At 34.0% G+C, this 116,386-nt stretch overlaps 12 protein-coding genes and 3 pseudogenes across 17 annotated transcripts; 10 read left to right on the plus strand and 5 right to left on the minus strand.

The window, feature by feature from the left end:
- The first annotated feature begins 8,673 nt into the window (after positions 1-8,673).
- Positions 8,674-9,674, plus strand: LOC18600830 (cyclin-dependent kinase inhibitor SMR3-like protein). The gene has a single exon (XM_007031510.3). The coding sequence runs from the start codon at positions 8,990-8,992 to the stop codon at positions 9,311-9,313; it is 324 nt and encodes a 107-aa protein (XP_007031572.1). The 5' UTR covers positions 8,674-8,989; the 3' UTR covers positions 9,314-9,674.
- Positions 9,675-17,107: 7,433 nt separating this feature from the next.
- LOC18600831 (RNI-like superfamily protein) lies at positions 17,108-19,056 on the minus strand. Its single transcript, XM_018120379.2, is given in 2 exon segments — positions 17,108-17,387; positions 17,390-19,056. Coding segments are annotated over 2 exon segments (1,428 nt in total). The 5' UTR covers positions 18,786-19,056; the 3' UTR covers positions 17,108-17,355.
- Positions 19,057-21,164: 2,108 nt separating this feature from the next.
- LOC18600832 (GPI transamidase component family protein / Gaa1-like family protein) lies at positions 21,165-25,653 on the minus strand. Its single transcript, XM_018120246.2, has 6 exons — positions 25,416-25,653; positions 25,218-25,309; positions 24,808-24,907; positions 23,288-24,146; positions 22,950-23,080; positions 21,165-22,703 (listed from the first exon to the last, which is right to left on the minus strand). The coding sequence occupies exons 1-6, from the start codon at positions 25,520-25,522 to the stop codon at positions 21,839-21,841; spliced, it is 2,154 nt and encodes a 717-aa protein (XP_017975735.1). The 5' UTR covers positions 25,523-25,653; the 3' UTR covers positions 21,165-21,838.
- A 765-nt stretch (positions 25,654-26,418) lies between these two features.
- Positions 26,419-32,042, plus strand: LOC18600833 (ABC transporter B family member 26, chloroplastic-like). Of its 3 annotated transcripts, XR_001927695.2 has the most exons (19): positions 26,419-26,861; positions 26,949-27,076; positions 27,165-27,207; positions 27,451-27,495; positions 27,626-27,748; positions 27,834-27,937; positions 28,162-28,216; positions 28,301-28,371; positions 28,536-28,638; positions 28,800-29,010; positions 29,443-29,516; positions 29,835-29,891; positions 29,984-30,058; positions 30,273-30,347; positions 30,423-30,704; positions 30,813-30,877; positions 30,971-31,031; positions 31,124-31,304; positions 31,438-32,016. XR_001927695.2 is itself a non-coding variant. In XM_018120270.2 (18 exons), the coding sequence occupies exons 1-18, from the start codon at positions 26,496-26,498 to the stop codon at positions 31,202-31,204; spliced, it is 2,019 nt and encodes a 672-aa protein (XP_017975759.1). In that variant the 5' UTR covers positions 26,419-26,495; the 3' UTR covers positions 31,205-32,042. The 3 variants fall into 3 exon arrangements, 2 of the variants coding, with proteins under 2 accessions (XP_017975759.1, XP_017975760.1); XM_018120270.2 differs by having other exon boundaries at positions 31,124-32,042; XM_018120271.2 differs by having other exon boundaries at positions 26,702-26,841; positions 31,124-32,042.
- Positions 32,043-36,367: 4,325 nt separating this feature from the next.
- Positions 36,368-54,738, plus strand: EMB3012 (embryo defective 3012). 2 transcript variants are annotated; one of them, XM_088805229.1, is made up of 36 exons: positions 36,368-36,806; positions 36,891-37,156; positions 38,017-38,183; positions 38,269-38,485; positions 38,645-38,991; positions 39,299-39,478; positions 39,664-39,802; positions 39,886-40,034; positions 40,289-40,400; positions 40,483-41,075; positions 41,217-41,340; positions 41,457-41,737; positions 42,891-43,004; positions 43,236-43,298; positions 44,478-44,669; positions 45,398-45,457; positions 45,566-45,634; positions 46,018-46,164; positions 46,280-46,399; positions 46,590-46,709; positions 47,380-47,539; positions 47,617-47,675; positions 47,786-47,886; positions 48,838-49,249; positions 49,840-49,942; positions 50,032-50,141; positions 50,324-50,395; positions 50,714-50,789; positions 50,919-51,026; positions 51,173-51,314; positions 52,095-52,175; positions 52,259-52,475; positions 52,714-52,780; positions 53,493-53,584; positions 53,971-54,031; positions 54,110-54,738. In XM_088805229.1, exons 1-36 carry the CDS (start codon positions 36,634-36,636, stop codon positions 54,463-54,465), a joined length of 5,850 nt encoding a protein of 1,949 aa, XP_088661355.1. In that variant the 5' UTR covers positions 36,368-36,633; the 3' UTR covers positions 54,466-54,738. The 2 variants fall into 2 exon arrangements, 1 of the variants encoding a protein (XP_088661355.1); XR_016025740.1 differs by lacking the exon at positions 54,110-54,738 and having other exon boundaries at positions 52,327-52,475; positions 53,971-54,033.
- A 906-nt stretch (positions 54,739-55,644) lies between these two features.
- LOC18600835 (uncharacterized) lies at positions 55,645-60,014 on the plus strand. Of its 2 annotated transcripts, XM_088805231.1 has the most exons (9): positions 55,645-55,683; positions 55,771-55,861; positions 56,052-56,151; positions 56,226-56,384; positions 56,466-57,082; positions 57,577-57,617; positions 57,715-57,878; positions 58,354-58,523; positions 59,003-60,014. In XM_088805231.1, the coding sequence occupies exons 4-9, from the start codon at positions 56,226-56,228 to the stop codon at positions 59,859-59,861; spliced, it is 2,010 nt and encodes a 669-aa protein (XP_088661357.1). In that variant the 5' UTR covers positions 55,645-55,683; positions 55,771-55,861; positions 56,052-56,151; the 3' UTR covers positions 59,862-60,014. The 2 variants fall into 2 exon arrangements, with proteins under 2 accessions (XP_088661357.1, XP_088661356.1); XM_088805230.1 differs by lacking the exon at positions 55,645-55,683 and having other exon boundaries at positions 55,796-55,934; positions 56,041-56,151.
- Positions 60,015-61,733: 1,719 nt separating this feature from the next.
- Positions 61,734-64,744, plus strand: LOC18600836 (uncharacterized). The gene is made up of 6 exons (XM_007031519.3): positions 61,734-62,036; positions 62,621-62,661; positions 62,771-62,934; positions 63,059-63,158; positions 63,252-63,421; positions 63,948-64,744. Exons 1-6 carry the CDS (start codon positions 61,921-61,923, stop codon positions 64,461-64,463), a joined length of 1,107 nt encoding a protein of 368 aa, XP_007031581.2. The 5' UTR covers positions 61,734-61,920; the 3' UTR covers positions 64,464-64,744.
- A 469-nt stretch (positions 64,745-65,213) lies between these two features.
- Positions 65,214-67,584, plus strand: LOC18600838 (uncharacterized). Its single transcript, XM_007031526.3, has 3 exons — positions 65,214-65,455; positions 65,557-65,682; positions 67,182-67,584. The coding sequence occupies exons 1-3, from the start codon at positions 65,414-65,416 to the stop codon at positions 67,359-67,361; spliced, it is 348 nt and encodes a 115-aa protein (XP_007031588.1). The 5' UTR covers positions 65,214-65,413; the 3' UTR covers positions 67,362-67,584.
- A 2,475-nt stretch (positions 67,585-70,059) lies between these two features.
- On the plus strand, positions 70,060-74,715 carry LOC18600839 (protein kinase PVPK-1-like). 2 transcript variants are annotated; one of them, XM_007031528.3, is made up of 3 exons: positions 70,060-70,573; positions 71,064-72,353; positions 73,635-74,715. In XM_007031528.3, exons 2-3 carry the CDS (start codon positions 71,191-71,193, stop codon positions 74,506-74,508), a joined length of 2,037 nt encoding a protein of 678 aa, XP_007031590.2. In that variant the 5' UTR covers positions 70,060-70,573; positions 71,064-71,190; the 3' UTR covers positions 74,509-74,715. The 2 variants fall into 2 exon arrangements, with proteins under 2 accessions (XP_007031590.2, XP_007031589.2); XM_007031527.3 differs by having other exon boundaries at positions 71,182-72,353.
- A 2,381-nt stretch (positions 74,716-77,096) lies between these two features.
- On the plus strand, positions 77,097-80,114 carry LOC18600840 (Sucrase/ferredoxin-like family protein). The gene is made up of 5 exons (XM_007031529.3): positions 77,097-77,541; positions 77,636-77,709; positions 78,321-78,626; positions 78,726-78,809; positions 79,466-80,114. Exons 1-5 carry the CDS (start codon positions 77,191-77,193, stop codon positions 79,824-79,826), a joined length of 1,176 nt encoding a protein of 391 aa, XP_007031591.2. The 5' UTR covers positions 77,097-77,190; the 3' UTR covers positions 79,827-80,114.
- Positions 80,115-80,359: 245 nt separating this feature from the next.
- LOC18600841 (ARM repeat superfamily protein) lies at positions 80,360-81,673 on the minus strand. The gene is made up of 2 exons (XM_007031531.3): positions 81,380-81,673; positions 80,360-81,290 (listed from the first exon to the last, which is right to left on the minus strand). Exons 1-2 carry the CDS (start codon positions 81,592-81,594, stop codon positions 80,489-80,491), a joined length of 1,017 nt encoding a protein of 338 aa, XP_007031593.2. The 5' UTR covers positions 81,595-81,673; the 3' UTR covers positions 80,360-80,488.
- Positions 81,674-85,177: 3,504 nt separating this feature from the next.
- LOC18600842 (uncharacterized) lies at positions 85,178-86,612 on the plus strand. The gene is made up of 2 exons (XM_018118949.2): positions 85,178-86,287; positions 86,514-86,612. The coding sequence occupies exons 1-2, from the start codon at positions 85,178-85,180 to the stop codon at positions 86,610-86,612; spliced, it is 1,209 nt and encodes a 402-aa protein (XP_017974438.2).
- A 3,381-nt stretch (positions 86,613-89,993) lies between these two features.
- On the plus strand, positions 89,994-91,600 carry LOC108661535 (alkane hydroxylase MAH1 pseudogene; annotated as a pseudogene).
- Positions 91,601-96,416: 4,816 nt separating this feature from the next.
- Positions 96,417-98,188, minus strand: LOC108661654 (alkane hydroxylase MAH1 pseudogene; annotated as a pseudogene).
- Positions 98,189-114,275: 16,087 nt separating this feature from the next.
- On the minus strand, positions 114,276-115,802 carry LOC18600843 (alkane hydroxylase MAH1 pseudogene; annotated as a pseudogene).
- Between the last annotated feature and the right edge of the window lie 584 nt (positions 115,803-116,386).

Here is a 116,386-nt window from a genome sequence, read left to right on the forward strand (position 1 = left end):
AAATTATATTTTGAAAATTTTAAAAATCAATCCATATCTCATTTCATCATTTGATAATACTTCAGATCTTCAATAAATGCTGACGTGTAAGAGTTAGGGGGCACCTCGAGTCCTCAGTAGGGGTACAAAATGGTTGAGATAAGCACCACGTCAGCATCCCGTTAGATTAAGGAGGAATCCGAGCTGGCAAGTTCAAAGTAGAATTGTTCTGGTACATGTCAGTGTTTGAATTTCCATATAAATATGTGTAAAGTTCAGAAAAGAACAGTTCGATTAATAAAACCGACCAAACCAAAAGTTTATTGTGTTTGTCTGCCGCCCCTGACGTGGATAAACAAAAAGATACCACCAACTTGGCCTCGCCTTTTCAGCTAATACAAAATTTTCATTATGTGATAGAAATTTCAGAACAAAAATTACAGGGTGGCTTTTCGTTTGATCAAATGTCATCAGAACAATTTTAATTCAAAAAAAAAGAAATAATTGAGAAATTTTTAAATATCATTATTATTGTATAATAGAAATTTTAAAAAAATTATCAAAATATTTCATAATTGCTTGTATTATAGAATTTTCGTCAATTTACTCTTTTTATTTCAAAATTGGTTAATTTAATTTTTATATTTTGAAATCTTGTTTAATTGAATCTTTTTGTCTAATTTCATTTAAATCGACTGTTAGTGGTACTGACGTAACGATGATATGTCATACGATTAAAAAGAATTGTTTAAATTGTGTTTGAAACTTGTAATTTTTTTTTAATTTTGATTAAAAAATAAATTGAGAAATTCTTGGATTTCATAATAAAATCTTTTTAAAAAATACAGGATGCCTTTTCGTTTGACCAAATTGTCATTAGACCTTGCAATATTCTTTAATTTTGATTATCAAAATAATTGAGAAAATTTTGGACTTCATTATCATTGGGACCAATTTGTTCCTAAACTAGAATGGCTCCTTAATCCCAAACAAAATGTCTTCAAAATCCCAATTTTCTTCTCAATTGAAGAAATTTTGGCTTTGCTTTCATCTTACTTTATCTGAATTTGGTTTGATCGAATTGTCATAAGAACTTACAACCCTCTTTGATTTAGATTAAAAAGTTAAATAAATAATTGAGAAATTTTTGAATTTCATTATTATTGGAATGATGATAGGACCATTGATCAATAATTTATGAAGGACCACAAATTTTGAAGAATTTGGACAAATCATTGTGACCAATTTTGTTTCTAAATTAGATTTGCTTCTTATCCCCAAACAAAATTTGCTTCAAATCCCAACATTTTCCTCTCTATTTAATAAATCTTGGCATTGTTCTCCTCTCTTACTTGATCTGATTTTTTATTTATTTATTTACATTTGAAAGAAGAAAAGAGAAGGGCTTGCTTTCAAAACCAGCTCTGTTAGATTTTGACAATTGAGACCATTTTGCATGAAGCAGTAGTACCAGTTGAAGTAACTTTGAAAGTTATTTGACAACAGAAGAAAACATGAATGGAGTCCCTCGCAACCATTTGGGCTTTGGTGAATCATTGAAAAAACCAAACACAAAGTGTTTTGTGTTTTTGCACATTGGGTTTTGTCCACGAAGCATGAATCTATGTCTTTGCACATTGGTTGGCCATATGCATGCATGACTGTCTGAATTCAATAGGAACACAGGAGGAGGGCAGTGCCCCATTCGGCTAGTCGGTCCATAAAAGGGCATCAGCATTAGATAAAATGGACGGTTCTTTGTGGGTTCCACTTTGATGTGAACTTTCTCTTTTGATCTTTAGCTTCCGTAACTCATTTGTCCAGGCAAAGGCCGTTGGTTTTAATCCTTATTTGGACCTAAATTGACAGAATTTGGTCCCAGGGTATTGAATGGTAGATGAATCGAAATATTTGGAAACGAGCAATGTCTAATCGTTGAAAATGAAAGCTTAGAATTTAATTCGTATGGGGTTGCATGAATCATGACAGTGTTGAAAAACTATAATTCAAATTTTACTTTGTTGAATTAGAGTTATTTTGAATATATAAATATGATTAAAAATATATTTATTTATATTTAAATAGTTTTAGATTTAATGTTTATCTTAAAAATTTAAAAGACGATTATTTTTAACATTCACAGATAAAATGTTTTTTAAAATAATTATATTTTTAATTTTAATTATTTTTAATCAAGAAAAAAAATTTAAACAAGATTATCCTTAATGAAAATCCCTCATATTCAAGTCTGAAAAAATATTTTAAAAAAAATTAATATTACCACTACTCAAGAACAATGATATAGAGATACAAAAACTAACAACAAAAGATTTAAAATATATATAAAAAAAAAAGATGAACAAGAAGAAATAAGAATCATCATCATAATCGTCCTTTCATATACACAAGCGAACAAATGGAGAAAAAGAAAAGTGGAGACAAAACTATTCTGATTTTCGATGAGGTTTTTGCTTTTTTTCTTTAATTGGTGAGGTTGCTGCAAAAGGATCCCAAAGCTTTAATGACTATAACCCTAAGAATATATTGGTGGTATGCAGTTATTGCAACAACTTCGACAAAAGGACTAGCTCAAAAAACTCAAAAAAAAATATTATTATATGTCATGTTGAAAAAAAATTATTACACGTCATGTTCAAAAAAATATTATTAAATGCCATATTGAACAAAAATGTTGTTACACGACATATTTAAAATGTTTAACTCTAAAAATTTATATTCTAATGAAATACAAAGATCGAGACAAAGTTACATGTCATGATGGAAAAAAAAATTGTTACGTTGAAAAAAAATTATCGCACGCTATATTTAAGGTGTTAACTTCAAGAGTTTATGTCCTAACAAAATATAAAAATAGAGACCAAATTATACGTCATGTTAAAAAAAAATTGTTACATTGAAAAAAAAAGTTATTACTCCATATTTAAGGTGTTTAATTTCAAAAGTTTATAATTTAGTGAAATACAAAGATAGAGACAAAGCTACACGCCATGTTGAAAAAAAAAAGTTATTACAAGCCATTTTTAAGGTGTTTAACCTCCAACAGTTATGTCTTAATGAAATATAAAAATAGATACCAAGTTACACGATATATTGAAAAAAAATTTGTTACACGTTATGTTGAAAAAAAGTTATTATTTAACTTCAAGAGTTTATGTCCTAGTAAAATATAAAAATAGATATTAAGTTACATGTCATGTTTAAACCATGTTATATTCAATAAATTTATTACATGCCAAGTGCATTAAATTTGTTACATGCAAGTATGGCATGTAACAATTTTGAGTAGTGTTTTGATTTACAAATTTCACTTATATAACTTTAACCCATCAACTTTTTTAAAAGATAATTGTAAGTCTTTTTTTTTTGCTTAATTTACATATTATATAAAATTATTTTGTATTTAATTATTAGTTAAATTCAATATATTAGTTTTTAAATTTTTTAACTTTTGTTTTTTTATCTTTGACTTCCTTAACAAAAATTGGCTAGCTCCTCCCCTTATTCATTGATCCCTTTAGAGATCTCTTTTTCATTGATTTATATCATGTGATAGGTTTAATCCTCATTTGGACCTAAAATTGACAGAATGTGGTCCCATAGTATTTAATGGTTGATGAATTGAAATATTTGGAAACTCCACATTTCCACGAACAATGTTAGAATTTAATTCATATAGAGTTGTATGAATTGAGACAGTACTACTAAACTATAATTCAAATTTCACGTTGGTTGAATTAGAGTTATTTTGGATATATAAATAAATATCTACATAATTTTAAGTTGAATGTTTACCTTGAAAATTTAATGACATTAAATTAAGTGTTGCCACCCTTTCATTGATCCCTTTATAAATCTCGTTTTCATTGATTCAGATCATGCGATAGGTTTATGATCCTTACATGTAAGGGGAGTATTAAATGGTGATAAAAGAAATCTCAAAATATTTTGAGTATATAAATATCAAAACGACTTCTTCATCTATTACCAATTAATTTTAGGTCTAATATCTATCTTAAATATTCAACTTCGATGAGAACCATAAAATGATTTAAAACTTGAATATTCAAAATTTAATGACATAATATTTTTAAAAAATTTTAAATTATTTAAAGAAATTCAAATAAACTTTTTATTTTTATATTAAGGTCAATCGAGTATCAATAAATTTAATTTATTTTAACTAGACTTTTATAACTAACGATTGACCAACAATGATAAATCAGAACGTTGCTTGTTATTTTTTATATCCATATGATACTAACACGTCAACATAGAAGGTGAAATTGCTACTCAGTCATGTTATAATGTTATATCGATATGACACGTCACTATTTACTATGACATTTCAACATGCTACATCAGCACCACGTGGTATGAAACGATAAGTACTGTGTTTTAACTAACGATAATTAGTCAACTATTAGTAATAATGATGTATTTAGTTTAAAATAAAAATAAAAATCTTTGATTAAACATAATAAAAAAATAAGAAGTTGATTAAATTTTTTGAAATTTTTTCAAATATTATATCGAATTTAATTCAAAATGATTTTGCACATAAAATATAATTTTATTAAACTTTGGATCAAATCAAAATTGAAATTCTTAAATTCAATATATTTTTTATACATATAATTCCTTGCTTTAAATGGTATGAGATAATGTTTTTCCTTTCTCATGAATCTCTTTTTATTTATAAACGGTTTGTACTATTTTGTACAGTTGATAAACTTTATACTTGTATTGTTAGGTTGAAAACAAATGAATGAAAGAGTAGGAATATGGCTCATGTCAGAAGCTGTAATTCTAATTCATGGCTGCAAATTCGTGGGACCCTCAGATGAGAAGACAAGCATGTGATTACCGCCTCACAGATTATAGAGTGGCGGCCAGCCTAGTGATCTAAGGTGGAGCCCTGTCAGCACGTCTTTGTCTCGTTTATTTTTTTGGATGGTTAAGGCTGCCTCTGCCGTCCATTCGCCACCCCCACCATCAAGATTTCATGGGGGGGCCGCCGACTGCCCGCCAAATATTTCATGCATGTTGTCATTCTTGAGAGCATGCTTCACAACTTAGTACGGGGGCGGGGCTCCTGTCCGCAAGAAATCAAACCCCCCTCCTAACTCTATTCATTTGGTTTTTTCCTTTCTTTCAATTGATGGTCCTCGATTCCAATGTGTTGCATCATTGCTTTCCGTAAAATTCGTTGGGAAATATAATACTTAAATTTTTTTAAAAAAAATAAAAAATAAAGTTTTATATTTATTAACATGTCATTATATAATATTTTTATTTTTTATATCAACATCACATAAGTATAAAATAATAAATGATATTTTGATTAATGATAATTGATCAAGTATCGATTATAAAAATTTATTTGATCAAAAATAAAAATATAAAAATTTAATTAAATAGAACAAAAAATTAATTTATTTAAATTTTTAAAAATTATTTAAAGATTTTTTCAAACATTATATCAAAAAAAACTCATTTATGGTGTGTTAATATTTTTCTTTGCAAGTAACTTATGTTTGCTCATATTGTTGCTTTCACTTTGTAAGATAAAATAAATATTTAAAATTTATGAATAAATTAGCGTTTCATAGTCGAAAATAAATGTTAATAGGTTATTAAAATATAAGGTAAACTTTATTTACATATCTTCTAATTTTATTTTTTTTTCGAATGATATTTTATAGTTTTTTGTTTTCAATTAGTACCTTGTGAATAATTTATGTTTCCACAAAATGTTAGACTATTAATTTTATTTAATAAAGTTATCAAAATATATCCTCAATTCAAAGTTAGTCTAATTGTTCCAATTTAAAAAATATATATAATTTTACTAGACTAAATTAATAATCTAACTTCTTATGGAAATAAAAGTTATCCACGTAGTACTAATTGAGACAAAAGAAATCACAAATTATTGTGGAAAAAGTTAAAACTACGAGGGGTGTGCATATAACTTATCCTTATATAAATACAATATAATTTTTATAAATTAATACTTGATAAATTAAACTTTTTTATTAAATAATATTTTTGATCGTTCTCAACTTGAGACCAATGTGGTTAATTAATAATTTGCTAAATTTATTAGATAATATATTTTTAAAAAAACACATAAGTCTCATTTGATATATAAATTAATAATCTCTTTATACATTAAAATTATATATATACAAAACTCAATTATGAGACATTTGTGAAATATGACTTAAGTGTTACTTATTTTCTTAAAATTAATGTCTCCTTATATCTTATCTCTAACTTTTCTTAATGTATTAAAAAGCTCTTATGTGGTGTTATCATATTAGAAGAGAAAATTATGCAATGTGATTGTTATTTTGAATGCATCTTTACACGAGACAAACTCTAGTACAAAACTATCGCCTTCAATTTCATATTCTTTGTCATTTCCCATGACGTACTCGCCAAATAGATAGATCTATGACTTCTATTTAATAAGACTAATTACATTTATAAACTTGTTTTAGTTAAACAAATATATAGAATAATGATAATTTGTAATTCAGTAATTAGGTAATATTCATATAATTACAATAAATTATTGTGATTAAGCTTTGATGTATTAAGTTCAATGTTTTAAAAAAAGATAAATAATATCCCAATAAATTATTAATTTATTAATTAAATATTATATCGATTAATTAATAAATTTTCATAATCCCAAATGTATTCATTTTTACAGATTTAACTATATATTTAGAAAAATTAAAATAAATTTTTATTTTTTTATTGCAATCAATTCAAATCTTAATGATTAATGATTGACTAATTATCTTTTATCAAAATATTATTTATCATTCTATGTCACCTAACATGTCATAATGAATGATGACGTGGTATAATGATATTATCATGTAACATTTTTTATCCTTCATGTCATTGTCATATCAACATTACATGGAAATAAAATGACAAATGACATTCTAATTGATGATAATTAATCAATCGTTGTTAAAAGTATATAAAATTGATTTAATGTAATTAAAAAATAAAAAAAATTTAAAATAATTTAAAAAAATTTCAAATATTATACCTACAAAATAAATTAAGTTATTTTATCGTGCACGCAACAAGCAAACCAAAAGTGTAACATGAACAATCTCTCACGGCTACCGAATCTGACAAATACGACTGCATTTTCTTTTATAACATTAATGTCATAACGTAAGGTGGATTGGTGAAGCATAGTAATGAGAATTATTCATTAGCTGAAACCTAAAACTATAGTAGACACTAGCTTTATAAATGAAAGCAAAAAGATTTAATTTCTCTTGGGTATAATTAATGGAAGAATTTTTCACATTGAATTATTTTTATTAATATTACCCACATGAAATGAAAGCATTGAATTTGCAATATAGTGTTGGGGAAATATGGTCGGATATTTGTCTATAAATTCCTTGGAGGATTTACTCCTTTGTCGAACTGGTTCAACCCACGCATAGGATTCCCTTGCCCCCATCAAGTACAAGCCATTAATTTTACATTCAATAATATGGTATGGACTTAATTTGCTTTCTACCATTTTTCTTTTGGCCTTTTGGTCCAAACATGCACACGTGTTGATCATCACTAGTCAAACCTTATGCTATAATTAGTTATTTTTCTTCGATTTTGAAATTTGAAATTTGGGAAATTTAAATTAGAAAAAAAAGGATGTGAGGGGTTTTTTTTTTTTTTTTTTTTTTTTTACATATGAGTAGGATTCATATAATTTTAAACTTTAATTATCTTCAAATAAATTGTTATGATACGGAATTTGTAATATAAAATAAATACTTTGTCTTTTTCATATTATGATTTAAAATTTAAAGGCATTTTAATCAATTTAAGTATTGAAAATTATTTGAGTATTATATAAAGTAATTGATATTATATATGTGTAGTGGAGAATCGAGGTTTCCGGTATGAAGAGAAGACTCACCTGACGTATCATGTTATTATATAAGTGAAGTCTTGTTAAATCGACCAATATGTAACATAATAAAAAATTTGATCGCGTATAAGTATTTGAATATATAATGCACGAAATATTTACAAAAATACGATGTACATGTTATTTATTAAATATGAATTACTAATGAATAATCACAATATGTATGTGGTTCGGATACGTCCTATACATACATCTTAAAGGTATTTTAGTAGTATTCCCAACGGTAAAACATATCAAATGAGAGAATTAAATCAACTTAGTGACTGAAATTTCACTAAACATGGCAAAATTGCCTATCATAAGGTCAATCTATTATCCATGGACACTTTAATGGGCAAATCAAAGGAAATTTTCATGCTCAGCCCACTCTACTGCTGCGTAAATGACGTCGTTTGGTAAATCCTTTTGCCAATACGCCGGTGATTGTGCCCTGACTGGGCAGCATCACTTCCCAGGAATCAATAATGTCAAAACAAAGGGCAAAACTGGAAAACAGTTGTAATCTCGGCGGGAAAAAGAGCCGTTGCTCATTAGCCTACCAAAATTTGGCGCCAAAATATTTTTCTTCACTCGGTTTTGGCTGCCCGTAAATTTCCGGGCAGCCCGCCCTCTTTCTCTCTCTTAAAGAAACAACTGTGTCTCGCTCCCTCCCTCTCTCTCCAATCTCTTTTAAGAAATCAAAGTTAATATAAACATCTCTTTCCCTTTGACACAGCTCTTTCTTATTTTCCCTCAAAAACTCTTTCTTTTCCCCCTCGTTCAAAGCTCTCTCCTTTTCTTTTATTCTATTCTCTCTGCTTCTTCATTTGTTTTGATTCCTTTGATCAAAAACTCATCTTTTTTTCTCTTCTTTGTTTCCATTTTGTGGCTGGTTTCAGTCAAAGACATCACCTTTTCGCAGCTTTGGCTCTCTTTCCTTTCTCTTGGATTGCTCTGTTTTGTTCTGTTTTGAGTCATTCTCATACAAAAAACCAACCATTTCCTCACTCAAAATCCCGCCTTCGATTCTGATTACAAATGGGGTTCTCCAAAAAGCCACAAGTAGATGGAGCATTAGACTCTGAAGGGAAGAAATGGGTAATAGCCGGTATTGCTATAAGGACTTCATTGAAGCCAATAAACACAAAACCAAGAGGAAAAGAAATCGAAGAAGATGAAGAAGAAGCATGTTCAACCACTCCAACTTCAAAAGAAGCAAGAATACCAGACAAACTACCTTGCCCTCCTGCTCCAAGAAAGCGAAGGCCTCCTTCAAGATGCCATTACACTGGAGTTAGGGAGTTCTTTACTCCTCCTGATTTGGAAACAGTATTTAAGCTTCATGTTGAGAAAGCAAATTGAGTTTGAAATTAGCTTTCCTTATTTTCCCTTAGAGTAAAAGTTTGAGCTTTTAGGTTAGGAGGTTTTGTTGTGCCTTTTTTTTTTTTTTTTCCCTTTTGCATTAGTAACTCCTCTAATCAATATAGTGGAGAAGAGTTGAAGGTGTACAAAGACATGATATTAAATGACTAGTGTAGTTTACTTTAGTTCAGTTGAAGTTCATTTTTTTTTTTGGTTGTATATATTCTCAAGTTTCTTGCTTTATTTAGCTAGTAGTAGTTCATACTTTTTTCTCTTGGTGCTTGTATTGGAATGGTACGGATTATGGGTCTTCTTGTACCGCTTTAGATGTTTGAATTGAAGCTTGAAGATTATTAGAAAAGTTTTGGTTTTTGGTCATTCGAGTTTAGTTAGAGAATCTGGTTTGTAACTTGTAATAAGGTAGAAAAGTGGTCTGCAGGTTGAGCCACTGAGCTCAGTTGCCTTCAAATTCGCTCCACGACATTTAGATGTTTGAATTGAAGCTTGAAGATTATAAGAAAAGTTTTGGTTTTTGGTCATTCGAGTTTAGCTAGAGAATCTGGTTTGTAACCTGTAATAAGGAAGAAAAGTGGTTTGCAGGCAGAGCCACTGAGCACAGTTGCCTTCAAATTTGCTCCACTACAGTCTATAATTCATCACAAGCTTCTGTGGTCTTTGATCATCAAAATCTTTGCTCCATTTACAGGTCAGGCAGGGTCTCAGTAAATGATTGGCATAGATATTTTCAGTAAAAAATGGCAAGGAATCTTATATCAATCTTGCACTTATTCCAATTTTCTTTCAACTCTCTTTCCGAGTACTCCACTCCACACAAAAATACACACGTGTAGAGTACATAGGTTTTTGGCATACGCAAGGCCAAAACTTTTAAGTGTCCCAACGAATACTGTAAAGTAAATCTTTTACATGGCTGAGATGCTATAGCAGGGAATGCTTCAACATAATTTTGTGATTGACTGTGGCCAATCCCTCCTCCAAATATTCTTAGAGCCCAAGTACTTCTTTTATGCTCTGCAAAACCCATCTTTAATCTTCCTATCTGCCCCACTTAACCTGACCCACCACCCTATAGCTCCCCCGGAACTCCATGGCAAACCCCAAGTTGCTGCTTATGCTTTCTCTGATTATAAAAAGACAAAGTAATATTGAGTGCTACATTAGAATCCTATGTGGGCTTTTTGTTTTTTTTTGACAACGAGAAACTATTTAGTCTTTTAGGCGTTAATTTTGGAAATAGTATCAAGTACCATCAAAATATTATTTATTTGGAGGTAATGCAGTCTTGTCTCCATGCCCATGGTGTGGTAAAGGGTCAGAGATCCTTAAACCAAACAGGTTGCAACTGGGTTGATTGTATCTGTACTGTTCACTTTACTTGTGTGTGTATCTATATATATATATATATATGTATCTATATATAATATTCTCCCTTGACTAACCCAAATTTGTACATGTTTTTCCAGCTTCCATCAAGTTAAAACCATGGAATCCAATGCAGGGCTAGCTAGGAAGGGGGGGGGTGGTTGTTCACTTTTGTGAGTATTTTTCAAACCACTCGATGGCGAGCATAGCTTGTGAACTTAAAAGCTTTATTATTCCAGAGCTGATGTGGTTAGTGGATAAGATTTTCAGGCATGTTTATTGCACAACAAAAACCTAGATTTGTTTACAATGGAGTAGACAGGATATCCTGTGCATGATCAAGCCATTTGTCTAAAAGATGATAATGGGAGGGTGGGAGAAAGTTTAACCTTATCTTAAGGTTCTCTTTGCATATTAAACAAAGGGCTTCTAGGGATTAGCTTCCTTTAAGAAAGCATATAGTAGTAAAGCTGTACTAAAAATTTATGGTCTCTTAAGTAACTTTGACAGATAATTGTACTCATTCTGGATTACAGTGTTCACCCTAAGTGTCACTGTGTAAACAGATGTCACATGAACTTAGCTTGTTTGTATTAGGTAATAAGTATATTTCTTTCACTTAATTACTTATGGCTTTTCCTGTTGTCCCAAGGTGGGAAGCAACAGATTTTATCTACTAACTTTTTTCTTTCCCTCAGTTGGTGTTATATGTAGTGTAATACGATTTCAGAAAGTCTATACCAGTGAATGTGAACTGCTATTTCATCAAAAAATACAATTAATCTTTCAAATTCTTTGCATGATCAGCTATCGAATCAATGGCTTTTTAAGGGTGTCTTTTTGTTCTTTTTGACAATCAAAATCAAAAGAAAAATAAAAAGCTTTTTGGCCTTATACTTTAAAGAAAGGGGTTCATGCACATAAACAAGGGATCCCCTTGAGCAATGAAAGTAACTGCTCTTGTCTCATAGTGTTTCCATCCTGAAATGGACTCATCTCTTAAGCAAGCTACATCCAGGTGAATGACTTCTGCATGTCTTGGCCTAATGCCTTCTCACCAAATCTTAGTGGGCAACCTTCTTGATTTATTTTCCTTGTCTGTGGGGACCAAATACAAAACCATCAAACTTGATAAGGACATTAGAAGAGCTACTTGCAGTTCAATCTATTACTCAGTTTAACAGTTTCCCTCCCATCATCCATCACCCAATTGCCACATTTTTATGACCAATAATGGAGATAGAGCATAAAGTAAAGTATTGGACACCATAATGCTGGTGTTTTCAAGCTATTTTAATGCTAAAGATAATAAAATAATCTTGAGATGGGGATAAGCAAGGATTGTTTTTCTTCTAACTGAAGGTTGAAGGGGGACCCTAAGTGACTCCAAACCTAGGACAAACCAATTGTTTAGCACTAGTTGGAGAATTATTGTTCCATTGATCACAATCTCTAAAACTAAGTGATGTTGGAAATACTGAACCATATGGGGCATCACTTTCTCCCCCAGGTACAACAAGGAGCCAATCTTGGCTGAACATAGTATCTTATTTTGAGAGATCAGATGGCAGGAAGTCCTTATTGGCTACATGAGAGGGGGGAGAGCTTTAAAAACAAGCTTCAACCAATACACACCCTGGGGAATACTTGGTAGATAGTGCATTTTGCTAACTACCCTATATAGTATCCTGTCCCCCCTTGTGCAGAAGGAATCTTGACAAAAATCTAAACTTCAAAACATTTTGATAATTCAATTCAAAATTTTATTGGGATCATTATATGCTGCCAATCATGGTAAAATTGTTTAGATTAGTAGGCATAAAAAACAAGTCGTGTCTATGTAAATACATCTACATATTCTTCTGAGCATTTGACTCAATGATAAATATATATATGTATAAATATACACTTGGATTAAAAATATAAAACAAAAAGAATAAAGGGTGGGAATACAAAAAGGACAAAAAAAATATCATTATCCTATAATAGTTGTAGTGAAATATAAATGTTGCTTTCTCCTTTTAATTCTTCAATCAATTTGACCTACTAGTTTGTATAGTTGAAAGGCTCACCAGTCAAGGACAAAATCTATGTTCTTTCCTTACCCATTCCGTTAAGGAAACTTAAACCCCATGAAATATCTTCAACATTGTTGACTTGAATTGCATTGCATTATTACATTTTGCAGCAAAATGTACACACTTCACAAGGAATTGAAGATTTTGCTGCTACAAAAGAAGCCGTCTAAGGGAAAATAATGGGTTGGGTTTGAGCTAATTAATGTAGAAAGAAAGGAAAGAGAGGGATTGGTCTAAGAACAAAGTTGAGAGAAAAGGGGGGAATCCAATGTAGACATGTACACATGGGCAGAGCCAGGAATCCTAAGAGAAAGAAGATTCTAAACCCATAAAATTAATTAAATTATGAGTTATGGCAGGAGTAGTACCCTACCCATTTGACAGACCAATCATCGGCTTTCTTTTTGGGTTTGACGCGGTTTTGATACTCTGTTTTATTGGCGTTTTGTCCCCGCCCTCCCCCTTGGGGCTGCCCCGCCTTGGATAGTCTGCCCAGAAGAGGCTGCCCGGGTAGTTTTTCCATTTTTTTTAATTTTGGCGGGAAAATTGCCCTTAGGGTATAAAATTTAGGGATTGTTTCCCGCCAAAAAAAAATCAAAAAGGATTTAGCCCGGGAAAAGCGGGTCTATGACGGCTGGGCTTTTTTTTTTTTTTTTACCCTTGTTTGCTGATAAGAATGCAGGGCTACATATGGCGGCTGCCCATTTTTGTGGGCTGAACCAGTGGGCCCACTGGGTTTCCAATAAACCATAGTGGGCCCTACTTAATGGGTCCCATATGATTGCAGACGTCCACTTGGTTGACTTTTAATTTTCTTATCCTTTGCGTGTTTTTCTTTCCCCTTGGTAGGGACCTGATTGGCTTGATTGATCTAAATTTTGATCTCTTTGATTTGATTAAGAAGTTGAAATCAAAGAACATTGTTTGGTGAGGTTTGTTTGTCAAAAAACGTGTGCGCGTTTACTTTGTTTATGTTTTTTTATAAATATATAAATATATATACATAAATATTTTATTGTACACATATTTTCAAGTACACGTGTAATGTTGAAAAATTTACCACAATCCCGAAAAGAGTCAGAAAGTATAAGGTTGTGGTCTGTGGAGGTCCGAAAATAAAGATACAAGGTGCCGTGTATGAAGTTAATTACTTTCTAAAAATAATGCTTTTTTCGGTTCAATGGTTTTAAGTTGACAAAATCTTTAGAAAAATTCTTGAATTATTTTAAAAAATTGAAATAAATTTTTTATATTTTATTCGGTTTAATTAACTATTTATTTAAATTTTTTAAATTAATAATCATTAGTCAAAGCTTTATTTGTCATTTTTATTTTGCATCGTGTTGACATAAAAATATTGATAGTGATATTATATTCTAAAAAAAAAATTGAAGTGACAAAAATCTGAATTTTAGTGAACTGTGAGAACAAAATCATTTTATTATTTATAATATCTGATCATGTATTTAAGTAATTTGTAAAGGATTCTACCTATTGCTCGATGGGAATTATATGTTTCAAAGAGGCCCACATGGCTCATTTGTTGTTGAGGGTTGGACTTATGTCACGTGTGGGTCAAAAAATTCCTATTGTAAGTTGGTAATTGGGTTACAGGCACATGCGTCTTTTTTTGACTCGGATTTTGATTTAGAAGTGTTTAATTATAATTCAAAACACTCTAGTTTCTCGTCATTAACTTTTCAATCAAACACGATAATTAATTGTGCAAATCAAGTATTTCTTTTGTATTAGGTTGAATTACTATTACAACGCAATTGTCCATAAGTTAAAATTAACCTATCTTATAATGTTGCATGCCGATATAATTATATAATATTTTTCACTTTTTATATTAATGTCACATGGATATAAAAATAACAAGTGATATTTTGATTCATGATAGTTAATTAATCGTTAATTTTTAAAAATTTATTTGATTTAAAATAAAAATATAAAAATTTAATTAAAATATAATAAAAATAAAAAATTATTTAAATTTTATCTTTTTAAAATACTATGCCTTTTAACATACTTTTGTAATTTATCTAATATACAATCAATCAAAACATAAAACATAAAATCTTGCATTTAGACACGCATAAGATCAAAATTTTGATGTCTTAAATCAGCAATAGCTTATCATATCAACGCAAGAAAAACATTAGGATGAAAATCTTAAAATAAAATAGAAAAAAAAACTTAATATTTTTACACTATCTGCCTCCAATTTTCTTTTTATTTATAGATCAAGGGCGTTAAAGAAAATAATAAGAGATACCCATATTTTGTATTCCAAGCCATTTATAGAAAGTCAAAATCTTTTTGCGTTTTGTTTGTGATTTTTGAGTGAAGATAGGCTGGATGTTATGAAGTAAGAGTTTTTTTCCGTTTAATAGATTTTTTTTTTCGAATAAAAGAGTTTACCGACTCTTCAATGATGTAAGATCCTCTCATAAAAAATATCAGAGTCGAAATATATTCGGATCAAGGTAAATCTATCTTCTCTATCAATCAAAAAGTCAAAATAGGATAAGTTTTGAATTTATAATTAAGGATTTTTTTTGCTTAATAAATATATATTTTAGATTAAAAATGTGAACCGTGACATAGAAAGATTGCCAATATTAATGCATACGGGTTGCTTCGAAAGCTTAGAGCTAGGTGGCAACCCCTATAGCTCCTGGGCTGACCAGATGCTCCAGTTCATGTTTAGGTTCAGGATGGCTCAACTCCCATGGGCTAAAAACGTTGGAAAAGCATATAATCGAGTTGGGGTTGGAGTTAAGCCTTGGTTAATCAGGCTTCCTAGAAAACACAAGGGAATCCAGGAGGAATGAGCAGAAAAGATGGCAAGCAAGCAACAAAAGTATCAGCTTCATGTGTGACGAAGACATTTATCTATAACATTAACTGGGCATGTAATGGAAGGAAATACAATCCAGTTATAAGGAAGAAAACAGAAAAGATCCGAGTTGTGGCTGAAAGGAATGACATAATGGCCAACCTACCCACCTTTCGCCGAAAGTAAGGTTCCATTGAAAGCAACATATGGGAAAGAAGAAACATATGGGAATGCTACTGGTCAATTTCCAGGATTTATTAAGACAGCTCAAGTTTCATCAGAGTCCTTGTTACTAGCAGCAAGCTAAGACAAACAGACTTAAGCAGGTGGCCAGATTTCTAACCCCCAACACACAATTTGCTGCTGGTAAGTAGATAGTTTTGGATAAGTAGAGCAGGTTTTGAGTATTGGTAATCATGGACAGTGGAAGCCATGGATGACCTGCATCATGCATCATCATTCTCCTTGTGGGGAGTCGACTGAATGAAGATCTGATAACCATTGAAACAGAACACAAAGCCACCAAGAAATATTCTGCCCCTGAAGCACTCTGCAATTACCAAATCCGAGAATGATCTGCCCTGGCTACCAGAAAACATGCTACTCATTGCTGCTGAAAGAAACATGCATATCCTTGCAGAGTAATTTAGAATATTATTGAATTTTGAACGATTGCAGCACCCTCTTTTCCACATGTAACTAAAATAGGCTTAGCATAAATTCTTGAAGCTCTGTGTTAAAAGATATAAAATTTTATATAACACAAGATTTCTCTTCTCATAACATGGTATTGGAGTTTCGGATTCGATAGATCAAGATTTTCTCTTCTTCTAACACTCTGAAACGTGTTTTAACCCGTGGACTATGCACTTGATAGCAAAACATTATAACTCTTCCTGTTGATGCATTGCAGACAAACGAATTTGCCATTACCAAATCTCTCCAATTATTACAAAATTTAAAGCCAAATTACCATTACATCTGACTTACCTGATGGTTTCATTGGACTTGTTGGTAACAAGTGCTCACCTTTTTGCACTGCTGACAATTGCAAGCTATCATATCAATGAAAATATCTTCCTTCTTTACATAGTATGCCATGATCATTTCCTGATGTAAACATGTCAACAGCCGAATTTGCCCTTATATCCCTCCATGAATAAGATGTCAGAGCGCTCCAGGAAACAAATTTCAATTCCCCATCGAGGGAGACAAATTTATTATTTCAAAGGTTCATTACTTTAACGATAACCACAGTAACTTTCTATCAGTGAGCAACCAGAGAACAGGGGAGGCTAACTGGCTTTGCTTTCAATCTACTATTGAGAGAAAATTTGACTAAAAGGAATACCTTGCCTCTCGAGCACTACTTTATTTGATAAACATTTATACTCAATGAACTCATAAACATACAAGCACCATGAATATGAAATGATTTAAGGCATAAGTACAATTGGTGCAGTGTCAGTATTCCAAAGAGAAACCAACATATCATAAGAAACAATGATTTTTCCCCATTTCAATTTCCAAATAGAAGAACATTCAAGGTTTATTGCAGTTGGCTTATTACAATATCAAAGATTTTGTAGAGACATTGATTATTTAGAGAGCAAAGCAGCTCTTTCCATTCCATGACCTGAAGAAATGAAATATATACAGCAAACAAGCTGAGTTTTGTGGTATAAAGCAATTCTGTTGGAACTTCAATAATTTAATTATGTACTTCAATCATTAACTCATCAACCACTAGTTACCTCTACAACTTTATGCAATTCCTTGAAATGGCTGAGAGCTTGCTCTCCTCAACCTGCATCTGTCTCAGCTGTGGACAATTCAAGACAAAGAACTCGACAGCCCGAGCTTCAATCCCAGGACAATTCATAATATCAACACTTTCCAAACGCTTGCAGGTCTTAGATATAGAAACCAAGGCTGTAGCAGTTAGCCTTCTGCACCCTCTCAACTTCAATTCAGTCAGGTGATTGCAAGAAACTAACATAGAAATGAACTCCTTATCAAGCAACGTCTCATTATAAGACAAGTCCAATTTCCTCAACATCCTCAAATTCTGCCCCAGTGTGGCTAGCAACCCTGGCTCTCTTTCAACAACATCACAATTTATTAAGGCCAATTCTTCAAGACTAGAATGCAAGGCAGTCCCGAGAGTCTTTAGACCTTCACCAGTAACAAGACAGCAACTTTGAAGCCTGAGTGTTGAGAGACCTCTTAAATTCATAGCAACAGCTACAAGGTGATCATTATTGAGGTCTAGCGGTAACCTAAGGTCGAGCTTCTGCAGATTACACCTGCAAGTGCTTATGAAGTCCAGCAAACCCTCTCTGCTGCCTCCATCATATACCAACAGAGAGTTCAAAGAAGCACAATTCTCAGCCAATCTCAGTAACACCCAATCAACTATACTCCTACATTTCCTTAACTCCAGTTCTTGAAGACCTTCCACGCACAGGATAAATGAGGAAAAAGACTCTCCATCACCAATACTCTCACAGCTCTTTAGCTGCAATTTCTTAAGCCTTTTGCAGTTCCTCCATAGCCAACCAACACCCTTATCATCTGCCTGAATTCCTGACAAGCAAAGACTTTCTAAACCGAATTCTGCATCCAATTCCTCATTTAGACACAACCGAATTCCCCCAACTTCATCATCAACACCATCAGTAGAGCATACATAAAAACATAACTCCTTTAAACAAGAAAATGAAACAACCCAGTTGAAATAAAGAGGCCTAGATAAAGAAACGGTAATAGAAGTAAGGTGGGAACAAGCTTTCGATAGAGACAGTAAAGAAGAAACAGAAACTGGACCAGCTAAGAACCTGAGATGATGCAGGTTAGAACAACAAGAAGAAACTACGAGAAGCAGGTGATCATAAAAGGCAGTGCTTGAATTCTTGGAGGTAGAGTCGGTGGTGGCATCAGATAAAACAAGAGAAAGAGAAGAAAGAGAAGGGTAATAAGAAAGAAGAGAAGACAGAGAATCAATCACAGAAGCATGTGGAAGGAACCTGAGAGAAAGAGAAGTTTTTGAGCTTCTGTAAAGGTTAAGCCACCGCTTGGAAACTAAAGAAACTGATAAAGAAGATGATGGAGTTAATGGCAGTCTTCTAAATATCTCTTGCAGTAGTTCATCACATAACATGGTATCCATAATCGCCTTGCAAACTCTTCAAACTTCAAGAGTTTTCTTTTCTGGGTTTTCTCTGTTTTTCTTCTTCTGACAACTACCAAGAAGTTCCCATGTTTTTTCTGAGGCTTTGAGTTCTATGTTTTGTTATTGGTGTCGACAACTGTTTTTCTGGCTGTGATTTAAAGTTTGAGTTTTGATGATTTGGTGAGAGAGAAAGTTGGGTTTCGATTACAGAGGGAGATTGCTAACCGCAGATTGAAGCGCGTGCAAGACATGCTCTTGTTGTTGTTGGAGGAGTTAGAAGGTGTAGCTTCTCTCCATGGAAACAGGGAACTGTCTCTGACTTTCTCTCCAATTTTGAAAGATTGGAACTTGGAAGTTACTGCTACATTCAGGGAAATGTTTTTCTCTTTAAGATAATGATTTTTCGAAAGTTTTGTACATATTGCTTCACCTAGATTTATTCCTGATTCCAGGGTTTTTCATCCTATATTAAAATTTATAGGTAATTGAGGTAATCAACCATTATGACATGTGCAAAAAAAAAAAAAAGGTTTAAATGTGTCTGAATTATCAACTTATTTTCTTTTTCTTTTCTTTTTTTTTACTTATTATTGATTTTTTGTTTTATTGTGTATCTTGAAGTTGGAAAAAAATGATTATTTGAACATTTTAAGCATAATATTTTTTAAAAAATTGAACAATTTAAAAATTTTAAATAAAATTTTATTTTTTTATTATTTTCAATCGAGTACTTATATTTTTATTTTAAATTAAATAAATTTTATAATTAATTATCAATTAATTATTTTTAATTAAAATTTTACTTAATTTTTTTATATCACGTGACACAAATTTGATTTGTTAATGTGTTATATTAGATGATGATGTGTTATGATAATATTATTATGTGGTATTTTTTATTTTTTATATTAATATCACGTGGATTCAAGTCAATGGTTACTCATAAAATACTGATTTGATAAAAATAAAAATAAAAAAAATTAATTAAATTATATATAATAAAAAAATAAAAAATTATTTAAATTTTTTAAAATAATTTTAAAACTTTTAAAAACATTATGACAACATTTTAATATTGAAGTTATCATGATCCAATCATTCCATCAATATATTATTTTCTTTTTGAAAAAAAAATTGTCACGTTTTTCTGTATAAGTTAGAAAAGTATTTGAAGAGTTGACCAAATTAAAAAAATAAATCTAATCACCTAACCTTAGGGTATACTTTATGACTCATGAAATCTTCCAAATAATTTTTTTTACTTAGAGGCAAAGGAAAATAATAAACTGTTTTCTTAAATGTACATATATATATATAAAATTAAGCTAGGAGATATCTTTACCTTTCTAATTGATGTTGGAGGCAGGTAACTTTCACGTTAGAAAGCGCGTTTGGGCCTAGGGTTGGCCTAATGCGTCCCAGCCACCTTTTTCTTTTGTTCTCCATGTCATCATGATGAACATGTATTATTACGTACCCACGAACGTAAGCAAAAATGAAAATTAAGCATATTTTTCTTATTTTTTTCCCTGATTTCTTTACACTTAATTTTACGTGTTGTTTTTTGCATCAATGCTGATCAATTCTGACAAGAATTCCATACCCTGTTTTCTTGAGAGATTCCAGTGCAGTTTGGTCTGCTTTTCAAGGCAGAATAATTCTTTCCCTCCCCTCTTATTATCTAATTCTTTTTTTTTTACCATTTCTGTGCTGGAATTTATTGCTTGGAATCTAAATTAGGTAACCACCATGAGGACTTTAGCAGGGTCATCTGTCTTTTTCCTCTTACCATTTTTAATTCTAATTGGACCTTTTCTGCTCTCTCGGAGAAAGCTAGGTGCTGTGATGTTTTATTCTTGGGCGTTTCCTCAGAAAAGGATGTGTTTTGTTGTTTAGTAGCTTTTGGTAGGCAAAGGCTGAGGTCAGACCCTCAACCCGGTTTCCCTTGCCTCTAATCCTTTTTCTTGCAAACTTTTTGTCGCCTTCTCATGATAATTACTGCTTAACAATAAAACCTATCTAAAACAACATACAAATTTGCAGTTCAAATCACAGATTCCAACTCATTTGAACCTGTGTGTGTGCGTACGCGCGTGTCTAGAAGGCTCGGTTAAAGGCAATCGAAAATGGATTCCCAATGAGAACATTTATAAACCTGCAATTAAACTCCCACCAGAAGCATGGAATCAATAGACATCAATTTGCAATCTTTATGAGAGAATCACTGTTGCTACTGTCCAAGGTTCCTTACCTTTTGAGTGGGCATCAAGTGTGGTTCATAGATATCTCAGCATCTCTTGCTCATCCATGACAAATAGAACACTTCAACTAGAATAAAGTTGGCAAAAAAAACAAACATATTCTGTTGGGAACTAATGGTCAGCAAGGCATCTAGTCCTTATCATTTTCTTTCATCTACTTAAATTTACTTTCAAGAGCAGTGCAAAGCAATCCCCTATTTTAAATAATACACCATTGGGGAATTAGGCAAAACAACAGAGGATTCCCTTGGATCCAAAGAAACTATGTCAACTTGACCAATATTATACAATAAAATCCTGGCAGATTTTCTCTTTCATGACCTATCTTTTTCATAGAAATTTCAAGAAGTGTGCAACCATACACTTGCATGCAAGCATTTACTTGTGTGTGGAAGAGTATGCACCTAAAGAAGGCAATCTACATGTATGGATGCTTCCTCCTTTCAGACCAACATGTACCTCGGCGTTAGTGAGCCAGTTAAACTTATTTGCGTTTGCATGCCCAGGCTCTAGCTGTGAGGAGAAATTTTGAGTTGATTCCGGATGAAGATAATCATAAAGACCAATAACAAGTATGTCAAACCTCATTGTAAGCGTGCCAGCCACCCATCTGATTCCAAAATCAGCCCCATAACATCCAAGTTCCGGAGCATTGACAAACAACAATTGCATGTGCTCTCCAGATCAAGTCCAATTTTCATTAAAAGTTTGCAATTAGGTAAGAAGACAAACATTGAACTAAAATGCCCTTGATCTTCAATTTGCAGGTCCAAACAGAATTAAGCCGTGTCAACAAGTATGAAGCAAAATGTGAACGCATAATACCCAACAGGGCAAGTATACCATACCAATGAAGATATATGTAGCACTGTTCCATGCCCAAAGAGACTCAACCCACATCCAGAAGTCACCAATATTGACACTGCCAAAATCTTCAAGCATCCCTTTCAACAGAAAAAAAGCAGCTGGAGGAAAAGCAATAAGCCCTAAAACCAGATTACAAACCATTCTAGAAAAACTTCTCAAACTACCAGCTCTAAGATCAAACTTCAAAGGTCGAGCCAGCAAACACATTGGGACCATCAATAAAGCACCAATTTCTGCAGTAGCAAAATTAATGACTGACATGAGCCCCAAACCAATGAACACATATGAGATAGTCACTGATTTCACAAGAGCCCATTCTTTTTCTTGAGATGCATTATTGCAAGAAAAAGGAGAAGCTAGGACTGAGTACAGGGTTAGAAGACTGATCATTGAAAGCACAACCCAGATCATGAAGCTGATTGTTGAGCTGCAATCAGGTATTTGGCAGATGAAATACGGAAGTAATGAAACAATAGCACCCCATACGTGAACAGCAAAAACTAATTTTGCCGAATAAAGCCACCTCCATGATCTGATGGTGATACCACGCTCAGCAGTGTCAGCAATTGTAGATGGAGTGGACTTATTAGTTTTGGAATCCAAACTATTTGCATCAACGTAAAGGGAAGCTGCAACCATTGGAAGTGGCGCAATGAGAAGTGCAAGTGCAATCATGTAGACCCCTACTGACACAAACTTACTAGGAGATGTTAAGAGGTATAAGAAAAATGATTGGTGAAACTTCTCAAGGAGGTTATTTACTGATCGTATAACTCCTTCAATCAACCTGCACCGAGCAACATGAAATGCTTCAGAAAAACGAAAGTGACATAAACCAAGTTATATACAGCTAATCTACAAGTTATGAAACCCATCTAGAGGTAAAGACCTGCCTATAGAACATCTTAACTTCAATCATTCAACAATCACCTGAAGTTCAAATTTCAAGGTTAATTCCTCACTTTGAAAACTACTTATTGATGAGAACCCCAATAGCAAATGGAAACAGCAAGCAATGAGAATGAACACTCACCTGCCACCTCTAAGAAGAATGTCATTGCGTCTGAATTTATCCAGTGAATATTTGGGTGAAATCTCCAATGTGATTGCATCAACTTGGTAGTCACGAAAAGCACCATGAGGGCCTGTTGGTACACCTAGTGCCTACAGAAAATAGGCAATATGGAGAGAGAGAGAGAGAGAGAAAACATCGGCTCAATGAAGAGAGAGAAGCAAAAATGTGCAACCCCTTAAATTTTTTCTTAATCCAATTTGATACTATTTTAAATAGAAGATTTGCGGAAAAATGAACCAAAAAAGGAGGAAGACAACAGATAGATCGTAAATGACAAAACAAGAATATTACTCTACCTGATAATACAATGAACTTGCAAGTGTAGCAGTGCCTTCAACATACTCTGTTGCCGGGATGCCAAATTTCCATTCCGGGTTTAAGCTTTTAGCCACTTTTCCAAGAGATTCAAAGATTTCACCCAAACTTTTGAGCCAACTGGAGTTAAGAAGGGACCATAATTTCTCCACCTGTACACGCAAACCTTGTCTATGCACTGCCAAATAATTTACAACATTAATGAGATCCAAGTTTGGCATCTGTCCATTAGATGCCTCAGCATAAATGCTGATAGTGTCTTCATATTGTTCACTTTGATCACCGACCTTCAGGACTAGTGCAGCAGCCATAGTCCCAGCACGTCTAAAACTATTGGAGTACTTACTTCCAGCAATCGAGTTGACTTTCAAGTCATAAAGATTATTAATATCTGGACACATCTCAGAATTTAGTGTACTCAGACTGCTAAATTTAGGAATCTGATAATCTCTTAACCAAGCAGCAACTGCTGCATATTCTCCATATCGTGAATCAGCAACAAGCCATATGACATCCTTGGCTAGCCAGGTAACTTGGGTGAGCAAGGAAAATACTGAATATGCAATTCCTACAGATACAGCCTCACCAAGACCACTCTTTAGGGCATTGTATGGTGTTACCAAGACAATAGCCTCCTTCCCATCACCACGAGGAGCTCTTATGATCCCAACAGTGTTGATACCATAGGACGAACAACTGAAGTTCTCTTGTATTACTCCAGAATCAGGACTAGAGAAAAAGTGCAGTGGATGAAACTGATTCAACTGAGCATGGAATTTATGAAAACTAACTTCAGCGCCCAATTCTAACATGTACTGTGCTATGACTCTTTGACTTTCTCTGAAATGGCAATATAAACAAGGTAAACAGAATTGCATCACATTTCTTTTAACTATTTTTTCCAAGCATTGTTAAGTCAAGTAGGGGATAACTACGAGCTTAAAACCCAAAACCAAAAAAAGTAAATGTCAAGAAGATGAAGAGAAAACATAAAGAAACAGCAACTAATCTTCATAGACTGACAACAGCGTATCAAGTGTCTAACACTATAAGAAACAGTTGCATATTTAGTATGTCACATGAAAAAGCTTCTCAAAACAAACAGAAAAAAGGCAAGTCCTAATCAATTTAACATCGTATACATAAGCAGATTCGGAATCAAGCAGCCTATAATACACTTGGTCAGCTCATTTACTGCCCTAAAACAATTTTCAGAAGATTTCATATGTTCGTGTATAAGCAGGTTTGTCACTGTCAATTTAGCTTAGCCCAGCTTTAGCCCCATAATACATGTTCAACATCAATTAACGAAAACTCTAAATAAAGGGGTACTACATCATATATGCAAAAAATGGACATGACAACTATAACTTGCTCATAAGCATAAAATTCTCAAGGATTCTCTATAAATGCTACATGCTAAAATACTCAAACTCTTTGCACAAAAACAAAAACTATGCAACCAAGACTACAAAAGCATATACATGGGATCAGCACATACATTCCTGTTTCAGAAGATTTCAAGTCTAAATTAGTTAGATCCTTCACCAATCTATTTCCATCAGAAACATGCTGATAGGAAAGCATTGGACTCGCAGAACCTGCGTAAATAATACAAAAGCCACACATTAAATATAAAGAACATGTATACGATAAAACAAACACTATTATAAACCAATTACGGAATCCAATGCTTGTAAAGTAAATCACACGCATAACAAAATTAATATAAAAGATAAACTTAAACCAACATTTTCTTTCTGTGGATGAATCTAACGTTCTATTTTATCATTTTGCATCCAACTAAACAGTAAATTTCACTCAACTTAACTTGAACACAGCTAAAATAGCTACTTCATCGGATTTAAATTATTTAAACTGAAAAGAGCAAGCAACGATAATGGAGGGAACCTGGCATGAGAGCATTTTCGGAAATGTAAGTATTTTTGGCAAGAACAGGTAACAGAAACAGAGCCAAAACCCCAGCAGTGCAGCAAACGACACTGAAAAATCATCAAAACGACAACCCATTAATAACAGACTTTAAAAACAAAATTGCACAAAAATGGAAAAATCAAATTATATAAAGTGAAAGGTAAATAAGGCTACCTCACGAGGACGCTGTGAGAGATGAGGAAGATCCCGAGGCGAACGATTGGCCTAACTCTGGGCTTCGGTTTTTCGTCTTTCTCGCTTGTCTCTTTGGTTTCCGCCATGACTTTTTCGAGGAGATTGAAATTTGAGTGATTACAGTAGCAATCTTCTCAGTGCGAAGAGCTAAAATGAGGAAAGCGGAGCTTGGATGAGCCGACGAATGGGAGAAGATGGAATTCTTCGAGCTTTGGAGAGAAATGGATCGGATCGGAGGGGGTGACTATGGAGGTTGTTGGGGCGTTCTCGGGCTGGATTCTTTTCGGCCCGTTTAGTTCTTTTTGCCGAATATCTGGCCCATTTAGTTTTTTTCCGTACTTTATTTTTTTTTTATAAAAGTATCAATCAAATAAAATCTTAAAAATTTAATATGGAATTTTCAATATATTTGAAAATAATAATAAAAATTATTAAATAAGGTGAAATAAAAAAATAAATAAAAATAAAAGGAAATTAAATTTTGAATAATTTAGCAAATTGTATTACTATATATTTGTTTGCATCATATGCATTTTAATTATATATGTAAATGAAAATTCTACCAATAATAAAAATTTAAATCAAATTTTAAATGATCAATATCTTGAAAATTCTTAGATAATGAAATATATTTAGAATTTCACTATTTGTTGGGAGATTTAAAAAAAAATTCAACATTAAAATTTTCATTTACTATTAAATAAAATTGACAAGTGTTTAACATAAGAAGGAAAGAGATAATAAAAAAGAAAATAAAAAAAGGACAAAAAAATAAATTATTAAATAAAATCTTAAAAAGGGTAAATAAGAAATATGAAAAATAAACTTTTATATTTGAATATTTAAATACTGTTAATACATTAATGTCCAAATTTAGTCAAAACGACATCATTGCAGCTGGCTGCTGAAACGCACAGTTTTGTTAACAAACGAATAACGTTAAGTCGATGACAAAGTCATTACCGTTGGCCATTGGCCTGAGAAGCAAACTAGCTGCAAGCTCAAGCTCCCAAGAGAGTTTCTTCTCCCTCCTCTTCGAAAAGAAATGATTTTTGATCCATGAAATACCAAAATCACCCTTCCTATCTCTCTAATTTTATACCTCCATGGCCATCGCTCTGTCCTCCTCCATTCTCAAGCACAAAACCAAAACGACAGCGCTTCAAGTCTCCGGCTTCCCAGTTTTCGCCTCCAAACAGAAGCAAAAATGCAGATTTCCCAAAAGTTCTGTCAAAGAAATGCTCCAGGGGTTTGGGAGCTGTCCAGCCTCGTGACAGCTGGTGGAGCCTCCGTGATATCGAAGCTCCAAAATCCTCACCGGAGAAGCCTTTTAGTGTTTGGATAGCTCTTACTCGAATGTGGAGCTTGATCGGAGACGATAAGTGGATCATCTTTCTCGCTATCGGTGCTTTGATTATCGCTGCTGTTCGTGCAATTCATAATCCAATTGAAAATTTTAGATCTTTTAAATTGATTTCTTTCTCATTTTGAAAATAAAATATTCAATTCTAGGTTTCGGAGATTTCGATGCCTAGGATATTGGCGGCGTCGGTTTTTTCTGCTAACAGGGGCGAGTCCGCGGCGTTTTTTAGAAGCTCGAGGGTCTTGATATTATTGTTAATTATTTCAGGAATTTGCAGGTATTTTTATATTTTAAAAACTGTTATTAGCATGTGTTTGAAAATTTAAAATTTTTCTTTTTTAGCTTATATTTTATGCAAATTTCAGTGGCTTGCGAAGTGGATGCTTTTCTATAGCGAATACGATCTTGGTGAGAAAATTGTCACTTGGCTTTGTCAATTTTACTGCTATTTACTCTTTTGCTCCAGCAAGAAAATGGGAAACAGCAATGACTTTTATAGTATATGGAACTATTGTTAGTTGTTTGCTCTCTTTAATGAAAATGATTGTGCTTTAACTTCCTAGTAAAATCTGAGAAAAATTACAAATAAGTAGGCAACATGGCCTCACTTTTCCTGTCACTTTTGTAGTGACTACAATACTTTATTTGCAGGTTAAGCGTCTTAGGGGAAGTTTATTTGCATCTCTTATTTTTCAGGTTTGTGATCTAGTTGAGATTTTTAGTACCCAAGGTTGTGATGCATATAAAATTCATGAAAAATGAATATATATGTGTCTTAATTATCAATTTAGTAAAATACTGTTTGCTGCCGATGCTTTTGGTGTAGGATATATCCTTTTTTGACACAGAAATGGTTGGTAGCTTGACAAGTAGGCTTGGAGCAGATTGCCAGCGACTCTCTCATGTTATTGGGAATGATATTCATCTGATAATCCGCAATGTCATTCAGGTTTTGGTTTTTATCAGATATTTTATTATTTCAGAATATTTGTTTCATGGTAGACTGTGATTACATTTTCCTTTTGCATGTTCAGGGAACAGGTGCATTGATAAATTTACTGACTTTATCTTGGCCTCTCACATTACCAACTTTGGTGATATGTTCTGTTCTGGCTATAATATTTTCTTTTTATGGCCGGTGAGTATCCTTTCTCTTTTCACCTTAATCAGTTATCAGGTTTTCCTTTTGAGCTTATTTAGAATGTTAGTTCAGTTTGAACCAAATCCTGCCTCAATCTTTTCTCAATTGCATCAGGATCCGAGTTTATGATAGATTGCTCTGTTCTATAAAGCCTATCCAACTCTATGTATGTTGTACTTATTATGCTTTTGCTGAATTAGCATGCTTGATGTTTTTGATAGGTACCAAAAGAGAGCTGCAAAGTTTACGCAAGAGCTCAATGCCTGTGCCAACAATGTAAAAGCACAAAACTTGTTTGGATCGCTGCAAGAGTTCTGCCACTTGAATAACATTCTAATTTAACCTGTTTCTTATGTGTAGGTTGCACAAGAAACACTTTCTTTGATGAGAACTGTCCGAGCTTATGGAACAGAAGGAGAAGAACTTGGAAGGCAACATTCTCTCTAGAATTTCTCCATTAAGTATTCTTAATTTTATGGGTTTATTTTTTCTTCTATGATTGGCACTTCTTTGGAAAGCACAGAAGTTGACACCCAAGGCTTTCGTGTCAGGAAATTGTTAGAAATTTTTATATTGTTAATCCCATTGGTGTTAGGTACAAGCAGTGGCTGGATGCATTAGGTTTTGTAAGCATTCGAGAGAGTGCAGCTTATGGGTTCTGGAATATGAGTTTTCTCACCCTTTACCGTTCAACACAGGTTACTTACCTTTCACCCTTTACCTCCGCCTCTGGTTGGATGAATGACACTGCAAATGATAACTTGTATGAAGATGGATTACAGTGACCAAGAAATAGTTCTAATGCGAATGAATATCTATTATATGATTCATACTTTTATTTCAATATCCTATTTTGCAGGTTCTTGCAGTGCTGTTAGGAGGAATGTGCATCATGAATTCCCATGTATCAGCTGAACAGCTCACTAAATACATATTATACTGTGAGTGGTTGATTTATGCTACTTGGAGGGTGGTAGACAATTCATCATCACTATTGCAATCCATTGGAGCAAGTGAAAAGGTCTTCCAATTAATGGATCTCTTGCCTGCTGATCAATTCTTCTCAAAAGGCAAGTATTTCTTGTCTCTTTTTAAGGGGATATCCCATATGCATAGATATTCTTCAGATTAATGGGGTTGTGTTTCGCTTCATTTGGTTCAGCTTTCATCATATGACATGCTGTGAGAAGCACAATTTCTTGCCTCTTATTATGATTCAAATTATTGACTCTGCTAGAAATCGCTTAAACAATTTGCAGAACTTTGCATTGTCTTTTTATCTGTATAACTTCTAATATGTAAACAGATAGAAATGCTGATGAAAGATACTGGAAATGAAACGAATTTTGATGAATTTAGACTCATGACTGTTTCTATTTTAGCAATTTGATCTTCTAATTCCTTTTTGATTCAGAGCTTTATTTTGAATCTGGGGTTTTCATTCAAACTAAGTTTTCTTTCAGGTAACTATTTTTTTTAATTGTCTGCCAAATTGTTTACAGGAGTGAAGCTGCAGAGAGTAATGGGAAATATCCAGTTTGTGAATGTATCTTTTCACTATCCTTCACGGATAACAGTATGTATCATGTCCTTGTAAAGTATCATTACATGAGATTCTAGATTTTTATATGGCTTCCTCTGCATGCTATAATTGCCATTATCTTAGCATTCATCATTAAGATTTTATTAAAACCTTCAACCGGGGAACGGATTCTAGAGATATGTTGGAGGGCCAACCGCCATTCCACAACTCCGTCCTTTTTAAAAGATAATCCACATAACTAAATTGGATCAAGATAAGGTCCTCCTCCTCTTCCTGATTTTCCCATGTGATAAGAGTGGATTAAAAGAAAAAACACTCTCTGTTGTCTCTAATTTTCTGATATTTGACCAGGTACCCATACTAGATCATCTAAACCTTTCTGTACAAGCAAACGAAGTGGTTGCAATTGTAAGAAATGTCATTGCATGGTTATAACTCTGTCTTCAATTGGTGTTGAAACAAGTTTTTGCAGTTTGACAACTCATTCTTATCTTGTTAAGGTTGGTTTAAGTGGTAGTGGAAAAAGCACACTAGTGAATCTTATGCTTCGTCTCTATGAGCCAGTAAGTGGACAGGTTAGCTTTCTCATTCTCTCATCTCCATATCATCAATTTTTAATGAGCTGTCACAGGCTCACGGCTATGACGGTCATTATTCTCGTTTCAATAGTCTCTTGTACTTCTTGTGCTGTTCCCTTTTGGTTTTAGTTTTTTGTAATGCACCTAATGAATTACTGGTACTCTGGAAGTTAGGCAGCAGGGCTTACATGCTAAGTGCCGCTAATTGCAGATATACGTAGGTGGTCTCCCACTCAAAGAGTTGGACATCAGGTGGCTGAGAGAAAAAATTGGATTTGTTGGACAGGTTAGGCTACATATTTCATTGTGAGGCATGCTTGAATATTGCTATGCAATATACTCTAATCTGCATTTCAGTCAGGACCCCCATCTGTTCAATATGGATATCGAGTCAAACATTAAATATGGTTGCCCGCGGGATGTTAAAGAGGAAGATATAGAATGGGCTGCAAAGCAGGCCGATGCTCATGGATTTATTTCATCTCTTCCTTTTGGTTACCAAACCATCGTTGATGGTAATTTGCTTAGTGGGGGACAAAAGCAACGAATTGCCATTGCTAGGGCCATCCTAAGAGACCCTGCAATTCTTGTCCTGGATGAAGCGACCAGTGCTCTGGATGCAGAAAGCGAGTACAATGTCAAGGTAAAGACATAAATAAATTTTTCCGAATAGGTAAAAAGTAAAACAAAACGAAATTTGTTGCGGGTCTGTGTTTGTTGTTACTGATGCATCACCTTCTATGATCTATAGGGGGTTCTTCATGCACTAAGAAATGAAAGTAGAGCAGAAAGAACTATCATTATCGTAGCACATAGGTAAGCTCTTTTCCTTTTTTCACCTCCTGTCATTTCCATTTCTATATTCAAGTTTGATCTTATTTGGAACATTGAAACTAATAAACTTTGCAGGTTGTCTACCATTGAAACCGCTGACAGAATTGCTGTAATGGACGGTGGTCGAATTGTCGAGGTAGGATCTTTTCGCCTATTCTATTCCAAATGATCATGTATCTTCAATCCACCATAGCCCACTTATGCATCTCTGGCTTTATTTGTGGTCAGATGGGTGACCACACTGAGCTTCTACTCAGGGGTGGGTTTTATTCTCGATTAGTCAGAGCCCAAGCAGAATCCCTGGCTTGATTCTAAAATCCTCGGACATCAAGTACCGGCTGTTGTGTTCATCCCTCTTTTGCAGCCACTGTGTCCCTTATCATAAGATAGAAAAAAGAAAGGTGAAAAGGTATATGCAAACTTCCAATATCTTCCCTTTTAGTTACAACAAAACAACAAAATAACAAAAAATACAGTTGTAGAAGAAGAACAAATGAAAGATGAGCGATGGGATTAAGATGTGATCACTTGTTTCATCATAGATTCTCAAGGGCTTGAGTGGAGAAATCTCCTTGCTGAGGAACTAGCTGGTGAGGTAGGCCTTTCATTCCCTCACATTCCTTCACTGCCTTCTTCCCACTTCTTTCCCTAGCATCCAAATTTTCCTTCTTTCGAGCTTCATCATCAACACCCGGTGGCTCATCCACCACACCTTTAACGTCCATAATCGTCTTGCCTTTCGTTTCGTTTCTGGTTTCTTTGTTCCTGTTGCTGTCCATGACCAACAATTACCGCAGCTAACTTTTAAGATTTGTTGGGCTTTTTATATGTACAATTTAATCTATCTGGTTTTTGTCAAATGGGTGGCATTAGCCATGCTTGAAGTGCAACACGTATAGTGTTTTGGAGGCAGCTTTAACATGTGTCTTTGAGCCTGTTCTTCGGCTTCATGCGCTGTAGGCTCATCCTATGGCCCATGCCAAATGGCAATTTTGCCTAGCGACCTTGGATTGAAAGGTGTGTCAAAGATTGAAAACATTTTGATATGCGTATGCCTCGATTAAACCAGGTGTAAACTTTCCCTTGACTATTCTTTGTTATTTCAAAATTTTCATATGACATTTTTCTGTTTTTTTTTTCAAATTAATATTTTGTGGATATCTTTTTTTTCAATTGTTATATTATGTATAATTTCGGTCTCTCACTCAATTAAAGCGTTAAGCTTACTCAATAAATTAAATTTTATTTTGAAAGTTCAATAAATTAAAATTATAATAGTTAAAAAACTTACACTATTTAAAAAATTTAAATAAATTTTTATATTTTTTATTAGGTTTAAGTATCCAATAAGCCGTTGTAGCTAGATTTTTCGTCAATTTAATCTTTTTACCAAAAACAGGTTAATTTGTTCCCTCAATTTTGACATTTTGTGGAAGTAAGTCATTCTCCTTCATGCCATTCAATTTTACCATTATTGTTACTTATGTGGCATTGACATGTCAAACTTTGCTAACGTGGTGGTGATGCGGGTTTGACATGCTACATCATGTGGAAATTTAAAAAAAAATATTTTACGTCACAGTATAAGGATTAAATTGAATAAAGATGTAAATTATAAAAGCTAAATAGAATAAAATTGTAGCTAGGTAATATTTTCAGACCTCTTCCTTGGTGTTTTTATTTGTATTAAAACCATTAAGGAGATACATGGTAGATGACATGATCTATGTCGATTTAAAGTTTTGATTTTCGCTAGGTATGATATGATCAATTTTTTTTTTTCATGCCATTCCCAACAATCTGCTGTTGCAAGTACGGAGAGCTTGAGTTCAAAAGATTGAGATTGAAGCATGCAAGCCCTAAAGGGGATGGGACAATAACCTACACACCCTAAACCGAATCTGCCTCAACACCTACAACTCCTCTGAGAAAGCTTTCTATTGTAGTTTTGTTCAATTTAATCTTTATGACATGATACATATTTTTTATTAATTTTTTTAAGATCAACCATATCAGCATTGCCATGTCAACATGTTAAAACCTTGTCATCATTACCACGTTAGCATTTCATGTCTATATCCTTGCCAAATGAACAAAGTTTGACATATCAGCAATAGTAACAACAAAATTAGACTGCTTTAAGGTGAGGGACTTGATTGCATAAAATGTCAAAGTAGATGGATTAAATTAACTAGTTTTAAGCCAGAGGGATTAACTTGACGAAAACACCTGGGTATAGAAACCCATTGGGTACTTTGACCTTTTTTATTGTGTTAAATGAAAACCTTTCAATTATTTAGGGTCAAATGCATTTTTATAATTAATGGGTAACTAATTATTGTTAGTGAAAATGTTATTTGTCAATTACATGAACGTAACATATTGATATATAATAATAGATGATGATGTAAGAGGTCGATATGGTGTAATGAGCTAATGACATGATCATATAGTATTTGCAACTTATTCGTTAGCGTCACATGAGCACAAAATTGATAATTGACATTTTGATTAATATCAATTAGTTAAAAGGTAATTTTTTTTTAGCCCTCAAGATAAAGTGATTTTAAAAATAAATTTTTTCATAATTCTAACTGTTTTTAGTTAAGAAAAAAAATTTTGAACAAAATTGCTTTTAATGAAATGCAAGCACACATGAAAAAAAATGTTGTTATATTGTTGTATGTCATATTTTAAAAAAATTGTTACATGCCATATAAAAAAAAATTTGTTACATGTCATGTTAAAAAAATGAAAATCTAACATTTTATTGTCATATCTGGCCGTAGAATGATCAACCTAAATAAGGGAGCGTCCTCAACTAGCTTAGAAAAAAAATAATGAAAAAAGAAAAAAGACATTTTAGACACTTTATGTTTAGACGTTAATGCCGTTTACACATTTGAAATGCGTTTACACGTTTGAAACGGAATATTTATTTAAAAAATTAATGAATTCATATGTAATTATAATTAAAAATTAATTTTATTTCAAATTGAATTTGTTTTATGTAAGAGAACCCCAAAACGTGAAAAATTAGAATTAGACGTTAATGTCGTTTACACATTTGAAATGCGTTTACACGTTTGAAACGGAATATTTATTTAAAAAATTAATGGAATTCATATGTAATTAGATTTTAATGAAATGCAAGCACACATGAAAAAAAATATTGTTATATTGTTGTATGTCATATTGAAAAAAATATTGTTACATGCCATATAGAAAAAAAAAATTGTTACATGTCACGTTGAAAAAATAGAAATCTAACATTTTATTGTCATATCTGGCCGTAGAATGATCAACCTGAATAAGAGAGCGTCCTCAACTAGTTTAGAAAAAAGAAAAAAGGCATTTTAGACACTTTATGTTTAGACGTTAATACCGTTTACACATTTGAAATGAGTTTACACATTTGAAACGGAATATTTATTTAAAAAATTAATGAATTCATATGTAATTATAATTAAAATTTAATTTTATTTCAAATTGAATTTGTTTTATGTAAGAGAACCCCAAAACGTGAAAAAATGGAATTAGACGTTAATGCCGTTTACACATTTGAAATGCGTTTACACGTTTGAAATGGAATATTTATTTAAAAAATTAATGGAATTCATAAGTAATTAGACTTTAATGAAATGCAAGCACAGATGAAAAAAAATGTTGTTATATTGTTATACGTCATATTGAAAAAAATTTGTTACATGCCATATAAAAAAAACAAATTGTTACATGTCATATTGAAAAAATGAACCGAATCTAACTTTTTGTTATCATATCTGGCCGTAGAATGATCAACCTATATAAGAGAGCGTTGTCAACTAGCTTAGAAAAAAGAAAAATAGTGAAAAAAGAAAAAGAACATTTTAGACACTTCATGTTTAGACATTAATGTCGTTTACATATTTAAAATGCGTTTACACGTTTGAAACGAAATATTTATTTAAAAAATTAATAAATTTATATATAATTATAATTAAAAATTAATTTTATTTCAAATTGAATTTGTTTGATGTAAGAGAACCTAAAACCTAAGCATATACAAACAAAACTTGCAACCCAACAAACCGAGGAAACCCAACTGAGCCCAAAAAACAAGCACCCCAAAAAGCAAGGAAACCAGACAAAAGTAAAAAAACCACCCAACTGAACCTAACCCAAGAAGCGGATCAAAGCCCGAAAGAGAACCTAAAATCCTTCCACTGAGTGAACACATGGCAACAAAAGAATAACTTTTTTGATAAAAAAATTGAACCAAATGGAATTTAAATGATAAAATTCAAATTTGTAACATAAAACAGAATACATGAAGATTGTGTCCTAAGCACGTAGCATGTGCAAATAGTCGGTTTGATGTTAAAATTTTAAAAATTAAAAAATTAAATTTATTTTATATAAAAACTGAATCAAATTGAATTATTATACTTAATTGATTCAATTGAAAATTGAATTATTTTGACCAATTTTAAAAAATTAAATTGAGGTCAATCCTTTATAATATTTTATCAATTTTCAAGATAATATGTTTAAATATAAATTTCAACCTGATCAAATAATTTTAACAACAGTTTAAATTTAATATACACACAAGTGTTAATGTACAAATTAAAAACATATATTAATATATGAATATATATATATATATATATAATAATGTAAATTTTTATTAATTTGAGTTTAGTTGTTCAATCTATTCAATTGAGAAATTTAACTATCAAAAATTGAATTAAATTAAACAAAATAACCGAACTTACAAAATCGAAGATTTCGAAAACCATACTAACCAAATCAAGGAATTGAATTCATTTCTATTCAATTAATCAAAATTTGCCATTCAAAATGATTTTGTTAACACCTAATTGTTTTAACTTCTAAACCTTCAAATCTTTATATTCATTTTATTCATATTTCTTTCTCTTCTTTATCTTTTTACTTTTTACCTTTAACGTCACTCTATCTACTTTTAAACTTTTTAATCTTAATTGATTTTATTCGTACTTTTCTTTGTCTAACTCATCTTTTAACCTTTTTACCGTCAGAAAATGTCATTTAGACCCAAACTTTTATGCTATCTTTTTATAAGATTCAAATTACCTTTTTCACCTTTGATAAGGCTAAACTTTTTTTTTACCTTTTTTACTTTTATACAACTCAAATTGCATATAAAAATCATCATGATTTAAAAAAAATAATATTCCTAATTTAAAGGGATTTGAAAAGTTTTTGAATGCTAAGATAAAGTTGGATACTCACATAAAAAATCCATTAATAAATTTCAAATTAGTACTAATAAGTATTTTAAAATTATTTTTTATAATGGTAAATATCACAAAAATTACCTTATGTATTTCTTTAGTCAAACTAGTCAACTCCGAAATGAGCGAGGACGGTGACTCCAAAGCAAAACGACGACCAGATAAAAGCACCTGAAATTTAAAACGATAAACAACATGATACCCTGGTCGGAAACCACGTGACAAGCACAATCCATACATTTTGATCTAAAATTGCCTTCCTTTTTAAATCACCACCACTCCTCTCACGACACGTACCCCTCACCGTTCGCCGTCTCGCGTCCCCCGTAAACGGTAAACCCCCTCTAAAACCTCTCCTCTACTTACCTCTTCTTAGGGCTTCTTCCTGTTTCTTCTCCTTAGAGCTGAGCTCACTGTAGCCAACTTTTTGCTATGCGCAAACCTTCATAGCTCTGGCTTTAGTAAATTTCGAGGGTGAAGATGATTCGGCTCAGTTTGTTGCTTATTTTAACTGCTTCGTTAACGGCGGTGACCGGAACGACGTCGCATTCGAGCTCCGGTCCTCACATAGCTGACGTCAACATACTTTTACCTCCAAGAATGACAAACCCCGTCGAATATCGGCTTCAAGGTAGCGACGGCTGCTTCAAATGGTACTTTCCCTATTAAACATTTCCAAGAATACGTACATTTCTGCGTAGACGAATACGTATAACTTTTTTGATTTCGTTTTACAGGTCGTGGGATCATCATGAGATTTTATCAGTTTTGCCAGAGTATAATGTGACCAATCATTGCTCGACAAGTGCACGGCTCAGATCGATTGCGCCATATTCCGGTAGAAAAGAAACGGCGGTATATGCTAGGGACGTGTACACTGGAATCGTGATTCGCTGCAAAGTTTTCATTGATAATTTTGATAGAATTCAGATATTTCATAATTCTATTAAGCTTGATCTTGATGGCCTCGCTACGCTCCGCGTTCGTGCCTTTGATAGTGAAGGTAATTTAACAAAAAAGGCTAATATCCACTCTGTTTTGTTGTTGCTTTTGATAATTAAAGAAAACGATAATGCTGAAGAATTAGGAATTAAAAAAAAAAGTAAATACTCGAATAAAAAGATGAAAGATATTAGTTTTATACGACGGGTTATATTTTTGTTACATTTTACATTTTAGTCTTTTTTTTTTCTTTTTTTGCACACCCTTAGTTTAGTAAGATTTTGCTTAATTAGCAGAAAACAAGTAGTAAAGGCAACTTTCAAAGGTAGCATTACTTTCTAAACTCTTTAACAAGCTTAAAAATTGTGCAATGTCGATGTGTAGCATGATACAGTTACAAAAGCTATTGTGGGTTATTGTAATAGCTGGCAAAATGAAATGACCTGAACTTGTAACAACCTGAACCCGAAAGAATCTGCACTTGAAACAACTCGAGCCTGAGACTGAACCAACCCAAAGCTGCAATAACCCAAACTTAACACTAAAAATGCAAAATGTAATAGCTAGTTTCATTCCAATCCGAACTTGAACTGAACTTGAGATGACCTGAACCCAAAGTGACCCGATCTGAACCTGCAAGAACCTATGTGTTTGCCACCTCTAGTTGTTTTACTATTTATTTGTAGCTTAAGCTTAATGTAATAACTCGTAATGCACTTATGATCCTATGGCTGAGGGCTTTGCTTCTTGCATTCTTGTAATTAATTGCTAGTCCAATTTGTACATTGCTTATTTCTGATACTGCATCTTGTATTACGTGTTCTCTCATGTTGAAGAACATTCATCCTTATTTAATTGGGTTTCTTCTTGTTTTTCTACTTTTTTAGGTATTGTTGTATTCACCTTTTACTTGTGTTTCAGACAATGTGTTTTCGTCCTTGGTGGGTTTACAATTCATGTGGCAGCTGATGCCTAAAACCAATGGACCGCAACATCACCTTGCCCATGTTCCTTTGAAGGATTCACCCCTAAGTGACTGTGGTGGATTGTGTGGTGACTTAGATATCCAGATACAACTTGAAGAAAAGGTACTCATGCTACAATTTCAATAGTAATGAGTTGCCATGTACTTTTGCATTTATGTTGAAGCTTATTCTTTGGTATGTGCTGCAGGGTGTATTTTCTGATTTATTTGTCGCAAGAGGCATTCATATTGGCCATGAGAATGTTTCGGTGCAGTTGCTTGAGCCACTGTTAGAGGGCATGGGTGATAAGATTGTTCTAACTGTCGCAGAAGCTATGTCACTAGATCCACCATCACCTGTTTTTGTCCTTATTAATGCTACTCTTCGTTATAGTCTTAAGGTTATCCGTGGGACTGTTCCTCAAGGTTTTCCTTTTTGAATCCCTTCATAAAGACTTTCTAGGGATTGAATTAATGGGTGTCTCTTTATGCTGTCAAATTCATATGGAGTAAACTGGCTGTTGATTGTTTCATTCATCAATGTTCTTAGAAGAAGTCTAAGTAACTTTCCACTGGTTTTTGCAGAGGTAACTTTTCCATCACCACATCATCAATGGTCTGTCTCAAACTGTTCAGTTGCTCAAGTGGACTCTATGCTGGGTGTCATTAATGCACTAACATTGGGGGAAACAACTGTCATTGTTGAAGATACTAGAGTTGATGGCCATAGTCAACTGTCATCTCTTAACGTGGTCTTGCCAGATACCCTTTCTTTGTACATATCACTGTTATCTACCTCTGGCGATCCATTAGAAGGAATGGAACCCATGCCATCTGTGGCACATTGGTATGTTGTTTCTGGCAAACAATACCTCATTCAACTGAAGGTTTTTTCTCAGGGACCTTACTCACATGAAATCTACATTACAGAGGTAAATTATGAATTACTTATATTTTCACCATTTAGCAGTGATATAGGTGAGCTATGTTGTCTTTGTAACATTAAGAACTTTTTGGACTGATGTGCTTGATTAGGTTCTCGTACTTTCTTCAGTTTTTGGTCTTCCTCTTTTTTCCTCTTTATTTCCCTTTGGTTATGCTTCACGGGTCGATCATTTTTGAGGTTAAAAGTTGTTGTTATTGTCACTTGTTAGTTCAGTAGTGTAATTTGATATGCTAATTAGTTTCTCATTATTTTCTTGGTTATTTTCCACTCAGACTTCCTTTCCTGCATTGCAGAATGATGATGTTGAGTTTTATGACAACCAATCTGGGTACTGGAAAATTGTCCCAGTGTTAGAGCCTATTGCTTCTAGATATGGCTGGAGGAATTCTAGAATTTTGAAAGCAACTTCAGAGGGAATGGGGAAATTGACAGCCTCTTTAGTATACTATAATGGGCATCATGATATTAAGGAGGTGAGATGTCATTTACCTCAGAGGGACTGGGGAAATTGACAGCCTCTTTTTTTTTCTTGTTATTCTTTTAAGAAACAAGATTATAGAAGCATCAGTATGTTTTCTGATTTGCTTGTTTGCCATCGATGACCCTCTTATAGCTTTTGCTAGGAGACTCAGTTTTCTTTCTTGGCCTTGTCATTCAGGTTCTCAAGGTTGTGCAAGAAGTTATTGTTTGTGATCCAGTAAAGTTTAGCTCGGAAAAAATAACTGGTGAATCTCAAATTATTCTTCTTCCCTGGGCACCTGCTGTTTATCAGGAGATGGAGCTAAAGGCTACTGGAGGTTGGTAGCCTTTTACCTGTTGAATTTTTGAAATTATTTTTTCAATTTCTAACATGTTTTAATGGGATTCAACACTTTTATAGGTTGTGCAAAAGCCTCCAGTGACTACAAATGGTTTTCTTCAGATATGACTGTTGTTTCGTTCACTGCTTATGGAGTTGTCCAGGCTAAGAAGCCTGGTAAAGCTACAGTGAAGGTGGTGTCAAGTTTTGATTCATTCAATTATGATGAGGTACTGAAATTTCAGAATCTTGTTTCTTCCACTGCTTTCTGTGTTCTTATAGTTGGCAAAGATCCTTGTGTGGCATAAAATTGGTAAAAATCATGTGTTTATGCAGTGGTGTTGCCGCTTTTGTCGTTGATGCATAAAATTCTGAAATATGGATTATCTTGTCTGTTTTATACCCTGTAAAAGCTTCCAGTTTCACATGCCCTTCATTAGTTAAAGTTTTCTTTTGAAGTTATTTTTTGTATCATTTTTAACAGGTGGTGGTTGAAGTTTCAATTCCATCCTCTATGGTTATGTTGCAAAACTTCCCTGTTGAGTCTGCTGTGGGATCACATCTCCCAGCTGCTGTTACAATGAAAGCATCAAATGGTAATGCTACATTCCACAATCATTTGGAAACTTATTTTCTTCCATGCCAACTCTTCTGTTGAAGTTGACTTGCCATTTGCAGGTGTCTACTTTTCTAGGTGTGACGCGTTTCATTCCTTTATAAAGTGGAAAGCTGGAAGTGAGTCTTTCATAGTTACCAATGCAACAAGGGAGGTTCCAGTCTTTGAAAAGCAAGAAATTTTGGAACTTCATGCCCCAGTGTATGGTCCTCCATGTTCATGGACTTATGTATATGCTTCTGCATCTGGTCAAGCTATGCTGCATGCAGCATTTTCAAAAGAATTTCATCATTTTGATCCTTCTTTTAGTGGGCCCATTGTTTTAAAAGCAACTTCACGAATTGCAGCATATCAGCCACTTACTCTGCATCAGGCAGGTGATGGGAACCATTTTGGTGGTTACTGGGTTAATACAGCTGGATCAGAAGCTGCTAATCAATTAGAAAACCTGGATAAGTTATATCTTGTCCCTGGAACACATTTGGATGTTGTGCTTCATGGAGGACCAGAAAGGTGGGACAAAGGTGTTGACTTCAGGGAAACAGTGGAGATTTTTGATGAAGAACGTGCACATGATAATGGGGTTCATATGCATCAGATTTCTAGCAGCCATGGCATTTTGTACAGAATTTTATGCCAAACAATGGGAACATATGTAAGCTACTGCACTATTTCCTGGAAGGCCCTTTATGAGTTTCAATTGAAGTCCATGCACCAGCAATTTCTTTTCTTACATTGTGGTCTATCTAATTCAGAATCATGATATATTTGCTTTCTGTGGTTCCAAATTGTTCAGAATCTTGTTTTTAAACGTGGAAATTTGATTGGAGATGATCATCCTCTTCCTGCAGTAGCTGAAGTTTCATTGTCTCTTGCTTGCAGCCTTCCTTCCTCGATTGTGGTAATAGTGGATGAACCTGGTAAATATAATGATTTATATTGGACAGATGTGAAATATGGCCATTGGTTCCTTCCTGCACTTCTTTTTTTTGCCCCCTTTTTAATGATGTTGTGTGCTATTGGCCTGATGCTACAGTTAATGATCGAGATGTTATACGGACAGCAATTCAAGCTGACCGTATCCCAGGGCAAATTCATGTTACCCCAGTTACTGTAGCAAATGGACAAACTATAAGAGTGGCTGCAGTCAGCATTAGTACCTCTGGGGAGCCTTTTGCAAACTCTTCTTCACTGTGCTTGAAGTGGGAACTAGGCAATTGTGACAGTCTGGCTTATTGGGATTATGCTTATGATTCGGAGAGCTCTAAAAAGTCTAGTTGGGAGAGGTTTCTGGTCTTGCAAAATGAATCAGGATCGGTACTGATGTTGATATTTATATTACTTTCTATCTCTTATTTTCAGTTATTTTTAGCAATATCTTGGCCATGACCTAACAGTCGCGAAGCCATCATTTCTTATTAAGATGATTCTATGTATAGCTTTTATTTCCTTCATGAAGTGCATGTTGGGTCTGATGCTTCATTGTTGTATGCAATTCTTTGAGCTGTGCAGGAATAAGAATTCTGAGTTATGGGGTTATATATGGTCCTTGCCCTTCCACTATTTATTAGTGCTTTCATGCTTTCCTTCAATCTGTTTTGCTCTCTAGGTCTCATAACGATATTCTTTCCAAGGTTTAGTGATAATCTTGTGTTCACCAAGGACTGGATGTTTTCTCGTAGGTGTGTCATATGGTTTTACTTAAGGGAGAGGTGGTGAGAGGTCTTTGCCAAACTGAGGAGGGGAAGGTTGAGGAAAGTGTGGGTTCACTCAAAAACAAAGAGGGTAACTGTGATAATATTTTTTTAAATTAATCAAAAGATATCTATCATAGCATAAAATATTAATATTATCTTGCTGCAATAATATCTTTAAGTTGTTAAGCATGATAAAAGTGCTTTTGGGTTCAAATTGGCTTTAAATTGGCTTCAAATAGAAGTTGGTGATATACATAAGTACGTTTTTGCAGCATTTTAGTATCTACTATTGGTCTCCAACTGATTAGCAATCAGGTTATAGACACATAATGCTTGCCTATTGGGTCATTAGAGTAACTAGAGAAGTAAAAGATTACTTGACTGGGGAGCTCTCATCTGCTTCACCATCTTTTGTGTTTTTATCCTCACTTGTTAATAATTATGAACTATTTGGGCATAATGAGTTTTTCTTTGATATTTCTGAGCAATTATTTTACCTGTTGTATTTAGAGGTTGTACAAGTTTGACAATTTGGATTCTTCCTAGCATTTAATTCTTCTTATTGTTGGTATTTGTAATTTTATCAATAGACATTGTTTACCACTGATGTGTAATTTTCTTGCTAAGATTTTTAGAACTTCTATACTGTTTTGATGGTTGGCCTTAAATTTGTTTTTAGTCCCTCCATAAGTATTTGATACTTGATGCTACTTTTTTCTTCTCACGATGTGTTAAGTTGTGATAAAATAAGATTATAATTTCTTGTTTCTCAGTGTATTGTTCGTGCCACTGTTACTGGATTTTTGGGTACTTCCACGGCTGATCGTTATTCTGCTAAATTGCTAGAAAGTTCCAATAATTTTCTAACAGATGCTGCACGGTTACAGGTAGGTTATTTTGGCAGGTTTTTATTCCCATCTTTGTTGCGTAAAATTCATTAAATACCTCCCTTTGCCATTTGTCATGTTATGAGTGATCTATTCTATCAAGATTGGTTCTCCCTCTCCCTTTCTCTTTCTTTTTAATTTTCTTCTATTAGCATTATTTATTTATCTATTTTTTGTGTTAACATAGGATGAAAATTTCATTCTAATATTTTAATTTGTTAACATGTGCAGCTCGTTTCTACTCTAAGAGTCAGTCCAGAGTTCAATTTGTTATATTTCAATCCTGATGCTAAGGTAGATTCTAGCACCATCCCTGCTTACTTGATTTGCTGATTTTAAATAAATATGCATTACGAATGCCCTTGAAACATGTTTGATGATGTTGCTGTGGTAAGCATTACTTTGGAATCTTATTTGATCATTATCTCTTTGTGATATGCATTGCCTTAGAAACATTTGGTGATTTTCATGTGGCACCTATTCATATATTTTTGCTTATGGTTATATGTTATGGAGTTTGATGAGTGAAGAATGGAACTCTTGCAAAATGAATCTAAATTTTTCCCTTTAGTAAACTTGTTTGCCATATATTCATTTAATTGTTTAACAAAATGGTGACAGTTGCTGTTTTGATTTTCTGTTTTTTGGGCTATTACATTCTTGCAGATCTAATTATTAGCTTAGAAAAATCTGTTACTGTGGTCTGCTTGCTAGTTGTTACTTTTGGAATTCTATGAGGATTACGATTTTGCATATCTAATGACTAATGATTAGCTTGGATTACAATGTTAGTGTGGTTCCCTTTCTAGTTGCTACATTTGCAATTTAATAGATGATGGCAGTGCTCTCTTAAGCCTTCAATAAGTGAGTAAATGAATAGATATTTGAGCCTTCAACCCAATCATAATTTTATTGCAAAATAACTTTCATCATTGCATGCCCGTGCGATAACTTGGAAAAGATTAATGGTAAAATCTATCAGAATTATTGTAATATTTTATTACTATCGATTCATACCACCGATTTTAACAGTTTTATCTAGCCTGTATCATAGTATATCAGCCTCTTAAATGATCAGTCAAAAAGGAGATTGCACCACTAACAACATTTACGTAATCACTGCTCATTCTAAGGCTCTTAGAATGAGAGGCTCTTAACAGGATTTAGTGCCTTCTTCCAGCTCCTATTTATTTGTTAATTATGGTGTTGCTCCTTAGCTGAAATAGAAGGGCAAATAAGGTTTTACATTTAAGGGCTATAGCTATTTTTAGTGAGTGAGATGTTTAATGGTAACTAACTATTTTTAGTGTAGCATTTTGAGCAGCTCATCTTCAATCCTTCTCAGCCCAATTTATTTTCAAACTATTCCTGTTGGTTTAATTTTGTTTTCCAGCACTCCATATATGCTTTTATTTGGGAACTTTGACAGTTTATAATCATCATACAATGTACTTAATCACTTTCTCCATTCAGGCAAATTTGTCAATTACTGGAGGGAGCTGTTTCTTGGAAGCAGTTGTGAATGATTCTAGAGTAGTTGAAGTTACTCAGCCCCCCCCTGGTTTACAATGCTTACAAATGATGTTATCACCTAAAGGCCTGGGGACTGCACTTGTCACAGTTTATGATATTGGGCTTGCTCCTAACATTGCAGCTTCTGTCGTGGTAATCTCTTACTCCATTTTATTCCTACTTTATGATTTATGGGAAATTGTGTATGAAAACTCTTTTATTTCTCCAAAAATATCATGCTTTTAATGTGTAGATACCTTCAAGAGAACTTCATTTGGAGTAGTTTAAATAAGAATTGCTCCTTAAAGTAGGTGCTTTACCTTAAGTCTCAAACTATTTTGAAATACATCATCTATTTTGACCTTTAATGTTACAGATTCAATTGTGCTACAGTAAATGAAAATGCCTTTTTATTTAGTTAAAGTAACTTTTAGGCTCTATTTGGCTTGTGGCAAAGTTGAAGGAAAGGAAAGTATGAAGCAAATCCCACCGTGGCTGTTGATGCTATTTACATTTGAAAAATTATGTAAAACCAACTTGCCCAAACACAGCACTTTGTTGCCTAGCTCATTGATGTGATTTATGTAAGTTCAGATGGGTAGATTCAGTTACAAATCAACCCCTGTTTTAATTAAGAAATATGTGGAACTATAATTTTTGAATCTTTAGTATCTTGAGTAATTACTTAGGTCAATTTAAAGTTTTCTTTCATTTGCTTTGATTTGAAATGCTTGGTTAATATGAAATTACATCATGCTATGATTTGGAACCTCTTATGTGCTTCCTTTCATGCCAAGAGTATGCATTCTCCTACTGATGATACCTTCATGTTTGATATCTCAATTTGCTTGTAATTTATCATGGTGATGACCTTTTTACAGGTCCAAGTTGCAGATGTAGACTGGATTAAGATTATGTCTGGAGAGGAGATAAGCCTTATGGTGTATTCTTCACTATAGCCTTTAATTAGTTAATCTTTTTTATTTCTCTTTTTTTTTGGCTTTTAACCCAGAGCAGCATGTAATTGTCTGCTAATTTTATATTTGAAGGAAGGAAGTTCACAGTCAATTGATCTGATGGCTGGGGTTGATGACGGAAGCACTTTTGACATTTCTCAGGTTTGAAATGATTGCCTTTATCATTTTCCTAAAGCTATATGTTCCAGATTATCTTTTGTGGAAACATGTTTTAGACTAAATGCTGTAGGAAGTGTGCTAGGTATTTAGACAAACTGAGTGTAACTGAATCTTGGTTCACATGTAGAGAGGTAACATCTGTTGTGAAGGAATGTATCCCTTTGTCCTCTCATGCATTGGATCTTTTTGTGATGTCCAACTGGCTATGTTAGAAGTAAAAGATATACACAACTCAAAATATTTTGAAAACGTATCTCATAAAATAGTTTGTCTGAAGGTTTCTGATGTGTCTATGTCCATGCATCCATGTGTATGTCATTTTTTCACGTTCTTTCCATATGCCCTGATGGGATCCTTCCCTGCAGTATGCATTCATGAATATTCATGTGCATATTGAGGATGATACAGTTGAACTTGTGGACAAGGATGATATCTCAACTCCTGGTGGTGGATATATTGGTGCGCAGAATTTTAAAGTTAGGGCAAAACATCTTGGCATCACAACTCTTTATGTAAGTCATTTTAGCCTCTTGCCAATATCTTTTATGTTAGCATTTCTTAAGGACTCATTGAGATTTCTATATCAAGGGTATGGTTGCATAAATTTCACGATAGATCTTGATACAGGTCAGTGGTAGAAGACATTCTGGCCATGAAATATTGAGTCAAGTTATAAAGGTTGAAGTTTATGCCCCACCAACAATTCACCCGCATGACATTTTCCTAGTACCAGGTGCCTCTTACATGGTATGCTTCTTTCTTTATTTTTTATTTATATTATGTTATTCTGTAAGCAGTTCTTTATCATGTTGAGCTCCATATCTTCTCCCCCTTAACTCCTTCTTGCACCCTCTTTCCTACTTTTATTTGAAAATTTAATTCTTTTTTTCATGCTATTAATTGCATCCGCTATTACATTTATTTGTCATACTATTAGCTCACAATGAAAGGAGGTCCGACAATTGGTGCCTTTGTGGAGTATACAAGTATTGATGATGGCATCGCAAAAGTCCACAAAACTTCAGGACGACTGACTGCAACTTCACCTGGGAACACTGTAAGATATGAGATATGATACTCATCTGATACTTAAAATAACAACTGTTTTGCTTTTCTATGCATATGCAATGGTGCATTGCTTTGCAACTTTACCCTCATGAAGATGCTATAGTTTGTTGAGCACTTAGAATTTTCAAGTTTAACTAAACTAGGCAGTGCAATTGAATGGATTTGGGTTATGATGATGGGAGACCTCTTGTGTGTGCACATTGTTGAATGTTCATATTAACAGTGGCTAGAGCATTAGTTTGCTGTAGATGCATTTTCTTCTCATTGTTTGCAGTCATTTCTTCCCTCTCTTTCTCAATTTTCTACTGTCACAAACAGAAGTGTGAAAATCTCATTTGGACTCAGTAACCTTACGAAATGAACTGACAGCTGCTGTCACAAGAGCATATATGTGGATAGCTAATAAGTCTTTGTCAACTGTTCATTGTCATATTTGATAGGGTTAGAGTAAATGGACCCACTGCCTGTGCTACAGTGGCTTACATTAGTTCTTTTGGTAAATTTCATCATTTACTATTCAATTAAGATCAAATACTTATCACCAGCTTGCTTCATCACCAAGACAGCAAAATGCTACCACTTGATTTTCCCCTTAACAAGGCAGTTTTAACTGTATGATAAGTTTTTAATTTAGATGTATCTTATGCTTTTATCATCAGACTTTGGTTGCCACAGTCTATGGCAACGGAGATAGTGTGATTTGTCAAGCATATGGCAGTGTTAAAGTGGGAGTACCATCTTCAGCAATATTGAATGTACAAAGTGAACAGCTTGCTGTTGGCCGTGAGGCAACAATTTATCCTTTATTTCCGGAGGCAAGTATTGAGACCCTGAAGAAATATCTCTATCAACTATTTCTTTTTGAATTTTGACTGAGTTCTTGTATTTTCAGGGAGACTTATTTTCTTTCTATGAGCTTTGCAAAGATTATAAGTGGACTATCGAAGATGAAGAGGTTGAATTAAGTGTTCTGTCCAATTGTATTTGTCTGCAATATATTGTTTTTCCATCTGATTGAATTTTAGTAAATTTTTGTATGAACATCAATTTCATTTTGTTTTCTAGGTGTTGAAGTTTGGGGTCCCACTGGTTAGTTCAGAGGCAGTTCAGCACTTGAGTACTGTGGACAAGGAAGAACTTAAATTTATTAATGTCTTTTATGGAAGGTATAATTATGTTAATGAAAATTAGGCAATGTTTCTTTTGAATTACAGAAACTGATAACTATTATTGTGTTATTTATCCACTGCTTCATGTAACCAATGAGTCTTGGCGAAGTAAAATGCATATAAAATATTCTGGCAGTATGGACATAAGTTTGGTCTTATCAAATAGATACAGGTGATACATCAGCCGTCGGAAGTGCTCTGCACTTGAAATTTCGTGTTTCTTTTTGGAAGGGGTGGGGGTAGGAAGCACCAGGATGAGTATGATTGTAGTTGTTCCTACTTCTGACAAATGTGAAGCATCCTCTATTAAAGCTTGCTGGAGTTTGAGTGCTTGTGTTTGAGTAGTTTTTGCTGCATCTAATTCATTTGATGGATGGGTTAAAAATGTTTTTTTTTTTTTTTGCAGCAAATTTGTTTGGTTTTTTAGAACTTTTTAAGAAAATTTTAAATTTATTTTGTCTTTAAATGAAGGTATCTGATTTAAGATAAAGCATTTCGTCTGTAAGGTCAACATAGCAGTATATATTCTTCTGAACATCCCTTGGAATATAACTATAGCTGAAATTAAGATAGCCATTTTTTTAGTCCAAACTCTTGCAAATTGACTTTGGAATAGAAAACACAATCAATAAAAATTTCCTTTCTGCCTCTTTATAGTAGTGAAGTTTGGTCTTAGGTATTGGAGGTTGTTGTAGGGAATGATGATATCTAGCTTGTTTCCTGCCTAAGTTTGCTCAATCGAACAACATTGGTCAAAAACATGATTTAAAACTGATAGGCACATGCTTCTAATGCTATGACATAACCACTGAGCCTCAATGGCTCATTCAGATTTCTAATCTTTGAGTGACTCGAAATTAACGCTGGCTATCTGAATCTTCTTTCTCATCTGACCAAATTATACAATTACACTAGCTTTTCAAATGACCATTTGTCTCTCTTGTCTAGGGCCCCTGGTAGGACGAATGTTGCAGTTTCATTCTCATGTGACTTCATTTCTTTTGGTTCACACTTGGAGGCAAGGACTTACAGTGCATCTATCTCACTATTGGTGGTGTCTGATCTTCCCCTGGCACTTGGAGCTCCAATCACATGGGTTCTTCCTCCCCATTATACCACGTCTAGCATTTTGCCTTTGTCTACAGAATCACATGGGCAAAGAGATAGTCAGAGTCGCAAAGGAAGCATAATCTATTCTTTATTAAGAAATTGGGAGGAAGCAACTGAAGTTTCACAGCGTGCTGTTTCCATTGATGGAGATAAAATTAAAACAAAAGAGAGCAATAATCTTGCTTGCATTCAGGCAAAAGATCGCATCACTGGAAGAACTGAGATTGCTTCGTGTGTCCGGGTAGCTGAGGTATTTGTACAATCTTTTATATTTTTTTTTGAAGGGAAAAAACACAGCAATATGTACAACCTTTTATATGTCCTGCTAAATTTCTAAGATATACATCTAGCAAGCGGCTAATTTTCCTTTTCCATTCTCTTTTTGACTGTCTAGCATTATTACTGTCAGCATGCGTTTTAAAGTTGAACTTGTTACCCTAAGTTACATAGAATAATTTTATCAATGTTCTCATCATGCAATGGAAGTAAATGTTGAACAAAAGTTTCTCAACAATTTCCTAATATCTTTTGGCCAATTGATTTTATTTCTGATCTTTGCATAAATTAAGTCTGCCTTTCCTTATGATCATCATAGAAGAAGCAATTGACATAAGCTGGCTAATCGTAGCTCATTTGACTGTTTAGTCTACAGCTTGATCACTACATAGTTTTGGCAAATGTATTTGATATTGTGGGTTGATCCTCTTACTATTGCTTTATAACTTTTCCTTTAATTGATGGATATTGATTTTTGCATCACTTCTATTGAGATTTATTCTATATAATTTGAAACTTTCCTGTTCATTCTTAAACTCAGTAGAGCATCTATATTCTTTTTAGGTGGAGCAAATAAGAATAACAAACAAGGAGTTTCTGGTCCATGCAATTGATCTCGCTGTTGGCGCTGAAACTGAACTTTCAATAAGCTATTTTGATGCTCTAGGTATCATTGTTATCATGTTAGTTAAATTATTTGCACTCTGCTATTTTAGATCCTAATCAGTATTCTCTTTTGATTTTGTATTTTGCTAGGAAATGCCTTTTATGAAGCATCTAATGTTATTCTCCCTTATGCTGAAACTAATTATCCTGATGTAGTCTCTGTTAACACGACCCATGATACCAATTCAATTCATCTCAAGGTCTGTTAGTATCTTAACATTAATTCAACATTTCAGGAGATTAATTAAGGAATTTTAATTGTTTTTATTTCTATTGCTATGTATTTTTATCATTTAGAGTGTATTTGTGTGAAGGATCCCACACATACTCACAACAATTTTACCTCAAGTAATATCATTTAATCATATGGTTCTGCATGAAGGCAATGCGACATGGTAGAGCTCTTCTACGAGTTTCAATTGACAATCGTCCACAGAAGTCAGACTATATGCTGGTACCTGCTTCCTCTTTTCTGAACCACAAACTATATTTTTGTCAGATGAACATTGCACAACATGCAACTTTCGATGCATGCATGAACTATGTTCAGTTGTTCAGGAATGCTATAAAACTTTCTTCAGCTCAAATTATTTGAGGCTTTTCTAAAGACTTAAGGCCTTATTTTGGCTTGCTTTTATTCAAATTTCATCACTTTTATTGCAATACAAAATGCTTTCTATGTCTATTTCTTCGCTTACTTTGAATAAATCGGTTCATTTGTATTTTCAATAGTTTCTCTCCATTTCACAATAAGCTTAATCCTTTTCTTCAGATTTCAGTTGGTGCCCACGTGCATCCCCAAAATCCTGTCCTCCACCAGGGGAGTTCTATTAACTTCAATGTAGTAGGTGGGTTTATGGTGGAAAATTAATTTTATGAAGAAATTATTTTATTTCCTCTAATGCTTTACTTGTTTTTAATTATATGTGGTAGGTTCGGATGATAATACTTTACTTTTGGTCCATTATATGTGCTAGGTTCTGGTGATCAAGCTTCAGGTCACTGGCTTAGTGCCAATGAAAGTGTTATAGTTTTACACATGCAATCTGGACAGGCGGAAGCAGTTGGGGAGGGTTTGACCCAGGGTACTAAATAACCGTGAATAATATCTTTCACTGTGTTAAGTATGCTAGTTTTTAGAAAATTGATGTGGCAAATATCTTTCATCGCTTAACATTTTGATCATTGAAATGCCATTCAACTGATTTATATGTTTGTTATTTCTGAAAAGTTTCTTTTGAAAGTTCTGGTGTCAAGCTGCAAACAACAGTCACTGTGCTACCTGAAAGTACTCTTGTTATGGATGCTCCAAGGGAGATGCTGACAAATGTTCCTTTTCCCTCACAAGGATATAGCTTCTCTGTGAAGTTCAGGTTTGTAGATATAGTTAAAGCTTTTAAGTATGTTATGCCAGCTTGCAATCTGACTCTATGGTTGATGTATTGGAGGCTGAGAGTTATTCTAACATATTAAGTGGTTAAGATGTAAGAAGACAACTAATAGCAGATCCAACTTTTAAGGATTAGCAGGAGCATGCTGCTCATCTGTGTCTTCCAAGAATGTAGCATTCGTAACATTGTTCAAATGAATATAAATTAATTTTGATCTGGAATAAGCTTGCTATGAAAAGTGGTTAAAATTCTACTCTTCCTTAGTCACAATATGTATGTACCTTTAAATATAATCTTCGTATGTCACTGTTTTGTTTTATTCTTAACTAAGTGTGATACAAACTAATCTCAAAATGGAACTTTAGGTAATGCTTTGCCTAGAGTTGTGGAGGTTTATTGGCGATGTAACCATCTAGTGGCTCACTTGAGTGTATAGATGGTATTAAGTTTCTGGACATCAAAATCTGTGAGAATGTACATCTTATCAACCAGCATTGCTTACCTTGACTAAAGCTTTAAGCTAGTATTTATTTTTCCTTTTCTGAATTGCAATTTTCATGATTTCATGTGTGAAAAAAACCATATATGACATTTTTATGGAGTTGGCAGACCATCATCTTTGGTATAAGTATGTTGTGCATGTATGGTGGGACTCGTTTTTTTTTGTGAAGGATTGATGATTATTCATGCTGTTGTCTTCAGAGCAAAACCAATAATGATTGAATAAACAAAATTTTTAAATGTGTCTCTTTCCGTACCCAGTGATACAAAAGACAAGATCAATGCTCTTGGAAGCAGTAAAGGAGCCCCATATGACTGTAGGGTAGACCCTCCTTTTGTTGGGTATGTCTCTCTCTTGTGTCAACTTTGAATGTTGATCTAGCCTATAATACTTGTATTATTTGTAATGGTTTTGTTTACTGCAGCTATGCAAAACCGTGGATGGATCTTGAGACTGGCAACTCATTTTGCCTTTTCTTCCCTTACTCTCCAGAGCATTTGGTGCACACCACACCCAAGTTCAAGAACATGAAACCATATATGTATGTTTCCATCAATGCTACAGTGAAAGAACACAGCCATGTTTCTGGATCTGCATCTGCACTTTTTGTCGGGGGATTTTCCATAATGCAAATGGGAAAGGTAATTGGTTGATGATTTAGATTTTTTGTCCATTCAGGTTTTGATATTGGCAGTAATAAGTATGTTGAATTCCCTTGATTCTTCTGTATGTGACATAAGATCATTGAACTATTAGTTTTGGGTTTAAATTTTGAATGTACTGTTTCAGTACTTATCTTGTGTCTCTCTGGAACAAGTTGCTTGCATTAAACATAGATATGGATCACGAATGACTTTGTAAATATTTTGTGTCTTTCAGAATATAGTGCAGTTAAATCTGACACCAAACTCCAACAAGACTATCATAACTATTTTGGGAAACACAGGTAAATGACTTGGGCACATTCTCTCTCTTTTCATCTCCTTGCCTGACCTCCTATACCACATCCTCCCCCCTTTGTTCAATTTTTTTTTTCTTTATATGAACTAGCGGACATGATACAAGTTTCCTGATACAACCCCAGAGAGTTAGCACCTGGTGGCTGTAGAGTGAAAATGAGTGTACTACGGCTATTAATGTATGTGAATGAAAGAAGAGGGGAAGGGGTCGGGGAGGTGTAGTGAGGTGGTAGTAGCAATTCTCTGAAAATTACCAGAATTTTAAGCTTTAGAAACTGATTAGGTACATTTAGGGTTGGCCTTTTTTATTCTACCGAAGTTTAAAAGAATTCACCAAAGGTTTTCTAGTAAGCCAATATATTCTAGGACTTATATTTGCTATAGTGAATTGCATGGTTCATTGATGGATGATTGCAAGTATGTGGCATTTGGGTCTGACATTTTTCGATCATGATGATTAACCTTCTAGGCTCCTGTTACATTGAGCTTGAAAAGAGTTACAATAGTTTCTGTTTTCTTGAGGTTGTTTATTTAATCTTACAAACTCAGGAACTGTACTATGATCTCGCTGATGTGATGATTACTTGTGCAATGCCATCTCCAGTGCCCATGCCCTACTGCGTGCACATGCCTCTGATGGATTCCATAGCTTCACTTGTCAGCCAAACATACTTATACTAATTGATCTGATATTTGTAGATGTTGACATCCGCTGGCATAACCAAGATTTGTTAATGATCACTCCCATCCAGAAAGAAGAATTTGGTGTTGGTGGCTGTGTTCATTATGAGGTGAGATTGTGCATAATTTGCTTATGTAAGAATAAATTTGTTCAGCCACATGGGTTTAGCTCAATTGGTAAGGTTGAGATGGGGTTTGGATAGAGATCCTAGGTTTGAGTTACAAAAAGAAAGAAAATGAATAAATTTGTTTTGCTATCAGAAATACTAAGCACAACATCTTCTGAAAACAGCAATTGTAGACCGAATAACTCCTGTATGGAAAATAGTATAATGGTTCAAAATCCTAAGAAGCTTTCCTGCAAGTTGTAGATAAGTCTTGCCATTTCGTAAAGCTAATATCAAAATTGGGATATGTGGAATGAATTATTTCGTGGCTATGTTATTTTTAAGCTCCAATCTCTTCCTTTCTTGATATTGCTGTACTTGCAATTCAGGTGAAAGCACTAGGTGCCAAGCAATTCAAGGATAAAATAATTGTCACACTCCCATCAACTGGTGAGCTTAGTCTTGAATCCAGATTTATAGGTTATCATGGGGAGGATTGGCTTCTCATCTATGGTTTCTTTTTTTCAGGTCAAAGAGCAGAAGTGGATGTTAACTATGAAAGAGCATCGATCATTGACATTACTGTTTTTAACTCTTGGATTCGAGGTTCTGCCCTACTAGCTTTGATCATTGCAATCTTCATACGTATCTTGTACTTACCTTCGCGACCTTTTCGATTTGCTTTTCGGCGACCATCCACACCCCCTCCCACTCCAAGCATATCAGCACCTGTTACACCTGAGCGGAGCAGTCCTGCTGTTCCTGATGAACAATCTCCCCGAACACCTCAGCCATTTGTAGATTATGTGAGAAGAACCATAGATGAAACTCCATACTACAAGCGAGAAGGTAGAAGGAGGTTTAATCCTCAGAAGACATACTGAATCCATCATTTGGCATCGATAGATCATTAGCACTCTCTCTCTCTCTCTCTCTATATATATATATATATATATATATATATATATCTTTGAGTGCTTAGAAGTTAGAATGTGGCAAAAAGCTGCCAAATTTTGTTGTATCATGTATGTACTTGAACTCAAGTTCATGTCTGATTTGGTTGCAAGTATTGTAGGATTTGCACTTTTAGCTTTGAATTCTCCTAATGCTGGATGTGGCTCCATTTGCTTAATCCTAATTCTTTTTATTCTCCCTTTCTTTATTCTTTTATTTCTCTTTTGGTATAATGCCTAAAAATTTTTTTTTGAACTATTTAAGAAAATTCAAATAAACTTTTCATTCTTTTGTTGGGTTTAATTAAGTTATTGTATATTTATTTTAAATCAAATAAATTTTTATGATTAATGGTTGATTAATTATTATCAATCAAAATATTACCTGCTTTTGTATGTCACATGATGTTGTTGACATGGTGTATTGACATGTTATTGATTATAATGTGACACGGTAATATAGTTATGTAATATTTTTTTATTTTTTTATGATGGCTTCGTGTTAATAGTACAAGATATAAAATGATAAATAATATTTTAATTAATGGTAATTAGTTTATTGTTAATTATAAGAGTTTATAGAAAAGTAAAGATTTATTTAAGTTTTTTTTGAATGATTTAAGTGTGTTTTCTATTATTTTTTCTTTTAATTTTTAATCATTATAAACTACATTTTAAAAGAAACTTTGGGCTTTCGAGGTTTGCTTGGTTTGGAATTTGTTGTGTCCTTCTGTTCATGGGTAACCTCCGGATTTTTGGGGCTATCTTGGGCCTGTAGATCTTTTGTTGTATTGGGCTTCTGGTTCGGCCCAACAGAATGCTCGGGCCATCGCCATTTACCAGAATAATTTTTAAATTTAAAACGGCAATTTCTTCAATAGCGGCACTTCAACCCAAAAAGGAAAAAGTGTGCAGTGTTTCTTTTCCCCTCTTCTTCGAGGCTCTGCTAATTCATTTTCTGTTCAAATTCATGGGAACCCGAGACGATGATTCATTTCCCACCGGAAGGAGAGGAAGCCCCGGGTAATTTTCCTCTCTTTTTCTCTTTGTTTGTTTCCAGTGAAAGCGCGGGAAAGTGAAAAAATAAAACTTTTTTTTTTCATTGCAGCAAAATTTTCATCGGAGGATTACCAAGAGAAACAACAAGAGGTCAGTATTTTAATTTCTTTTTTTTTAAAGAACATGTTTATATGGAGAAATTTCATAGTTATTTTTATTTTGATGATTACTTTGCAGTACAATTTTTCAAGCATTGTCATAAATATGGTGAAATCAAGGATTCCGTTATAATGCTAGACCCGAGAACCGGGATACCACGTGGATTCGGGTTTGTTACTTATGAAAATCCCTCTGTAATTGATAAAGTTATTGAGGACACTCATGTAATTAATGGAAAACAAGTAAGCTTCAGCTTTAATTTCAACAATAACAGGTTAATTATCCTTCAGTAGTTAATAATTGAGTTATTGTCTTGGTTAATTGACATTTTTTTTCGCCATTTTTGAGGTTCTATCTAGGTAGTTATTAAGAGAACAAAACCAAAGGGAGTTGTTGGGACTAAGGATTTTAAGACTGGAAGGACTTTCATTTCTGGAATTCCTTCAAGACTGACTGAAGGTAATGTTGAAATTGGAACACTAATTGTTTTGGTTCGTGTTAAATGGCGCTAATTTATTTGTTGCATTGCGTAGATGAGTTTAAGGACTTGTTTAAACAGTTTGGAGAGGTCAAGGAGCACAGAATCGTGCGAGATAATAATGCGTTTTGGATTTATTACTTTTGGCATGGAGCAATCTGTTGATGACCTCTTAGCCAAGGGGAACAAGGTTGAACTGGATGGAGGATCGCAGGTGAATGGAATGCACCTTTTCTAGTTTTAGTTGAAATAACTTCTTGTTGATGGTGTAATGCTGATTTCTTTCAATGGGTAGATTCTATTGCATAAGGTGTATGCTGGATGGGAACTTCCTCCTAGGGGATTCTTCAAGCTCAACTCTGATGGGTCTTCTGCTGCTAATCCTGGAAAGGCAGGAGCTGGTGGTATTATAAGAAATGATCAGGGGGAATGGAATGTGGGGTACTCTAGGAAATTGGGCCAAGCAACCAGTACTTGTGCAGAACTTTGGGGGGTTAGGGATGGATTGCAATTAGCTGTGAAGCGAGGACTTTTTGATGTTATTATAGAAGTGGACTCGCAGGTTGTTTTGGATCTAATCTGTAAAGAAGCGGTTGATTCCCATACACTAGGCCCTATTATTAAGGAGTGCAGGTCGTTACTTGAGCAAATTCCTAATCACAGGTTCTGCCAAATCAATAGAGATAGCAATTGTTGTGCAGATCATCTGGCAAGAATGGGAGCAACGATGACCAAAGACTTTGTTATATTTGAGTTTCCCCCAGATTGCATTAAACTGTTGTTATTTGCCGAATCCTTGGAACCAGAAGACAATGATGTTATACTTGGTGGAGAAACTAACGAATTTAAATCTTTGAACCATGCGAAGGATGAAGGCTCTATGCCTCAGACCAAATGTGGAGCAAGTCCTGGGTAAATCTCTTTCAGCTTGGTTGGTGTCTCTCTTTCAGATAAAGTGAGGAGAAAGTGCAGGATAATTTTTAAATTTACTTTTCCTGTTACTCAATGACTCGAAAAAAAAATGGACAGTAAATAAAAAATAGAATCACCCAACTTAAGGTTCAGCTTTTAACGAAATTCCTGAGACTTTGTTTAGTTAGAAAAGTAACCATAAATTGAAAAGAAAATGAGAGGAAAAGAGGTTCTTTCTTAATTTTACCCTTTTAATTTATTTTCTTTCATCCTATAGCTTTCCAGGGAACTAAATAGTTTTAAGCATTTTGACCTATCTTAGTAGAAACCTGTATATCACATTCAAGTTTGCATTCACAATTGCTTAGATCTAATTGCATCATGGCTTATACTTTGGATTATAGATTTCTTATTATAGCTTCTTGTAAAAGGAAACTTCTAGTTTGGATATTTTAAAATATTTTGTAATTTTGTTCAGCATGTCAACTTTGCAGCAAAATTTTTGTCGGAGGTTTAGCAAGAGATACAACATCTGGTTAGTTCTTTAACCATAAAATTTTTTAATATTGTTGATATTGACGGGCAATGCTTTTTTTTTTAACCCACTTGGATCTTGATAATCTTTTATGCAGCACAGTTTCTTGAGCATTTTGGTAAATATGGTGAAATCGTGGATTCTGTAATAATGAAGAAGAAAGAAACAGGGCAGCGACATGGATTTGGTTTTGTTACATATGCAGATCCTTCTATTGTTGATAAAGTTATTAAGGACACTCATATTATTAATGGGAAACAAGTAAGATTCAAGTTTAGTCTCAATCTATATTACTATGATGGACATGGGTATGCAGGTCCAGCCTTCTAAATATAAGGAAAAGTTTAGGAAAAATTGAACTTATCCATATTGGACACATGCCTGTATCCAACGCTCATCCCAAGTCCATGTAACATAGGACTCAATATTGAGTTGGTTATTCCGCTTTCCCTGCTATGAATCATGGATTACTACTTTAGTTATTGACTTGATTTATTGACATTTGGCATGGTTTTTGTGTCTTCTAGGTAGGGATTAAGAGAACAATACCTAAGGGAGCTATAGGAACTAAGGATTTCTAGACTAGGAAGATTTTTGTGGGTGGAATTCCATCAGGAGTGTCTAAAGGTGATCTGTGTCTGTGCACATTCTTGATGTTTGATAAAATTTTGTGAAAGGTGGTTTTAATTAATCTTTTGCTGAAATGCGCTGATATATTTATTTTGCAAATGCCCAGATGAGTTCAAGGACTTCTTTTCACAGTTTGGAGAGGTCAATGAACACCAGATCATCCAGGATCATGCCACTGGTGGTTCTTGTGGTTTTGGATTTATTACTTTTGACACTGAACAAGTGGTTGATGATCTCCTGGCCAAGGGGAACAAGGTTGAGCTGGCTGGAGCTCAGGTACATAGAATGCTTGCATTTCTTATATTTCTTTGTCCTCGTTATCAACAGTTGACATCTCTCTTTTTATAATCCAGACTTCTTTGACTTCTAAGAGTGAAGAGACATGTATTAATTGAATAAATTCTTGTTGCTGGAGCATTAATAGTTTCTTTGAATGGTCACTTTGTCTTGTACATGATGATGACCCACCAGTCCATAAGGTTGTAATTGAAGTCTTGTAGAGCCAACCTCTAATTGTAAAATTTACAGAATCAACTACCCATGCTGGTCCAAGTGTAGAAGTAATTATCACATCTTAGAATGTGGATGCACATTTCAGTTAAATTAACAAAATCTAAAATAGCTGGCATAAAAGGTCTGCATTTCTTCTTTCTGTTCTTGTAGGTTGAGATTAAGTGGGTATCTGAGCTGCATGGTGATTCTAGGAATGCCTATGATGAGTTTGAAGATTTTTATGGTGGATGTGTTGGTTACAGGTTTGACAATATTGGTTACAGATCAGGTGGCAGTGGCCCTCACTGTGGAGCTGCCGGTCATACAGGATATGATGGAGCTGAATTTGGTGAGTATGGAGGATATGGCAGTGGTATGGAGTTGTATAGGGAAGAGCCCTCCCTTGAATACTCAGGTCATTACGGAGGAGGTGAATTTGGTCACTATGGAGAATATGGTAGTGGCACAGAGCCATATAGGGGAGAGCCCTCCCTTATATACTCAGCTGACCTTGAAGGAGGTGAATTTGGTGGGTTAAAGTGCTATGGTGGTCTTATGGAGCCACATAGAGATGAGCCCTTCCTTGAATACTCAGGTCATAGTGGAGAAGGTGAGTTTGGTCGTTATGGAGAATATGGTAGTGGTATGGAGTTGTGTAGGGGAGAGCCCTCCCTTCAATACTCAGGTCATCATGGAGGAGGTGAATTTGGTCAGTTCAAGTACCATGGTGGTGTTATGGAGCCATATACAGAAGAGCCATCCCTTGAATACTCCAATCATTGTGGAAGAGATGAATTTGGTAGTGGAATGGAGCCATATAGGGGAGAGCCCTTTAAATACTGGAGGCATGTTGAAGGTGGTCAATTTGGTGGGTATGGTGGTGCTAAGGAGTTGTGCCGGAAAGAACCTTTTGATGAGCACTCAATTCTTTCTCGAGGAGGTTTCAATAAAGGCTATGATGTGGGACATGGCTTTGGAGGGCCTAGTGATATTTATGGAGAATATGGTGCGGGTGGCATCGGTCGTGGCTATAGAGGTGGTGGTGAAGGTGCCTTCTTCGGCCATAGAGGAGGCCACGGTAGTGTAGAGAGAGGTGCTTGGTATCATCCTTATGCTAGGTAGGAAGGTTGTTGACGGAATGGAATACTTGGTGTAATATATGCGCTGGAAATGTACGTTGTCCCAGGTTGAAGCACCTGGGCCCTTCTCTCTTCATTGTTATTATTATTATTATTATTATTATTATATCTGATCTTTTGCTTTGATTTGGGTAAATTGTGTTTGTTATAGTAAAATTTTTATAAATTAATAATCTCGATTAAATAATATTTTTAATTGATCATGATTTAAGATTAACGTTATAAATTAATAATTTGTTAAATTTAAAAAATATACATAATTTTATTTGATATATAAATTAATAATTTTTTTATATATTAAAATTATATATATACATGATTCAATTACATATTTATGTAAAATATAATTATAATATTATTTTTTTAAAAAAAATTGATGTCTCTTTGAATTTGATTTTTAACTTTCTTTAATGCATTAAAAGCTTTGGTGTTGGATTTTCGTATTGCAAAAGAAAATTGTACAATATAATTATTGTTTTGAGTCATCTTTACATGAAACAGTATCAATATAGAACAATTATCTTTAATTTTATATTCTTTATCATTTTTAATGACGTTTTCGCTAATTTATTTGTTACAAATAATGATAATTTGTAATTTAGTATTTAAGTACTTTTCATATAATCACAATATGCAATATATCTATTTAGCTTAAAGTTTTGAAAAAAATATAGAATATTTTGATAAATGAATAATTTATTAAAAATTAATTAATGTATAAATTAGTAAATTATTAATTTATCAATTAATTAATAAATTTTCATGGTCTCAAAGATATTAACTTATAAAGATTTTAATATACTAATAATTTTTTATATTTAATTTATTTTATATTTTTATTTATTTTAAAAAATAATAATAAAAATATCAATCAAACTATCTTAAATATTTTATTTAATGTTTGAAAGATCTTATGATTGATAAAGAATTTTTTGTAATCTATGTGGAAAATCTATGTTATAATCTAGATCTTTATTAGTTCCATTAAATTCTTTTTATATCAATAAATACATTATTCAATTAAGTCAAAATAAATTAAGAAATAGATTTAATGGTTATCTTATAATTCCTAGTAAGAAAATTACAGGGTACACTTGAAAATCAAGAAAAAAAAAAGAGTATAAAGTAAAGACAATGCCCAAAATTTATAGTTTTCTTCTGAATCACTTATATTTTCTTAAAAAAAAAAAGAGGCTTGAAAAAAAGATAAAATATTTGTAATAAATTCTCTATTTTAAATTTAATTCAGATATAAAGTAAATTTGTAATGCTACTATCAAAGTTATAGTTTTTTCTTAAGTTAACATTGCTTCATTAAAAAAATTAATATTATTTATAATGTAGGGAAATCAATGCAAAGAGTGCAGTATCTTAACTCAAAATTTATTATTTGATGGAATACTTAAATTTTATAAATATTTGATTAAAATTTTGAATTGTTATTCGAACTCATATTTAAATATTTTAAACATTATTCGTCAAATATTTGATTAAAAAAATTTTAAATTAATTTTTATGTATGTTTTTAATAAAAAGTAAATTAATAAAATAAAATAATTTTTAAAAATTAATCAATAAATTAAAATTAATTCATAAAAATAAATTAAAGTTGAAAATCATATTTTAAAATAATTAATAAATTTTAATAAATATTACATTAATTATCAAAATTTTAATATTAAAAATTATTATTTGTAATAGAGTTCTAATAGTGAGTTGAATTTGTGACAAATAATAATATTATTATCTAAATTTAATTATAGAATATTATAAATATTACATATTATAATAAATATGTTTGTTTAGAATAACTCTAAGGAAAAAAGAAACTAATTTTAAAAAGACTTAAGGTTTCTTTATTTAGGCAATTACAACCGTCGGTCCTTTCCATTTCTAGGGTTTTATTTAGTTTTTAGGGCTTTCATTTCATTTCAAATTTCGAAGCAGAAACTACAAAACCAAGCGTTTTTAGGGCTAAAGTTTCGTTTCTTTGTCTTCCTTCTCCCCAAGCCCAAGGCTTTAAGAAATTTTCCATTTTTGCCATGGACCCTCGAGACGGTGAAGCAATTCTTGACGGAGAAACCAGCGATTTTAGATCCTCTGACCATCCGGAGGATGACAAGTCTCAGCCTCTCACGGGAGATGGAGCCAGCCCTGGGTAATTTTGTATTTTTTTTATTAAGTTCCTTAGAAAGTGCGGGGACGGTGAAGGAAAATCTTAAGATTTTCCGGTACTTATTGACATGTAAAAACGTAAATTAGCTCAAAACTAGAAAGGCTCGTTGTTTTAAGATTTAGTCTGTTTGTTTCCTGAGAAAATGGTAGAAAAGTAAAGGAAAAGCTTGAGGTTTTGTATTACCCTATTAGTTAATGACTTGAAAAAAAAAACCGTAAAATAGATCAAATGGACATATCCATTTTCGTTCTTTTCTTAGTTTCCTCTGTCTATTTCCAGAAAAAAGTACGGGAGAAGTGAAAGTAAATTTTGCCATTTTGCATTTCCCCTTCATTAATGACTTGAATTTTGTTGTGCGAAGTTTGAGATTCTTTGGTCGTTGGGAAAATAAAGAGAAAAAGAAAAGAAGAGAAGTTAGGGTTTTAAGCTTTTCTTTAGGCTTTGGAGTTGCATTTTTGTAGGAATTTTATGATCTATTTAGGTATTTGTTCCTTTGAAAGGTCAACTTTAAGTGTAAATACTGTTGAAGTGATTTATGACTATATTCAATATTTGGAAATTTGCAGCAAAATTTTTGTAGGAGGTTTAGCGAGAGAGACAAATTCTGGTTAGTTCTTTAGCTTGTTAGAGATTTTTCTTAATGTTGTTGAATATTAGCACAAAGTGCATGGCCTGTAGTCTGTACCCATCTGGTTCATGTTATTAATTTTATGCAGCACAATTTCTTGAGCATTTTGGTCAATATGGTGAAATTACGGATTCTGTGATAATGAAGGACCGGAAAACGGGGCAGCCTCGTGGGTTCGGGTTTGTGACTTATGCAGAGCCTTCTGTAGTTGATAAAGTCATTGAGGACACTCATATTATTAATGGGAAACAAGTAAGAATCAGCTTTAGTCTCAATGTTAAGTTGATTGTTCTGTTTCCTTACTGTAGCCCAGTGGGCACTATTTTAGTTATTGACTTGAGCTACTGGTATTTGGCTTGATTTTTGGGCCTACTAGGTAGAGATTAAGAGAACAATACCAAAAGGAGCAGCAGGAAGTAAAGATTTCAAGACTAGGAAGATTTTTGTCGGTGGAATTCCATCATCTGTATCAGAAGGTGATACCAATCTTTTTCTTCCTTGATTGTTCAACTCTTGATTCATTATTGATATTTTGTTTAAGTGTTAATCTATTTGGTGCAAATGGGCAGATGAGTTTAAGGACTTCTTTATGCAATATGGAGAAGTTAAAGAACACCAAATTATGCGGGACCATGCCACCAATCGTTCTCGTGGTTTTGGATTTATAACATTTGAGACAGAGCATGCAGTTGATGATCTCTTGGCTAAGGGAAACAAGGTTGACTTTGCTGGAGCTCAGGTATGTGCAATGCCCGTTAACTTGATTAGATTATCTATATTTTTTTCTTTCAATGCTGTTGTCATGCTTGAACCTTCATTGAATTTGAATGGATGAGACCCATGTTAATCAAATGGTCTTTTTCTTTTTAATATTACTAACATATAATGTCCTTGTCATGAAGGTACCTTTTCCAAATACCAGTGGTGCCTTTTCTATAATCTTATCTGTTTTTTTTTCTTGAGCTGTTATCTAGTGACAGCTTACCATTAATGTGCACCATTTTGCTCGATGAGCTTTAATTTTTGGCCTGCAAAAATGCTACTTGAGATTTTTCTATTGCTTTGTTTGTTTGCTACTGCTATTATGGTAATTTGAAATGGAAAATAGGAAGGATTAACACTTTATGGAATCTTGTATTTTCCATTGTTTAGCAATGGTTCTTTTGTGCTTGAAGCTTATGAGTAAGGGAATTTAGAATATTAATATTTTTCTTTTAATTTTAAAAAGCCTAAATGAGTCTCATGATGGTTCTCTTTACTTGTAGGTCGAGATTAAAAGGGCAGAGCCAAAGAAACCAAATCCGCCTCCAGCCCCATCCAAACGATATAATGATTCTAGGACTGCATATGGTAGTGGATTTGGAGATGCTTATGGTAGATACGGAGGTGGTGGATTTGGTAGTGGTGGTTACAGAGCCAGTGGGGCTTATGGGGGTCGGGCTGGTGGTTATGGGGGTTATGGAGTAGGTGAATTTGGTGGCTATGGGGGTTATGCTGGTGGTATGGGGCCTTTCAGGGGAGAGCCGTCTCTTGGATACTCAGGTCGTTATGGAGGAAATTTTAATAGAGGCTATGATATGGGAAGTGGCTATGGAGGCCCTGGTGAGATTTATGGAGGATATGGTGCTGGTGCTACTGGTGGTGGCTATGCTAGTAGCTACGACCCTGGCCTTGGGGGTGGCTATGGCGCTGCTGGTGGTGGTGCTGGGAATTCCTTCTATGGAAGTCGAGGGGGATATAGCGGAGCAGGTAGTGGTCGATACCATCCTTATGGAAGATAGAGAGGTTGTTGCTGGGAAAATCTCTTCGAAGTTATAAATGTTGTCTCAATTTGTACCTTGTAGCTCCTTGATGTCATTATTCTTAGTTTAGTTTCTTTCTTCTTTGAGGTTCAAGGATTTGATCATCCTGTTTACACTTTGCCTTTACCGGACTGTAAGAGCTAAGTGGGTCTGATTTTTGTACTTCTCTTTTGATTGACATTAACATGCAAATTTTGCAAGCTGTATGATTGATTCTTGAATGAATACAGCAGGCAAAAAAGAAAGGAATTCTTTTTTAATTGAGCTCCTATTTTCTGCTTGTTAAGTTCTGATCCTCAGTTCCTTTCCTCTTCTAAGTTTTTACATACCTAGATTTTCAGACAAATAAACCATGCATGTAATTTTATTACTAAATTTGGAAATCGTCAAATTTAAAAAGAAACAAAAGAAAATCATTAGCCATGGCTTAGGTTTGCTTCAAATATTAAAGAATTAAAAAAAAATCATGATAAGCAAGATACATTTTAACCTCTGAGCTGAAATTACTTATCAACTATTTGAGTTGATAATAATACCCTTTATATTTGAATTTTTTTGTTAATTTTAAAAGATATTAATCTAGATTTAATTTCTAATTTTTATAAAATTATGGAAAAAAGGCAAATAAGACAGAAGTGGCAATAGGACAAGCAGGCTTTTAATTTTCCGACCACACAGTTTCCCAAAATATCTCAGCAGTCCTTGCTAACACGATAGCTTTAGCTTTGTGTCTTAAAACTTTGCCATTTGGGTAAACAAAGAAAAAGGACGGAGAGGGACAAAAATTTTTCTGCTTGGCTGCTCCTCTCTCCAAACTATATTAACACAAAAATCCTACATTCAGAAATTCTTTCCTCTTTTCTTTCTTTCAAGTTTCAACCCAGAGACAGAAAAGGCAACACCCAGAAAGAAATTTCTATGTAAAGAAAATGGCAATGGTGGCAGCATCCAATTTAAGTACATACCAAAAGGTGATATTTTTTCTATTAAATTTGGGTTTTTTTTAAAATCTTTTTCCTTTTTTGTTTTTAATAAACAACCTAATTCTGGGTGACATTTACTCTGTTGACAGACTCAGATGCTTCAGGTGATATGCAGAAGGAAAGAAAGAGGAAGAGAACATCACAACAATTACCCCTATAAAGTCATCGAAATTACACCCCCACCCAAGTCCCTTGGTGTTCGTTGCTTCCCTCCTGTAAGTCTCATTTTCTTCCTGTCTTTATCTTGTCTGAATATTTTCTTGTTTTGGCAGAGGTTTTTGTCTGAATACAAGTCTTTGCAAATGTGGCTTTATGTCTTTGTAATAGATTGAAAATGGTGAGAATTAAATTATGGGAAAAATGACAAGAATGTGAAGCCTTTGCATTTAGGATAAAATATTGATTCCAATATCTAAAGGCCAGATTACAAAAATGCCCCAAGTATGCTCCTTAGTAAAACTATAATGTTGGGTATTGAATCATGTGCTTTGTAGCTTATTTTGGTGGCATTCTTGATCTTCTTTATTTTCGTTTAGATCACTTGAACTAAGGTATAGACGATTGGTGATGGCTATATTGTTTCCATTTGAAAGCAAAGGCTTACTTGTTTTACTCAATTCTGAAGCAAGGTCTGATACAAAGCCTTTGCCCGTAAGGCATGGCACTTTGGAGTCTTCATTTTGTTGTTGAAGATTTAATGGAGTAAATTGAAGGATAGAGTACCATTATTTTGTAAGCATTGTTGAGATTCTGGTTTACATAAGTGAAATTTTGATTAATAGTTTGGTGAGTTTATGTGGAAGCAAGAGTTTGAAAGCTGTTTTCCTGATGTAAATGTTGGGTAGTTTGCAAAATCAGATTGAAGGAGAGGTTATCCAGTTTTCAGCTTTTGGTGATCTCTCATTTGTTCTTTTTCCTCCCTTCCACTAATTTGGCATGACGATGACATTATTCGCATGATGACAACGAGACATTAGAAACTTGTAATCAGGTTTAGACAAATGGAGTAAATATAATGACGAGTTTTCAACAGAAGAAGAGTAGTCAAACAACAGAATGAGTTTCAAAATGGCTCATGTCCGATTTAGGAAAACTCTTCAAAGTGGGATGCCACTAGCTCAGCTGGTTGCATTCGATGGGGACAATTCTCTCCTGCTTCAGCATAAATGAGCTGCTAAAACAATGCAGAAAACAATTGAACAATGCAAAACATAGTGGATTAGGCTATTAGCATGAAGAGGATTTTTGGAAATCATGCTTGTGCGGATTATGTAATGATTTGAAGGGTGTGGAAATGCCTTCACTAAGATATGTTGGTTTATTCCTTTATATTATTCTTAATTTTAATGTCAATCGTATAGTTTGTGCATGACTTATTAGCAGATGAAGTTGGGTGGTCATATATTGGTTGTAAATTTCTGAACTATTGAGCTATCTTGTTCTGATGTACTACTTGTTTAATGAGTTGTAGATGTCAAGGGCCCTTCATCATGTGTTTTAGAAGCAGAAAGCTGAGAATAGGCCCTTCTCTCAAATTCTAAGCACCAGGCATACAGAACTTTAATGATCTGTCATCTTGTCGATATTGCTACACTTGTTCATGGGGATCAGTAGGTCCGATACAGTTGTGAAACTAGAAACTATTATGACATGATATCACTGCTGGGGCATTTATGCTCCATTCTGTCAGTTCTGATTGTTCCTTCTGTATCAGAATTTGCAGTGTGGGGAGAGTGTGACAATTGAAGGCCAAACATATACAATCTCAGCTGTAACTCACCGCTACCAGCTTCGCAAAGGAAAGTACGAACCTAGTGAAAAGAGGCTTGATGTTCTGTCCACAGGGAGATACATCCTTAACTTATATCTCGAAAGCTTGCTAGACCAGTCTTGATGCCTAGTTTCAAACCATTTTTTCTTCTTTTTAACTAGACATAATGCCTTTATGTCTACTTACAGAAAAGAAAAAAGAGTCAAGATTATCAGATTGTAGATGTTTGAATATGCTTTAACTAATGTAAATGAATCCTGAAGTTGTATAATGCTTGATTTATGTATGAAACCTTTATGGTAACCATTGGCATATGATTCAACAGATGATATTGCTTTATTTTTTATTTCGTTTTTGCTTTTGTGATGTCATAATCCCTATGTCTTGGTCTCACAGTTTTGTTGCATAAAATACGCTTCACAAGTTCAAGATGATGTGTGAATAGTTCAATACTCAATCTCACTCTAGTACACTTTCGATGTGAGATTCACGACTCCCTTCTAGGACCATGACAGCTCGGATCATACCCTTCCAAATCTGCATATCTTTCCTTGCATCCTCAGCTAAAAAGGACATTGGCTTACCAACAGCTCCAACTGTAAGGATTTGGCATCCATGATCCAACACTTTATATCCTGCTTTTTATTAAAAAAAAAAGAAACAGCTGCTTCTGTCATGTTTGAAGAGTGTTCTAATCATGAGTGCTACCATTATTGTCAAGTCCTAGACATATATAGTTTTATGTTCCATTAGTTAAACCCCCCCAATAGCTTCATCCAACACACTCAATTATTGGACTTGAAAATTCTATACATTAGATCTCAAGTTTAAACTAAACTAAACTAAACTCTCTTCCATAATAAGATTAAGCCAACTATAAAATCTTTTTAAAATTATATAGTAAATTCGTATTACAAATTGACGATTTTTTCGTGTAATTTATTTTATTATTATTTTTTAGAATGATATTTGTCTCGAGTTTTTATGCATAAGATTGAAATGTATAAAACAAAACAAGATGTTGATATTATTGCAATTATGAACATTTTTCTAACATGTTGCAAGAAAATGTAACATAATTTTGTTGAGACCTAAGTATTTGAGAATAATAATTTCACTTCCATGCTTATTCTAAACCTGGCCACAGACGATCATTGAAGCCTCCTCTTGCGGAAGTGGTAATCATCGAAGGAGGGAGAGAATGATTTCATACGTTGCACACTGAAAATGATTGTTGTAACATGTTTACGTGATTGGTGACAAGGGTCCCACAGATTTGGACCCTGTCTGGATAACCACCAATCTTACACGTGTCAACATCAGGACCCGTGACAGGGACGCTTGGCAACATCAAACATCCCTTCAATCCTCCTAGGGACCGTCCAATTCGGAGAAAGTCCCACCCGCCACCGTTGGATCATCATAAAATTCTGTGGTCAAGAAGAAGGTTGGTTGATGAGACCCGAGTTAAGGGTTAAAACCCTTTGTGTGTTTTAAAATTAAAAAAGAAAAAGGCATTGGGGATCAGGGACTGCCCAACTACCCTATGCCTAACATCTCACCTACAAAATTCCCAAAAAGACCTTAACGTAGGTCCCATACATGCCCCCCCAGTCCAAAGCACAATTGTGGGCCCCTGCAGCGTGGCAGGCTGACCCCATGTGTCTTAAGCTGCTCCTGCCAAGGATTGGACATTGATTTCCCCAATTTTTTTTTCCTTCAAAGAAAAAAAAAAAAAAAAGGAAAAGGCGATAGGGTCAAAGGTGAAAAGACTATTTTACCCCCGCGATTAAGGGCGTTAATTACTAATTTAAGGAGAGGGTGCCCCTAAGGGGAAAAATCATAGGTTATATCACCCGTGGGTGCACGGTAATATCATGACAGCCGTCCATGTGCTCCTGTTCATGTTTCACGTGCCTGCATGTGAAGGGCTTTCCTCGTTCCCGCCAAAACAAAAGTAAAAAAAAAATAAAAATAAAAATAAATGAAAATATGTTGCGGTTACTTAACACACCATGTGATTATAATTAATATTTATTTTGTTTACGTTCCCAAATTTAATGACTATAAATTCGAAAAAAATAAATAAATAAATAATCATCTAATTCTTACAGCGTGAATCTAGTTGTTGTGGCCAATGAGAATGCATGATTCGAGCTGTCTAATAAAATCATTGTCAGTAAAAATTGTGAATTGGAAACATTTTATAAATTCCATAAAATAAATAATTTCAAGAGAATCTCAATGTTGACTAATGCTTTTTGAATAATTAACAATGATTGAAATTTTAATTAATTTAATTTTTGAACCCTGTGATTCTGCTCACGCTTTTGTTTAAATTTTAATTAATTTAATTTTTTTAATTTATATGTGATATATTATGAGTTATTTATATGCTATCACTCAATCATAAAATATCACATCATAAATGTATAATAATAAAATTTTAAATATTTTTAAAATTATAAATTTTATATCACTTATTGGTTATAAAGTCACGTGTACTTTGGCTAGAAAAAACAAGTAGGAAGGTTAAACATTAATGGGTTTTTTTTATATAGGAAAAAATTAAAAGTTATGATTTTTTTATTTATTTCAGAGAAATAACTACAATAATTTTTTTTCTACTAAAAAGTGGCCCCTTTTTTTTTTTTATTTTTTTTGCTAAATTAAAGGCTTTATATGCATTGAAAATAGTACTTGAATGGTTTAATAGGGAAAAGTTGGTAGTGGGAGGGAGGTTATCAAAAGAGGGGTGGCCCAAATTGAATCCACCTGTTTCCACTTAAAACTTTGAAGATTACAAGAACAAGAACAAGAAGGTGAGGAACCAAAGCAAAGCAAGGCAAGGCAAAGTAAGAGAGAGATAGAGAGAGATAAAGGCAGAAGCTTTGTTTTTTTCCTTTATTGCCTGAGAGGAAACAATCCAGAGATAAAGACGGCTTTAAGCTTTGCTTTGCTTTGCTTGCCAAGTTACCTTTGTTTTTCCTCCTAATCTTCTTTCATAAAACGACGAAACAAAACAGAACATAAACTTTTTTTTTCATTCATAATTTTTTTAAATAAAAAGAAAAAACTAAGCAAATTATCATTATTATTATCATTGTTTTCTTTCTTTCTCTGTCTCTTTCTCTCTCTCTTTTCTTGTTTGGATCGGATCTGGAGAGCTTCTTAGGAGAAGAGAAACACACACGAAGACAAGGCAAAACCCGAAGAAAGCTGTTTCACTTTTCTCTTCTTAAAAACAGCTTTTTCTTTTTTTTTCCTTTCTGGGTTTTTCATTTCATGAAAGATTTCAGTTTGCCCAGCATTGTTTTTCTCTGTTCTATGATCAGGTAACTCGTTTTTGGCCTCTTTAAAGTTTTTTTTTTTTTTTTTTTTATGATGGGTTCTTTTCTTTTGCTTTATTGGTCAAGTTTGGAGTTTTTTTTCTTTCTAAGCTTGTTTTTCTTGTTCATGCATTTTCTTAGTAACCAAACATTGCATTTTAGCTATCAAAAAGAAAAAAGAAGTTTGCATTTTGGGTTCTTGAGAAACTTGAAAGTTATTTTGTTTTTTTTTTCTTAAAAAAAATAGAAATTGGCTATGCTTCAATGGGGGTTGGATGCTTGGAATTTTGCATTCATTTGATTGTTAATTACGGTTTATTATCTTGTTTTAAGGGCCAGCTGTTTATATCTTGGTATCACCGTAATCTTTGGTGTTTTCTTTGATTGTAAATTCTATTGGTGATTTTATTTTGTTTAAATTTAAGACTGCTGCGTGAAATTTTCATTTCTTGGTTTCAACAGCTTAGTATTTTGACTATTTGTATTTCTGTAACAGTTGATTTTGTGTTGTTGGGACATTTAAGTTGGATGATTCTATAATTAACGGCTGTATCGTAGAATTTTCACCTAGAGGAATAAAGTTTACTTCGCTGAATTGGACTTTGGTTTGGCAGTGGTTGGTGATGTTAAATTCTTCAATGGAATCACTTGCTATTTCTTCATCAAAGAGTCAAAGTCCCGGTTCTGCCATAGGCAACAATAACCCTCATTCAGCATCTGGTACGCCTAGGCCATCTCGGCCTCCCTCTCCGAAACAATCAAGAAATGAAGGACCTTCTTCTACATCGCAAGCAACTACTCTTAATCATGGCGTAAGTATTGTTCGACATCCAAATGGTACTATAGGCTATCAAAAGCATTCGTACAAACCAGCCTATGACAACATGCAGCATGAAGAATTGCCTAACATGGGAAAACACTATTACGATTCAAGTAAGGGGAAATCTGAATTGGTGGGAAAAAACGACGCTACTAACCCTAGTCAGAAGAAGATTTTGACAGTGGAAAGCAAATCTTCCTTCAAACACCCAGTCAATGATCATAAGAGTTCTAATTCACGTGGTCCTTTGGAATTTGAAAAAACTGTATCGGGTCCTTGTAAAGGAGGTGTTGTGCAGTTGAACAACCATGTTGCATCTCAATCAGAACGAAGCTTTTGTCAAAGTCCTTCAAATAGTATGTGTGCTGGCACGCTTTATGCTGAAGCCAAACAAAGTTTCACCAATACAGAAGTTAGTGAATGCGCAAGCAGTGTTGACAAGTCTGCTGAAAGTGGTGAAGTTAGTAATTCCTGTGATTTAGTTGAGAGTAGGAAGACAAGCATCTACAGAGGGAGCACTGGCAGTGATGTTAGTGATGAAAGCAGCTCTAGTTGTCTAAGCAGTGCCATCTACAAGCCCCACAAGGCCAATGATATAAGATGGGAAGCAATTCAAGCTGTCAGATCTCGAAAGGGAGATTTGGACTTTAAGCACTTTAGGGTGCTGAGGAGACTGGGATGTGGAGATATTGGTAGTGTTTATCTATCGGAATTGACTGGCACTAAAACTTATTTTGCTATGAAGGTTATGGATAAAGCTCTTTTGGCAAGTCGTAAGAAGCTTCTGAGAGCCCAGACAGAGAGAGAGATTCTGCAATCTCTGGATCATCCCTTCCTACCCACCTTGTATACGCACTTTGAGACAGAGAAGCTTTCTTGCTTGGTGATGGAGTTCTGCCCTGGAGGAGACTTGCATGCTCTCAGGCAAAGACAACCAGGAAAGTACTTTTCAGAGCAAGCTGCCAGGTTAGCTATTGGTCTTCTTCTTCTCTGCTACGCTTTATTCTCAAGTCTGTGTTATTGCATTTTGAATTTAACTGCTGGATGTTTTTCAGATTTTTTATGAAAACCCATGGGTCGATTTCCAGTTAATATCGTCTCTCTAGGGCTCAATTACCCTATCAGATGAACAATACAACAGTGCTAGTAAACTCATGTTACAATTTTATGTTAGTATTATGGTTCTGGGGGGGTGACCGTGCATTTAGAAATAAGATGTGTGTTGCAAAAAGGTTGAAACTCCTCTGTATCTGTAAATTGGAATAACTTTTATCAAGTTGCTCATCTCCATCCTGACTTTATCCTCAAGTCGGGCACTATGAAATCCTGAGATGTCATCCTCTATCTTAACAAACCTTTTGGTATGTTGATAACCTTTATATCCCTCCTTTTTTTTTAAAAAAAAAAAATTCAAATATAGTGAATCTTTGTCAACAAAGTCATCTTCAGGTATGTTCGTGAGTGCTTGATCATAGTCTTCCTCATTCAGGTTCTTTAGAATATCAGATGTTTCATATTCTTATCCCCTTTCACTCAAGCTTTTCCTCCATTAAATTTCTACAGTTTTATTATGATATGTCCTACAGGCAGGCTTGAGAATACATGTCATTATTTTTCTCTTCCTATTTTTTTAAAAAATTTTCTGGGTCAAGTTGCAATTATAATCTATCTGTTATTGCTCTTAGGCTGATAAATTTATGTCTTATCCTGCAAAGTTACTAAACATTTTATCCTAGATTAAAATTAATTCAAAAGGAAAAATGATGTGGACAAATTTTGACCCTAGATTATATGAAGAACATGTGTCACTCTATGGTGAAAATTGTGGGCAGCTCTACCATTGTTTGCAGTTGAGAGGATCCTTAACTCTTAGGTTGTACTAGATGGCTATGATGACAACAATGATAAGACTGTAGAGGTTCCTGAAGACTTGGATTCAGATCCTGCATGAATTCTAACTTCTAATATCTTAACATATTTGTTAGTATCTGACAACAATTAATAAGACTTTAAAGCCCATAAATATTGTGGTATACCATGAGTTATTTGTGCACGGGCATGCATCATCCTAAGAATAAGAACTGAATTGAAATTTCAGGTGCATATGTTCCTTCTATGTTAACTTGATAAATGTAAATATTTATGATGATAATGTAGTTTGATATGGGCAGATTGCAGTAGAAGGTTAAAGCCAAGAAATTCCTACGAACTATTGTTTTCTGCATTGACTTTTCTGTTGCTCTGCAGGTTTTACGTGGCAGAAGTTCTCCTTGCTTTGGAGTATCTGCACATGCTTGGGATCATTTACAGAGACCTTAAGCCGGAAAACGTTTTGGTAAGAGAAGATGGACACATAATGCTTTCAGATTTTGACCTCTCTCTTAGATGTGCCGTCTCTCCAACTCTGGTCAAATCTTCAATCTCAAGCCTAGAATCAAAAAATTCAGCATACTGTGCTCAGCCTGCATGCATTGAGCCAACTTGTGTAATGCAGCCAGATTGTATCCAACCTGCATGTTTTGGACCACGTTTTTTCTCAAGCAAGCCCAAGAAAGAAAAGAAGAGCAAAGTAAAGAATGAAACTAGTCATCAAGTGAGTCCTCTTCCTGAGCTCATTGCAGAACCTACAAATGCTCGCTCAATGTCCTTTGTGGGAACTCATGAGTACTTAGCACCTGAGATCATTAAAGGTGAAGGACATGGAAGTGCTGTAGATTGGTGGACATTTGGGATCTTTCTGTACGAACTTTTGTATGGTAAAACCCCATTCAAAGGGGCAGGGAACCGGGCAACTCTCTTTAATGTGGTTGGCCAGCCATTGAGATTTCCGGAGTATCCTTCTGTGAGCTTTGCTGCTAGGGACTTAATCAGAGGTTTACTTGTAAAGGAGCCACAGCATCGGCTTGCTTATAGGCGTGGGGCTACTGAAGTTAAACAACACCCATTCTTTCAGAGTGTAAATTGGGCACTCATTCGTTGTGCAAATCCACCAGAAGTGCCAAAACAAGCCATGATGGACTTTTCTGTCAGAACGGACATGGCAAAAGTACCTAACAACGACAAGGTTCCGGGTGTAGATGTGAAGCCTTCAGGTAATTATTTAGAGATTGATTTCTTTTGATTCTTGTGATTATTTTTGTTTCTTAGAAACAATATGTCCACCACCTCTGTCGAATTGTGCTCCAAAGGTTTAGTCTTTTGCTCTTGCAAAAGAGCTATTTGGAAGCACATGTTGTAACTTCTCTTTGAACTTGAAGCACGATAAACAGCACTGCGAAATGCAAATGAACAGAAATGAGGAATGAAGCTGCTGTTCTGTCTTCTCTTATTTCTTGCATTCTGGAAGTTTACTTCTATGTAAACTTGTGTTGTACCAAAACCGGCACGAAAACAGGCAATCCTAAGATGTTTCATCATAGTTTCAACATGTTTAAAGACCATATATCTATACAAAATTGGAATATGGGAAGGTAGGGAATGCCAGTGCCATGGAATGCTTTCATTTCTGCACAAAACAACACAATTGTAAGTTTCTTTGTTGTGAGGCTTCTCATCTGAACTTGTTCAAGTTGAATAGGGTTTAAAGAGTTTGAAACAAAATGGTTCTGCAAAATTTGCAGCCCCAAGTGTCATGCTTAACCAGGCACGTTGTTTCTTCATAAGAGCATTCCTCAGCAATGGACTATTTGAGTGAACTATTTAATAGTTTTATTAGAGTATGTGAAGGTTAAGAGTATTAGCTATTTGGGACCAAAAGAAAAAGCTTAATTTTGAGACATAAAAGGAAAAAAAAATAGTAATAAAGAGAGACAATAATTTTGCAAGGAAAAAAAAAGCTTAAATAGTTTTATTTATAGATAAAATAAAAGAGATCAAAACTTATGGATAAACCAATAATCGTAAAATGTGTAACGGTTGTAAAGAATTATATATGGATAATATTTAAAAAAATTTTAAATTATTTAAAAAAATTAAATTAAATTTTCTTTTTTATTATATTTATTTTTTTATTAAAATAAATTTTTATAATTAATAATTAATAATTTATTAATTAAAATATTATTTATCACGTGTGATGTGTTAATATATAATGATTGATGATTGCATGAAACATTGATACAGTCATATAATTTTTTTTGTTTTTCAAATTACCGTAATTAATAGCAATTAGTCCTCCGACTCAATAAAAACAAAAATATTTGATTAAATTTAATATAAAATAAAAAATTATTTGAATTTATTAACGATAAGTGTCGTCAGAAAAAACAATTTGAAGGCCCAACCATAACCATCCACGTTAGCAAACTCTCTCTTGTAGTGAAATTGCAGCACGTGACGAAAATCATCAGTTTTGTTTTTTCTCTGACAGCCTCTTCCGGGAAAAATGCAATGGAATGGGACTTTTAACAATCCAAAAACAAAACTTCCACATGAATCCACGCGCTTCAACAACACGCTCCGAGGCAGCTCAGAGCTAGATGGCTGGGGGCCACCTACCTGGCGTACACGAAACAATCTTCATTGCCCCGATGTGATCGGAGCGGAGGATCAAATCCTACACGCACGGACCTAGGTTGGGTCCTCGGTTTTGACTTTCAACTCTCGAGCCTGGATGGGCCCTAAGGGGGTTTTCTCTAGCCTCCTTGGAAAAACAATGGCTACCTACCCCAAAAGTAATTAGAACAATGATTTATTGGCTTGGATTTTTCTTCATTCAAACCTCGTGATCTCTTCCAAATCGACTCTAATTATTTTTAGCCAAAAACTTTTTTGTTGCGAAACTTTCATACATAATCAGTCAACTATACTAATAATAATTGATGAAATAAATAATTTATTTGAATGATTGCAATTGAATAATATTTGAAAGCTACCAAAATCTGTAAAGAAAAAGGAGACGTGATAAATGCTACTTCTATAATTGATTTTTTAAAATTATTTATACTTGTGACACATTATTTATGTTTATAGTTTTAAAATATCTACTATTTAAAAAAATTAAAATTATTTTAATATTTAATTAAACTTTATCTTTATAATTAACGATTATTAATCAAAATTTACTTATTATTTTTTAATATATAATATCGATATAATATATTAGTATATCATACTGATTCATATTAACATAATATGATGATATGATCGTCTGAAATTTTTACTTTTCACGATAACGTTATGTTATTATAAAAATGATAACTGATAATTTTAATTAATGTAATTAATAAATAATTAATTAAAAATAAAATAAAAATTTATTTGAAAATTTTTAAATAATTAAAAAAAATTAAAATATTATGTCAACTTAAATTAATAGGTTAACTATGTTAAGAATCACAATATTTAATGATGAAATTATCATTTAATTGTTATGAATAAATAAATAACTCAAGATAAATATTTTTTTTTCCAATTTCAAAGGCGAGACAAAGGATTTTACTAATTGAATGAACTTGTTGTAGATAAATTTTTTAATTGTTGTTATCTTTAACATTAAATTAAACAAACAAATTAAAAAGTTGGGTAAATTTTTTTAAAAAATTAATACAATTATAAATAATAAATTATTTACGACAAATATTGAAGAGTTCGAGAAAGTCTTCCGTTGGACCTAAAATGCATTTTTTTGACTATTGGATGAATATGAATTTCTATAAATTAACCTCAAAAAAGCAGTTCTACCGAACCTTCCATGGCCATTACACCACCAAATTGTCCCCATCCAATATCCACCCGCGCGTTTGCACCACGCTCCATTTCCTTTCTCATTCAAACCCAAAAGCCCACCTCCAGACCCCCCCGTATGCGCATTGCGCACTGCTTCCGTTCTTCTCTCTTCTCCTCCATCATATCTTTTACTCGACCTCGCCTTCACCCTTCTCCTAAACCTTTGGCTTTGGCTTGTTTTTCTTCTTCTTCGATGGCGGATTCTAACAACCTCTCAAGTGTCTCTGCTGAAGATGAGGCGCAGTTCGGCTTCACGCGCGAGGAGATGTACTCCAGTAATCTTGCTGGCACCGTCAATCCCTACGACCGTCACGTGTTCCTTCGCCATAAGTCGTATACCGATTGGGTCTCCCGCGTCGAAGAAGATCTCCTCCCTAAGCTTCTCTCCTCCGCTCTTAAGTCTCGCAAAAGCGACATCCCTGACAAGGTTCGTTCTTGTCGTTTGCGACCTTTTGTCGATTGCTTTTAAGGTTTAAATTTTCAACTAATCATGGTTTTTCTTTGTTCTTTTTTTTTGATAGACATTGTTTACGGTTATTGAGGGAGAGGGATCTGATGGAGATGTGTTGATTTTCCCTGACATGATCAAATACAAGTAAGTTTTTCTTTTTTCCTTTTTTTTTTCTGGAATTGATTTCTTTTTGTAAGTGTTGACTTTCCATTTACAAGACCGGATCCTGTGCAAATGAAACAAAATTTGGGATTAAAAAAGATACTTTTGGTAATTGATGGGATTAGGAATCTGATCTTTTCTATGTTGAGTAAGTTCTGCTAAATTCTTTTTGATACAATTATACTCTTAAAACTTTTGCCATGTGTTCAATTAACTGTAAATAAAATATTAACCTTCAATTACTTGTTGAAAAAGATGATTACATGTCAAAATTTAAATGGAAATGATATTTGTTGAGGTGAGGCTTGCAATAATTTCTTGTCTTATTATATCATATTTTTTGATAATAGTAGACATATAGACATGTTTAATTAAATACAAATTTGTCAAAATTTCAAAACCACTCGCGGCATTAAACATAACCATCCTTGTGTAATTTTAGGCCAGCATATTGTGAGGATTAAGAAGTGTTTTGTTTATGTGCTATTTTTTGTTGAGTTGAGATTGAATGTCTTCTTTGTTTGGAAAATAATGAGAGAATGCTATAGTAAGGGATTTTTATGCCTGAGGCTCTTTTATTGTTCTGATGGAAGGGGTTTGACGGACTCTGATGTGGATGGCTTTGTCGAGGATGTGCTTGTGAGTGGCAAACCATGGGCTTCTGGAGTGCAGGAGACCTTAAACGGTTCATATGTCTTCGTGTGTGCTCATGGTAATCGTGACAAGAGATGTGGTGTTTGTGGACCAGTTCTAATCAAAAAGCTCAACAAGGAGATTGAGTTGCGAGGACTGAATGATCAGGTGTTTGTAAGTGCTTGCTCTCACATTGGAGGACATAAGTACGCTGGGAACTTGATTATCTTCAGCCCAGATTCCGAGGGAAAGATTACGGGCCACTGGTAATATCTATGTCACTATGACATTGTGCTTCTATGCATTGGATGGTTGTTGATGGTATTGGTTTTTTTTTTTTTTTTTTTGGCATCAAATGATTGCAGGTATGGCTATGTTACTCCTGATGATGTGCCTGAATTGCTGGATCAGCACATTGCAAAGGGAGAAATAATAGAACGCCTTTGGAGGTTTGTGTTTTTTGTTTATCCCGAGCTTAAGTTGGTTAAATATATAGTATTTTATTTTGTGCCATTTCTGAGTACATTCATGTATTGGAGATGGACTTACTACCTCAAATCTTTTGTGGTAGATGAAGTTTGACCATCAACATTGTCAGTGCATACTTAAAATCCATAATTTTTTAAGTTATCCAGTGAAAAAGTTTATAGTTTACTATCAGTGCTGCTGCATGTCTTTCCTAGCATTGATTTTCTTATGTTTTTCTCACAAGGCAGCCAATGGTGTTTTATACATGTAACTAATTGGCTCTTCTCTTAGCTTTATTTTGCACTAATTCAGCTTCTGAACTTTGATCCTGAAGGCTGTGCTTTATTTCATTTCCCTATAAAACTCTTTTGAAATGTTTCTTTATGACTTTATGCTACTTATTTTAGGCTGTTTTTTTTGCTAGGGTTTTAGTGAAATCACTCATAGTACTATTATTTACAATGTGCTTTGCTTGTGGGAAGCCCCATCTCTATTGTGTGACTCATTGCATATGCCATATGAAGCTTTCAATTATTTCTTCTTTATGCCAATTTTTTCATTTTTTTATAGTTGGGATCACTTGTATTTTTTCCAACTGTTTGTAAGATGACAAAGTATGTAAAACATGCATCTGCAGGGGTCAATTGGGAGCTTCTACTGAAGGGGGTGATAAAGCGGATGAACAGAAGCTTCCAAATAGGACAAATGTGGAGAAAAATGAGAAGCATGAAGAATCTGTTGCTCAGCAGACCAAGGAAAACGTTGGTGGTTGTTGTCAGGGTGCTAATGGGTTCACCTGTTGCATGAATGCTAGCTCTGAAGTAAGTGAAAGAAAGAAAAGTGAAGAAACAAGAGAGGAGCATGGAAAGACTGGGGTGTGCAGATTGACAAGCTGGGTAGAATCATGGGAGCAACGTGATGTTCTTACAGCAGCAGCTGTGGTTGGAGCTGTGGCAACCGTTGCTGTGGCTTATAGCTATTATAGAAGGTCGGGCTAAACTAAGCCCTGTAATCCAATGTTGTACTGTGTGCTTGTGGGTTGTATACCCCGGTTTTTTTGGTCGTAGAGGCAATAGTGATGATAAAATAATCCTCCACTTCGCTAGGTGATTGATACAAATAGTCACTTTTACAATATGGGGATGAAATACCAAATTTTTTAGCCATATTTAAGGATGAAATATTACTGCATTGATTTCTTTGGTTATTAAGATGTTGTTTCACTAGATGTAAAGACTTTTTGAATGCTTCATCCTTATACATGAAGAGCAATAATTTATGATTTACAGAGGTCTTCTTCAAGATATGTTTTCTCTGCAGGAAGTGCTGCGCTAGGTTACAGAAAGCCCTGTTTTTCTATTAGTAGACGGTTGTGCATGGCAGCTTGTATTCAGAGTAAGATTGCTTACAAATATTCTGGTTTTGGTGCTAATTTCTTCAACTCATTCATTAAATTAATGGAGATTTAAAGTCATAACCTGTGGTTTTAATTAATTGTCTTTGTAATCACTGATGTTAAATAATCAGGCAATTAGAAGGAAAAAACCCCTGAGAATTAGCAAGCAGCACCCAATACCAATATTATTTACAGAGATTTCATTGCCCTGAGTAAGCCTATAATCTAAAGGCTAGAGTGTATCATCCTAAAAGGAAAAAAAGTTTATGTACTGAGCTTGGTTATCATCTCCTCCACCAACCTCAGCGTCGTTCCTGTAACTTTCTCTCCATCTGCATCAATTGCCTGCATAATCTGCTCCATGAGCCCATGTTTTGATTTACTTGTCGAACCATAGTTCGAGCAATCCCTCAGAAGAAGTAGCAGCTCTCGAGCCATACTCTTAGCTCTCCAGGTTCCATCAACACTAACTTGAAGCAGCCCAGGCATTACACCTTCCCTCAATATCAATCCTCTGTATTTATCTCTACAGCTCTGGCACATGTGAAGGAGGATTCCCACTGCATGCTCTTTGCATTGAGGAGAACCCTCTTCCACTGCCTCCACTATAATCCTGATTGCACCACCAGTACCGGCTGTTTCTTGAATTGAATTCTCAGAGGAGGAAACAATATTTTCAAGTAGAGCCATTGCCTTCTCTGTCAGCTCCGATGACTTTTCTGAACGGTGGATAAGTTGAAGCAAGCTATATATTACACCAGAAGAGGCAATCGATGGAATTATCTGATGGCAAGTTGAGAGATTCTGGAGTGTAGCTATTGCATCTATGCTTGCTTGCATGCTAAAGCTACTAATATCGTTGGCATCAGCATTCACCAGGTTCAGGTTCAGGATTTCTACAAGGAGTTGTATAGCCCCCGAAGAAGCAATTGCCAACTTGTTTGCTGTGCAAGAGGACAGGATCAACATCGCTGCGATTGTGAGTTCAATCAGCTCCTCACTTTGGCATTGAAGAAGGTCTAACAATACTGGAATGACCCCAGCCTTTACAATCCGGATTTTGTTTCTGCACAACCAAATATAATATTAGGTACAGAATTCATTGGATTCTGCAAAGTAGTAATGAACATTGAAAGAAGCAAGAAAGAGACAAACCTTTCACTGCCAAAGGCAAGACCAAGCAGGGCCAGCAGAGAAGCTTCAATGGCTTCATAATCTTGTGACTGAAGCATCGAAACTAATGGTGAAATAATCCCTCTTTCAGCCATCCTATGCCTTTGCTTGCTGCTTAGTTTACTGAGTTCAGTCGCAGCTTGAATCTGCACTTCTCTATCGCCACTGAAGAGATTTTCCACCACCAAATCCTCCATGGAGAAGAAGAAAGAAGAAAGTTAAAACTCTCTCTCTCTCTCTCCTCAATGCTTAGTCTGCAAGTTCCCTACGCCAAGTCTTTCATGTAGGCAACTGAAGAAATAATTGAATTGATATTGGTTGCTTGAACAAGTGATGTTAGGCTTTTGCGGGTATCCATTGTTTCAACTTGAAGCAAAGCTTGCTATTCTCTTTGGGTCAGCTTTTTTTTTAACCTTGAACCTCTGATTTACGAAAAAAAAACAAATGCAACACACAAAACATGATTCTTTAACTTTCCTTTTATATAAGCAAACGCCGTCAGCTTTCCTTTTTAATGCTTTATGGTAGGCTAAAGTATTGAATAGGGTAACCAGGGGATTGCTTAAGCAAATAAAAGGTAATTATGTTTGAGATTTCTTGGGGGATTTATGACCAAAATTAATGGGTTGGTTAGGTTTATTATTTTGGGAATCTTCTAAAGATTTAATGATTTACGTTCAATTAATATGCTATTATGAAGATAGCATGTGGTGTTGCATCCTTATTGGCTTAAGATTAGATTGAGACTTACTTTTCTTTACTTGAATTCGATTTTTCCACCATTCCAAATGAGTAGTTCCTAGAACAAACAACCAATAGAAGTTATGATTTAATGAGGTCCTTTTGGTACCTAACTCCACACCACACATAAAAACTTAAAAAGGGTTTCAAAATATATTGATTTGGTGCCTAACTATAACGTTTTTCACCTTAATAATGCTTAGCTTAATATTAGCCACGTGCAGCATGTGTCATGAGATCATTACCAATTCTCCGAAATATTAATTTATATTGAGATGTACGTTTATAGGTTTAGAATCTTTTTTTTATTTATTTAGTTTGAAATTTCGTCTAAAATAATATAAATAAAATTAAAACGTAAATGAAAATACCCTTTAGTCAGTATCAATTTAATGCATTAAAACTTGACTTGAGGAAATCCCCTACAAGAGTAGGTGGGTTGCTCTGCTTTTAAGTTCTTTGATAAATTTGATAGTATTATAAATTCCATCAAATTTTGTTCAACTTGCATTCTAATAACTCCACTTAAGTCTTTGTCACATTAACAAGAAAGAAAACTAGTATATAGCACTTATTGGAAACTTCATTTTTAGTATCCCAAAAGGCTTATCTCCATTACTTCCAAGATAATTGCTAAAAAAATAATAATTATAAAAAAATGGGTTGTAATTTTTGGGGTTTTTCAACTTATTCACTAGATCCAAAATCAAGATATATTGTACCATAAAAGTCTGGGTAACATCTGTCCTTTTTTTTTTTTTAAATTTATAAATATTTAATTTTAAGATATAATAGATAAAAAAAATTTTAAATTATTTTAAAAAATTTAAATATATTTTTTTCTTGCATTGCCTTCAATCAAACCGTTATATTTTTATTTTGAACAAAATAAGTTTTTATAACAAATGATTGACTAATTATCATTACTTAAAATGTTCTTTATCTTTTTATCTCATATGATATGATATTGACATGTCATCATAAATAGTGATGTAATATGCTTATGTAATATGATAACATAAATACATGACAGTTTTACTCCTTACATCAGCATTACGTAGAAAAAAAATGACTGGTGACATTCTAAATAATAATTCAAAATAAATGTATAAAGACTTAATTGAAATATAAAAAAAATTAATAGTTTATTTGTATTTTTTAAAAAAATTAAAATTTTTAAAATGAAAAATATTTTGGGAGGGAGCTAAAATAAGCAATAATGATTAATACAATAAAAGAAAAAAGAGTAAAGGAAAAAAAATGGAAGGGATGGGACCCATCCATTTATTTTATTTATATTTGATAGGAATCCCTTAGCTTTACTTTCGCCGCTATTCGGCGGCATTGCCTTTACGGAAAATACTTCTCAAATTTTCATGATGATTCCTCTTTACTGGGAAGTTGGAATTTAAAAATTTAAATTCCTCTGTTCTTTAGAAATTTTTTAACAAAAACTTTATTAAATTAATATTATTACGATTTGCTGACATTTTAGGTGATAAATGGTGATTAGTGATGGAGTTTAAATTTGATACTGTATAAATTTTTATATATTATCAGTAAATAAAATGTTTATCATTTTGTTAATAAAATAATTTTAAAAGTAAAAATTTTAAAAAATAAAATACTCATAATTTTAAACATATTTATTTAAAAGACTTTTGAACTTTTACCTTTACATATTTATAAGTTGAAATTATATTATTACGTGATTAGTGTATAGATACTATAACTCGATAATGTATTAAATATAAACTCTCAATGGCGTTAAATTATTTTAAAAAATCTATTTTGAGATAAGCATAGAAATTACAAAGGGTCCGGATTGGGCTTCCCAACCAACATGATCCATGTATAAGCTTAATGGGCTAAATTTAATATCCAGGCCCATTATAAAAATTTTGAGTCAAGAATTATGTTATTAATTATGTGCTAATTTAGTAATAAGAAATTTACAATTATAGGGGATTATGAAATATTTTAGTAATATTTTGGCCTAATATCTTCTCTAATTTGATTTATTAATCTTCAATTTTCGTCTGGCGAATTTCTTTTTTATTTTTCCTCAAATTTCCTTGTTAATTTGACTGTGGGGAACTTTTCATTTTATCTCTCATTCATTCTACGAAGCAGCAATCTTCTTCAGTGAGTCTCGGATCTTCGCTCTCTCCTTTCTCTCTCTCTTCAACATAACCTAAGCTTAACATTACACATGGATGATATTACAAGATTATGTTAAAAGCAATCGAACCAACTCCCAAAGTTTATCCCTCAACATCTAACAGGAAAAGGCATGGGAAACACCGATCAGAACCAGATCATGAAGAACCGAAAACCAATGATGAACACCCTGATTCAGCTCCAAGGAAAAGACGGAGAAACCCGAGACGGAAAAGGTATCAACCGCCATTTTCATCGAACGATCCTTCCGTACGGACGGCAATGTACGTAGCCATGGCCCATGCAGGCCTTGCTTTAACACTAGCTCTCCTCTTCGGCCTCAGCAAGCTCCTGCAGAACTACTGGCGCCCCATCCAATGGGCCATTCTTTGTTCCATGCCTTTACGTGGGCTCCAAACGCTGATAGTTTCCTTCTGGTCGCACCCTCTTGGTCTCGGCCTTTTCGAAACCCTGATCGCCATCCCCATCGCCATTCTACGTGCCACCACCGCATCCCTCCTCGACTCGCATGCCGCCCTCCTCCGCCTACTCAGCCGCAGCTCCTCTCCTCGGCCTGCTGGTCGTCGCCAGACACGTGTTGGTTTCTATAAGCTCATGCAATGGCTTGTCTCTTTTGGCCCTTTTGTTCTTGTTTATGAGAGAATAGGGTTTTTCTCTATCCCAGCTGTTACAGTCCCTTGCTTCGTAGCCTATATAAATGGTTTTGGAGTTATAATTAGGCCTGGCCTTGCAACAACTCTCTCAAGGATTTCATCTGCTCGACAAAACTGAAAAAAATTTCATAAGAGTAGAAGTTTCTCATTCTTTAGCAAGGGAGGTCAATTTATAACTTCAATGTTGTTTAAGAGATTGAATACAATGGTTGGGATTGGTCTTATTTTGTTTATGATTGTAGGGTCTATATTAGGATTTCTTTTCTTCTCCTATAAAATTGCAATTGAAGGGAAAGAAGCAGTCATTTCTTTGAAGGTTCATTTGGAAGAGAATAATTATGGTGAGGTAATTGGGATTAATAAATGGATGGATGAGAATCAAATCCCTGAATTAATTGATAGCTATATGTCCAAGTTTTATGAAACTTTGTCACAAAATATTGATTCTTGGGCTGTTTATCACAATGTGACAGAGGTTGTTGATGGTTTTAAGCAGTATTTTGTGCAAAGCTCGGTAGTTTCTTGCATTCCTGATGAAAAAGTTAGCGTCCGGAGGCCGGTGTATGAGACCCTCTATAGCCTTCAATCAAAGGTGAGGAATGGAGAGTGGAAAGTGATTTATAGGGATATTAATGGTGAGTTTAGGAAATTCATGTCTCTGATCGCTAATGAGGATTTGTTGGAGAAGATCAAAGCATTTCTTCTTCAGAGTTTGGATGTCTCGAAAAAGGTACTTTTTAGCTGTTCGATGGTGTTAGCTAGAGGTGCAAATCTGTTGTTCTTTGTGGCCATACTGATTGTTTCAGGAGCAGCTGAATTGGTGAATTTTATATTTGAATTGATGGTGTTTTTGTGGCTTTTGTATTATCCGATCACTTCAGATTCTGGAGGAGTTATGGACCATGTTTTAGGGATGTTACCAGTTTCAAGATCCACCAGGAATCGATGCGCCCAAGTTCTTGATCATGCTGTTAGCAGTGGACTGCTAGCTACCGCCAAGGTCACATTGTTCCAGGGCTGTTTTACATATCTTCTGTTCAGATTCTACCACATTCATTTCCTTTACATGTCTACATTTCTAGCTTTTTTAAGCGCTCTTTTACCTATAGCTCCAGCTTGGATTTCATCGATCCCGGCAGCACTCCAGTTAGCCATGGAATCAAGATACATTGAAGCTATTCTACTGACAGCAGTTCATGTGATACTATTGGATTATGGGACTATGGCTATCCAAGATGAGATTCCAGGACATAATACTTACTTGACATGTCTTAGCATATTTGGTGGCATTGCCTTTTTCCCCTCTATATTGGAAGTAATACCTCTTTCTTAATAGATATGCACTATTTGATCTATATATCATCATGATTTCTAAATCTTCTGTTAGCTTGTAGGGTCTTTTATATTATAGGAGTGCTTGCTTTTAACCCCCCTCACTTTTACCTAGTTCATTTTCTCCTTTTGTTCTTTGGAATCAAATATTTTGTCATGTTTTCTCTGTCTTTACAAACCATAACTTGGTGGTTGTGTCTCAATTACAGGGAGCAATTATGGGTCCTCTAGTGATGACTGTGATCATTGCTTTGAAGAATCTTTATGTCGAATTTGTTCTTGCTTTTGCTGGTGAAAACAGTTGCTAACCAAAACTTGTGGTGAGGGATTTGATTGATTTTGTATTTGGTGTTTAATCTTTGCCCATGAATTATTAAAATTGGTTCCTGCCCAATTGCCACCTCTACTTTTAACCTTCCATTTTAAATTCTTGCATATCCATCCCCTGTTGGCTTACATCACATTGGATATTTCTTTCTAGTGTACATACAATTTTTTTGAAAGTTTTTGCTTTAAATTTCAAGATTCCTACATGGTTTCTCATGGGAAGATCTCTGTCACTGGCTGGCAACAAGCTCCGCCCGAGTCTATCATGGCAGGCGCATGGCATGGGAACCTATAACCCTGGTCAAAACCATGTCCAAAACCTGGAGCTCATGATGCTATTTACAAGGAGACTCCTCTAAGAACTGTAAAATTAGATTCCATTTCTTAGGAATGAAGAATGGGAATCAAAGTAGCAGTAATTAATAGTTTCGTCCATAAATGATAAACAAAAAAGAATAAAGGAAGAGAATTGAATCATACTATAAAAAAAACATTTAAAATTTAATTAGTATATAATCTTGAGAATAATATATGTTTAAAATGAAATCAATGATGAGAATTAAAATTAAGTTAGATATCGTTCCAACCATCCATTTCGTTGGTCGAGAACTTTCTTTTGATCACATTATTATTATTATTGCACCCTTACTTCTCGAGGATAAAATTATATTTTTTCTCTAATGATTTAAATGATAAATTGATGTAAGCAAGATTAAATTGATGCTCCATAATTTTCTTCATGTCTCTTGACACATACTGCAGCCACCATATATTTCAGGCATCTTATTGGATTTTTGTGTATTTTATTTCACTTAGATTTAAATTCTTAGCCAAATAAAGGCGATAAGCTTTATAAAGGTTTAGATTGAAAAAGATTAAATAAAAATTAAAATAGAATTTTTATATTTGAATCCATTTTTAATTTCAGCATTTATTTTATAATTTTAACTTAAAATTTCACATACTTCACCTAAAAAATTTTGGAAAATTTTGTCCAAATCAAAATTTTAACATAATACTTGAAAAACACCTTAAATTATTCAATAAAATTCAAATAAGTTTTTATTTTCTATTACATTAAATCAAACACATATATATATTTTCATTTTGAGCCGAATAGACTTTCTATCATCAATAATTGATTAATTACCATCAATTAAAATACCACTTGTCATTTTAAATTCATGTTGAGTTGATATGCATGGTGTTGCATGAAAGATTAAAAATATCACATGACCCTATTGTCATGTCACGTCATCAATATTATAACTTGTTAGCATGTCACATAATATAGAATGATAAGTAATATTTTGACTAATAACAATTAATCAATCAATAATTATAAGAGCTTATTTAATTTAAAATTATTTTTTAAAAAATTAATATATATTTTTTAAATATTATATCAAAAATTTTTAATCTAACCACTCTCGATTAGGTTAAAAAAAGAGTTGTCATCTTCTGCCCACTAAAACATACCGTCAAGTCAAGAAGGTTCACTTGTCAATTTTTTCTTTTCAATAATTTATTTGAATGACGCTAGCCTGCCAATCAATGAATATCTCCAAGTTTTGGCTCAAGCTCAAATTTTATGCAAAAAATTATATAAAAAAAAATTCTATCTATTGATAGTATCTTTTTATATATCAAGAAAATGTATAAACCGATGATTTTGGATATGACTGATTAACACAATATAAAATTAAGTAGATTTTAATCTTATAAAATCGTGTTTTTATTATAAACGAGTTAATCCATTTATGACAACAAAATATTTATATTTTATTCGAGTTGATCTGTTTAAACCATATATAACATGTTTAATCAATTATAGCCAACGAAGCTTGAATACAAAAGGAAGGTTGCTTGGTAAAACAAGTAGAAACTTTGATAGATCAATTCACAATATTACTCAATATATCTAATTTGTTTAAATTCATTTATTAAATTTTTAATGTAAAAAAATAATTTATCATCCGTATTTCAATAAGTTAATTTAATTGTGTCACTGCATGAAGAATTGAAAATTCTTATTGAAAAGACGAAAATGACAAATTATAAAAGTGTACAAGTGGTCGTAACATAATAATAGGACAATATTGCATACATAAGGAACTTATCTTCGTCCAAATATTCTAACATGTATGATTAATGTAAAAAGGATCCAGAATTAGATGAACTGATAATTTATTTGTTAATTTATTTTAAAAATTGTTTCATTGAGTTCATAATAATAATTTAAAGCTCAACAAATCTAAAATTCTAAGCCAAATAAAGATTCTGATAAGCATGACTAAGGTGATGAAGGAATGAAAATGAATTCTGATTGAGAAGACCAATGGCGGACCCATGTTGAAGAGAGTGGTGTCACATGACACCACTCACTTATTTAGTTTTTATGGTTTAGGGTAACTAATATACTAAGGAATTTATTACTTTCAAGTAAAAATGATTTATGAAAAGTAATTTATATATTAATAATTAAATACTACGTGGAAAGATGAAAAAATTTACTACTATAATTTAAGATTTTATTAGTAAAGTCAAAACTTAAACTATTCTCTTTGTTCAAAAATTCAAGTTTTTCTTCCTCTCAGTCCTTAATTGTGTTTTTCACTCTCATAAAACAACTCAACTAAGTTTCAATTGTAAGCAATTTTCAACTAAAATTAAATTTTTAAATACTGCATGTTTAAATTTTTTTGATTAGTTTTATAGTTTAAGTTCATAATTATAATTTAGCTAATAAAAAATAGTATTGCATATAAAATAATATATTGAAATTATGATTCTTTTTTTTTGGATTTATTTTGTAGATATATTGTTTGATTATTTAATTTTTGTATTTAACTTTATGTAGTTTGTGGATGCTTATATTTAGTTTTAATTAATAAATAGAAAATTGTCATATTATTAGTTGTTGAATATAATAATTTGCTATGCAAGATCATATTTTATTTAATTCTAATATCTTAATTTATGCTAATGAGTAGTAATTTTGGATGAATGATTGTTTAATGACAAATATTGAAAAAGATGTATTTGATAATGTTTCTACTGATGATATCATCACTGTTTTCAAAATATAAAAAATGATTGTGAACAATTATACTCATCTTAAATATTTTTATTTTTAAATATTAAATGAATGTACTGAATTTATATTTTTTTAATTTAATATTAAAACTTCTAATTTATAAATTTTACATATCTATATTTTTAAATTATTATTATAATTATTTTAATTATAACACCATTTAAAAAAATGTCTAGCACCGTCTGATTAAGATCCAATTGGGGTCTATAAGAGAGTAGGTTGGAAAAGCATGGAAGGTAACAAAAACCCTGTTTGAGAAAAGCTCCAATGGCGGTTGACATGCTTATAGCAATTCTCTTCATTTTCCTTTTTCTGTTTCTTAGCCATTGGTATAGAAACAGAAACTCTTTGGTCACAAATTGGCCTATTGTTGGTATGCTGCCAGCACTTGTTTCCAAGTCAGATCGAGTTTTTGATTTTTTCACCGATCTTCTTAGTTTTAATGGGGGAACTTTCAAGTTCAGGGGACCTTGGTTTCCGAGCTTGGACTTCGTTCTCACTAGCGACCCCATGAATGTGAACCACATCTTGTGCAGAAACTATGATAACTATGAGAAAGGTCCAGAGTTCAGGGAGATTTTCGAGCCCTTCGGAGAAGGAATAGTCACTTCGGATTCAGATGTATGGAGAAGCCAAAGAGGGTTTTGCAATCATTCACCAGGAATAACAAGAAGTATGCACTGTATTTGGATCGAATTTTCTGGCAAAAGCTGGAGAAAGGTCTGATCCCGGTCCTGGAACATGTGATGAAGCTCGGAACTGAAGTAGACCTTGAAAATCTGCTGCAGCGGTTCGACTACGACCACATATGCTTGTTGGCATTAGGCTTCGACCCCAAAACCCTCACTGTTGAATTCCCAAATGTTCCTAGCAAAGTGGCGTTTGATGAAGTAGAGGAGGCTTTGCTCTACAGGAATATAGTGCCTAGAGTCGTCTGGAAAATGCAGCGATGGCTCCAGATTGGAGAGGAGAAAAAGTTGAGTGAAGGCATGAAAATCGTGGATGATTTTGTGTACAGCTGCATATCATCCAGACGAGAAAAGTTAAGAAGCCAAACAAGATTGGAGGAAGATGATCAATTCGACTTGTTGACAGCTTTCATGGTTGAAGAAGAAGGATCAGAAATGAGTGCATACGGAAAATCTGATAAGTTTCTAAGAGACACAGCTTACAGCTTCATAACAGCAGGGAAGGACACCATAAGCATCGGCCTCACTTGGTTTTTCTGGCTCATTGCAACACATCCATCTGTAGAGACCAAAATTTTGGAAGAGATCAAAGCCAATTCCCCAACAAGCAATGATGGGAACTTGGTCTCTTTTACTGCGGAAGAGCTGAACAAATTTGTTTACCTACATGCAACGCTGTGCGAGACACTGAGACTCTATCCACCAGTACCTGTCAATAACAAATGTCCAATCCAATCAGAAATACTCCCAAGTGGCGATCGTGTTGGTCGAGGCACAAGGATCTTTATCTCTGTCTATTCAATGGGGAGGAAGGATTAAATCTGGGGTAAAGACTACTTAGAATTCAAACCAGAAAGGTGGATTTCGGAGCTTGGAAAGATTGTACATAAGCCATCTTACATGTTCATGCCATTTGGTGCGGGGGCTAGAGTTTGTTTAGGCAAGGACTTGAGTTTCAAACAGATGAAGACGGTGGCAATCAATGTACTTCGGAATTGTCAAGTTGAATTGGTGGAAAACCAAACTGTTTCTGTCAGCAGTAAATCCATTGCACTTCACACTGAAAATGGGTTGAAGGTTAGAATCAAGAAAAGATATGCATAATGTTACATTGGAAAGCCTGGTTTGAGTGTGGTTTCAGAAAAATAACTTGTAGCAATATAGCTGCATCTATAGATTAATGTATTAGGCTATTTTTGGCTAAGAATAATTGCTTTCTTTCTAAATATTCCGCGTCTTGTTCAAAAAATTTGTAATTATTATCGACTTTTAAAATTAAAATATTAATTTTTAAAAAATATATTATCGTACTTAAAAATAATGATCTATTTATGTTCTTTATATATAATTGGGATTAAATCATTTTGATTTTGATTTAGTTAACAAAATTTGCATTATAAATTTCAATTCTTGGTTTTATTTATATTATTGGGTTCAATATTAGCTCTAAGATACGAACAAAAATTAAAACAAGAAATTGATTAATTATATTTGTATTGATGTTCATCTTTACAATATACACTCACACTGCAGAAGACTTCACTGGAATTTTTGCTATTTCCCAACTTTTTTTTTGTTTAAAATAACCAAGGGAATATTTTTTCTTAATGCATTATTGGTTTTCCATATAAATTATAGGAGATAAATGTCTACTGTCTCCTGCTTGCGTATATACAAAAAAGCCTAACTTCAAAATTTAATTATTTTAAGAATAAGAAACATTACCATAACTATATCATATGATATGTATTCACTAACTAATTTTTTTCTTTATATGAATCACTCTATTTAATTTGTTCCTTATCCTGCCATGACTATTTAAGTTTTAGCTCAATATTCTTTTATTATATCCAAAAAAAATTATATCATAAGATAAAATATGATATCTTTTAATTCGATTTTGCATGAGACAAGTGATACTGTTTAATCGAAAATTCATATATCATATGATACGTATGCACTAACTAATTCTTTACTTTTTTAAGCAATTATATGAATTGATCTCTCTATTTAATTTGTTCCTTGTCCTGTCATGATTATTTAAATTTTGGCTCAATATTCTTTTATTTAACCCAAAAATAATTTAGGCTAAGAGAATAAAGAAGTTTACTTGGTAGGCTTGCCTACTCCCTTGTACAAAAAAGAGACAAGCCATTTATAACAAATAATACAAGTAGTTTCATCATAACAATTGAAAATTATGGTGATAAGGAACCTATTTGATTGTCCTATCTCTATACAAGAATATTCTATACAGAATAGAAAATGTTAAAAATTTTGAAGCAAGGTAATGCTGAAAGATGTGAATAAGCTTTGTCAAGCTAGAGACTGATAAATGGTAGACAGTCCTGCAGGGATGTGTATCTCTATTAAGAATTGCAGCTTGTAACTCTTGGAAGATAACACAAAGAAACCTTTTGAGATATAGAAACAGGAATTACCTGGTAATAAATTGGCCTGTCGGTGTGGTTGGAATGCTTCCTGTTGTGACTTAAGTTTTTAAGCATTCAATGGCTACGGATGCTGATATACAAAGGTGAATGAAAACAGAGCATGAACCATCAGTAAAAAGAACAGCATTCATTTTCATTGATTTCAGTTTTTAGTACAAAGAAGTAATGGTACATAACATACCAAAAGTATATGACACTTGTTTAAGGCATAATACAGGTGTTTTTTTTTTTGAAGTTCATTAATTAAATTCTTATTCGATCTCGATGAAAATCACCAAACCAATGAATGTAATCACTTGTTCCTTACAACCACAAGACTGAAAGTCAATCAAACATTCTTCCAAGAAGGACATGTTCAATCAGACATTTTTATTTAAAATATTTTAATAATATAATTAACATACAATGACGGATTGAGTCAAATCAAGTTTAAGATTTTAAGGTATTGATTGAATTTTACGTGTCCCAATTTGACCTATGAACATTTCTATTTTAAAGATTTATTTTTTCCCTTCATTTAACTGTTGTACTATAAGGAATCATTATAGTATTTGAGTTTGAATATTTAGTAAGAGAATATATAAGTAAACTAAAATTAATAACCTCTATGTACAGCATTAAATTGCTCTAACTTATCATGTTCTTTCCTTTATTTTACCTTACTTTCTTCTCTGTTTTTTCTTAGAAAAAAATTAACATACATTGATCATAATGAAAAAAAGTAGTTGGCTGATATGAAACAAGGTGTATATATATATTGTTACTTGCATGCATAATTAAATTACAAGCATGAAATCTTAAGGTTGCATGCCTTTATGTGTTCTACTGCTGGGCTTAAGTATTTCAGGCTACAAAAATTTGGGTTTGGGCTTAGATGCTCACCGGCTGTAACAAATTGGCTCGTCATTGGGATGGTGCCAGGACTTGTTGGCAACAACTCTGTAGATACGAAGCACTTTACCAAAGTTATGATACAGCATGGGGGCACTTTCGAGTTTAAGGGCCTAGGTTTTCTAGATTGGACATTTTTATCATAATTGATCGCATGAATGTCAATCACATCTTGTGCAGAAAATCTGATAACTATGTTGAGAAAGGTTCTGAATATAGGGAAATATTTGTGGATACTATGGGGGAAGGAATAATCAATACAGACTTGCATTCATGGAAAACTCAAATGAAGATGTGGATGTCATTGATGCATAATAGCAAGTTTATAAGGCGTGTAGAGAAAATCCTTTGGTAGAAGTTGGTAAGCAGCCTACTCCCAATGCGTGAGCATTTCATGAAACTTGATGCAGAGGTAGATCTTTAAGATGTATTTCAACGGTTCACCTATGACAACATATGCTTGTTGGTGTTAGGCTTCGATCCAAGCTCTCTTTCCATGGAATTCCCAGAAGTTCCAAGCAAAGTGGCATTCACTTGTGGAGGAGGTTTTGCTATATAGGCACATGGTCCCTATAAGTTTTGGAAGTTGCAAAAATGGCTTCAAATTGGAGAGGAGAAAAAAATGAGTGAAGCTCTAGAAATCCTTGATAATTTTGGATACCAATGCATTTCATTGAAACGAGAGGAACTAAGAACCAAATCACGAATGGAGGAAGATGAATTTGACTTGCTGATTGCTTTTAAAAACACGCCAACTCTTCATGAAATACCCTTCTTTCTTAAACAATCTCCCTTTCCTCTCTTTCCCTTTGCATATTACTTTTCTCCAACGCAAATTGCGATCTCCCTTTTCTCTACCTCTCTCTGCAAAGACTACTAAAAAAAACAAAAGTCTCAGCAATAGAACAACAAAATCTAAGGTTTTTTTGTTCTTACAAAGATTAAGAGAAAAAAAAACTTAAAATTCCAAGTTGCATTCAGATACTATTTAAAGATTTTCTCTCTTTTTCATCAAAATGGATTTTAATGTCAGTACATTGTGTCCTTTCTTCTCTTCTTTCTTGGAGAATTGAAGCATCATGGTCCGATTGCTTGCTAGATCAACAAAAACCTAATACTATTACCACTATACAAGTTTGAGAGTTGTTTCATTTCTTTATGGATTTTCTTGATTTTAGTATCTGAAATCATATATAAACTCAAAACAGACTTATTTTGTTTTAGTTTATTAGGTGATTGGAGATGGCATGAATACCTTTTATGGTGATTTTAATCAAAATTAGAGCTTATATAATTTAACATGCTTCGGATGCAATTTCAAACTTCAACTGCTTTTTCTGTCAAGAAAGATATATGTTTTACCTACTTAGATTAGACTCACTACCATATGTACTTAAGCATTAGGTTACGCAATGGATAGAGATATTGAACAAAACTAGGCAAAAGTTCCCTCCCTTAAAAATGGTCCCAACTTGTTGAAATAGTAATAAAAGTTACAAGCTTTGAATTTATGTGATTTTTTTTTCAGCTTTTTTATTTTTTTCTTCGTATGATCATAAATTAATAAAATTTTTCATTGAAAATCAATTAACTTATTAATAATTTCAATCGTTATATATATGAGAAAAAAATAGTATTCCCGATTGATAGATGAAAATATCGAATTGACATTGAAACTTTTCGTTAATGAAGATACGAATATATTGTTAAATATAACAATCAATTTTTTAAGATATTTATAGAACATGAAATTTTTTTTCTTGAAAAATTTTATCATAGGTGAAATTATAAAAAACATAAAATCTAATTAATTTTACTATGATGTAACTTACTCTCTTTTATATATATATATTCATACATGGCATTGCTCATGTCCAACTCGGGATTAAACATGGCATATCTGATCCCTTGACACTTGTCTAGCTTTTAGTTTTATTTGAAAAATGGAGGATCCTAACTCTTCCTTTTATTTTGATGAAATAATACAAAAAAACATATTTATAATTCTTAGTTGCACAATAATGACCGAAAAGTCAGTTGAATTGATGACAATGATCCTTTGACAGCAAGTTAGGTTAATATAGCTCATATAGTAATTTTTTTAAAGGTGATGTATATATTTTGGAGCTCTGAATTTGTTTGTAGTCTCCAAAAACACTTTGAAATTTTTTGTAAAGTTATTAGTCTAACCAATATTATAATAATCCTTTAAAAATATATGTTAGTAACTAAATTTGTACATCGAATATGTCAACACATCGATATATAAAATCTTTTGGATATTTCTTTCATTAATTAATTGGATATTTCCAACACAAAGCGAGATCCCAACTCTAGTTTATTCAAGTATATATATCTTGTTTTCTTATTTTTACTATTTCCTTTTGCATTTTACTTAAAAAATGTATATACCCAAAAGTTCTAATTTATTGAAAATGAGCTTGGGCTTAATGTATGTTTTTTAGGCTAAATCTTGGGCCCCAAAACTGCTAATCATCATGGGTTTAAGCCTGAAATCCCATTGCATTTTTGAGTGTGGATAAATCACTTTTGTTTGTTTCTCTGAGTACATCTTCTTAATTAAGGAAGAACACAAAGTCAACGAGACGGGAGAAAATCTGTGCACGTATGCAATGGGGGGAAATAAAAGATCATGATTCATTAATTGCTAACATTAGAAGCAAAAGCGAAGAAATTGCTTCCACAATTAAAACTTCATTTGAAATAGGCCTAAGCCTGATGACTAATAAACATTACTCTCAAAGCCCAGTACATACATTATTCATAAATCAAGATACCACCACGGCAACAGCTGATTTGTGGTGTTATTAATTGATATCATGATGATCGGCAATAATCATATATGCTTATTCTATAATTCATCCCTGTGTGTAACTGCCTCAAGCACTCCTTTTCTTGATCCTAACCTTTAAACCATTCTTCATATGAAGCACTAAGGTATTGCCCGGGGCAACATGATGGCCTTGGACCACTTGAATTTGATAATTCCGTAGCACAGAGATAGCGACCAACTTCATCTGAATGAAGCTTATGTTCCTACCTATACAAGTCCTGGGCCCTGCATTGAATGCTATGAATTTGTGAGATGGTACGTGTACAACATCTCCACGCTCTGAAATCCACCTCTCTGGTTTGAATTCTAAACAATCTTCACCCCATATTTCTTCCATTCTTCCCATTGCATAGAAGTTAATCAAGACCCTTGTGTTCCGATCAATATGATGACCGCTTGGAAGGATGTCCGGTTGAATTGCAGTTTTGTGGTTAATAGGTACTGCTGGATAAAGCCTTAATGTTTCACGTAAAACAGCATCAAGGTAAACGAATCTATTCAGCCCTTCCACGCTAAAAAACATATTCTTCTCATCATTGATTGATGGAGAATTAGCTCTCATCTCTTGTAGAAGCTTGCTTTCTACGGATGGATTCATTGCAACAAGCCAGAAAAACCAAGAAAGGCTCGCACTTATGGTATCTTTCCCTGCTGACATGATGTTTACGGCAACGTCTCGTAGAAACTTGTCAGATTTTCCATCAGCACTAGTCATTTCCCCTTCTTCTTGGACCATAAAAGCTGTTATGAAGTCATATTTATCTTCCTTACCCAGTAATTTGCATCTTAATTTTTCTCGTTTTGATGCAATGCACTGATATAGAAAAGTATCAATGGTTTTTAGAGCTTTGCTCAACTTTTTCTCCTCTCCAATTTGAAGCCATCTTTGCAACTTCCACAATCTCATAGGCATCAGATGCCTGTACAACAAACGCTCTTCTGCTTGAATGAATGCCGTTTTTATCGGAACTTCAGATAATTCTACTGAAAGAGAACATGGATCAAAGCCTACAGCCAACAAGCACACAACGTCGTAGCTGAACCGTTGCAATACATCCTGAAGGTCAACCTCAATCCCAAGTTTCATGAAGTGCTCCAGGACTACGATTAAACTTTTCTCTAGTTTTTCACGCAAGATTCTGTGGAAATGTAGCACAAACTTGTCGTCTTTCATCAACAGCAACATCACCTTCCGCTGGCTTTTCCATGAATGAGAGTTTGAGTTAAATATTCCTTCACCCAAACAGTCGAAAAATATTTCATTGAACTCAGACCCCTTCTCGTAGCTGTCGAAGTTTTTGCACAAGATGTGGTTGGCATTCATATGATCAGCCGTGATAATGAAATCCAAGCTCGGAAACCAAGGTCCCCTGATCTCGAAAGTGCCCCCACTTTGTCTGACACAATCGTTCGAAAACGCAAAAATTCTCCTTGCGTTGTAGAGAATCCCCGGCAGCATTCCAACAATAGGCCAGTTGGTGATGGGCGGGGACTTCCTATTTTGATAGAGGTATGAAAGAAATAGAGGAAAGAAAATTGCCGCAAGTATGAGGATGGACTCAAATTGTGCCATTGGAGACGGCAGCTTTTCTCTTGTGCTTCTGCTTTTCTAACTTAGGCTGCTTTATAGAGATGGTTGGCAGTATATATAGCCACAGAAATGTGGGAAACTCGTTGCAATTACCACATGCAAATTCCTTCGTTCTATGCAGAGTGCGGTGAACTTGGTTTGATCAACGAAAAAGGACAAGGGTATATTAAATATCAACAGTGACTGGGAGCCCAACTCTTTCTTTTGCATATTTACAATATATAGTTGTTCGATAAATAATTAATGACCGAAAAGTTAGTTGATTTGTTGACTGTAGCAAGTTTAATTGCATGCTTCGGAAGCAATTTCAAACTTGTCCATGAATATGATGCAATGCACTGATATAGAAAAGTATTTCATTGAACTCAGACCCTGCTTGGATTAGACCCACAACCATATGTACTAGGCATTAGGTTAGGCAATGGATAGAGATATTGAATAAAACTTGGCAGAAGTTCCTTCCCTTAAAAATGGTCCTAACTTGTTGAAATAGTGATAAAAGTTCCAAGCTTTAAATTTTTGTGATTTTTTTTTCAGTTTTTTTTTTATTTTTTTTTCTTCTTATGATCATAAATTAATAAAATTTTTCATTGAAAATAAATTACTTATTAATAATTTTAATCGTTAAATACATATGAAAAAAATAGTATTTTCGATTGATAGATGAAAATATTGGATTGACATTGAAACTTTTCATTAATGAAGACACGAATATATTGTTAAATATAACAATTAATTTTTTAAGATATTTATCAAATATGAAATTTTTTTATTGGAAAATTTTATCATAGCATTGCTTAAGTCCAACTTGGGATTAAACATGGCATATCTGATCCCGTAACACTTGTCTAGCTTTTAGTTTTATTTGAAAAATGGAGGATCCTAACTCTTACTTTTAGGTTAATATAGCTCATATAGTAATTTTTTTAAAGGTCATGTATATATTTTGGGGCTTTGAATTTGTTTGCAGTCTCCAAAAACACTTTGAAATTTTTTATAAAGTTATTAGTCTAACCAATATTAGAATAATCCTTTAAAAATTCATGCTTCATTAATTGCTAACATTAAAAGCAAAAGTGAAGAAATTGCTTCCACAATTAAAAATTCATTTGAAATGGGCCCAAGCCTAATGACTAATAAACATTACTCTCAAAGCCCGAGCACATGCATTATTCTTAAATCAAGATACCACCACGGCAACAGCTGATTTGTGGTGTTATTAATTGACATCATGATGATCAACAATAATCATATATGCTTAATCTAGAATTCATCCTTGTGTGAAACTCCCTCAAGCACTCCTTTTCTTGATCCTAACCTTTAAACCATTCTTCATATGAAGCACCACGGCATTGCTTGGGCAATATGATGGCCTTTTGGGTAGACCCAAAATTCTAGTGTAGTGCTTTTAATTTGACAACGATTTTGACCACCTTCCATTTAGAACTGGGTAAAGTGGTAAACATAAAAATTGTAGCCCAGTCTCTTAGCTTTTTAATGGTATAAAAATCAGGTCAGTAGGACTTCTGTAGTGGGAGATATATTAGAAAAATCGAAACATATGCAAACTAAGACTATTTCTCACTACAGTGAGAAACTTGCTATCCTGCTTGCTACCTTGCTTGATTTTGATATATTTTTCACCCATTTAACTTCATGGATTGATCGTGGGTTTTTGAAACACTATGGGGTTATTAATCAAAGTTTGAAATGAGGGGTTTTTAGTAAGAAATTAAATCAATTGCATTGTTTTTGAAACAAGTGCATCATGATTTTCAAGTTCTCCTTATTGATTGCTTGTTTCCTTCTTATGTTCACTCACTGAGTTTTATACTCACGTTTTTAAACTTCATGTTTTCAGATTCAAAGATAGTTGGGACTTAGATTGAGTGTCCACATATGCTCGTCTTCTTGGTAGGTACTATGGCATCTCAGTAGCTGTACCTTCACCCACGGTCACTCCGTTGACGGTCAAGAGTCTATTACTTGTGAACGCGTATATGTAATGTAACCCACTAGGATCCATGTTATAAGTCAAATATGTTTATTTGATTACTGATGCCACTATGAGTTGGCAAACGAGTGACATTATTTTGACATAATAAAATTGTAAATATTGGGTCACTATAAAATATTACTGAAATATTTTAGTAGAGAATTACAATATGTGGTTTTAGAAATGATGGTTGAGAATGATGATCGGGATTGCATAAAAAGGCTAGCTTGGGCTTAGTGGGCTATGCCCATTGAGCCCATGCGCCGGTCATGGCTTGAGATTTGGGTTGTGACAAAAAACTCCAAAAAGGAGCTTTCTTTTCTCTTCTTTTAAAACACGTAAACTTTTCAAGAAATACCTCTCTTAATCAATCTCCTTCTCCTCTCCTTCCCTATGCAAATCACCTTTCTCTAACACAAATTGTGATCTCCCTTTCCTTTACCTCTCTCTACAAAGACTACTAGAAAAAAATGAAAAAAATAGAAGACCCAGCAACAGAATAGTAAACTCTAGAATTTTTTTGTTCCTATAAAGATTTAGAGAAAAGAAGACCCAAAATTCAAAGCTGTATTCATATACTATTTAAAAGTTTTCTCTATTCTTCACCAAAAAGGATTTTAATGTCAAATACTTCATTTCCTCTTTTCTCTTCTTTCATGGAGAATTGAAGCATCATGGTCTGATTGCTTGCTAGATTAACAAAAATATAATACTATTACTACTATACAAGTTTAAGAGTTGTTTTGTTTCTTTATGGATTTCTTTGATTTTAACATTTGAAATCATATATAAACTTGAAGCAAACTTGTTTCACTTTAGTTTATTAAGTAAATTAGAGATGGCATGAATACCTTTTCTGATAATTTTAACCAAAATTTGAGCTTGTATAATTTATTTTGCCAAATAGTTTATGAAACAACTTTAGCTTAATTTTAAAAGTTATGATTTTTTATAAGAACTTAATAATAGCTTTTAAGCAAAAAAAAAAAAAAAGTTAAGCTAAACAGTCTCTAAATCTCTAAGCCACTTCCTCCATATTATTAGTCCAATAAATTGCATTCATAGAACCGTTTTTTATCCATAAATTGTAATCATTGTTGTGCACACTATTGGTGAAAAAATACAAAACTTCTTTAATGGCCAATAATTCAACTTTGTTCAAATCCACAACCCCCAAGGACTTAGAGAACTTTACCTTGACCATGCCATTACAAGATTGTAAAATTCCTCTTATTCCAACTTCACTCGAACCACTTGATGATGCCCCGTCCACATTAAATTTCAGCCATCCGCTTGGTGGAGCTATCCATTTACATTCCGATTTTGCAACTTTGTGCCTCTGAAAACTTTTCACATTATTAGGATTATGAAAAATCTCTTCCGTTGAATATGGCAACTTAGCCCATTTGGATTTGACCCACACTACAACTCTTAATTTAATGATCTCATATAATTGAATCACAGTCCATTCTTTGCCATTGAAAATTATATCATTTCAAAATTTTCATAATGACCAAGTAATAGTTGTTGTTGGATTTACAAAGCAAGTGCACATATCATTAACAAATGTTCAATAAAAGGACATTAATTATGAAAAATCTATTCATGTTTTTTTTATGATGTTAACCCTCTTCCTAAAGAGGAAAAATATGATGATGATGTAGGCATCCTTCAAGAACAAATTGAGGAAGCTTGATCTTAATATTAAAGGATCCACAGTGAATGAAGAAGCAACACAAAAAAAAAGCAACAAATTAAACAAATGATTATCTAATTGTGGATACTAAATGGATGTTTAAGAACAAAATGGATGAAAATGGGGCCATAACTAGAAACAAAGCTAAATTAGTTGCCAAAGGATATAGTCAAGAGGAAGGAATAGATTACGATGAAACTTATGCTCCAGCAACTAGACTAAAGGCCTTTAGGATGCTCTTAGCCTTTGCATCTAACATGAATTTCAAACAATGTCAAATGGTTGTGAAGAGTGCCTTCTAAATGGACTCATAAATGAAGAAGTATATGTTGAACAACCTCCCCATTTTGAGTATCTTATTTTTCCAAAGGGGAAATTTTTTTTTTTAGCGTTTAAAAATAACGTGTTTTGTAAATAAGCCTCTAGATAATTTTAACTATTTGTAGCCACGAGAATAGATTTTGGTACAAAAATGCCCTTAATGAGCCATCTTCGTTGAGGTGCACTCTCAAACAACCAAAAAATGGGAAAATAAATATGTAAAGAATTTACGACATATAATTTTGTACAAAACATCCATTTTTTTCCTCGAAGCTTGTGCAAAACAAAATAATGTTGTATGAGATGGTTTTTCAAAGATTTTGGACGTGGCATTCAGATAATAAGAGAAGAGTGATATTGAATTGAATGAGGAACCGGTCGTGATGAATTGAAAAGCTTGGAGAATGGTGTAAAACTAGAAATCCCTGATACGGTGGTGAATCGAAAGGAGAAAGATGTGAATCCAAAGCACAAAATGATCGTGCTACAGCAGGCCATATGTGAGATGGTTGTGGCAAGGTAGGGTTTAGAGTTTGTGAAACGGCATGTTGGGAATGTGTGACATGACATGGTGAGAATGTGACACGGCAGAGTTTAGAGTTTGTGACACGACAGGGTTTAGAGTTTGTGACACGACATGGTTAGAATGTGTGACATGGCTGTGACATGCCATTGTGGGAATGTGTGACACGGTTGTGACACGCCAACATTCAGAGTTGGTGACACTCGACGGAGAAAATCTGTGACACACCAGAGTTTAGAGTTCGTGACACACCATGGAGGGAATTTGTGACACGTCAGCGTTTAGAGTTCGTGACACACCATGGGAGGGATCTATGACATGCCAGCATTCAAAGTTCGTGATACGTCATGAAAGGAATCTGTGACACGCCAGCGTTTAGAGTTCATGACACGCCATGGAGGGAATCTATGACATGCCAACGTTCAGAGTTCGTGACATGCCATGGAGGGAATCTGTGATACGCCAACATACAGAGTTTGTCAGACTTCATGGAGATCTCTGACACGGCATGACAATCGATGGGTGACACGACATGCTTTGAGAAAGGAAAAAAAGTGGGCAATTAACGAGGAAACCGATTGGACTGCAACTGAACGAATTCAATAAATGAATATTTATAGAGGAAATTGTGAGGCCATTTCATTTTAATTAAATATTTTCCAAAAATTGTAAATGTCTACATTCTTCCTCATTCCTCATTCCCAAATATACCAGAGTGTTCGACTTTTTTCTTTGCAAGCTTGACGACACCACATTAGCAATGTCGGTTATCAGTGAAGAGGTCAGTCAGTCTAAAAATAAAACTTTTAAAACTTTTTTCAATTCATTGATTTTTTACTGGTTTTGTGTGATATGTTCGTGTTTTTTCAATCTTTTTCAATTGTTATGTTTAAATCGTTTTCTTCTCGATTTTAGGGTCGTATCAAAGTTTTGAAATACAACAAATATGGCGTGTAGTGGGTAAACAGCTTTTAGGGGTTTTTAGTGTGTCACGACATTGATTATTTTAGGGTAGTTTGTGTAACGGGTCAGTAATTACACTGATTGGCGTGTCACACGCACTAGTATTTTAGGCTAGTTCGTGTAAGGACACAGAAATTATAGTGATTGGCGTGTCAGCGTTGGCGTGTTACAACATTTGACTTGATATGCATGGCATGTTACAACATTTTACGTTATATGCATGGCGTGTTGCCACATTTTACGATATATGCATGGCGTGTTACAACATTTTACGTTATATGCATGGCGTGTTGTCACATTTTACGATATATGCATGGCGTGTTACAACATTTTACGTTATATGCATGGCGTGTTACCACATTTTACGTTATATGCATGGAGTGTTACAACATTTTACGTTATATGCATAACGTGTTACCACATTTTACGTTATATGCATGGCATGTTACAATATTTTACGTTCTATACATGGCCTGTTACAACATTTTACGATATATGCATGGCGTGCTACAACATTTTACGATATATGCATGGCGTGTTACAATATTTTACGATATATGCATGGCGTGTTACAATATTTTACGATATATGCATGGCGTGTTACAATATTTTATGTTATCTGCATGGTGTGTTACCACATTTTACGTTATATGCATAACATGTTACAACATTTTACGTTATATTCACGGCGTGTTACCACATTTTACGTTACATGCATGGCATGTTACCACATTTTACGTTATATGCATGGCGTGTTACCACATTATAGGTTAACTCACTCGTGCATGTGTATCATGTTTTGCAGATGCAGTCCAGAAAGTATGAGGATCTTGACAATTTGCTTATTGTGTCGAGGGAGAAGCGGGCATTCAATGTCACTATTAACACCCACTGTAAGTGGTTGCAACTGCATTACATCAATAAGACCCTCCAAGAGAAAGTGGAGTATAATGCAGTGAAGCGTACATGCTTTGGAATGCTGCTGAACGTATATCTGTAAGGTTACTTCTCCTCTAGTCTCCTGCATAACATCATGATCTGTTGAATCACTATGATAGATTCAATGGAGCATGAGCTATGGTTTGCCATTGGGAAAAGTAAGGTGCGCATATCAAAGTAGGAGTTCTGCCTTATCACCGAACTGAAGTTTGGTCGAATGCCAGATGTGTTCACACGACCTTATGAGGTTGTTGCGGATGGATTTCATGCGCGATACTGAAACGGGTAGCAGAGCATTAAGCTGCAGGCCTTGCTTGATACATTCCATGGAGGGAACCTTGAACGACCGGGAGACGCGACCAAGATGGCACTCATCTTGATCGCAAATAACATTTTATTTGGTCAAGACTACCGTAGACGGATGACGCCTTGGCTCTTGTCGTTGGTGGAGGATATCGATGCTTGGAATGTCTTTCCATGGGGTCACTATGTTTGGAGGCTGACCTTGAACTACCTTTTTAAAGGGTTCAAAGTGCCTTCCTCGAATGTGCAAACAGATCGTTTACGATACAACATTTACAAATTCGCGTGGGTGATACAGGTACTGTCACGTAACATTTTTCATTTTCCTTTTGATATAATAATTTACGGTCTGATAATGGTTATATTTGACTTTCAGTTTTGGGCAATAGAGGCAATTCCGGCCTTGCGAAAGATAGTTGCCCCCTCTACTCCAAAGGACATCTACCCACGTATGTGCAGACGGTAATGCATCCAGAAGCCAAAACACTTCTACAAGGCAGTTGAGATATTAGAGTCATCTCAGTAGGTGAGTGAACAACTACTAATTTCTGTTGTGAATTTGTATAATAATTTTCTCAAAAATTTAATCACAATCCCTATTTTGTAGTTGTGGGCAGTGAAGACTTTGGAACCCACCCCAGATACGGCCAACCAGGATTATTTTGTGGACATTGATGTCCCGTTATCTGAGGGCTACCAATATGTGCCAATAGGGCACATGGAGGATCGGGTGGACTGGGGCTTAGGTTCGAGGGAAAAGAAGAGAAACTTGAAGCACAAAAGAGCCACTAGTACAAGCAAGCGGAGGCACACCACTGCTGTTGTCGTCAATTAGTTGTCAGTCTCCGAGTTTATGGAGGAAGGTGACAACCATGGCAATGGCAGTGAAGAGCCAGTAAGGACGGTTCTAAAGGTTTGTGTTAAACAATTCCATATGCGATTATTGAATAACATATATGTGTTTGCAGTTGGACCATACGACGACAACTCTACAACCACTAATAGGTCCTCCTCAGACTCACAGTGCTAACGAGGAGCCATTAAGGACTGTTATAACGGTTTATATTCAACAATTCCATATGTGATTATCGAATAACATATCTGTATTTACAGTTGGACCATGTGACGACAGCTCCTTAACCACTGAGTGGTCCTCCTCAAAAGCACTGTGTTAACGACCAGTCGGTAAGATCAGTTCTAACAGTTTGTGTTCAACATTTCCATATATGTTTATCGAGTAACACATTAATTTCTGTTATTGCAATTGAGGGAGGTGACCACAGCTCCTCAACCACCAATCGGTCCTACTTAACCACAAAATGGTAACCAGCTGTCAATGAGGAATATTAAAGTTCTAACGGGTAATGTTCAACACTTCCATATATGATTATTGAATGACACAATAATATATGTTATTGCAGTTGACCCATTCGACAAGAGTCAATGACAGATTAGTCACGAAGCGTCAGCTACGACGAATCATGCACCGGTATAAAAAAGACATGTCGGAGCTGAAGGCTTCAATTCAGTGATTGACTCTGGCGATGCAAACGTTTGAGGACCAAGTTGTTGCTCAGATTTTAGACGGTTTGAAATCATAGGTACATTATTCTATCTTCGCTCATATATTGGTCGTTTACGTTTAGTAGGTGTAGTTCTATTATTTGTTCTCAGTTTATGGTTTTTGGTATTATATGAGCTAACGAATTTTTCAATTTGTCTCGTTCTATAGGCCGGTCCTTCATCCCATGGTGCTGGTGAGGACCACGATGATGCTGATGATGGGCACCATGATGAACCTAGTGTGCACATTCACGATGACGTTGCTGGTGCTGAGGGAAACCCTATTTCTGAGACCGATCCGGTTATCGATGCATCTGTGGGAGGGGAGGGGGACATTCATTCAATCGTGGGTGAAAGAGAGGATCTTCCTCAGGCCGACGCATTAGTGGAGGCAGCAGCAGGAGGGGACCATCTTCCTTATAGCACTCATGAAGCCAGCGACTCACGGTTATTGTCACTAAAGTCATCTGATGTCCATCATCATGCAGCAGAAATTTCAGACCCAACTGAGTAAGCATGGGTGAAAATGGTGAGCAAATATAAGGCAAGCCCATACGTTGACCCCTTAGTGAGCCATCGGGATGTAAAGAGCACAACGGTTGAAGTGTACGAAGCTTTCAAGAAAGACGAATGCGAGAGGTAAGCTCATAAATAACATTGCAAATATTGTTATTTAATGAAACATTAATCCACCAAGGCTTTTCAAACTCATTCTGTTACATATGCAAATGTAACGTAGGGATTTTAAGGGATCAAGGGGCTGACTTTTTCACAATATTAGAATATCTCAAAGAAGAAATGAGTAGTGAACATATAGGCGCATGCCTCAACGTACTTTGTAAGCAGATGACAGGGTCGAAGTTGAAGTTGTACACTACCCCGTGCATGCGTGGTTGACACAATATTCTTCGTAAGTTTATTTAAAAAATTTTCAATTCTAAAAATATTAAGTTTTTTATTACATTAAGTGTAAGCTAATGTATACATGCTTCACAGGACACCATCCATATGCTACACACCTTATTTCCAACTGAAGATGCCCGGTCGACTATGAAAATTTCAGATGAGTTATGGGCGTATGTGGAAGGTGAGAAGCCGACATACGAAAAAAAAAGGGAAGATGTCGATTTCATCCTCACACCTTGCAATGTGGGTGGGCATTGAGTGGTAGCGAAGATCGACTTGGTGAGGTGGACAATCAAGGTTGTGGACTCCAAAAGAACTTCGGATGCTAAGGATAACAGAGTGCGAGTGGCTCAAATGATACCTCTTACGACAATTATGCTAATCATCTGCCACCAAGCCGGTTATTTCAACAAAACACGTCGAAAAACACTAGTTTTGAAGCTAATGCCATTGGAAATTCATTTACCAAAAGCTAAAGTACATCGACAGGATGATAGTGTCAGCTGCGGTATGTTCATGATATGGTATATTGACGATATTTGCAATCGAAATCGATCAGAGTTAAGCAGAATATGATTGCAAATATGAGTCACCAATACGCTGTAGAAATTTTTTTTCAGTAGTTGTGAGAGCGAACCATGAACATATCGACCTTTGTCTGTACATTTTTTGTATATACAATTAATTTGATTAATTTTAATATTTGTACATTTTATACATTAGTTTTTACTTCTCAATTCAAACACACTGCCTTTAAATTAATACTGCAACCACGTGGCGTGTCACACAATTGGGGCATGGCATGTCACCCCTGAAAACTGGAATATGTCAGCTTGTCACACCAAGTATCTGGTTCCACTTAGTGTGTCACCACAATTGGGGTGTGCTGTGTCACCCCACAATACTGTAAGAAGTCAGCATGTCATCACATAAATTTGTATGCACTCAACGTGTCACGTAAACTATCTGCTTACACTCAGCGTGTCACCACAAGATGGGGCATGCTGTGTCACCCCACAATAATGCAAGAAGTCATCATGCCACCACAGAAATCTGCATGCACTCAACGTGTCAGCTTAGCATAATATATTTTTCAAAAATTTTCGTCCTTATATTTTAATTTTATTTTTAAAATATTTTAATTTAATAAAAATTAATTATGATGATTCATAGATGAAATTTGATTGGATAATCCATAAATTTTTTTAAATTTGTTTGGTCAAGTCATGTGTTTTAATCTTAAATCTCATATCATATGTTTTTAATTAGTCCAAAATTTTTTCTCTTTCTACACTTGCATCCTTTAAAGTAACTCCTTGGTACAATATTATTATTATTATTATTTTGTTAAGTGATTGGCTTAAAGTTTAATATGGAGGTATTAATAAGATAAAATAAATGTTATAATTAAAAAATTACAAAAACAAATTGAATATGAGGATTTAGAAAGCTACTAAAGTTAGATGAATTAATTTTTTATCTCTTAAGAGATTTGATTGTAAAAACATAAAAGGTTAAATCAAATGAAATAAAAAGAAATTAAATTAAATAATTAATTATTTAATACAAGTCATAATAAAATGTGAGAAAGGGGATAACAGTATAGGGACTTCGCAAGTCTATTCAATGTTCCAAACTACGGACAAAATGAAATGAATAATCAAATAATATATCTACAAAATTAATAAAAACAATAAAGACTCATCTACAAGAGGAAACTATGCTACACATCCATATACACATTTAGTTAGGCTGACAAGCTGTCTTCATCCACAAGACACCCTACATTTTAAGACATTATCCTTCATATTGGACAGTTGTTGCGTGTGTGACCAGTTTGTCTGCAACTTGAACATGCTTTCGGTCAGTGCACTCTTAGAGGAGCCGATTGACTTGGAGATGGTGCCAATTTGTGGATGGAACTGCAAATGGTGATTGGCAATTCTGTCTGTTATGGTCGTACCTCTTGCATTGCGAACATCTTTGTGCTCGATTGCTTTCACCAGCCGATGGAATCCTTCTCCTCCTAGGTCTTCCCGTTTGGCCTTGCCAAGGTGGTGGCAAGAAGACAATTTATTTCACATGAGGGGGGATGTCCCACTCGTTAGGATTCCCTATTGGGCGAATGGACCTCGCATAATCCTTCACCAAAATGGTTGTCTTATAGTAGTCAGCGCAGAATTCAGTGGCTTCATGTTTGCATTTACTGAAATATACAATGAACTCAATGTTCAAGCACAATGTAAATACTATGTCAATTAGGGTTCAAATAAGAAATAAAGATATCCTGACCTTATTGTTGCAATGGCATGGTTGCATGGCAGTAAACTTGTTTGGAACTCACAACATGAACACGTCTTCGTGGATAGGTTTACAAGTCTGTCCATCTTCCCGTCTTTAACTTCGAACTCCACTCAATTGATAGGTTTAACCACAAAGTGATGTGCATCATTGAACTGTTTGCTCAACTGCTTGGCAACCTAAAGGTTGAGGGGCGTGGTCACCTTGACGGCCTCGTCATACCGGTCATGGAACTAACGCTAGAACATGTCTCTGATGAACTCGATCAAAACAGTGATTGACATTTGTCTTGCATGCTTCAAGCATGAGTTAACACATTCCGCAATGTTGGATGTCATCATTTGGTATCGCCTAGCTGGTGAACAGGCACGTGCCCATCTTTCAGGGCCTATTCTCATAAAGTCGGCATGGGCTCCCGCATGAATCTGCTTGAGCTGGTTCATATGTTTGTTGAAATCGAACAATTGAAAATTATGGTGATAAGGAACCTATTTGATTGTCCTATCTTTATACAAGAATATTCTATATAGAATAGAAAATGGTAAAAATTTTGAAGTAAGGTAATGCTGAAATATGTGAATAAGCTTTGTCAAGCTAGAGACTGATATATGGTAGATAGTCCTGCAGGGATGTGTATATCTATTAAGAATTGCAGCTTGTAACTCTTAGAAGATAACACAAAGAAACCTTTTGAGATATAGAAACATAAATTACCTGGTAATAAATTGGCCTGTCTGTGTGGTTGGAATGCTTCCTATTGTGACTTAAGTTTTTAAGCATTCAATGGCTATGGATGCTGTATACAAAGGTGAATGAAAACAGAACATGAACCATCAGTAAAAAGAACAACATTCATTTTCATTGATTTCAGTTTTTAGTACAAAGAAGTAATGGTACATAACATACCAAAAGTATATGACACTTATTTACGGCATAATACAGGTGCTTTTTTTTTTTGAAGTTCATTAATTAAATTCTTATTCGATTCTAATGAAAATCACCAAACTAATAAATGTAATCTCTTGTTTCTTACAACCACATGACTGCAAGTCAATCAAACATCCTTCCGAGAAGGACATGTTCAATCACACATTCTTATTTAAAATATTTTAATAATATAATTAACATACAATGACGGATTGGGTTAGATCAAGTTTAGGATTTTAAGGTATTAATTGAATTTAACGCGTCCCAACTTGACCTATGAACATCTCTATTTTAAAGATTTATTTTTTCCCTTCATTTAACTATTGTACTATAAGGAATCATTGTAGTATTTGAGTTTGAATGTTTTAGTAGGAGAATATATAAGTAAAATAAAATTAATAACCTCTATGTAGAGCATTAAATTGCTCTAACTTATCATGTTCTTTCCTTTATGTTACCTTACTTTCTTCTCTGTTTTTTCTTAGAAAAAAATTAACATACATTGATCATAATGAAAAAAAGTAGTTGGCTGATATGAAACAAGGTGTATATATATATATATATATATTGTTACTTGCATGCATAATTAAATTACAAGCATGAAATCTTAAGGTTGCATGCCTTTATGTGTTCTACTGCTGGGCTTAAGTATTTCAAGCTACAAAAATTTAGGGTTGGGCTTAGACGCTCACCGACTGTAACAAATTGGCCCGTCATTGGGATGGTGCCAGGACTTGTTGGCAACAACTCTGTAGATACGAAGCACTTTACCAAAATTATGATACAGCATGGGGGCACTTTCGAGTTTAAGGGCCTAGGTTTCCTAGATTAGACATTTTTATCATTAGTGATCCCATGAATATCAATCACATCTTGTGCAAAAAATCTGATAACTATGTTGAGAAAGGTTCTGAATGTAGGGAAATATTTATGGATACATGGGGGAAGGAATAATCAATGCAGACTTGCATTCATGGAAAACTCAAATGAAGATGTGGATGTCGTTGATGCATAATAGCAAGTTTACAAGGCGTGTAGAGAAAATCCTTTGGCAGAAGTTGGAAAGTAGCCTATTTTCAATGCTTGAGCGTTTCATGAAACTTGATGCAGAGGTAAATCTTCAAGATGTATTTCAACGGTTCACCTATGACAACATATGCTTGTTGGTGTTAGGCTTCGATCCAAGCTCTCTTTCCATTGGATTCCCAGAAGTTCCAAGCAAAGTGGCATTCACTCGTGGAGGAGGTTTTGGTATATAGACACATGGTTCCTATAAGTTTTTGGAAGTTACAAAAATGGCTTTAAATTGGAGAGGAGAAAAAAATGAGTAAAGCTCTAGAAATCCTTGATAATTTTGGATACCAATGCATTTCATTGAAACGAGAGGAACTAAAAACCAAATCACGAATGGAGGAAGATGAATTTGACTTGCTGACTGTTTTTAAAAACACACCAACTCTTCATAAAATACCCCACTTCCTTAAATAATCTCCCTCTCCTCTCATTCCCTCTGCATATCACTTTTCTCCAACGTAAATTGCGATCTCCCTTTCCTCTACCTCTCTCTACAAAGACTATTAAAAAAAAATAGAAGACCAAGCAATAGAACAGCAAAATCTAAGATTTTTTTGTTCTTACAAAGATTAAGAGAAAAAAAAAACCCAAAATTCCAAGCTGCATTCGGATACTATTTAAAGTTTTTCTCTCGTCTTCATCAAAATGGATCTTAATATCAATACATCGTGTCCTTTCTTCTCTTCTTTCTTGGAGAATTGAAGCATCATGATCCGATTGCTTGTTAGATCAACAAAAACCTAATATTATTACCACTATTCAAGTTTGAGAGTTGTTTCATTTCTTTATGGATTTCCTTGATTTTAGTATCTGAAATCATATATAAACTCAAAACAGACTTATTTTGTTTTAATTTATTAAGTGATTGGAGATGGCATTAATACATTTTATGGTAATTTTAATCAAAATTAGAATTTATATAATTTAACATGCTTCGGATGCAATTTCAAACTTCAAGAGCTTTTTCTGTCAAGAAAGATATATGTTTTACCTACTTGGATTAGACTCACTACCATATGTACTTAAGCATTAGGTTACGCAATGGATAAAGATATTGAACAAAACTAGGCAAAAGTTCCCTCCCTTAAAAATGGTCCCAACTTGTTGAAATAGTAATAAAAGTTACAAGCTTTGAATTTATGTGATTTTTTTTTCAGTTTTTTTATTTTTTTCTTCGTATGATCATAAATTAATAAAATTTTTCATTGGAAACCAATTAACTTATTAATAATTTCAATCGTTTTATATATGAGAGAAAAATAGTATTCCCGATTGATAGATGAAAATATCGAATTGACATCAAAAATTTTCGTTAATGAAGATACGAATATATTTTTAAATATAACAATCAATTTTTTAAGATATTTATAGAACATGAAATTTTTTTTCTTGAAAAATTTTATCATAGGTGAAATTATAAAAAACATAAAATCTAATTAATTTTACTATGATGTAACTTACTCTTATATATATATATATATATATATATATATATATTCATACATGGCACTGCTCATGTCCAACTTGGGATTAAACATGGCATATCTGATCCCTTGATACTTGTCTAGCTTTTAGTTGTATTTGAAAATTGGAGGATCCTAACTCTTCCTTTTATTTTGATGAAATAATACATATAAACATATTTATAATTCTTAGTTGTACAATAATGACCGAAAAGTCAGTTGAATTGATGACAATGATCCTTTGACAGCAAGTTAGGTTAATATAGCTCATATAGTAATTTTTTTAAAGGTGATGTATATATTTTGGAGCTCTGAATTTGCTTGCAGTCTCCAAAAACACTTTGAAATTGTTTATAAAGTTATTAGTCTAACCAATATTAGAATAATTCTTTAAAAATATATGTTAGTAAATAAATTTGTAAATCGAATATGTCAATACATCGATATATAAAATCTTTTGGATATTTCTTTCATTAATTAATTTTATATTTCCGACACAAAGTGAGAGCCCAACTCTAGTTTATTCAAGTATATATATATATATATATATATCTTTTTTTTCATATTTTTACTATTTCCTTTTCCATTTTTCTTAAAAAATTGTATATACCCAAAAGTTCTAATTTATTGAAATTGAGCATGGGCTTAATGTATGTTTTTGAGGCTAAATCTTGGGCCCCAAAAATGCTAATCATCATGAGTTCAAGCCTGAAATCCCATTGCATTTTTGAGTGTGGATAAATCACTTTTGTTTGTTTCTCTGAGTACATCTTCTTAATTAAGGAAGAATGCAAAGTCAACAAGACGGGGGAAAATCTGTGCACGTATGCAATGGGGGGAAATAAAAGTTCATGATTCATTAATTGCTAACATTAGAAGCAAAAGTGAAGAAATTGCTTCCACAATTAAAAATTCATTTGAAATAGGCCTAAGCCTAATGACTAATAAACGTTACTCTCAAAGCCTGAGTACATTCATTATTCTTAAATCAAGATACCACCACGGTAACAGCTGATTTGTGGTGTTATTAATTGACATCATGATGATCAGCAACTATATGCTTATTCTAGAATTCATCCTTGTGTGTAACTCCCTCAAGCACTCCTTTTCTTGATCCTAACCTTTAAACCATTCTTCATATGAAGCACCATGGCATTGCTTGGGGCAACATGATGGCCTTGAACCACTTGAATTTGATAATTCCATAGCACAGAGATAGCGACCAACTTCATCTGAACGAAGCTTATTTTCCTACCTATACAAGTCCTGGGCCCTGCATTGAATGCTATGAATTTGTGAGATGGTACGTGTACAAGATCTCCACGCTCCGAAATCCACCTCTCTGGTTTGAATTCTAAACAGTCTTCACCCCATATTTCTTCCATTCTTCCCATTGCATAGAAGTTAATCAAGACCCTTGTGTTCCGGTTAATATGATGACCGCTTGGAAGGATGTCCGGTTGAATTGCAGTTTTGTGGTTAATAGGTACTGCTGGATAAAGCCTTAATGTTTCACATAAAACGGCATCAAGGTAAACGAATCTATTCAGCCCTTCCACACTACAAAACATATTCTTCTCATCATTGATTGATGGAGAATTAGCTCTCATCTCTTGTAGAATCTTGCTTTCTACGGATGGGTTCATTGCAACAAGCCAGAAAAACCAAGAAAGGCTCGCACTTATGGTATCTTTCCCTGCTGACATGATGTTTACTGCAACGTCTCGTAGAAACTTGTCAGATTTTCCATCAACACTAGTCATTTCCCCTTCTTCTTGGACCATAAAGGCTGTTACGAAGTCATATTTATCTTCCTCAGCCAGAAATTTGCATCGTAATTTTTCTCGTTTTGATGCAATGCACTGATATAGAAAAGTACCAACGGTTTTTAGAGCTTTGCTCAACTTTTTCTCCTCTCCAATTTGAAGCCATCTTTGCAACTTCCACAATCTCACAGGCATCAGATGCCTGTACAACAAACGCTCTTCTGCTTGAGTGAATGCCGTTTTGATCGGAACTTCAGATAATTCTACTGAAAGAGAACTTGGATCAAAGCCTACTGCCAACATGCACACAACGTCGTAACTGAACCGTTGCAGTACATCCTGAAGGTCAACCTCAATGCCAAGTTTCATGAAGTGCTCCAGGACTATGATTAAACTTTTTTCTAGTTTTTCACGCAAGATTCTGTGGAAATGTAGCACAAACTTGTCGTCTTTCATCAACAGCAACATCACCTTCCGCTGGCTTTTCCATGAATGAGAGTTTGAGTTAAATATTCCTTCACCCAAACAATCGAAAAATATTTCATTGAAATCGGACCCTTTTCCGTAGTTATCAAAGTTTTTGCACAAGATGTGGTTGGCATTCATATGATCAGCCGTGATAATGAAATACAAGCTCGGAAACCAAGGTCCCCTGATCTCGCAAGTGCCCCCACTTTGTCTGACACAATCGTTAAGAAACGCAAAAATTCTCCTTGCGCTGTAGAGAAGCCCTGGCAGCATCCCAACAATAGGCCAGTTGGTGATCGGCGGGGACTTCCTATTTTGATAGAGGTACGAAAGAAATAGAGGAAAAAAAATTGCCGCAAGTATGAAGATGGACTCAAATTGTGCCATTGGAGACGGGAGCTGTTCTTTTGTGCTTCTACTTTTTAACTTAGGCTTCTTTATAGAGATGGCTGGCAGTATACATAAAGACAAAAATATGGGGAACTAATTGTAATTACCATGGATGGAAATCCTCTGCCCTTTTCCCTGCCCCGTTCATATGCGTTTAACTTTGTTTAATCATATTAAAAAAAGAGAAAATTACGAGGAATAGTCTTTCTTAATAAAAACATTTTAAAAATAATCATCAAAATAAATTTAACTGTTTTTAGTCATATTTAACTATAATTTGACAAAATACTCTTGAAACTATTTCAAATAAATTAAATCATTCATCACAATTTTTTTCCATTTATATTTCTGATTTTTTTCTCTCACCATCCCAATCTCTCAAATTTTATCAATTTCTTTCTTCGACATTCGTCTGCTATACTTTCGATTTCTCTCTTCTGCATTTTCAGATTTATCTTTCTTATACTTGTAAGACACCAAGCAATGGTTTTGATGTGCTTGGGTGGGTGGTTATTTGAAAATTTTGATTTTTAGGTATTTTGGGTAAAACTAAAACGGTAGAAATGATCATAGATGTTTGA

Source organism: Theobroma cacao, chromosome 4 (genome assembly GCF_053813885.1).
Source record: "Theobroma cacao isolate CCN51 chromosome 4, ASM5381388v1, whole genome shotgun sequence".
Lineage (NCBI taxonomy): Eukaryota > Viridiplantae > Streptophyta > Magnoliopsida > Malvales > Malvaceae > Theobroma > Theobroma cacao.

Excerpts from the sequence above, each read along its gene's own strand:
- LOC18600830 (XM_007031510.3), top strand. The coding sequence starts at position 8,990 with ATGGGGTTCTCCAAAAAGCCACAAGTAGATGGAGCATTAGACTCTGAA.
- LOC18600832 (XM_018120246.2), bottom strand. The coding sequence starts at position 25,522 with ATGGCGGAAACCAAAGAGACAAGCGAGAAAGACGAAAAACCGAAGCCC. Across the intron at positions 24,908-25,217 it reads CGAAAATGCTCTCATGCCAG|GTTCTGCGAGTCCAATGCTT; the intron begins GTTCCCTCCATT and ends TTATTTACGCAG. Across the intron at positions 22,704-22,949 it reads ATTCTTCTTAGAGGTGGCAG|GTTGATTGAAGGAGTTATAC; the intron begins GTGAGTGTTCAT and ends TGCTCGGTGCAG.
- LOC18600833 (XM_018120270.2), top strand. The coding sequence starts at position 26,496 with ATGAAATACCAAAATCACCCTTCCTATCTCTCTAATTTTATACCTCCA. Across the intron at positions 27,938-28,161 it reads ATATTTTCTTTTTATGGCCG|GTACCAAAAGAGAGCTGCAA; the intron begins GTGAGTATCCTT and ends TGTTTTTGATAG. Across the intron at positions 30,348-30,422 it reads AAATTGGATTTGTTGGACAG|GACCCCCATCTGTTCAATAT; the intron begins GTTAGGCTACAT and ends CATTTCAGTCAG.
- EMB3012 (XM_088805229.1), top strand. The coding sequence starts at position 36,634 with ATGATTCGGCTCAGTTTGTTGCTTATTTTAACTGCTTCGTTAACGGCG. Across the intron at positions 38,486-38,644 it reads CCGTGGGACTGTTCCTCAAG|AGGTAACTTTTCCATCACCA; the intron begins GTTTTCCTTTTT and ends TGGTTTTTGCAG. Across the intron at positions 38,992-39,298 it reads ATGAAATCTACATTACAGAG|AATGATGATGTTGAGTTTTA; the intron begins GTAAATTATGAA and ends CCTGCATTGCAG.
- LOC18600835 (XM_088805231.1), top strand. The coding sequence starts at position 56,226 with ATGAGTTTAAGGACTTGTTTAAACAGTTTGGAGAGGTCAAGGAGCACA. Across the intron at positions 56,385-56,465 it reads AACTGGATGGAGGATCGCAG|ATTCTATTGCATAAGGTGTA; the intron begins GTGAATGGAATG and ends TTCAATGGGTAG. Across the intron at positions 57,879-58,353 it reads ATATTATTAATGGGAAACAA|ATGAGTTCAAGGACTTCTTT; the intron begins GTAAGATTCAAG and ends GCAAATGCCCAG.
- LOC18600836 (XM_007031519.3), top strand. The coding sequence starts at position 61,921 with ATGGACCCTCGAGACGGTGAAGCAATTCTTGACGGAGAAACCAGCGAT. Across the intron at positions 62,037-62,620 it reads GGAGATGGAGCCAGCCCTGG|CAAAATTTTTGTAGGAGGTT; the intron begins GTAATTTTGTAT and ends GGAAATTTGCAG. Across the intron at positions 62,935-63,058 it reads ATATTATTAATGGGAAACAA|GTAGAGATTAAGAGAACAAT; the intron begins GTAAGAATCAGC and ends TGGGCCTACTAG.
- LOC18600838 (XM_007031526.3), top strand. The coding sequence starts at position 65,414 with ATGGCAATGGTGGCAGCATCCAATTTAAGTACATACCAAAAG. Across the intron at positions 65,456-65,556 it reads ATTTAAGTACATACCAAAAG|ACTCAGATGCTTCAGGTGAT; the intron begins GTGATATTTTTT and ends CTCTGTTGACAG. Across the intron at positions 65,683-67,181 it reads GTGTTCGTTGCTTCCCTCCT|AATTTGCAGTGTGGGGAGAG; the intron begins GTAAGTCTCATT and ends CTTCTGTATCAG.
- LOC18600839 (XM_007031528.3), top strand. The coding sequence starts at position 71,191 with ATGTTAAATTCTTCAATGGAATCACTTGCTATTTCTTCATCAAAGAGT. Across the intron at positions 72,354-73,634 it reads TTTTCAGAGCAAGCTGCCAG|GTTTTACGTGGCAGAAGTTC; the intron begins GTTAGCTATTGG and ends GTTGCTCTGCAG.
- LOC18600840 (XM_007031529.3), top strand. The coding sequence starts at position 77,191 with ATGCGCATTGCGCACTGCTTCCGTTCTTCTCTCTTCTCCTCCATCATA. Across the intron at positions 77,542-77,635 it reads AAAGCGACATCCCTGACAAG|ACATTGTTTACGGTTATTGA; the intron begins GTTCGTTCTTGT and ends TTTTTTTGATAG. Across the intron at positions 78,810-79,465 it reads ATAATAGAACGCCTTTGGAG|GGGTCAATTGGGAGCTTCTA; the intron begins GTTTGTGTTTTT and ends ATGCATCTGCAG.
- LOC18600841 (XM_007031531.3), bottom strand. The coding sequence starts at position 81,594 with ATGGAGGATTTGGTGGTGGAAAATCTCTTCAGTGGCGATAGAGAAGTG. Across the intron at positions 81,291-81,379 it reads CTTGCCTTTGGCAGTGAAAG|AAACAAAATCCGGATTGTAA; the intron begins GTTTGTCTCTTT and ends TTGGTTGTGCAG.
- LOC18600842 (XM_018118949.2), top strand. The coding sequence starts at position 85,178 with ATGGTTGGGATTGGTCTTATTTTGTTTATGATTGTAGGGTCTATATTA. Across the intron at positions 86,288-86,513 it reads TTTTCCCCTCTATATTGGAA|GGAGCAATTATGGGTCCTCT; the intron begins GTAATACCTCTT and ends TCTCAATTACAG.